General features: G+C 44.1%; 3 protein-coding genes across 6 annotated transcripts in view; 2 read left to right on the forward strand and 1 right to left on the reverse strand.

The window, feature by feature from the left end:
* The first annotated feature begins 6400 nt into the window (after window positions 1-6400).
* Window positions 6401-56695, forward strand: TMEM87B (transmembrane protein 87B). Of its 4 annotated transcripts, XM_032410472.1 has the most exons (20): window positions 6401-6765; window positions 10720-10780; window positions 15847-15929; window positions 18160-18294; window positions 19210-19263; window positions 20502-20592; window positions 22267-22328; window positions 22561-22744; window positions 27450-27549; window positions 31639-31732; window positions 37415-37486; window positions 39430-39538; window positions 39624-39682; window positions 41094-41197; window positions 42763-42836; window positions 47694-47764; window positions 49808-49860; window positions 52000-52030; window positions 53305-53396; window positions 55050-56694. In XM_032410472.1, the coding sequence occupies exons 1-19, from the start codon at window positions 6607-6609 to the stop codon at window positions 53362-53364; spliced, it is 1656 nt and encodes a 551-aa protein (XP_032266363.1). In that variant the 5' UTR covers window positions 6401-6606; the 3' UTR covers window positions 53365-53396; window positions 55050-56694. The 4 variants fall into 4 exon arrangements, with proteins under 4 accessions (XP_032266363.1, XP_032266364.1, XP_032266361.1 ...); XM_032410473.1 differs by having other exon boundaries at window positions 27474-27549; window positions 53305-56694; XM_032410470.1 differs by having other exon boundaries at window positions 53305-56693.
* Window positions 56696-65592: 8897 nt separating this feature from the next.
* On the forward strand, window positions 65593-113632 carry FBLN7 (fibulin 7). The gene is made up of 8 exons (XM_032410474.1): window positions 65593-65735; window positions 87597-87756; window positions 92475-92645; window positions 102605-102730; window positions 105429-105569; window positions 106564-106701; window positions 107630-107768; window positions 109174-113632. Exons 1-8 carry the CDS (start codon window positions 65658-65660, stop codon window positions 109544-109546), a joined length of 1326 nt encoding a protein of 441 aa, XP_032266365.1. The 5' UTR covers window positions 65593-65657; the 3' UTR covers window positions 109547-113632.
* Window positions 113633-138817: 25185 nt separating this feature from the next.
* The window catches only part of ZC3H8 (zinc finger CCCH-type containing 8), a 20093-nt gene continuing 15284 nt past the window's right edge, over window positions 138818-143626 (reverse strand). Inside the window, exons 5-8 of the mRNA XM_032410475.1 lie at window positions 142639-142761; window positions 142110-142221; window positions 140405-140514; window positions 138818-138867 (exon numbers count right to left, since the gene is read on the reverse strand). Coding sequence (XP_032266366.1) covers window positions 138838-138867; window positions 140405-140514; window positions 142110-142221; window positions 142639-142761 — 375 coding nt within the window. The 3' untranslated portion in view covers window positions 138818-138837. The remainder of the gene's footprint in view (window positions 138868-140404; window positions 140515-142109; window positions 142222-142638; window positions 142762-143626) is intronic.

Below are 143626 nucleotides of genomic sequence, written 5' to 3' on the forward strand. Positions count from 1 at the left end.
TAATCACAAAGGAACACATTTTGTGTGATTCCACTTATGTGAAATATCCAGAATAGGCAAATCCATAGAGAAAGAAAGTAGATTAATGTTTGCCTGGGGCCGGAGGAGGAGAGAACAAAAAGTGACTGCTAGGGGCATCTGGGTGGCTCAGTTGGTTAAGCATCTGCCATCAGCTCAGGTCATAATCCCAGGGTCCTGGGATCGAGTCCCACATCAGGCTCCCTGCTCAGCGGGGAGTCTGCTTCTCCCTCTCCCTCTGCCCCTCCCCCTGGCTCGTTCTCTCTCTCTCTCTTTCTCTCTCTCAAATAAATAAATAAAATCTTTTTTTTAAAAGTGACTGCTAATGGATTCAGGGTTTATTTTGGGGGGATGACTATAATTATGGATTTTTATAGATTTTCAACTAGTTTTTCCTTCACTCATCTTAAATTCTGTTCTTAGGTGCTTAAGTATATAGGATTACTGTGTCTTTCTGATGAAGTGACCCCTTTCACATTATGAAAATACCTTCTTTATATCCCTCATAATATTCTCTGCTGTGAAATCAACGTTGCCTGATGTTAATATAGTCATTCTAGCTTTCCTCTTTGTACTGTTAGCATATCATATAATTTTTCATGCTTTTCAGTTTTAACCTATTCTGTTTTTATAGTTAAAGCTCCTTCCATGTAGGCAACATATAGCTGGATTTTTTTCAACCAATCCAACATCACTGCCTTTTAACTAAGATAATTAGACCATTGGCATCCAATATGATTATTGATATGGTTGGGTTTCAAGTAACCATCTTGGTATTTGTTTTGTATTTGTCCTATCTGTTCTTTATTCCCTTTATCTGCTTTTTCTGTCTTCTTTTGGAATAATCAAATATTTTTTGTGATTCCATTTTACCTCCCATGAGTTTTTGTTCTTCTAGTGATTATCTTAAGATTTATAGTTATATGTTTAACTTATCACAGTCTCTGTTCAAGTGATATATCATTTAAAGTATAGTATAAAAACCATACAATGATATATTTCCACTTCTCCCCTCCTGGGCTTTATGCTATTGATGTACAGATTTTATTTCACACATGTGATAAACCCAAAAATGGTGCATGGATAGCACTGCTATGAATATTTGTGTATATTTTTTCAATAATAAGAAAAGATCTTTCTTTTTAAAAGATTTTATTTATTTATTTGAGATTGAGAGAGCGAGACCAAGTGAGAGAGAGCACAAGCAGGGGGAGGGGCTGAGGGAGAAGCAGACTCCCCGCTGAGCAGGGAGCCCAACGCGTACCCAATCCCAGGACCCCAGGACCATAACCTGAGCTGAAGGCAGACGCCCAACTGACTGAGCCACCCAGGCACCCATAAGAAAAGATCTTATATAGTTACATGTTGTTACCATTTCCACTGCTCTTTATTCCTTTGTGTGAATCCAGTCTTCCACCTAGAATTATCTTCTGGACATTTCTTCTCGGGCTGGTCTTCTCATGATTAATTCCTTCAGCTTCTCTAAATCTGAAAATGACGATTTCTCATTTGTTTTTGCATATTTCCGTTGAGCATTGATTTCTAGATTGAAAAAAATTTTTCTCTCAATACTTTTAAAATAATGTTTCTCCATTGTCTTCTTGTTTGTATTGTTTCAGACAAGAAATTTATGTCATTCTTTTTTTTTATTTAAATTTTTTTTATTTTTATTTTTTAAAGATTTTATTTATGAGAGAGAGGGAGAGAGGGAGCGGGTGTGCGAAAGAGTGAGAGAGAGCATGAGCAGGGGGAGGGGCAGAGGGAGAAGCAGGCTCCCCGCTGAGCAGGGAGCCCGATGCGGGGACTTGATCCTGTGACTCCAGGATCATGACCTGAGCCAAAGGCAGAGGCTTAACCAACTGAGCCACCCAGGCACCCCAATTTATGTCATTCTTATCTCTCTTTTTTTTGTATGTGACATGTCCTTTTTCTTTGCCTTAAAAAAAAAAAAAGATTTATTTATTTATTTTAGAGAGAAACGGTGTGAGCAGGGGGAGAGGCAGAGGGAGAGGGAGAGATAGAATCCTCAAACACACTACCCACTGAGTATGGAGCCCAATGTGGGGCTCCTCCAAGGACCCTGAGAATATGACCTGAGCTGAAATCAAGAGTCGGCCACTTACCGACTGAACCACCTGAGCACCCCCTTTTTCTTTGCTTTTAAGATTTTTTTCTTTATCACTGATTTTATGCATTTGCTTATGATATGCTTTGGTGTAATCTTTGGATTTCTTTTGTTTGGCTTTAATTGATCTTCTCGGATCTGTGAGTTTATAGTTTTTATCAAGTTTGAGAAAATTTCAGCTATTATTCATTCAAAAATTTTTTCTGACCCTTCCTTCTTTTGGGATTCTAATTACACATATATTGGGCCACTTGACTACCCACTGATGCTCACTGCTCACTGATGCTTAATATTTTTTCATTTTTTTTCTTTTCTGAGATTTTGATTCGCTTTTATTCCTATGTCTTGAAGTTCACTAATGTTTCCTTCTGCAGTAACCAATCTACCATTAATCCCAACCAGTATATTTTTTATCTCATGCACTGTATTTTGTATTGCTAGAACCTTAATTTGGTCTTTTTTCTATTTTCTATGTCTCTACTTAACTTTTGCACATATGGAATTAAGTTACAATAACTTTTGGGGTGCCTGTGTGGCTCAGTTGGTTGGGTGTCTGCCTCCGGTTTAGGTCATGATCCCAGCATCCCAGAATTAAGCTCCGTGTTGGGCTCCCTGCTTGGCAGGGGGTCCACTTCTCCCTCTCCCTCTGCCCCTCCTTGTGTGCTTTCTCTCTTTCTCTCTCTCTCAAATAAATGGATAAAACCTTTTTAAAAAGTTACAAGAACTTTTAATATTCTTTTCTGCTCATTCTGACATGTGTCAGTTCTAGATCAGTTTCAATTTTTTTTTCCCTCTTCCTATGTATCATATTTTCCTGATTCTTTGCATACTTGGTAATCTTTAATTGGATGACAGACATTGTGATTTGACCTTCTAGGGTGCTGGAGATTTTTTATATACCTATAAATATCCTTGAGCTCTGTTCTAGGACACAGTTACTTAGAAACTATTTGGCCTTTTGGGCCTTGCTTTTAAGATTTGTTAATTGGGCTCAAGAGCCTTGTTTAATCTAGGACTGTTAGTCCTCACTGTTGGGGCAAAAAACTTTTGAGTACTCTAGAAAATGCCCTAAATTATGAAATTTCCTAGGTTAGCTGATCAGAACAGGCACTTTTCCTAGCCCTTTCTGGTACTGTTCCTTCTTATTCTTTTTGGTGAATCTTTTCTTGGCATCAGGCAGTTTCCTCACATGTAGAGAGTGATCAGTTCTTGCTGAAGATTTGAGGAGTACTATCTCTAGATCTCAAGTTTCCCTCATTGTACAGCTCTTTCCACTCCATAATCAGTCCTACGAACTAGGTGTCTTACTCACATTGGATCCCAGCTTAGTCTTCTAAACTCTGGGAACTCGCTAAGTCTGCTTTGGTTTCTCCTCCCTATATTTTGGCCTGGAAACTTTCTCAAGCTACTAAGCTGGACCAGTCACAGGGCCTAACTTTCTTTCTTTCATTTTTTTTTGTTTTGCTTTGTTTTTTAATTCTTATGGGATGGGATAATTGTCCATTACCTGATGCCCAGTGTCTTGAAAACTGTTGCTTCATATATTTGGTCTGTTTATTGTTGTTGTTTTAGGCAGGAGGGTAAATTTGGTCCCTACTGCTTCATCTAGCGGAAGTCTCTAATGTACTTTCTATAAACTTTTTATTATGGAAAATTTCAAACTTACACAAAAGTAGGCAGGATTGTCATGTAAATGCCCATGTGTCCATCTCCAGGTCTTAGAAAATGATCAACTCACAGCCAATCTTGTTTTATCTGTGTCCCCACTCACTTCTCTCCCTCTTGTATTATTTTAAAGCAAATCCCAGACATCATGAAAATTTATGCTAATATTTTCAGGGTGAGTTTCTGCAGTGATCCCTGTCAGTGCCCTGCCCATATTCCCCCTGTCCTTTCATTTCAGTGTGCCTGAACTGACTCTAGCTCTCATGGTCTGCATCTCTTTGCTTAAAGGCTTTCCTCCAAAGTGGGGAGAACTACTGTGTCCTGCTCATAGCAGGCTGGAACTGCCAGTGTCATTGGTGCCCCCCCCCCCCCCCCCAGGGACAGACCCTAACCAAGGACTAACGGGTATGAAGATATAAATATCTCAGCTCCTTCATCCCTTGTGAGATGATTATGAGGCATGTGCTTCACACCTTTCTCCTAAGTTTCTCAATGGGATTACATTCCCTTTGCCCACAGTAGTAGTCGATGTGATAATGCCCCCTTTATTATCTGTATCCCCTCTGTGTCACATTTGCTCACTCCCTGTGTCAGTTTTCCAGGGCTGCCATAACAAAGTACCACAGACTGGGCGACTTAACATAATTTATTTTCTCATGATTCTAGAAGCTAGAAGTCCAACATCAAGGTGTCAGAGTTCAAGATGTCAGCAGGGCTGGTTTCTTCTGAACCTCTCTCCTTGGCTTATAGATGACTGTCTTCTCACTGTGTCTTCACATGGTCGGTGTGTGTGTGTGTCCTAATCTCCTCCTCTTATAAGAATACCAGTCATACTGGAGTAGGGCCCACCTATTCAACCTCATTTTTACCTTAATTACCTCTTTTAAGGCCCTATTTCCAAGTACAGTCACATTCTGAGGTATTAGGGTTTAAGACTTTAGCATATGAATTTTGGGGGAAAAATTCAGCCCACCACACTCCCCTACTGATATTTCCTGCATCTCTCAAATGAACTACTTCTACTCAAATCTTTATCTCAGGTTCTGCTTCTGGGCAAACTCAAAGGAAGGAAATCTCTAAAAGATAAAGGACTCTTGAAAAAAATAACCAAATTACCCCCATACACTCGATAGCTATGCTTCAAGGCTTTACCTATTCTGCCTTGTACAACTGGCTTTTTACACGTGCACATCTTTTTATATTTTTATGTCCTCACAGTGATGGCAGGGACTATGCTGTATTGATCTTATCCCTATCCAGGCAGTGCCTTGGATGCAGGAGATATCAATGCTGCTTGATTTGCTCAAGTCAATGACAGTAGTTCTAATCTGCCTTGGAAACCAGGTTTTAACGGAATAGCCACAAAATCTAAATGACAAAAGTACTTGTACTTTAATAATGTAAAATCCTTGCTGAGTCTATTACCAGCAATGTATACAAATGTGCAATACCTAGCACTAAGGCAAACAATATATGTTGACTGAATTAAGGTTTTAGTGATTTAAATTAGAGGTATATATAGCATCATCAACTGAAGTTGGAAGCTAAAAACTCTGGATTACAGAGACATTTATAGTAGACACGAATTTATATAAAATATCTTCAAACTGCTAGTGCCACCTACTGGTGGGGATTGGCCAGTGTTCCAGAAACCTATCTCCGTGCTCTTGAATTTCGATGGTTGTATAACAAAGGGCCTATATGAAGCATTAGTAACCAATAAAAAATATTTATATATAATTACAAGTGTCTTGTGAAAAGGAACTATCACAAATTCAATCTCACATTTATATATACACATGAGCCTCAACTCAATATTCTGAACTAGACCCTCAATAATTACTGGCTAAATAAGTGACTAGGGTGACTGATAAGGCAGAGAGAGCCTCTTGACTATAAATCAATCTTATTTTACGTTATAACAATATTAATCCAGGATTGTATTCTTCCTCTGGACATTACTTACATTTGATAATAAAGTAGTTCTCTTTGACATCAAAGACGTCAATGCTGGGCTAAGTACACAGTAAGACAGATGTAAGCCCTGTCCCTTTCAGCTTTAAGTAATCAGGCGGCTTTATTTGTCTGAAAATTACTAACTGTGCTACCGACGTTATGCTTACAACACAGTGCCTTGGGTTCAGCTGACCCTGACCTCGAAGTACTTTCCAGACCACTTTCCATGAATTTAGGGAACAGTTTGTTTCCCTTGAGCTGGGGTAGGGGCACGTGCAGAGGATGCAAGAAACTGAGACACAAGGAGCAGAACTTTGACACGAAACCATCCCATACTCTCGGACCACAACCACAGTGAAATCTGGGACCTGAGTTTTCCCCCCTCAGGCCGGCCCCGTCTCCCAGCCCGCCCCCGCCCCAGTATGGTCCCGCCCACACCCCCGCCTATTCCCGCGGCCCCGCCTCCACCCTCGGGCCCAGTCCTGAGTCCCGCCTCCCCTCCCGGCCCCGCCCCAAATCTAGCCCCGCCCCTAGACATCTCTTCTCCCGACCCCGCCTCCCCACTCGGGCCCGGCCCCCGAGGCCCGCCTCCCCACTCTGACCCGCCCACCCCTCCTAGCCGCGCTCTAGCTTCTTTATAGCTCCACGCCTGAGCCCGGGCCTCGGCCCCGCTTCCCGGGCCCAAACCCCGCCTCCTCGCCCAAGCCCAAACCCCTCGTCCGCCTCCCAGTCCGAGCCACTCCACCCGACCCGAACCCGCCTCCCGGAGGCGGAGCTGCACCAGGTGCGGACCCGGGGCGTGGCGGGCGTCTCGGAGCGCCAGGTGCAGCTTCCGTGTCAAGATGGCCGTCTCCTGCCGCTTCGGGGCCCGGCTCCAGCCCGGCCGCCGCCTTCCTGTCGGGGCCCCGCTGCTTCGCGTCGTCCTCTACCTCTTGTGCTGGGCCCCGGCGGCTGTGGACGCCGTCCCGGAGCTCGGGCTCTGGGCAGCGACGGTCAACGACGTAAGTGGAGTGTGGAGACCGAGGCGTGGCGCGTCTCGGGCCCTCTGCGTCCTCGCGGAGCTCGCTCGGACCCCCGGGCCCGGCCCCGGACTTGTTCTTCTGGTCTTTGCCGGGCCTGCTCCGGCTCCGTGATGCGCTCCCGGAGTCTTTCGTCTCTTATGGACGAGGAGGGCCCTCTCCTCCGGCCCGACCTGGGCTGTGGGGAAGCTTGTGCATGGGGAAGACTCTCCCTTCTGAGGGCTGGTACTGTCCTTCCCGAGGTCCTGGCCCCTCGCTGTGCTCTGACGCGTTCCGGCTCGATCAAGCTCTTGTTTATTCAGACCCGAGCCCCAGATCCCTTGGCACTCGCTCGTGCCAGCATCTTTGCCATTTGACCCCTCCTCGGGCCGGGTGCAGCCGCACCGCCACACCCGTGAGGCCACTTTAGAAAGGACTTTCCCAGTCTTCACTCAGCATAAACTTAAAAGCGCGTGTGCTGCTTTCGTTTTTTTCTTTAAATGAGGAGGAAACATGCGGCAGCCACCCCACCCCTCTTTAGCTCTTCCGGGGTTCCTGAATTTCTCTAGGGCTCCTATCATAGTTCCGGGAATGTGTGTGTGGAGATGAGGTGGGATGGGTGATTAAGGAGTGTTTGAAAGACTAGTCTGGAGGCATGAATGTGTGGAAACTTCCTTTGCAGGACAGGCCATTTGAGAACTTGGCATCCAGTAGTCACATGAGATGATGTAGGAGCGATGCAGGAGTAGAATTTTGGAAAGTCTTGCTAAAGAGGGACAGGAAATCAGGAAGAGGCCTTATCCCCTACTTTTCTTTTTTTTTTTTTAAAGATTTTATTTATTTATTTGAGAGAGAGAGAATGAGAGGGGGGAGGGTCAGAGGGAGAAGCAGACTCCCCGCCAAGCAGGGAGCCCGATGCGGGACCCGATCCCGGGACTCCAGGATCATGACCTGAGCCGAAGGCAGTCGCTCAACCAACTGAGCCACCCAGGCGTCCCTATCCCCTACTTTTCTAGTCAGATGATTCATCCAGCTCTGTTTTAAGATGAATATTTTCCACATGCATTGAAATGATGTTTGAGGGCGCCTGGGTGGCTCAGTCGTTACGCGTCTGCCTTCCTCTCAGGGTCCTGGGATCGAGCCCCGCATCGTGCTCCCTGCTGGGCGGAAAGCCTGCTTCTCCCTCCCCCACTCCCCCTGCTTGTGTTCCCTCTCTCGCTGTGTCTCTCTCTGTCAAATAAATAAATAAAATCTTAAAAGAAAAGAAATGATGTTTGAGTCCTAAAGGCAAAACTTATATTTTGATTTACTCAATCAGAAAAATTTAGTACCAGAGGCTGCAAATACTTCCTACAGCGTAGAAACTATACAGGAAGGAAAGTAGGTCTCTTTCTGAATTTCTAAGACCCGGTGCTACCATTTCTTCCAGGATTCTTCTGGGTTGGTGTCCCATTAAATGTGTCAGTGATATAGCATTCACATCTCTATTGAATTTCTCTGAACAGTAAAAAACAAAACTCAGAGAACCACACTTGCGGTTTCATGCTGCTTCTTTAGTGAATGGCAGTATCATAAACTAAGTCAGTGTAAACAATACTGGAAGTGAATGAGCTGTGCACAAATTGTTAAACTACTTGACCATATCTGTAAAGATCTTTGCCACTTTACTTTGGATGGTGAAACTCCAAAGGCCCTGGAGAAAGAATGACTTTGCTTCCTGCGTAAGGAAGGTAAATTTTTCCTTGGGTCCTACATCAGATCAGTAGCAGTCCATAAAGCCCTTCTTTGCAGAGAATATGCTGATTTTCCCCCCATTTCAAGTTGTTAGAATTTGTCCTTAAGAATAAGAGAGGAGAGGGAGGCTTTCATTTATTTGTACTGCAAATGTATCAAGAAATGCTTCTTTTGATTGTAAAGGTCAACAAATAGTTTGAGCACCTGCTGTGCACAATGTACTAGACTGGCCATTGCTGTTCCAAAGATGAATTTAGACAACAGTCCCTTCTCTCAAGAAGCTAACGTAGTAGTAGAGACAACAGATTCATGAGTAGTTAGATACATGGCAGCATTCTTGGAATATTAGTGGAGCACTAGGGGGGGCGTCACCTAACTCCGCTTTCTAGAGTTGATGTCTGGTTGGGTCTTTAAAGATGAGTAGATGTTACCTGGATGAAGAAGGAGGAGGGAGTAGAAAAGCAGCAATGCAGGAAAATCTTAGTGTTTCTGCTGAATGAGGTTCTGGTAGGAGTGTTAAAGGGGACTCAGGCTACCCTAAGCCTCCCACAGCTTGGTCCTGAACTTGTGGCCAGGATTCTAAACTCCAGGACCCGTAGGGTCTGAGGCCAGTGATGTCATTGAGTGAAGTGAACTAGAGTTAGGGGATGCTGGGAGAGCTGTGGCCTCTAGATGATGTGCTCCTTCTGAAGAGGGCAGCTGCCGTTCAGCTCCAACTAGTGGATCTTTTATGGCAATGTAGAGACAGAATTGCCAGGTCTCCCCCCCTTTTTTTTAAAGGGAAGACCAGACTCCATGTTTTTATCATGTCAACTAATTTAAAACATTTTTGAAAGTTCCCTTGTGGGCCAAACAAATCCCATTTATAGGTTTGCTTAGGCCACCAATAACAAATTTGGAGTGTGAATGAAGGAGAGCCATTGAAGGATTTTAGACATAAATACCAATCACTGTGGCTGCTATCTAAGGATGAATTACAGACTCAGATCTGGTGGCAGAATTATCAGTTAGGTTATTGCAGAGTGGGAGGCAGAAAATGTTGAGAGCCTGAATTGGAGCAGCGGTGGCAGGGATGGAGAGGAAGAACTAAATTTGGGAAGTGTTTGTGAGATAAAATAGGCATGCCTTGGGGATTGGGCAATGGAGCTCAGGGGCTGGAAGGAGCCAAGGCTGGGGTGACTAAAGCTGGCATCACCTGCAACCAACATGGGTAGTATAGAAAGAGTAGGGGAGGAGCAGAGAGGAATGTGTCTGCTTTAGGACAGGATAGTGTGGAGTGTCTGTCCATTAGGATGGACATGACCTTGAGGCAGTTGGGTATGTGGATCTGAGGCTCAGAGGAGGGATCTGGGCTGGGGGGTTTGTTGTTACTGTTGAATGTGTTGGGGTGGAAGGTTACCAAGAAAGAGCTGCCTGTCATCTGTGTTTTTCATTCCTAACCACTTGTTCATTGAACACAAGCCCTTCTCACAGCATTTTTATTCTTGGTGAGGGCAGACGTTAAATAACTAAGTAATGGATTATTTCGTTTTAATTGTGGCAAGGGTCGTGAAGGATGGGTCCTAGAGACTGTGTAAGGGAGGGCCTGGCCTGGTGTGGCACCTGGTGGAAGACTTCCTGAGGAAGGGGCTCTTGAACTGGGCTGAGAAGCATAAGAAGTCATTGACAAGGTGAACCAAGAGTGACAGGGAAGGGTTTTTAAGTAAATTTTCAGGTTGACTACTAAGGTCCTGAGAGCCGGAAGGAGTATCCTGCATTTAAAACACTGAGAGAAAGGTGCTGAGAGGTGAGCAGGCCTTGATCACGCCGGGGCCTGTGAGCGGCAGTAAGAATTGGTCTAAGTACCAGTGGAAAACCATAACAATTTAGGAACAGGGATGGTTGTTTTATCAAAAGTCATTCGAATAGATATCGAGAAAGCAACTGCAAATGCACAGATAGGTCCCCTGCCTGAGCAGCAATAATGGTACATGGCAGCAGCCTTTACCTCCTGTGTGTGGCTGGTCCCCGGCTGAGACACTAGGAGCAAGGGCATTCCGGAGCCTCTTAGAGAGTAGACACATGGCACAAGATTTTAAGCAAGTGGGTGATGGGACCAGATTTACATTTTTAAAAAATAATCACTCTGGTCACAGGAGTGCAAGAGTTAGAACTGTATACTCCTAAATAGAGAAAAAAAATTTTTAACTAGATCTTTCTATATTTTCTTGTGTTTAATTTTAGAAATCAGGACCTTTGATATTTAGAAAAACTATGTTTAACTCTACTGAAATCAAGTTTTCTGGTAAGTACAATAAACTAATATAATACTAACAACAGTATGTTATAAATGAATAATATCATGTAATATATAAACATATTAAAACTAATATAACATATTTTAAGCTATGCAAACATTTTGTCTTTAAGTGGTTCTAACATTTTCAGTGTTTTTCTGTTTCAGTTAAGTCTTGATTATTTTCAAGAATGATTTTTCTGATCCTGTCTCAAAAAATGTAATATGAATCATTCTTTAAAAATTATAATTAGAGTATAATAAAGTAGGCTTCAGCAAAGAAAAGTATTTCACTTCTGTGAAATTTTACTCTGAATCCCAGCTTTTAAAACTAGGTAAATTCCTTTTAGGAATATATGACATGTCATGATTGTGGTAAAGCCTTCATATCCCTGAAACTTTTATAAATATACACATGGATCACAGAATACAATAAAAATTACTAGACACTAACATTTTAATTAGGATATAAGAACTACCAAGTCATAGATCTTAAGGTTTTTACTATTTTTAATGGGTTTACAGCAAATCATATTTACTATAGTCTAACTCCTCTTAGTGTTTCCAGTAACTTGACTAGGTAAGTTGGTTGCCAGGGTTAAAGTTTTGGGATAAGGAGTAGTTTTTTGTTGGGTAGAGTAAATTGGCTTCCTGGGGATCCAAAGCCATGCCCCTTTTCTCTATCACACCATGTTCAGATCATTTGTTGGGTGATTCTGTTGCATGTGGGTCTCTGCTGAGGGAAGTTGGCCAGTCATGAGCTAGAAAACAGAGGTGGTTCAAAGCAGCTCATTGATATCATAGATCATCAGTGGTGATAAGAACTTGGTAAGAGGAAGTTGAAGTCAAAGGTAGGTGAGGAAAAAAATTTGGCATCTGTTTGCTTTAATGAATTCAAATTTCAGTGTCTAGACAAGTAAGATTTAGAAGGTGCAGACAAAAAAAATGGGGGGGGGAAAAAGTGGTATGTACCAGTGAAACACATAATTTGATTTAAAAAATCAATACAGGGGCGCCTGGGTTGTTAAGCATCTGCCTTCAGCTTGGGTCATGATCCCGGGGTCCTGGGATCAAGCCCCGCATCGGGCTCCCTGCTCAGTGGGAAGCCTGCTTCTCCCTCTCCCACTCCCGCTGCTTGTGTTCCCTCCCTCTGCTTGTGTTCCCTCTCTCGCTGTCTCTCTCTCTGTCAAATAAATAAATAAAATCTTAAAAAAAAATCAATACATAATGTTTGTGATCAGCTAAGAGTAGACCACGCTCAAGACGGTGGTATTAACATGTCTAAAGAAAGAATGAGGCAGCAGAAGGGAGTTAGAAGCAAAAGCATAAAAAAATACGAGTGTTTAGTCAGGTTAAAGCAGAGGTCTAGCAGCACCGATGGGAGAGAAGGCTTCTTGAACTATGGCTGTAGGTATAACATGTCACTAGCAGGTGTAGATGCAGCATCCTTCTGAGCCGCCTCATTCTAGTGCCATGCTCATCAAGCAACCTTCATCACCTTTGGGTATCCAGAAAGGCATGCTGAAGGGAGAGAGTTAATCAATCATTACACAACCACTTTACAGTTACTATTCATTTTAAGTGAGTAATTAGGCATTCTAGATCATACGTCTACATTGGTGGTATGGTGAAGGAGTGAGACTGAGTCTCTGTGTTCTCGCAGAACCAGATTTTAGTGCCTGCAAAGCTAAGAATTAGTCCATTGGATATGTGTCCATGCTGTGTGGTGGATCAGGCATCTGGCTTTCCCTTAGGTGACCACTCTTTTTTTCTTTTTTTTTTTAAGATTTTATTTATTTGACAGAGAGAGACACATCAAGAGAGGGAACACAAGCAGGGGGAGTGGGAGAGGGAGAAGCAGGCTTCCCACCTAGCAGGGAGCCTGATGCGGGGCTCAATCCCAGGACCCTGGGATCATGACCTGAGCCGAAGGCAGATTCTCAATGACTGAGCCACCCAGGTGCCCCATGGTGACCCCTCTTTTGCTACCCCATTCAGGATGCAGTCTTGTGGAGTTACTGCTGAAAGTCTCTCAGTGTAATTCACTGTATAAACAGAATAAAAAAAATACGCTATATAATCATTCTCAATATGTACAGAAAAGCATTTGAAAAAAACGCAACACCGATTCATGATAAAAACTCCTAGAATTCTAAAACTAGAAATAGGAGACTTCCTCAAGCTGGTAAAGGCATCTATGAAAAATCTATAACTAACGTTATACTATCAGTTTTCTCCAGATTGTTCTATAAATTTAGTTAATCTTGATCAAAATCCAAGCTGACTTTATATAGAAATTGACTAGCTATTTCTAAAATTTATATGCAAATACAAAAAAACCTAGAATAGCCAAAGGAATTTTAAAAAATAACAAAGTTGAAAGACTTCTATCTGATTTCAAAACTTATAATATAAAGGTACAGTAATCCTAACAGTGTGGTACTGGTATAAAGGTAGAACATATAGAACAATAAGACAGATCAGAGAGCCCAGAAATAAACCCACATGTGTAAACTCAATTGATTTTCAGTAAAGGTGCCAAGGTAATTCTTTAGAGAGAAGATGGTCTTTTCAATAAATGATGCTGGAACAATTGTATATCTACACTGAAAAAAATCTCATCTCTTACATTGATCATGGATTTATTTATTTATTTTTAAAAGATTATTTATTTATTTGACAGAGAGAGTGAGAGAGCACAAGCAGGGGGAACAGTAGAGGGAGAGGGAGAAGCAGGCTCCCCGCCAAGCCGGGAGCCTGATACAGGGCTCGATCCCAGGACCCTGGGATCATGACCTGAGCCGAAGGCAGACACTTAACCGACTGAGCCACCCAGGCGCCCCTGATCATGGATTTAGGCACTGTCTCCACCTCTCTATCCTTCCCTTCTGGGACTCCATTTGCCCTTATGTTAGACCGCTTGATATTGTCTCACAGGTCACTGAGGCTTTGTTAATTTTTTTCAGTCTCTGTGCTTCATTTGGGATCTTTCTTTTGCTTTGTCTTCAAGTTCAGTGATCTTTTCTTGTCCAATATTTAATCTCATTTAACCTCTATTAATCTTATATAGTGAATTTTTTACTTGAATATTGTACTTTTTTATTCTCTAGAAGTTTGGTTCCTTTTTTCAAATATCTTCTTTCCCTCCTCAGTATTTTCTTTTTTTTTTTTTTTTTTTTTTTTCCAGTATTTTCATATTTTCCTTTATCTTTGAGCATTTGGAAAATATTTATAACAGCTGTTTTAATATTCTTCTCTGCTAATTATCTTTGTCATTTCCACCTTTGTCATGATGACCTATCATAATTATGAATCAATTTTTTCTGCTTTTTATATCTAGTTTTTGTTTGGATAGTGGGTGTCATGAATGTTACATTCCTTTTTTTTTTTTTTTTAAGATTTTATTTATTTGAGAGAGTGAGAGAGCACAAGTGGGGGGAGAGGCAGAGGGAGAAGCAGACTCCCCACTGAGCAGGGAGCATGACGTGGGGCTTGAACTCGGGAATCCAGGATAGAGACCTGAGCCGAAGGCAGATGCTTAACTGACTGAGTCACTCAGGCACCCCATGAATGTTACATTTTTAAGTGCTAAAATGTTGTATTCCTTTAACAACTTTGTTCTGGCAGACAGTTAAGTTTCTTTTGGGTCAGTTTGATCCTTTCCAATTTTATGTTTAATTTCTTTTAGGGTGGATATGGAGTAGGGCTAACTTAGCACCACTTCTAAGGTGTGGCCCTGCTACATTTCTCCCGAATGCTTGGTATATTTAATGAGGCCTTTCCACTCTGGTTGGTGGAAACTGAGCTAGTTCCCAGCCCTGTGTGACCTCTGAGAATCACTGGACTTCTTTCTATGCAGGGGCTGGCTGGGGCAGACAGGTTCAATGGTATCCCTGTCCAGATTTCATTTACTTTTTCTCTAGGCAGTTCCAAACTCTTGGGTGTTCTGCCCCAGAAATTCTACCAGTCTCAGCCTCAGGTTGGATTCCCTCTGGTTACCAGTCTTCAAGATGGCTCACAGTGATCCCTGCCTCCTGGTTTTCATGACTTTATATAGTCCCCTACCACATTATATCAAGGTTCGTCTGACCAAGAGAATATGGCAGAACTAATGGCATATCACTTCTGAAACTAGGTCATAAAAGATACTGTGGCTTCTTCTTTGCTCTCTCTCTCTCTCTCTCTCTCATGACCTACTCTAGGGGAAGCCAGCTGCCATGTTGTGATAACACTCCTAAAAGAGCTTTTTCTATTTCTAGACTTAATCCTTTTCTGTCTGTCTAATCATGTTACCCTCCTACCTGAAACATATGGTAGTCCTTTGTAATATTCAAAATAAAGGAAAACTCCTTAGCAGAGCATAGTACCCCTTACAACTTTTCTCCAGCACTCTTATCCAGCTTCAGCTCTTCCCCCTTTCCCCAATCTGTGTTCTGACCATAGCAGACTATTTTCAGGTGGTCATGGACATTTACATATACTGTTCCACTCTCTTTGTCACCTAGCTAATTCCTGCTCTTCACGTTAAAGGCCTCCTCCTCTAGTAAGCCTGTTGGTACCCCTTCTTCATGCTCTTCTAGACTATGTTAGGTGCCCTGCCCAGGGCTCCCTTGACCCCCTCTTCTCAGACCCTTATTCTATCAAAGGTGCCTGTTTAATTGTTAACCCTTCTCTCCCTAGTACCTCTTATATCAAGGACAGGGATTATTCTAGTTTACCATTATGTCTCTGACACACAAGGGTTGCTCACTTAATATTTTTTGAATGAATAAGTCAGTGAAGAGAACAATTTAGAGTGACTTTAGAGTAAGCAGTGACAGCATATTTCATTACTCAGTTGATTTTTAACTCTAGATTTAATACAGAGATTAAATGAATAATATTATGGCAACTTTTGGTTAACTATAATTTAATTAATTTATCTCATTTTACAGTGACTTTTGGGCAAAATTAGGTAATATTTTACTCACTGTTTCATTAAAGTAGCCTATTTTAAATTGCATTCTCGAAACCTTAAGCTTACATTGGAGCATATATATGATTACTATAAAATAAGACTTTCTTTTTCTAAACAGTTAAGTCATTCAGTTGTTCTGGGCCTGTGAAGTTTACCGTAGAGTGGCATTTGAAGCATTATACCTGTCAAAATGAGCTGGAGGTAAGTAAATGCAAATTTTTAATGTATATAAAGCTATGAAGGAAAAATTATGAGTATAAAAATTTATTAGCTCATCAGGTGAGGAGGCCAAAAATATAGATTGTAGTTTTAAAAGTGCCACAGATTTATTTTGGGACTTAGGCAAGAAATGTTTTAATTATATCAAAGTATATGCTTTCTGAGAAGGAAACATCTTTTAGTTTCCTAAAACTAAAAGGTTTTTAGTTTTTAAACTAACTAAAACTAAAACATCTTTAAACAAATTTTGTCTCCTTTTGTCTTGTGAAAAATGTTAATAAATATTTAAACCAGACATGTAGGAACCATCAGTAAAGGGATTGTGGGTCACATACAAATAAAAATCAATGTAGTTAAGGAAGAAATGTAAAAATTTTACTTCATTCAAAAAATTAGTTATAGGGCACCTAGAACTTTAGGGAGCCCGAGTAGCTTTAGTGAGTAGAAGCAGATCTCAGAGAGGTGAGGAGAGGAAAAGAGACCCCCAGGGAAAGGAGGAGGGGGAGCAGGTGAGAGGAGCAAAGAGGCCAGGCTAGGCTTTCTCCTGCCCCTGGGATGTCCTGCGTCCCTCAGCAAGGTGTTTCTTTTGACAGTTCTGATGGTTGCTCACAGCCATTTCCTTGTGGGCTCCTAGCTTGAATGATGCATGGGTTTCCATACTTTTATCTGTATTATCTTTCCATTTGGGATGAAAGGTGCCATTTTCCTCAAATACTGCCTTTGTGACTTTATCCCCAAATATTTTACCCCTTCACACTAAATACTTCAGTGTGTGTTTCCTAAGAATAAAGATAATTCACTTAGATTACACAGTACAGGGATAAAATTGAGGAAATTTAACATTGATACAAACCTGTTATCTAATAGATCTTTTTTTCTTAAGATTTTATTTATTTATTTGTCAGAGAGAGAGAGAGAGCAACAACAAGCAGGGGGAGCAGCAGGCAGAGGTAGAAGCAGGCTCCCTGCTGAGCAAGGAGCCCAATGCGGGGCTCGATCCCAGGACCCTGGAATCATGACCTGAGCCGAAGGCAGATGCTTAACTGACTGAGCTGCCCAGGCATCCCTAATAAACAGATCTTAAAGCTTTGCCAGTGTCCCCAAAACATCCTTTTTAGCAGTTTTTTGTTGTTTTCCTGGTACAAGGTCCAATCCAAGATCATACTGCATTTTTGCAGCTATTTTTTTTTTTGTCTTTCCTGACATTGATGTATTTGAGGTGTACAAGCCGTTTATTTTTATAAAATGGCCCTCAATTCCAATATTTCTGATATTTCCTCATGATTAGATTGAGGTTATGTTTTTGGCAAGCATACTGGAGAGTTCTGGTTTGTCCCATTTTTGGTAATGCTAACTTTGATCAGTTGGTTAAGGAAGTTTCTACCAGGTTTCTCCACTATAAAGTTACTACTTTGTTGTTAACACTAATTTGTGAAGAAATATTTTTGTGTTTGTATGTGATTATCCTGATTTTTCATCAATCCTTGTTTTAATATCCTTTGATTCTTGACTGATGAATCAGTTATTGCTCTGATGATTGCGAAATGGTGATTTTCTAATTCCATATTTTCTTCTGCTTTGTTAACATTCTGCCATCACGATGAGCTCTCTCTTTTCCTCTTATCTTACCTGTCAATCATTTAACTGAGCAATCATCAGCATGGACTCATTGATTTTTACTTTGTTACATGGGTTATAATCTATTATTATTTTTTATTTATTTTGCTCAAATTGTCTCCTATTTGGCCAGTAGAAGCCAACTTAACCTTTTCTTGATGACTGGAAGCCACCATTAGGAGCCTGGTTTTATTCATCTGTCTTTGATTTAACTTTCCTTGTAGTTAAATGCTGCTTTTCTTTCTCTGTAAAATCTTTTATATATGGGATAAAATGAAAGTAGCCTCAGGACAAAGTATTTTTTATTTCTCCGTGAACCATTTCCTGTGGTAATACCTTAGTCACTTTTCTTCCTCTAAGATTATGCTTGTATTATGTGTTACTGTATCTGAGCACCTTGGAATGGCTAACATGTTATGATTACCTTGTCATACTTAAAATTATATCCAAAACATTTTTCGGTATTTTGTTCTGCATGTTTTCAAGTGTTCCAAACTGAATAAATCTTTGATATCATTTAGATACTAAGTTTTACTTATCTTCTTGAATAAGAAGTGTGGAAATAAATTATAACATAGAATTTTACCTTGGGTAGGAGGAGCTATCACAAAAACAGGATCCTGGTGTTGATGAAGACTTTTGTGGCCATTTGAAGAACACTGAATGTTGGACAACAAAATATGAAAACTTAGATTGCAACAGTGACTTACAGGTGTTTCCCTCGCTGACTGTGAGTATCTGTCTTGCCATGTCAAAGTAAAATGTACTTTACTCCCAGTGAATACAAGTATTAACTTAAATTCTATTTTATCAATATTTTGATGAAGAAAGGTGCTTAATTTGTTAATTTTAGGTGTAGTTCTTTTGTATGTGTAGTAGTAACTAACAAGTAAGATCTGGCGCCATTGCTCCATTTCATTGTACCCTTTACAGAAACACCCTTGAAAAGAACCCTTTCATCATCTTTTCCTGGTCTGCTGTCAGTTCCTCTGTCATCCTCTCTCCTATCTACTCCAGTGAGACCTTTGCCCCCATCATTCCATCAGAACAGCTAGTCACGGTTTCCAATACTAAAGGTCTGTCAGCTTACTTGACTTATCAGCATCCAACCTACTTGAACACTCTCCTCCCTTATGCACTTACTTCCTCCCAGCCTGGAAGATTTGATTCTGAAATGTTAACAGCAGTCATCCATGGGTTATGAGGCTATGGGTCATTGTAACTTATGTTTTTAATCTGTAAATTCTGAAATGAAAATATGTCTTCAGTGAAAATAATAAAGGTGTTTTTAAAATTTGTGTTGAAGTGTAATAAAGTGTGCATATCAGAGGTGTATGGCTTGATGAATTTTCAGAACCTGAACACATCAGTATAGACCCAGATGAAGTACAGAATATTTTAGCACCTAGAACCCCCTTCCCCCCACCTTTTAGTTCCTAATACCTTCCCCACCAAAGGTAACCGCTATCCTGATTTAAAAAATAATTTTTCAAATGCAGGATTTTGTTACTCATGTTTGTGCTACAAAGATGTGTTCTCTGGTTCTTTACTTTTTTCAAAACATTTTTTCTTAATCGTTAAAGCAGTTTTCCCCATAGAAATGCAGCAATATAAAATGGAATTATTTTATTCTTTTTTTTTCCAGAATAAAGAACTAATTACAAATACCAGAAATGTTTCAAACCAGGAAAGATCAACAGTAAGTCATTTTATTTGTCTTTAAATCAAATGTATACAAGTTCAGGTAAGCCTGAAAAGAATCTGCGATGGATAAATACTTGGAGAGCAATATACAGTAGGGCGATTAGAAGCAGGGAAGGAAAAAGAAGCATTATTCCAAATAGTATATTTTTTTTATGTGTGTCTGTATGAATTTTGTATATACTTATTTCTGGCTTTGTTTAAAAATTCCTTTGAAGTTGTAATTTAAGGTTAACTTCTTTGCAGCCTTTCTTTCAAATGCCTAGCATAACAGTGGGCTGGTCTGGATCATCATTAAGGATGTAAAGAAATAGAAACCATGAATGTAGCACCAGGGGAGAGAGAATTTGGTATTTGGAGGAATTCCTAAAAGTCAGAAGACCAAGAGGTGGAGAGGGTTGGAAGCAGTTGAGTGTAGGGACTGAAGGTAGCTTTAGGAGGGCTTAACGTTTGCTTTTATGCCATGACTCTTCATGTTCCTTAAGTTTTTCAATGATCTTAAAGAGTAGTTTCATAGTGGAAAGGCGTTCCACTCTGCAGTGGCTGGGACAAACTCTTTGCTCTGCACAGACTCTTGCAGGTGCAGGAGTAGGAAGTGAAAGGGAAGGATAGGAAGTATTCTGGAAGGATGAATGTGAAAAGTTTGACTCAATTATGTGGGACATTGCAGCATTCCTAGGCATTACAGTGGGCAATTTCATTTCCCAGCGGGACTGCTAGTAACATAGATGTTAAGGAATTTAAGTAATTGAACCTGTGTACTGAATCTGTATAGTCTTTCTAACAATGTTACCTGACTTCTTACTCCCCCCAGTTCAATTTAAAAACACCCACATTTAACAACTGAATGCTTGATATTAGGATGAAATATGGGAAGAGTAATATTAGAAAAAATATTTGAATGGTATTATTAAGTAAAACAGAATGATAGCATTTGGGGGAGATCCTTTAAAAATATTAAAAGAGGAAAAACTGAACAGTAGAAAAAGCTTTTTTCTTCCTCCATTGCTTTGGGTCTGAGAGGACCATGGTTGGGGGGGGCGGAATGGGGGCAATCCTTCCACAGTCTGCTATCCTTCCACTGCCTACCATTTCTTTCCATTGTTTTAAAACAGTAAAAAGTAACCCAATTCAATTACTAAAAGTTGTTTTAAAATGTGGTGAACAATTGTTTAACTATAGCTTATTCAGCAATTTTTAAAAATAACATAAAGGATATTTTTTTTCCTGTTTTAGGATGTTGTAGCCCGAACACAGAGAGATGGGTTTCATATCTTTATTGTTTCTATTAAAACGGAAAAACCAGAAGCAAGATGGAATTTGAATGGTATAGTTAAACTGCATGCGTGTTTACTATCTGCTTTTACTATATTCTGTATTTTTGTCGTTGACCCAAGTCTACATTTTCTGTTAAAATACATCATTCAGAAATTAATTTCTGTTAATCACAAAAATAAGTAATCTGTTTATCTGGGGTACTTAAAACTTTATGCTTATCTTAACTGTAATATTTATTTTTTAATGGATTGGAAATTTAAAATGAAGGTAAATTTTTAAAATTTCAAAATATAGTGGGATATAAAATTCTTCATCCTTTCAAATTTAAAAAAGAATTTTCTAATATAGAAATGGGTAGGCAACATTTTAATTGCATTTGCAGTACATTATATTCTGTCTCATGAAAATGGCCATCATTGGGGGTTTAAAATTTTTATTTTTATTTATTTATTTATTTTTTAAAGATTTTATTTATTTATTTGACAGAGACAGCGAGAGCAGGAACACAAGCAGGGGGAGTGGGAGAGGGAGAAGCAGGCTTCCCGCCCAGCAGGGAGCCCGATGTGGGGCTCGATCCCAGGACTCCGGGATCATGACCTGAGCCGAAGGCAGCCGCTTAACAACTGAGCCACCCAGGCGCCCTAAAATTTTTATTTTAAAGCATCTGTCTATAGCTTAGGAGTAGAAGTAGCCTATCTGGCAACTGTGGCTTCTGTGGGTCTGTGAACTCCCTGCCCACCCCCCGCCCCCAAGGTAGGCCCTCTGTGTCTTATTAAGCTCTATGGTTCCTAGTATGCAATGCAAGAGTAGGCTTACAAAAGGCAATTTGTAAGAGAATGAATGCTTTCGCAGATCTCCGAATTGCTTCGGCTGTCATTTTCCAGAGTGAGTGTCTGCTGGACCAGTAGTAGCCAACAGCATGTGAGGGTTCTGGGGACTTGCAAACTGCTCTAATTCATCCACTAGGGACACAGAGGTGAAGCCAGGCTTTGCCTTTGAGAGTTGCCCAGGCCAGTGAGGAGGCAGGAAGTACTGAGTGACATGGGCATTGCTTGAGAGGAGGCACAGAACTGGTGTACCACAGGGGAAGCTGGTGGAGGTGGCTGCTCTAGAAGAGTGGGAAGTAGGGCCTCTTCCCAGAGATGACATAATGGGCCAGAGAAGAGAGCCAGGGACCTTGGGGCCGTTCTGCTACCTAGACTTGTGCATTCCTTGCACCTTCCCAGGTATTGTGTCTATTTCTCCTGATACCAGCAGGCAGTTTTAAGACCCCACCAGTTAGTAACTGGAGCAATTACTGAGACCTGTAAGTTTTGTACTGTGTTTGGCACCCTGTTTATTATTGTTGTCTTGGACAACAACCCCAACCAAATGCTTGAAATCGGTAATCTATCCCAAGTTACATTAAGGAAGACAGAGTCCTCCGTAAGGTCAGTGACTCAGCATGGGGCCAGTCAAAGGCCAATACTGCTCCGCTATCTGCATAATAAATTATTTGGCCCAGGTGTTTGACAAGACCACGTATACAAGTAAAGGTATCTTGACGAGATTACATGCCAATGACTAGTAATTATCCAGTACTTTTTGCTAAGTAAAAATTCAGCATTTGTTAGCTCGGTTTGTGTTCTTAGAGCCTTCTGGGAAATCAGCTTACATTTAAAAATATAAGAAAAGACTAATGAGTCATTTAATTCTTTAATTTCTTTATCCCCATCTTCACCAGTTTCTCTTTCTATGATTGGGCCTCATGGATATATTTCTGCATCAGATTGGCCTCTGATGATTGTGAGTATTTCTCATCATTTTTTCCTTTTTTTAAAATGAATTTTGTATCCTAATTGGAAACATTAACAATTTAAAGAGCTCAGTGGTGGTATCCCTTAGTAACTAATGCTTGGGTATACCCTCTATTTCTGTTTCCAGAGTGACAGGAAAATAAAAGATACTCGAGTGGAGAAATGTCCATTTTCAAATGATCACAAGGCTTAACTGACTAAAATTGCTTTTCTTCCTACAGTTTTACATGGTGATGTGTATCGTTTATATTTTATATGGCGTACTGTGGCTGATGTGGTCTGCCTGTTATTGGAAAGATATATTAAGAATTCAGTTCTGGATTGCAGCTGTTATTTTCCTGGGAATGCTTGAAAAAGCAGTTTTTTATTCTGAATATCAAAACATCAGCAGCACTGGGCTATCAAGTAAGCTGTGACTCTCTCCATAAATGCAGTATGATCCAGGAGACCCCTAGCATTTGTGAGCAGAGCTGTGGGAGGCCTCCTTTGTACAGTGGTTTGGGAACAGTCGCATTAGAGATGAAGAGGACGAGAGCCAAGAAGGGAATGTCAGAGTGGGGCTCTGATCTAGGCTAGCAGATGTGCTGTCCTCATTTTCTGTTCCCCTGCTTTCCCTCAGTTTCCTCCTGGGGAGAAGAAAACTCCCATTCCAGTGATTGACTTAAAACAACAAAAGTTCCAGGCAGGGGCACTTTCAGTGCTACTAATCCTTTTAACATATTTCTCTGTGTTTTCCCCATACTCTTTCTTCTCTTTTCTCCTCCACAAAAGAAGGAAAATTTGATCCCAGGGAGTAAATTCAGTAGTGTGGGGATGGATGGTGCCTGCAGCCATCTGGCGTTCTCGGTCTCCTCACTCTCACGGAGAACTTCACGTGACCATTGAAGGCCCCTCACGGTTTACACAGGGAGGGCAGGAAGCTGGGCATCTCAGATGTGTCACCCAGATTTCTAGAAGGTAGCGTGCAAAAAGGCCAGAGAAGTAAAGGTACAGTTGCATCACCAAAGCTTTGGAAAGGGAGGTAGCTCAAAAGGGTTGAAAGCTCTCAGGAGTGTGCTTCCGAGCGATCCATTAAAATGATCTTTGTACAGATTTTCATAGGGTGCGGTTATGTCTGCTATTTATTTTTGTAATACTCCAGGAAAAAAAAGAAGAGTGAGTTGGAATATAGATGAAACTGATTTGGCATAATGTTGATAATTACTGAAGCTGAGTATTGGATACATGGGAGTTGATTATACTGCTTTCTTTATATTGGGAAATGTTTATAATTTCCCAAAATGAAAGGATATGTACAAGAGAAGAAAGAAAGGACAAATATCCAGGGAGGCATATTAGAGGTCTTATTACACTATGAGAGGTTTTAGTGATATTTGTGTGTGTGCACGCGCGCTCGCACACTTGCTCTAAACCAAATAATGAAGGAGGGGTGAAGCTGCTGCTCATGGTTCGCCAGGAGAGCATTCTCGAATGTCAAGTAAGGCAGTTGAGCTTTGCTTTTAGTGGTGATCATCTCTTGTCTAGGGAGGGCGGAGGGTGGCCTGAACGTCAGTGAGGAGCAGCAGCAGCCTAAGATACATGAAGGGATGAGAGGCCACTTGCCACCCTCAGGGACTTTAAGCCCTGTGTCTGAGATGACACGAGAAAGCCTTGGAAGAGAAACCACAGGCTGCTGTCGGTGTCTTTGAGGAGTCCTGTGAAAAGGAAGGCGCCAGAAGACGGCATGGCTGCTGCTGTTCCCGATTTTCCCAAGTGGGAATGAAGTCTGTAACCCAGGCTGTCTTGCTGAGCCCTGATCCTGGAAAGATAGACTTTAAAAAAAGTACTGCAGGGACAGGAAACGGTGATTGTTAGGATCCAACATGGGGACCTTAAGAGTAGGTCATGTCAGATTGACTTCTTTTGTGCTTCTAAATTTAGTATATCTGGACTTCTTCAAGGTATTTGACAGCTGTGATTTCTTGTGGACAAGGTGGAGAAATGTGAGCTGAAAACTGGTTGTGCAACCATGTCTGGAGGGCTCGTGCACGTAACCACCCAGCAGCCTTGTCAGTATAGAGCTGTGTTGTCCAGTGTGGTAGCTACAAGCCACATCTGGCTGTTTAAGTAAAATTAAATTAGCAGTTCACTTCCTCAGTTGTCCTAGCTGCATTTCAAATGCTCAGTTTCCACATGTGGCCGGTGATTACTTTATTGGACAGCATAGATGTAGAAATTTCCATCATCCCAGAAACTTCTATTGGACAGCACTGGTCTGGAGCAATGGTTCTCATCCCTGGTTGCACATAAGCATCACTGAAGAACTTTGAAACAATACTAGCGGGGCACCTGGGTGGCTCAGTCGTTAGGCGTCTGCCTTCGGCTCAGGTCATGATCCCGGGGTCCTGGGATCGAGCCCCACATTGGTCTCCCTGCTCGGCAGGGAGCCTGCTTCTCCCTCTCCCACTCCCCCGCTTGTATTCCCTCTCTCACTGTCTCTCTCTCTGTCAAATAAATGAATAAAATCTTAAAAAAAAAAAAAAAAGAGTCTCTTACTAAAAAAATAAATAAAACAATACCAGTGCCAGAGATTGGCATACCTAAGAATTGGTTCTGTTGAGAGGCTTCCCATGTGATTGTAGTGTGCATCTAGGATTGAGAACCACTGGGTTAGAAGGAGGTTTTTTTTTGTTTTGTTTTTGTTTTTTTTAAAGATTTTATTTATTTATTTGAGAGAGCATGAGAGGGGAGACAGTCAGAGGGTGAAGCAGACTCCCCGCTGAGCAGGGAGCCCGATGTGGGACTCGATCCCGGGACTCCAGGATCATGACCTGAGCCAAAGGCAGTCGCTTAACCAACTGAGCCACCCAGGCGCCCCAGGTTAGAAGGAGGTTTTGAATGATGTCTGTCTCAGGTTTCAGACCTTGTTGCTGGTTTATCCTTATTATTCACTTAACGTTCATTGCAGACCTATGCATCTGTAGAGAGCATTCGCTAAAATTTTGTGGACAATGTGATGTTGCAGAGTTGTTAATACTGGGGGTATAGACAATAATTTTAGATGGACCCTTCTCACTTGGAGGTCTTTGAAGGATCAAAGAGTTTTGGTATCCTGAATGGAAAGGTGAAACTTAATAGGCAAGACCTTGAACTTGGGGTTGAAGTACAAATACAAAAATACAAGTGGGAAACTTTTTAAAAGAATTTAAAGGTTGAAGCTGATGAAGAATAAATTCAGCATAGGCAATTACAGGGTGGTTGCCTCCCACTAGCTCCTACAACCTTAGGTAACAGCAGGAGGACTAGCAGTGAAGACTGAGATTCCTGTTTTGCAGGTCCAGCTGTACCAGGAAGGTTGTATAATCACTTTCCTCCAACAGGGAAATAGTCCAGACTGAGCAGCTCATGAAGGAATTTGAAAACACACCACCCTTGAACATTTGTCATCCTAAACCTCTTCACATTCCTCTGTCTTGGAGAGCTCATCCATTGTGTTCCTCCTGAAGCTTAACCTCCTGGCCAGGTGTCTGTCCTGAGCTACAGACCTAGTAGGTGGTCACCTGCTAACCATCTTCTGAATGCCTTGCAGACTTCTCAGTCTCTGTATGGCAGAAAAGGAACTCACCTTTTCTGCCCTTGTACTTGATTCACTCTAGTCCAAACCTCATGCTCCTCCAGATATTCCTGTTAGTGGATGGCCGAGCCAGTCAGCCTTGGCGCCATCCTCTTGCCACCCTCTTCCTCTCCCTCTAGTTCCATATCTGTCTACAAGGCATTTGACAAGGTCTCTTATGATTCCTTGTGCATAAGTTGGTGAATTGTGAGCTGAAAACAAGAATAAGTAGGTGGATTCACTACTGGTTTCTGAATGTCTTTCTGGTTGTCTCCATCTTCACTGCCAGCACTGTGCTCTCATCATCTCTTACCTGCATTTCTGGAATAGCCTCCTGAGCATTTTCCTTGACTGTAGCCTAGTTCCTCTCCAAGCCATTAAGTAGAGCAATCTTGATAAAATAAAGCTGTCAGTTTTATTCCAAGAGTCAGCAAACTTCTTTTGCAAAGGCCAGATAGTAAATATTTTTGGCTTTACAGGCCATCAGTCTCTGTTTCAACTAGTCACCTGCCATTGTAGCACAAAAGCAGCCACAGTCAACATGTAAACAAATGGGCATGGCTGTGTTCCAATAAAACTTTATTTACAAAGGCAGATGTAGGGCCAGATTTGGCCTATGGGCTATAGTTTATCAATTCCTTTTTTACTCCTTGTTTACTGTCATTGACTTCCCACTGCCCTTAGCATAAAATCCAGACTCATAACATGGCCTGAAAACCCTACGTGATTGTCCCTGCCTCTCTCACCACCTCTTCTTGAAATCCCTCATTACACTGTGCTACAGACACACTGAACTTTGACTTCTTGCAGTGTATTTTACTTTTCCTCTTTTCTCCTCCATGCCTCTTCATGTACCATTAATTTTCCTTTCCCCTTTATTTCCCCCAATAGTTAATTTTTACTAGGCCTTCAAATCCTGATTTAAATGTTACTTTTAACCCACTTGTGCCTCCCTCAAGTGTGGATTGGGTTGGCTCGGCTCCCTCATAGTCCTGGGAGATACTATATTGCCTCTAGGGCTCACCATGCTGAGTTCTGTCTACTTACTTGTCCTAACCAGATTATAATCTTCATGAGGGCAGTGATCATGGTGTCTCTTTTCCTGTTATAGCCACACAGTAGGAGCATAAGTGAGTAAATGATGAAGGCATCCTGGAGAAAAGAAAACTCTAGAGGACCTTATGTTTTTCAAATATTTACAAGACAGAAAGAGGGGTATAGTTCTTTGTCATCTCAAGAGGAAGAAAAAGAACAGGGAAATTGAGGGAGACAGCTTTTAGATTGATATAAGCAAGCTGTGCCCAATAGAGATAGCAAATACGGGGTGAATTCTACAGGAAGTAACAGGTTCCCCTCCACTGAGGTTTTGAAGCATCAGTTGGATTAGATGACCTTTAAAGCAAATATGGCTAACTCAGCTGAGGTCCAAATGTGTAGTTACACACAGTACATATTTAGAATTTTGGTGGTAGGCCTCTAGATGTACACAGAATGATTTCTTTTCTTTCCTTCCCTCAGCCCAAGGTTTATTGATATTTGCAGAGTTGATATCTGCGGTGAAGAGGACATTGGCTCGCCTCCTTGTGATCATTGTGAGCTTGGGCTATGGCATTGTGAAGTAAGTATTGGCGTGTTGGAAAGATACTGAGCTTTCAGTCTTGTGACTCCTCCCATCTACATTATGATTCTGTGAGACTGGACACTTCTCAGTATGATCATACAAACCCCATAGGGAAATACCTGCAAGAACGTGTTTTTAAGGCATTTCCAGGTGCTGATCACTTTACATTGTCTCAAAGATCTTGAATTTGAATTCCAGTGGCTTTTTATAGTTAGATGAATAAGCAATCAACTTTAAGGATAGGAAAATTTTAAATGATTCTTAAAGTTCAAACCATTTTCTCTTTCCTAGACATATAGTTATGCTTTTTATGGAGCATGGAGCACCATGCGTGGAGCCCCACATGGGGCTTGAACCCATGACCTCATGATCAAGACCTGAGCTGAGATCAAGAGTCGGATGCTCAACCAACTAAGCCACCCAGGCGCCCCAAGTTATGTTTTTACGATTGTATTTGAGTATTGTAAGGGAGAGAGGACTAAACACCAGGTCAGCAGATTTCAGACTAAAACCTGGCTGTCCAGTGAGGACCCTACTTCTTCTAGACCCTCTGAGGCTCCATCTTTTCTCTCCCATGCCCGTGAGTCACTGGGAATGACCATGGAAGAGCTTGTCCTCTTTATCCTCACTGCCCCTTTGTTTGGACCGTTGTTCTTCCTTCTTTAAAACTCTCCAGTTCCCAGAAGCTCAAGCTTCCAGACTGGATCACCTGCTATATCTTCTTACCGCAGTTGCCTTTCAAGTTCCAGATTTCTCCCCTCATCCCTTAACTCTCCGAGTACTTGCTTCTCTGTCTTTCTCAACACTTCCTGTGTCGGAATTCCCTGTGATTTCAGATCCTGTGAGTAACTGGATCTCGATCTCCCCACCTCGGCTGCTCTCACCTGTCCCTCACCTCAGTTACCGATTCCCACTGCCACTTTCTAGACTTTATTATTATATTTAACTGTACCCTCTTTATCATTGCAAATGTTAATCCTCTTTTCACCTGTCACCTTCTCTGTTTGCCATTTACTTTTCCCAATAGATCAGCCCACTTCATTCTTTGACCCTAGTGTGGCTTCTGGCCTTTTGATCCTGCCACCTTCCATCGATCCTGCAGAGTGCTGAATATCTGCATACACCTGAAGCCCTCTGCCTTTCTCTTTGTCAGCCTCCCTTGAGCCTCAGGCTCGTACCCAAGCAGAAGAATCTGCCTGACCACAGTGCAGGCTCATTTCCCTTCATGACCCAGAACTTTAAGTGCGCCCTTAATGCCCCTCGCAGTTTCTAGATCCTCTTGCCAGTTGATGGTCCTTTTCCCACTCTACAGAACACTATTTTACCCCCTTCTCTCCCCTCCTACCCACCTCCATCTTAGCTGATCTTGGTTCTTTTCTCCCCGAGGAAATGGAAGCCATCAGAAGGGAATTCATTGCATTCCTGCCACCAAATCTGTACCATTCCCCCCATTCTGGACCACATATAGCGTTTTCCTCCTCTTGAAAGGCAATGGTTAAGTCCTGCTCCTGCCCTCGTGCTCTGGATGCCATTACCTCTCATGTGTCAGAGCAGCCGGCTCTGTTTCCTCCGGGGTCATCAGTTTTCCTGAGCTGCGTCGCTGCCAACAGCATGCTGTCACTTCGGTCATCTTCCAAAGCAAATCACCCTCCATCCCAGCCGGCCCTCTCCTCTGCTTCTCCTTCATTTCTCTTCATCCCTGTGCAGCATCATTTCTCAGATGCATTGTCTGTGGTTGCCAGTTGGTTGCCATAAGGTCTAGAGGACCTTATTTTCCCTCATTTTCTTCCCTCATTTTCTTCTGAACATACCCTAGTGAGGTTTTGCCTCCACTCCTCCATCGAGACTGCTCTTGTCAATCACCTGGACCTCTGTTGCCAAACCACATGGCCTTGCTCAGGCTTTGTGCAAGGGCCCTGTGGCAGCTTGAGTCTTGGAGCCCTGGCCGCTCCTCCCAGCCCCCCTGCTAGACTCTGTCTTCCTGAGCTCCAGCACTGAAGTGCCCCAGGCTCAGGCCCCAGACCTCTGTTCCAGCGACTCGCACCCCTGGGGCACGTTCATCCAGTTTCTTGGCTCTAACGTCAGGACACATCCAGAGTGAACCCACCCCTCCCTTCCACAGCCACCACCCTGGGTCCAAACACCATCTTCTCTCCCTGGACGACTTCAGTACCCTCCTAACTGGTTTCCCTGCATCTGCCCTGGTCTGTCAGTCTTTTCAGACAGCAGCAGCCAAGATGATCCTTTTTAAATGTAACTAAGATCTCATTACTTTTCTGCTCATCTCGCTCAATAAATCCAATTCCCTTCTGTGGTTTTTTAGATGGCTGATCTCACCTCTTGCTGCTCTTCCTTTTTGAACACTCTGCTCTGTCCTGCTGGCTTTCTTGCTGTTGCTGTTCCTTAAACACAACAGACACTTCCCCACAGTGCCATAAAGGCTTCTGCCTGTAAGCGTCTTCCCCCCAGATCCCAGGCGTGGTTTGCTTCCTCACTCTTTTTTTTTTTTAAGATTTTATTTATTTATTTGACAGAGAGACAGCAAGAGCGAGAGATGGAACACAAGCAGCGGGAGTGGGAGAGGGAGAAGCAGGCTTCCCGCAGAGCAGGGAGCCCGACGCGGGGCTCGATCCCAGGACCCTAGGATCATGACCTGAGCTGAAGGCAGACGCTTAATGACTGAGCCACTCAGGCGCCCTGCTTCCTCACTCTTGTCTCTGCTCACCATCCTCTCCCAGAGAGGCTAGTGCTGTTGGAATTCCCAGTGTGGTGCACACCCTCGGTCACTCTGATCCTCACCCCTTTCAGAGCACCGCTTGATGCATATGTTAGGAGTTGTTGTCTTGCCCCCACTTGGAGTAGAAGCTTTGCCTATCTTGTGTCCTGTTGCTTCTTAAGGCCCAGCACGGTCCCTGGCACATAGTAGGCACTCAGTGAATATGCGCTGAATGCACATACATGTGCTTGTGAGCTTGAGATTGGTGTAGTTAGCAAGATTTTAGCCAGGAAACCTTTTTTCCACTGGGTATTTATTAAGATTCCTTCTCAAGTGCTTTTTGGGGTCTTGGGAGGTTTGTTTGTTTTTGGCCTTAATACAGTATACAAAACACAGAGTCCTCATGTGGAATCTTGTACCTCATAATTCTAGTTACAAACTTCAGAGCACTCATGGTTCTGGCTGTTGGAAGGTTCCAGTTAGGGGCTGTAATGAGTCAGAATTTAGATGAACTAAATCAGATACAGTCTTCAATATAAGCTGTGGATATTAGTTTAATTTTTAGTTAGATTTTGTTTTAAAGTGACTACATTAAGTATTTTTCTAAAATCAATTTTTTTCCTAATCACTCTGGCAAGAGGGTTTTTGAGCTGAAACGTTTGTGCTATAGATTTGCAAATTTCATGAAATTTCAGTTCTGTTTTCAAATTACTCATCACAAAAATTACTGCCTTTGCATTTTCCCAAATCATTGATATTTTTAAGAATCAAAAATGTTATTTTAATTCTTTCCAGTGTAAAGAATGGAAACTACAGTGTGTTAGCACTCTTGTTTTGGACATTGAGAGAAGAAAGGGAATAGAATTCGATCTCCTAATACTCCTGTTCTTTTTCTGCCCAAGTCAGAAAATCAGTGGATTATCTCTAACAAACGTATCCCAGAACAGTTTTTAATTAATGTTCATGAAAGAATTAAGTTACTGTTTCTGCCAGTGACACTTAGAAGTTGGCACTTAGCCTCCTAGGTTTCCTCAGGCTACTCTTCCATCCGGTGCAATGAGTACTTGTGTTAATGCTAATCCTCTGGCACCTGGGTGGTCTCAACGTGTTGCTTCATGGGCATCAGTACAGCTTCTAGTTCTAGAGAAGGAGGCCCATTTCTCCTGAGCCTGTTTCTGCCCTGTTCCTGGAAAAGAGGCTATTTTTTAAACCCGAGGAAGCAGAGGCCGGATGGGGGGGGGGGGCAGACTGATTTGATTAGATAATAACTTCTCTGTGTTGGAAATGGGATCAGTTACTGTATTCAGATGCATTTTACTTACCGGTGCTTTTTCTTTTTCTTTTTTTCTGTTTCCTCTTCCTCATTCCAGGCCCCGTTTAGGAACAGTCATGCACCGGGTGGTCGGACTGGGGATTCTTTACTTTATCTTCGCAGCTATTGAAGGCGTGATGAGAGTTATTGGGGTAAAAGCCACATGTTTCCACTTCATCCCTTTTTGTTGTTGCTATGAAATAGGATTTTACTTTACATCTCCTGAGATGAATTTTTAAAGACAGGACATTTATGAAAAAGGCCCAATTTGAGCTTTTTTTTTTTTTCCCCTATGGAATATTTCCCTTTTTAAATACTTCCTGAAAGTAGTAGAAGTCCAGACAGAGCACTTCTTAAAATATGACCGATTATGAAGGCACCACTTGATGTCATCCCAGGAATTAGCTCTATCTCAAAAATGCTCATGGTTATTCTTTATAAAGAACATTTGTCTTTGTCATTATACAGTCTGAACACATTCATTTCTTCCTTAACCCATGGTCTAAACATGTGGAAGTGAACAGAATTAACTGTATCCTTCACACATGCAGACATTACATCTCATCACTCTTAAGTCTCATTTGGTTATAAGTATTCTCTGACTCTTGTGGACTCAGTGTTTGGGGATTCAGCAGACTCCATTCTTGCAAGAACCATGAGAAGGTAGTGTCCATGGGGAAATGACTCAGGTGATGTAGGCAGCAAATACTTCACTCTCTAAGAAGAGGCAGAACATTTATATCTGGGAAAACCCCTAGATTTCTAGCTCTCCGTTTTTCTTAATAATATGGCTGACGACTGAGTGATTAAGCAGCTTATTATATTTTGCTTGATTCAAAGAACCTAGTAATTTTTACCCAAAATATCTTTTGGACTGGATGTGTAAATCAGATCACTGCACAGAGTGAATGATCTTATGTTGCCAATTAAGTTTACTTCACATATTTTGATCTTGAAGCAGGCCATTTGTTCAATTTGTTAAAAGCCTCGTTCTTCTTTCTATTATCTTTGATACATCTGCCTTCTGTATTAGATACACCTGCTCTTTCCATCTTTGACTCTTTGAAAGGTACATTTATTCTTATTTTTAGACTAGTGAAGAGCTTTGCATTTATGTATATAATTTACAGGAACTAGTCTTTGCTAGAAAGAAAAAAGATAAATATCCCACATGCAGATATGGTATATACATTGTATTTCTTTAAAATTTTACATAGCCAATGTCTTCAGTATAACTTTTAAATATGATTTTCTGTCAACTTGTAATTAAAGTGTCTCACCTATGGTTTGTTTTTACCATTCCACACTTCCTTTTTTTTTTTCCATGTCCCTTCACAGGTAGTAGGAGAGATCAGGAGTCCATTTCATTAGTGGCCCTGGTGGTAGGTTTGGTGTGGAGAGGGGAGAGATTGAAATTGACCTAAGTGGGGCTGGGGACATGACACATTTTATTTGCCATTCCATAATACAATTTTACATTGTAATTGAACAGGTAGATGACAAGCTAACATCTGTTGCTGCCAAAACAAAAATTTCCATGAGCTTAGACACAATTTTATTAGGAATAAAAATTTTATGTGGCTTTTGTAAAGTGATGAGATGAGCTAAATTGTTTTTCTTTTTCATATAATTTCTATAATATAATGAAACGTTTACATTCAGGTTTTATCCCCTATTTTTATCTTTCAGGGTTCTAACCATTTAGCTGTTATTTTTGGTGACATTATTTTGGCAGTTATTGACTCCATTTTTATATGGTTTATATCCTTTACTATGTCCTAAAGTAGTTTGTTGTATCATTAAAATCAGATTACTTTCAGTTTGTATTTATAATAATAGAAAGAAATAATAGGTATACATTATTTTTAACCTCAGTATAGGAATTTAGTTGAAGGTGAAAAAGCAATAGTTCCCCAAACAAAGAATATCTTTATTTTTTCTGTTAGTTCAGCAAACTTAAGTACTTACTGTGTGCCCCATGCTTAGGAGGCAGAGAAGAAAAAGGTATTGTCCCTGCCTTTAAGGAATTCACACTCTGGGAGGGAAGACAAACATATAACTAGGAGCAATAATAGCAATAGAAATTGCCATTTTAAAGAGGTGCTATGCAAACAGAGGAAAGAGAAAGTAATTCTAGTGCAAAAATCAGGAAAGACTTCACAGAGATGGTGACATTAAATTGTGACCGAGAGGGCGCCTGGGTGGCTCAGTTGGTTAAGCGACTGCCTTCGGCTCAGGTCATGATCCTGGAGTCCCCGGATCGAGTCCCACATCAGGCTCCCTGCTCGGCGGGGAGTCTGCTTCTCCCTCTGACCCTCCCCCCCTCATGCTCTCTCTCTCTCAAATAAATAAATAAAATCTTTAAAAAAAAAAAATAAATAAATAAATAAATAAATAAATTGTGACCGAGAGGACAGATGAGGTTAACTGGGGAAAGAATTGGGGAAAAGGCATCCTGGGAAGAATTGAGGGGAAGCGTGAAAATACGGGTGCAGTGATAGAATGTCCCAGAGTAGCTTGCCTGTAAGTGGACATATGTGGGAGAATCATGGAAGGTGGGACCAGAAGGGAAAGATAGAATGACGTGCTCAAGAGTCTCAAGTTCCTTCTGCAGGGAGAAAGGAAAGGGGAATGAAAGCTGCACAGGTGAGTAGCATGGTGAAATCTGTGTTAGAAAGAACCCAAGAATGACGTTTAAAAATGACCTGGAAGGGGCACCTGGCTGACTCAGCTGGAAGAGTGTGCAACTCTTTTTTTTTTTTTTTTTTTTTTTAAGATTTTATCTATCTATCTGACAGAGCGCACAAGCAGGGGGAGGGGCAGAGGGAGAAACAGGCTCCCCACTGAGCAGGGAGCCTGATGCAGGGCTTGATTCCAGGACCCTAGGATCACGACCTGAGCCGAAGGCAGATGCTTAACCAACTGAGCCACCCAGGTGCCCCCAAGAGCATGCAACTCTTGATCTCAGGGTTTTAAGTCCATACCCCACGTTGGGTGTAGAAATTATTTAAAATCATATAAAAATAAAAATATAAAAATGACCTGGAAAAGGAAAGTCTAGAACCTAGAGATAGGAAGTCTGGTAAAGAGTCATTTGCAGTAGTCCAAAAAAGAGATGGTGAGGTTAAAAATAGGGCAGAGGGAATGAAAAAAAGACTCCAGATGATAGACTTAGTAGAAATGGGTGGGAAAAGAAGGGAGAGAGCTCCAGAAAGGTCTTGCTGTCTCATTTGGGTGGCTGGGGACAGTGTTGCCATCCCCAAGGCAATGAACTTAGGGAAGGGACCATAATGGATGAAGTGTGAGCTGCCTAGGGCATTAGTGTTAAGTAGAGAGTTGGAAATCCCAGTCAGGGTTTGTAAGAGGAATTGGAATGGTGAAGGTTGGAGGTCATCTTCGTGTGAGAGTAGGTCGCAGCCCATGGAAGCAAGCCAAGAACATGTAGACCAGAGAGAGGAAAGGACCAGGATGGTGCCCAGTGGGGGTGGAAATGTGCATGAAAGGAACACCAGGGTGAAGGGAAGTAGAAGAACCCAGAAATTGTCCTGGGGTGAAGCTTTGGTAAGGAAGGGTGGTCAATAGTGACCAGTACTACAGAGAGATGAACTGCCAAGGTGCACCTGGCTTTGGTCATTCCAGAGGTCACAAATGGGACAGCAGGAGAGCAGGCTCAGTGATGCTGGTGGGACAGAAGCCATGTTACAGCAGGAGAAGTTTTAGATGCATGGTAACCCATCCTTGAGGACGCTCCTCACTGCTTCAGTGACTTCAGTGGAGTCTGGGAAATTCCATTCTTTTTAACTCCGAGGCAGAACCCTCAAATATGCATTCGTGGAAATGGGAGGAACTCTAAAGAAACTGTGACCTGGTCAGAGCAGAATGCAGTGTTATGCATATCCCAGAACATTATTTTTATCTCTTTCTTCTGCATTTACATCCTCTTTGAAACTCTTTTCTCTAGATAGATTTTTTTACCAAGTTTTTTTTGTTTCCACTGTCTTCGATACTTGTCTTTTTGCTTTTAATATTAAACGTTCTTTTGTTTCTTTGTAATTCCTTTCCATTTCCTCATCTTTATCTCTCACAGGGAGGCCAGAGAGGGCTTCAGGTTGTCTCTGTTCCTCCTCTGCAAGGAAGCACCCCTTTCTGCAGGCACACTAATAGACATGGCCCTTTCTCAGCCCCCTGTGGGTGGTTTCTCCGAAACCCAGTCTGTCTGCTCTTTAAACTCCCTCTTTGTGAATTTTTAGTATGCTTCCAAGTTAAAAACCAAAGAAAAAAGCCTTTTAATTTACCATCCCTTCTCTCTAAAGCAGTGGTTCTTAGCCTTGTTTGGGTCTTGGGACCAAAGATGCCCTTGAAAGTCGAATGAAAGCTGGGGAGCCTCTTTTTACAAGATAGAAACACACACCCCACAAAAGTGTTGCCTGCAGTGGGGCATTTAAAAGCCTTCAAAATTATATCCATGGATTCCCTACTGTCTGAAGAGTATCTAGTTAAGAAATAACACCTGATTTAAAGAGTTGTTTCTGACCAAACTTGCTTAAAAATCTGTTCTACTTCTGGTCGAAGATACTAGTTTAGAATCCAAGTTTGTTGAAAGAAATTATAGTTAAATACATCTTATCTTTTCCAAGAATGATACTAATCTTATTGTAGTATAATTTTTATGTTTTCCACATGAAAACACATTTAAAGACATTGAGCTGTTGAAAAGGTCAACTACAGTCCTCAGTTCTGCCCATGACCAGTGCTCTGGCCATGAGAGCTCATCCCCAGGGGCCATGGTACCTGTTCTGCTGCAGCCCCATCACTTGTTAGGGATGCTTAGCTGGCCTGAGGAGAAGGGGCAGGCAGGATGAACATACCTGGCATCAGGGTCGGCAGGCGGTGCCGGGGAACCTAGCTGTTAGTCTCAGCATTGCCAGCTCCAGATCTTAACTTCTTCCCTTCTGTCATTGTGCATTTACAAAGTGAGCTTAGGATATCTGCTTAATTTGGAATTGTCTTGTCTCCAAAATTATATATGCTTGGAGCCTTTAATAAGTTAGCAAGTATGTTCTTCAGTCAACTAATTGAGCTATAGACATGGCATTTTTAAAAATCTGTATTATCTTTTACCCTGGTAATTTACAGATACGTATTTCAAAGATTTCTTGTTCTTAACCATGCACAAGGTAGTTCACTGGGAAAACCAGTAATGCAGCTTGGCAGAAAATTCCAAAGACAAGCAGCTCTAAAGGCCCAATTCCATCTGGATTTGAATGAGGGTAATTTATCACCTTTATGGACAGCGTTGACTTTGGGGTCTGTTCCAACATACAATGAGCCAAATTGGAGTGGGGAGATAAGGAAAACAAGGGAAAAGATTGAGTTTGCTTAATGATTAATACTTTTAATAAAGGTGTTAGAAATAAAAGTCATAAAGAAATCCAGAAATTAAAATTATCTTGGTTAGTGTTTCATGGTGAGAGAAAGAAAACTTAGTACCCATTTCAGCTTGAACCTGAATTTCCTATGTTTGCTTTCAGATGGTTATTTGGCAGTTTTCTTTACTGAAATGAGAAGTCTGCATTTTCTGTACAGGAAGAGTAGATTTCTTAAATGATTACAAATGGCAAGCAAAAGAAGCAGGTCTACATATATACAGAACCTAGTGCTTGTGTAATGACCCTGCTTCCTTTGCTTTGATGAACCTAACACAGCTATCCTGTAAGAATCTGGTTCTCAAGGAAAGAAGAAATAAGTTGAAAAATTCAAAGCCATTGCTTTTCTCATGAAGCCCTCTTCCTCTTTTTTTCTGCTTATTTTAATTTTTTGCTGTTTTGCTGCAGGCAAATGACTCTGATCTTGTGCTTCTGGCCAGTCTCCCTCTCTCTCTTCTTGACTCTGGCTTGTGCTGGTGGATATCCTTTTCCTACTGCAGCAACACGTTCCCGTTGCTTCTCACCTAAGGATAACTGGGCCTGTTTGCTTTCGTAACCACTTTCCTTTAAAGGGAGAAATGATTTAAGCTTTACTTAAATTTAACAGTGTCTTGGTAAGTGGAGGTTTAGGCAGTTTTGAATTTGCTTTTGATCTTTTTATTCCTCAACTTCTCAGAAATACTTTTGAATTATTCAATGTGACCATATTTTTAACATAGAAAATTCATTTTAGTCAAGAATTTTTTAAAAGCGTTTGTCTTGATAATGTTAAAAGAATACAGTATATTTACTGTTCTGTAAATTCTGACAGTAGCCTTAATTGGTTGAATTGTGTTATTTTAGAAATTGATCTTCTTTTGTAACTCACTGGTCATTTAGGAAGACTGAATAGCAGTTTTGGTAATTTGAGTACTACCATGAAGTTTCTGATTCATGAAGTATTTGGAATTTAAAATAGGCATAAATCTAAAGTTTGCCACTTCCAGTCTCTTGCTCCGCTCTGTTATGTTCAGTATACGGTTCATGAACAAAGCTTGATGGTATGCTCCAGAGGAAGCAACTCCCATTTACAAAGAGTGCTCTGGCTTGAGTCCCAGCTTCACTGCCAAGGTGTCAGTGGAGAAGCCTCTTTTTGCTTCTTCATACATGACAGTGTTGAGCTTTACCTGATCCCTGTGCTCCTGGAAAACAGTCATGGTTAAGAAAACCTCCACCCTTTGTGTTCCGGGGAAAGGCTTACTTCAAAGGACTTACATGAGACATAAGTCCCATAGGACTTACATGAGACTCCCAGATGCCCCCTTGTTACCTATGACAAGGCCAGACACAGACCTGTGTACGTGCTGACCAATCTGGCCAGAACGCCAGCCTGGGCCAGACTAAGCAGTCTCCCTCCCTAGGTCCCTGAGCTTTCATCCACCACAGCCCTTCTCAGTGGCCCCTCTCGAGAATCTGCACACCTCAGGGAAAGTCGTTCCCTGAGCAGCTGTCCAGTCATGCCACCCACTTCCCCACACCTGCTTTCTAGTCTTGTTTACCCCTCCCTACAAAATCAAAGCCCTGTCTGGCCTGACCTGTGGGACTCTTGCAGCTCTTAGAGTTGGAACATCCTCCCCATGGCAATAAGCCTCCTCTGCCTGTTGCAGTAATTTTTTGAATGAAGTTTCTCCTTACCTAAGTCCAGATTTGTTTTATTTAACGTATTTCATTTTTCAATTTATATATTGGAATTTAATAGATGACCTCCCTTCTTTTTTCTTTTTTTTTTTTTAAGATTTTATTTATTTATTTGACAGAGAGAGACACAGTGAGAGAAGGAACACAAGCAGGGGGAGTGGGAAAGGACGAAGCAGGCTTCCCGCCGAGCAGGGAGCCTGATGTGGGGCTCAATCCCAGGACCCTGGGATCATGACCTGAGCCGAAGGCAGATGCTTAACGACTGAGCCACCCAGGCGCCCCTGTTGACCTCCCTTCTTAATTATGGTCATTCAGAGGATAAAAAGAGAGTAGACTGGAAAGAAGAAAATAAGAAAGAAACAGAGACAAAAAGCACAAGCCTAAGGGCATGTCATAATGTGATCTGTTAAGAGTGTCTGGCCTAAGGTGGCTCGTTTTTTAGTGTATATACTGCTGTATCCTATGTTTTGGGAGCTTGACATTGAAGGAGAACATAGGGCTTCTTGCTTGTTGTCTTCCTCAAAGTTTATGTAGTTCAGACAATGGTAAATTGCAAAACAAAATCTGCGATAAAATCAGTATCATAATCATATAATATTGGCTAAAATAATATTTTTTCTGTTTTTATAGGAACTATATTTAGCAGTACTAATTTTAGAAATGTAGGAGATTCTTATTTTGTTTTTAAACTTTGTATTGTACAAACTTTGTTTGTATTTAAAATGTTTTTCCTTAACTTTTTGCACATATTTATAAGTTTGGCGCAAACTATGAAGACTCTAAGGCTAAGAAAGAACACAGTGAAATTTTCTTTATACAGGCACTTTACAAATACTCTGATCTTTGCCGTACTAGGTAAGCTATTTAATTTTTCTTATTATAATAAATTATTTTAGTATTGCATGTTCCTTCAGAGGTGACTCTTTTTGGTGTGTTTCAGCTTCTATAGTGTTTATGGTGTGGACAACCAAGACATTTAGAATTGCAAAATGTCAATCAGTAAGTATAATCTTCCTATTTAAAGTTTTCATTTTTAATTATACTATTTTGGGTAATTTTGAAGAATTTAGTTAGTGTTTGTAAACAGGTAATTTTAGTGGAGATTTTCAGTTTAGTTTGAATTATTTTACAGAAAATTATAAGAACTTTTGCCTCCTTTAAATGAATCTGAAAATATTCCTCCTAAATCTACTTGTCCAATTATGTTCTTTTCTCAACTTCCCCTTTATATATTTTGAAAAATAATTACCTTCCTATATAACATAAGGTAACAGGAAAGCTTTCTCTTCTTGCATACCATGAAATTGGGTTTTTGGTATGTAAATGGGACTGTAAACCTTAAGTCTGACATGTTTCTAAGGTGGTACACTCATTATGAACATTCAGGAGATACTCTCTGTGGGTTCTTTAGGTAGAAGGTACATTTCTTAGACTTAAAATTTAAAAGGCCTTTTTGGGGGCTTCTTGATTTAGAGCTAGTCTCTAGTTCTAAATAAACATTACAGACAGCCCTCTGTGCATCCTAGACTTCTGCCTTAGGGATAATTTAGTGAGAGAAGAAACTGAACTTTCTGGAATTTCTTTTTTCTCCTCCTGTCACCTTAGGGTTTTTCACCTGGAGTTCTAAGTATATCTTTTGGATTTTTATTTTTGTTTTGTAAATCTTTCTGTTGACCCTAAAATTTTATGGAAAGGAATGTTTATAATGTTAAACAGCCCTTTAGAAACATTTCAAACAATGTATAATAAAATCTCCTGTCTTACTAAAAGCAAAATAACTTATTGGGAAAAATATTGCATCGAGATCTTCACGTCGGAAATTCTAATACCATCCATGTCAAAAGTACCCATTGTGAACTTGCTTCTGATTGTCTTGTTAACCTGCCTCATGACTATTCTCATCCAGAAAATAGATTAAATGACCTCCGAAGCCCCTTTAAACACTAATTCTTTTTTTTAAGACTTTATTTATTTGTCAAAGAGAGAGAACGCGCGCAAGCACAAGCAGGGGGAGTGGCAGGCAGAGGGAGAAGTAGGCTCCCCGTGAGCAAAGAGCCCGATGCGGGACTTGATCCCAGAACCCTGAGATCATGACCTGAGCCGAAGGCTGACGCTTAACCGACTGAGCCACCCAGGCGCCCCTAAACACTAATTCTTTATGATACTGTAGTATATAATTTGTGTTAGGGTTTTATTTATCTGATTGGTTATAAGGCTGAAGTAGGCATTCATGTTAATTTGATGAAGATAGCATTTCTTAGTTTTTATTTTCTTAAAAAAACATATACATATTTGGAAGATGGACTGGTTGGAAAGATTTCATTAGTGTTTGTCATTGTACACTATTTGAATAGGAAATCTGTGTTTATCAGAAAATTAATATTTCATGTTTGAATTGTCCTTGTTACAGGATTGGATGGAACGCTGGGTTGATGATGCATTTTGGAGCTTCCTTTTTTCACTTATCCTTATTGTAATAATGTTTTTGTGGAGACCATCAGCAAACAATCAGAGGTACCTAACATGGGAAAATTCACATTTGGCAAGCATTTGTTGATCACTGCTACTGTGTTCAAATAAAAACACATTTATAGAAACTGAGGCAGTAGTCTTCACTTTTAAAGGAGTACACAGTCAACTAGGGAGACAGATATAATGTAAGACAGTGAAATAAGATGTATAAACTAGGAAGTCCAGGGGGAAGACTGAAGAGGGTTGAGGAAGCCTCCTTGAAAGGCAGCATCTTCCTCGAGGAAAGAAGCAGAACCGTGAAAAGCTGAGCTGAGAAAGAATGTACATTTTCTGAGGTAGTGGGGGAAAACATGGTATACCTTGGAGGTCATTGAGGCATGCATTTTGATTAATACTACTTACATTGGAGGGAAATAAAGCTTGAAAGGAAAAGTGGAACCAAAATATAAGGAGCTTGAGTTGGTAAGTTCAGGCTGTACCATTGGTTGCATATGATAGGAAGGCCACCTGCCCTTGCCTCACTCCGCTTCCCCAAGGAGAGGGCTGTGAAGTTTCTTGAATGCCTTTCTAAGGAAAAATGGAAAAGTATATACCAGTGTGTGTTTCTCCCTCTCTTTTTAAAAGTGTATAGTAATTGGGACACCTGGGTGGCACAGTCGGTTAGGCGTCTTGACTCTTGGTTTTGGCTCAGGTCGTGATCTCAGGGTGGTGAGATCAAACCCCGAGTCAGGTTCTACACTCAGTGCAGAGTCTGCTTAAGACTGTCTCCTCTGCCCCACCCCACTGTGCGAGCATGCACACACACTCTCTCTCTTTATGTAAAATAAATAGATAAATCTTTTTTTAAAAAGTATATAATAATTATACAAAAGTATGTACATACACATATACACCATTCTGCACCTTCTTATTTAAGATCTATCTTTCCATATCATCTTGTATAGCTCTACCACATTTTTTTTTAAAGTAGGCTCTATGCTCAACATGGGGCTTGAACTCATGACCCTGAAATTGAGAGTCACATGCTGTACCGATTGAGCCAGCCAGCTGCCCGTAGATGTACCACATTATTTTTAACGGCTCTTTGGCGTTCCATAATATGAATGTAGCCTAATATGTAGAAGCAGTACCTAGTTATTAGGGACTAGTTTGTTTCTAGGATTGTTGTTATTATCAGCAGTGCTTTCTGAATGTATTTCTGACCTAGCAAATGTGGCTTAGTCAGTAAGCTTTATTTTCACCAGTAAGATTAGCAATTTACCTTTTGTTAGGGGATAAGTTAACAAGTAGTGGGCAGGGAGGGTTTTTGACAGGGAGAAAAAAGTACATCAGGAAGTTCCTTTCCCTGAACATTGCAGAACTGCTTTCTAGAAAGATCTTACCCATTTACACTTTCACCAGCAGGGCTTGGGAGCTCCAGTTTCACTGTTTCATCGCTGATAATCTTTCCTAATTTGAGAGTAAAATAATTGAATTTTTTAATTTGAATTTATAAGAAATTTTTTAATGTAAATATTTTTGTATGTAATGATGCTTTTAGGTATGAACTGAAAACCGAACAGGTTTAAATGCACTAGTAAAACTACTCCTCCTTGTTTCTGATGTAGATATGCCTTCATGCCGTTAATCGATGATTCTGATGATGAAATTGAAGAATTTATGGTACCATCTGAAAATTTAAGTGAGTGATATGTTTTCTTATTAAATGACCATTTAATTGTACCTTGTACCTTTACTTATGATGCAAAGTCACATTTTTTTCCTATTAAAATAATTTTAAAACTATCTGCCAAAACCCCTATTATGGTAGACAGTCACAAAAGGAAAAGTCAGTAATGAAATTTTCAAGATCCTTAATGTAGTTTGAGCTTTTGTTACCTGTTCGCTTTTAAAATCTAAGTATTAAAATAGATATACTGTTTCACACTAAGAATTTAGTTTACATTGTGCTTAGCTCCTAATAATCTTCTTAATGATGATTGCTAAATTTCCTTGAATCACCTCTTCTTGCTCTTCAGAATTATATATATAATTCTCTTCAGAAAATTATATATATATAATTTTCTGTTCATTCCCAAAGCATTTCTAATTAGTTTTAGTGCTATTTTCATCTTTCAATTAATTTCTACATAGCATTTTATCATTTTATTAATTTTACCATAATACTTTATTTTTTTTTTTTTAGATTTGCCTTACATGCTTATCTTTTTATTTTTTTTTTAATTTTTTTATTGTCATGTTAATCCCCATACATTACATCATTAGTTTTAGATATAGTGTTCCATGATTCATTGTTTGTGCATAACACCCAGTGCTCCATGCAGAACGTGCCCTCCTCAATACCCATCACCAGGCTAACCCATCCTCCCAACCCCCTCCCCTCTAGAACCCTCAGTTTGTTTTTCAGAGTCCATCGTCTCTCATGGTTCTTCTCCCCGTTACCATAATACTTTAAACATTTGTTAAGGCAATATCATTACATAATTCAGTTGCTAAGAATAAGTAAGTGTAGAGCTATAACATGTTTATGAATTGTAACTCTCAATATTATTAAGCAGTCAGTACCACAAACTGATAAGTAGAATCAGTGCAATCCCAATCATAATTCCAACTGACCTTAAAAAAAGTACAAATGGTTAATCTGATTTTGTTTTGTTTTTTTTTAAAGATTTTATTTATTTATTTGAGAGAGAAAGAGACAGAGAGAGAGGGAACACAAGCAGGGGGAGTGGAAGAGGGAGAAGCAGGCCTCCCACTGAGCAGGGAACCCGGCTCAATCCCAGGACTCCGGGATCATGACCTGAGCCGAAGGCAGACGCTTAACGACTGAGCCACCCAGGTGCCCTGGGAGAAGAGAATCTTAAGCAGACTCCCTGCTAAGCATGGAGCCCAACTCGGGGCTCGATCCCAGAACCCTGAGATCATGATCTGAGCTGAAATCAGGAGTCGGAAGCTCAACCAACTGCGCCACCCAGGTGCCCCAGTTAATCTGATTTTAAAATGTATGTCAAAAAGCAAGGACCTAGAAGAGCTCAAACATTCTTGTAGTTACAACATGGACAAATCTTGAAAACATTATGCTAAGTGAATCACAAAGCCAATCATGAAGATCACAAATTATATGATTGCCGTTAGATGAAAAGTCCACAAAAGGTAAATTCGTAGAAGACAAAGTATATTGATGATTGCCAGGGGCTGGTGGAAGGAATGAGTAGGGAGTGACTACTGATGGGCATGGGGTTTCTTTTTAGGTTGATGAAAATCTGAAATTAGTGGTGATGGTTGCATAATTCCTTGACTATCCTGAAATCTGCTGAATTGTTCACTTCAAGATGGTGCATTTTATAGTGTGGGAATTTTATCTCAATAAAATAAAATTAATGGACTTATAGTAATTTCAAGACTTATAAAAATATCAAGTTATATTAATCAAGATAGTGTGGTTTGGCAGAAGGATGGAGAAACACAGCAATATATCAAAATAGAGTCCAGAAATAAATCCACACATATATGGTCAGTTGATTTTGTTGTTGTTGTTATTGCATTAAGTAATAACATATTGAAGAATGTACTTTTACAAGTACCAAATTGATTCCATATAATAGGTTTCTAAAAGTTTTGTTTTTAAAAGGAATGCAATAGAGGCGCCTGGGTGGCCCAGTCAGTTGAAAGTCCGACTCTTGATTTTGGCTCAGGTCTTGATCTCAGGATTGTGGGATCCAGCCCCATATTGGGCCCCGTGCTGGGCGTGGAGCCTACTTGGGATTCTCTCTCCCTATCCCTCTGCCCCTCCCCCCTCTGAATGAATGAATGAATTAAAAAAATGAATGAATGGAATGGAATAATTAAAGTAGCTTCAAACTGGAAACCTCATTTGCCAACTGATTTTTGACAAGGGCACCAAGACGTTATATGAGAAAAGAATAGTATTATCAACAAAGTGTGCTGGAACAACTAGATAAACACATGGAGGGAAAATCACCTAGACTCCTTACACAGATATCACATAATAATTAATTCAAGATGGACCACAGACCCTAGATGTGAAAACTTAAACTATAACTTTTTTGGGGGCCCTGGTGGCTCAGTCATTTAGGTGTCCAACTCTTGATTTTGGCTCAGGTCATGATCTCAGGGTTGTGAGATTGAGCCCCATGTTGGGTCCACACTGGGTCTGGAACCGGCTTAAGATTCTCCTTCTCCCTTTGTCCCTCCCCGCTAAAAAAGAAAAACTATAACTCTTCTGAAAGAAAACAAGAAAATATCTTTATAACCTTGGGTTAGATAATTTCTTAGGACATTAGCAGTTACCATAAAATTTTAAAAACTGCTAAATTAGACTTCACAAAAATTAAAATACTCATCAAGAGAAACTTAAGGAAATGAAAGGCCAGGCTTAGACTGGAGTAAAAGATTATGTGTACATGTATCTGACAAAGGACTTGTATCCAGCCCTAGACTGGAATAAAAGATCCTCAGTACATATATCTGAGAAAGGACTTGTATCCAGAATATAAGTAAAATCCCTATAAATCAATTAAAAAAACTCAATTTGTAAAAAACAGAAAAATATTTGAATACACTTCACCAAAGAAGACAAAAGAATGACCAGTAAGCATGTGAAAAGATGCTCGGTCATCAGGGAAACAAGTTAAAACCAGAGTGAGATACCACCACATATCCACCAGAATGGTTAAAATTTAAAAGACTGACAGCATGACATGTTGGAGAGGGTGTGGAACAGTTATATTACTCAGACACTACTGGAAAGAATATAGAGTAGTAAGACTAATTTAAAAAATGATTTGGTTCTTAAAAAGGTAAACATATACCTACCATACAACCCAGCCATTCCACCCCAAGATATTTACCCAGAAGAAATGATAGATATGAAAGCAATGTTTACAGAAAGACACTGATGTACACTATTATTTTCAGCAGATTTATTCTTAATAGTTTAAAACTGGATATAACCCAATGTCCATCAACAAATGAATGGATAAAGTATTTGTAGTATACCACACAATGGGCTACTGTTCCATATCAAAAGTAACCAACACTACCACATAAATAAATCTCAAAACCTTTACATTGAGTGAAAGTAGCCAAATCTAAAAGAATATAGAGTCCGTGGATTATGGTTCTATATATGAAGTTCCAGAACAGGCAGAACTAAGCCATGGTGATTATGTAAATCAGAACAATGGTTGCTTCTGGTAGGATTAGGATTGACCAGAAAGGAATTTAAAGAACCTTATGTAATGTTGAAAATGTTAAATGTCTTGACTGAGATGGTAGTTACACAAGTGTATATGCTTGTAAAATCTCTTAGACTGTACACTTAAAATTTGTGTATTTTATTATCTATGTTGTACCTCAATTTTAAAAATCAGTGTATTGCCCCATTAAGAGAAGAGATCTCAAATGTTGGGATTTTAAACGCCTCACAGAAACATTTTTTGATCAAGGAACCTCATTTTCATTCATTGTATCAACTTATGATTGTAACATACCAATTGACCTTGTTTATGGAGAAGCACGATTTGCAAATTATTGTAATAACTAAAGTGATTAGTTATGGGGCAGAGATTACGTGTCAGGCACCTTATATACGCTAACTTGTTTAATGCTCTTGTTTAATGAGGTAGATATCAGTATTATCCCATTGTGTTGCTGGGGATGGTGAGTCACAGAAAGTTAACTGCTTTGCCCAGGGTTGCATAGGGAGAGCCAGAATCCTTGGTGGGGCAGTCTAGTTCCAGAACTCATGCCCTTAACCTCTGCTCTGAAACTGGTGGCAGAAAGGAGAGCCTGGTCAAATAGGAAGAAAATCCTTCTCTTTCCCATTTTACTTTTATCATAGGCACATTCCAAAATGTACACATCAGGGAAGTAAAAGCATAGCCAAAGATGTGTTTTATTATTGAATATGATACTATAAATTCTATAGATTTTTAAATCCATAAACTTTAAAATGTATTGAAACTCTCTAAGGAAATATGTATATGTTTACTTGTTTGTTTAAACTCCTCTAAAACTAGGGGCGCCTGGGTGGCTCAGTTGTTAAGCATCTGCCTTCGGCTCAGGTCATGATCCCAGGGTACTGGGATCGAGCCCTGCATCGGGCTCCCTGCTCAGTGGGAAGCCTGCTTCTCCCTCTCCCACTCCCCCTGCTTGTGTTCCCTCTCTCACTGTCTCTGTCAAATAAATAAAAATCTTTAAACTCCTCTAAAACTAGAATTCAAACTAGCCTCTTGAAAACCTAGTTGTTATTGCAAACATTTGTGAAGTCTGTTAATTTTTGCCATCCCTCCTACATTTCCAAGTCATGTTAAAGCCAGCACCCTGCCCGAAACTTCCGCTATTAACTTTCCTTTAAATATATACATATATAAATAATTAGTATATATAAAAATCTCTCTATATATAAATCTACATATATAAAGATATATATAAATCTTTGTTGGGCTGTTAAATATGAGATTATGAAAGAAAATATTTTATAATTTATTTCTCTCCATAATGTTTCTCATTATAGCTGAAGGAATAAAATTAAGAGTCTCAAAGACGGTTTCAAACGGAACAGCTAAACCTACTTCTGATAATTTTGTAAGTATAGTATGTATTTAATAGAGTCTGTGTCACATTCATTGTCAGGAAAACATTCTCTACTAAGGTTTTTTGCACAACACCCAGTGTTACCAAGCAGCGATACGGGTTAAGGGCGATGGCTATAACTGCGGTAGCTGCCGGCTCCCGGGACGCCATTCTTGGACCAGCATGAGCATCACCTGGGAGCTTGTTCGACACGCAGGCTCAGGCGCACCTCAGACCTACTGAATCTGAATCTGCTTCTTCACAGGATCCTGTAGATGACTCATATGCACATTAAAGATGGAGAAGCTTTGATGTAGTAGAAGCTTGTATTAATTTTTCCACATTTTAAAGTGATTTTTGAAGGCATTTCAGATAACATTTGTTATCTGTTAGGAAAGGACTTTATGTATTGCCTATGCAGTTAACAAAATTAGCATTTGTTGTAGAACTGTGGAAGCTTGAAAAAATGGTAAAATAGAGAGTAGAGATGAGTTTTTTAATATTTTAGGCATATTAATTAGGCACAGCGGAAGTGCCTCTCATACAGTTTTATATTCTGCTTTCTTATAAGTGTGTATGTTGTGATTATAATAGAGTATAAAACTTATGTATGCTTATAAGTTCTGACAGGATAGATGATCCATGAGAACAGTCTGATCTGTTGGTTTGGTAAATTTTTTCATTTTTATTTTTGGTAATCAATAATTTTTTAAAATGTGTTCTTTGAGTAGTTTTATGGTGATTTAAACTTTAAAAATTACAGCAGTTTTAGAAAGATAATTATCATATGATCCCACTGATATGTGGAATTGAGAAACAAGGCAGAGGATCATAGGGGATGAGAGGAAAAAATGAAACAAGACGAAACCAGAGAGGGAGACAAACCATAAGAGACTCTTAATCTCAGGAAACAAACTGAGGGTTGCTGGAGTGGAGGGGGGTGGGAGGGATGGGGTGGCTGGGTGAGGGACACTGGGGAGGGTATGTGCTATGGTGAGTGCTGTGTATTGTGTATGACAATATTGTGTATGACTGATGACTCACAGACCTGTACCTCTGAAACAAATAATACATTATATGTTAATTAAGAAAAATTAAAACAGTTTTAATTATCTGGTGTTAGAGCTATTAAACTTTAACTTCATTAAGATATTTTCCTTTTAGGGATATGTCTCGGTTTATTTTAAAACTCAATGCTTGCAAACATATCAAGGGAATACTTTATTTCCCTAAATTAAGGGCAGTCAGCTCTTGATCAGGAGCCTTATTTCATGACTTATTTCTCCTTGAGACTTGCTCAGAGAATTGGGGTTCCTATTAATACTGGCTCAGTTGCTTTGTCTGTCTTCTAGGTGAGCAAGATGTGATTAATACTAGAACCAGAGTATTCCATGTAGCCAAGTAGATCACAGAGAAACATTTTGATTTACTTTATTTTATAAATCAAAATACTTAATATGCATTTTTTTCTTTCTCCCAGTGAGATAACCATAAGCAAGTTTCTGTTAAAAAACAGATACCCTGACTGACCTACTTTCCTTTTCTTGTCTTCTGCAGAGAGATGAGCATAAATATAAGAGACCGAAATAAATCGGCTTTTGTAAATTTAGAGTATTTGTACTGTCATCTTTTTCTGTTGAAAAATTATAAACTCCTTATAATAGAACTAGAACAAATTAGGAGGCATAATGAATGCTGGGAGCAAAAAGCCATCAATATTCTTGATATTGATCAAAATCAATATTCTTGCTATTTTCTGTCTTACAAATCAACTGTGTTTCTACTGTGTTTTTTCAGGACAAAAAAAAATAACACCTTGCATCTAAAGAAAACTAAGAAGTACAAAATTCCAAAGTTCAAATTTTTGTTTGGCTATTTAAGAGAATACTGGCATAATTTCTGTGTGGCGTAAGTGCCAACTTCTTAGGATATGTAGAAATGCAAAGAATCATGCATTTGAATTTTAGTGCTTAAATTTATATACATTATGTTTTAAAATTTTACTTTCAGGTGATACTAAGTAAATGCTAATATTTAAATAATTTATTTCTACAGGATGAAGATTTGAAGTGGGTAGAAGAAAATATTCCCTCTTCATTCACAGATGTGTAAATATCCCCTGTTAAAGTTTGAGTCTAAAATTTAGGTTATCGTATAAAGAGATAATTTTCATACTTTGTCATGTGCTTTTTGAACATCATACCTCCATATGTTTTTATAGGCCCCCATCCCTAGCAAATGACTGGTTTCATGTCAGACTACAAAGAAAACACAGCCCTGCCTTTTTCTTTCTCCTCCATTTTTCCCTATACAGCAAGTACTTTAATACCTATGGCCTGTAACCAACTCCAGCCTTTTCTGATCTAAGTTTTTCAGGATTAGAATCATTTTATTTTGTTTCAACTTTCTATTATGGAGAGGTTCAAACATATGTAAAACATTTTTTTTCAAACACATGTAACTACAATACCATGTGTGGCGGGGAAGTCATTGGAGGAAGACATGAGCATCGGAAAAATAGAGTGCAGAGAAAGCCCCTCAGGAACTTTGAGCTAATCAGGATCTAGGTCCTGCCTGACAGAAGAATTCTATGTAGCTGTTTCCGCCACAGAAAACAGTAGGACAGCCAGATATGATAACGTTTTCATATACTGTTCTTTCCTTTCCCTGCTCCCATTTACTTCCTATTTAGACAGTTCCTGTCAGAGTATGAAATTCTGTTTGCATGTCATAGGATAATTTGAATGGACCATGAATAACATATGATGCAGTCTATTATAAGATAGACAATATGGCTTTTCCTTAATCTCTGACAAGCCATAAAGGACACAGCTTAGCAGAGTTCACCTCCCTCTTCAGTGTACTCAGTACATCTTGATAAGTTTTAAAGTCATTAACCTCACAGAGGAACTAAATTTTAAGATTGCTAGTGTTTATCTCCAGACAGAGTGCTGAGCACCCAACTGTTGTCTTCTGGGTCTCTCAGGTTCTGATTCATGTTTCCCCTAAAGCAGTCTTCTCCCCTGGATTTTCCTTAATTGTAATATTACAAGCAGTCTCGCCCGGCCCCTTTCTCATACCTGGCTTGTCTCCCGGTTCTCGTTCTTCTGCCCTCACCATAGCCTGCTCTCTAAGTGGCGTCCTCTGGAGTCTTGCTGTGATGGCACTTGTATGTTGCAGCTCCAGCACATAGACTCTGCTCCCCCTCTCAGTGAGGGAGAGCCATCACTCATCGATGCTCTACTTGGCTTTTCTTTTTATCCATATTACCTTTCCCAAGCAAAGGGTAACTCTCTCTTCATTACCTTCACCGGTAGACATCCAGTCAGTAGTAATAATGATATGGGAATTAAACAGATACTTGATTCCATAAATACCACCTTTCATAATATGTTGACTCATCCCTCTTTTTTTTTTAATATATATATTTAAGGTGTACGTGATCCATTTGCTCAACATATGCATAGTGAAATGATTACTGTAGTCAAGCTTATTCATCCCTGTTAAGTTCTCACAAAAGCACAGGGTATCAGATAAGACATCGCTACTCAGATACATGTCCAACTGTTGAAAGTGAAAAATAACAGGGGATTAAAAATAAATCCATAGTTGGATGTCAGTTGTGTTTGGAATTATTCATTTGTATGGTGTATTCATTGATATTCTTCCAACATATTTGCCTCTAGAATTGGTCATCTTGCCTTGTTTCCATTTTGAAGTTACAATTATTTTCCCATTTCAGTTTTTAACTGAATTTTTTTTAAGTATAGCACACACTCTGGAAAGTATAGAATCCTAAGCTCCAATAAATTTTTAATATGAGCACATTCATGTAACTAGCACCTAGATTAAAAAAAACAGAACATCACCAGTTCCCTAAAAACCCCTTTGTTTCCTCCCAAATCACAACCCCACTTTCCAAAATGTGCTGCTATCCTGATGTCTTGTAACTGTAGATTACTTGCGTCAGTTTAAAAAATGTATCCCTCGCTAATCCATCCATTTTCTTGGCTGTATAGTATTCCATGTGTGACTATAGTAATTTATCCATGTGGGTTATTTTGGGGGCTATTAAGAACAATATGAAAATTCCTCTCCATGTTTGTTGGTGAACGTAGGTGTTTATTTCCATTGGTTGTGTCTATCCAGGAATGAGAATTTGTAGATTACCAAATATGCCTATATTCAGCTTTAATACATACGCTCTCCTTTTAATAACATTGTCATCTGTTTTTGTTTTGTTTCAGAGCTCTTCCAGTGTTAGTGGATTCAGATGAGGTAAAACATATTTTTTGCTTATTTTCTTGGTGCTGTTATTTTCACAAAGTAGAAATGTATTTCAGAAAGAAATTCTAGAACTTTATAAAATGATTACAAATTGAGCAGGTTGGAAGACGGTGCACTGATTTGCCAGTTTCATTACATATCATTTACATTACATAGCATCATCTCATGAAGTCATGAGAATGACTTCAGAGAATTTTGATTGAGAAGCATTTAAAGCTTTAACCAGTACAAACACTTAAGTATAAGTATATCTGGAAAGTGTAAAGGAGCTCGATCCTCATTTAAAACAGGAGCAAGGTAAACGCTTGTTGGTATGAAGGAAGGGAGAATTATTTTATAAGATTTCAAGTCTCTGATTTTCTAACATCTTGTACCTTGGTAAGAGTTTAGAATACTTTAAGATGGCAGTTTGTCTAAATTAATCTCTTATACTTGAGATATTTTGTTGGGGTATTAAATAGAGTTTCTGTCTCATTTTCATTTACTAAGCAGGAGATTTGAATAGAGGGTGTGGATTTGAGAAGGTTTGGGGGAGAAAAATGAGTTATGGATCATCTGGACATTGAAGGGTGGCCCAAGACGGAAAGAAGTCTGAATTGTAAGAATTAAAGGGTGGATGTGGGGAGCAGGAGCTTACAGGAAGGAACAGTAGAGGAACATGAGTGGTAGCTGAGGCGTGACTTAGGTGGTGGCTAGGGAACAGGACAGAAGCCGCTGCTGTGTTGACTGAAGGTAAGGGAGGTGACTGGCTGCAGCAGGTTGATCTGACGGTAGCGAGAAGTTTTGAGGAGGCTGCAGTAGACTTGCACCTGGCTACAAAGCAGTTGAACTTAAGGATTTAGAACTCTACGGAAAGATACACCCTGGAGAATTGCTTTTAAAAGGGCATTTAGAGGATTCATGTGATAAATAATTTTATAATTTCAAAGTAATGAATTGTGTAAAGTGAGGCAAATCCCCAGATGAACTATGCCTAGGAAATCCATGTTAGCCCCATCCCTGCCTCTCACCAGTAATTCTGAACTCCAGACTTTTTCCAGCTAGCAGGATGTTCAAGTTTTCTGAACTTGCCAACAGATATCCACCATACATCACTAGAAGTGTGGATTGTCCGGTGTTTATTTTCTGTATCTGATATTTCTGTGTGTATCGTGGAATATACTTAGTCCCCCACAAAACTGTGACTGTTGAAAGATTAGAGAATTTTGTTATGTTCTGGAAGGAGCATCAACATTTGCAAGCGTATCACTTTTTTTTTTTTTAAGGAAATCATGACCAGATCTGAAATGGCAGAAAAAATGTTCTCGTCAGAAAAGATAATGTGATTGGAACCCATAGAACTGAAACCAGGTTAACGGTGAGAGACTTCCTCAAGACTGAAAGAGAGCTTTGTTGTGATATAGTGCAACAAGGTTTTATTGCATTATCTTGGAAATCTGTGTATTACAACTAAGAATTCAGGTGGTAGGAGGGTTCTGCGACCGTTTTAAGCTGCTCTGGAATGTCGGCTTCTTGTCCATTAATTGCCTGGATTTCGAAATAATCTAAGAAAAGTATTATGATAAAGAAATATGCCCAAATGCCCTTAGCTGAGAGGTGGCAGGGACGTGGATTTGGGTTTTCTCTTTTCTCTGGAAAATATATCAATTCCAGACTTAAAAATCCTTTTTACATAAATACTCCTACTATTCTTCCACTACCCTTTGAGGTAGATGATGGGATTCTTCTGTAGTATGGTGAAGCAGCATCTCCATCTCTTGGGTGTGTAGTTACTAGATGCAAAATAATTTTCTTTGACTTTTATACTGAAGTGATTTGAAATTAAGTAAAACTTGGTTAGCCTTAGAACATAAGCATGTTTATATGGTTAGCTTTGGTGTGTGGGTGTGTGAGGGTGTGGGTGTGTATACGTATTCATACGGGTCCACACAAAGTCCTTGTCTGTAAATATCACCATGCACACCAAACCGCAGAGTTGGGTCCTCTCTGTCTGGGCTCAGGGGAACACAAGAACACAGGAAAGAGGTCTTGATGGTCACTTCCAAGGATCTGCTCTGCCATTGTCCCCTCACTCAGGCCGTATGTGCACGTACTGCTGCGGAATCTGTCTGGGGCAGGTGCTAGACATGTCGCCACATCGCAGTTTCTCTCCGGCAAGCTGGGGGACTCATTACCAGTGACCCTTGTAGACACCAGAACTTCCTTTACATAATCTTCGTTTATTTGGTTTCATAATGAAACATATATTTATCTGCACAGTATATCACTATTAATCTTGTAATTAATTTCTTAACCTTCAACCATGTTTTACATATCATTTTGTTACATTATATATGTAATATATGATTTGAAAATTTTTTGTTTTTATTTTTTTTAAGTGCAGAACATTCTAAACTTGAAAGGTAGTTGAATGTAGAATGTTGGAAATGTGAATGTTTTGCTGCTTTCATGACCAAAGATACAGGGCTAGTGGACATTTAGAATAGGAATAAAAGTTAGAATCTTGTATATCTTTCTTTGAAGAGGTTCTAACCTTGTGAATTGAGAATGACTTCAGAGAATTTTGATTGAGAAGCATTTAAAGCTTTAACCAGTACAAACACTTAAGTATAACTGTTAATTTATTTTCATTGTGAGCCACAAAACAAAATTTTTTCTTTCAAGAGCCTACCTTTTCAATTTATTTCTCATTTACTCATGTCATAGGAGTTAGCAAAAAAAAAAAAAAAAAATTCTAGTAATAATGTGTCTTGAAAGATACTTTCAAATTTATTTTTGATAGGGAACACTGAATGGTTTGGGGCATCCTTCCTAGGAAAAGAATGTCAATTAGTGTGGGTTCCATTCCTTATTTCCATTTCTGTCACAATAATGGGCCCCCACCCACTACATTTCCCAGCATTTATGTCCATTCTGGTTTTGGTGTATTTTACCCTGGGCCCAGTTGTTTCAGAGCCGGAGGTGACCCTGCCTTCTCATTCCTAACATTTTTCTCTACTACCATTCCCAGATTTTGAGGCAGACCCCCAACTCATCATATGACTCCAGCTGAAGTTTGAAATACAGGGTCCTGGGCTTCCAGCCTGTAGGAGCTGCAGATGTAGTGGGGCAGGAGTGGGGCGTCGATGGTGAGCACAGGGGACACTGCCTCTGGCACAACCTCAATAGTGGGTATAAAAACATCTCTCTGCGGCTGGAGCGATAAAGGATGCGACGTGTATAGCTCAGCTACAGGCTGAAAAGCAAACTTTCCTCATCTTCTAGAGAAAGCAGGTTTCCCTCCTGATAACCTTGTCAGAAATGTTGTTTTTCCAAGGGCATATATCTGTCACTTTCAGTGATAACTGTGTCGTCAGTTGATGTCTCTTGACCTGAATTGAGTATTCCTATGGAAGGTCCTCTTAGCCCCCTCATATAAATAGGAGGGGGTGTCCTAGGGCTGTAGCTGTGGGTCGTCTGAAGGACACTGGGGAAAAGTGATACCTGGGGCCATTGTACAGCTCATTATCCCAGCTTCTGCACGAAGTGTCCAGAAAGTGGCCATCAGAGCTTTTGAGTTTATCAGATCAGTTTATTCTTGGGATGCCACCAAGATGGGTCTCACTACAAATGAAGGAATCTGAGGAGAAGAGTCCAGTTTTATGTGTTTCTAGACAAAATGCTTAAGTGTTCTTCTGCAAGTCATGTTAGATTTATATGATGTGTGAAATTTGCTTACAAGGGAATTTTCATGATTTGAGTTAGATTAGCATTTAATTATCTGCTTTAAAGGATAGTTAATTTATTTCAAAAATAAAAAATAGATGAATATGTGAATTTTTTAAGACTGAGAGACGATGTCCTTTACTTTTCCTGTAAAGAAGATAATTTTTAAATCTTTCATATCCTGTAGAGAAAACCAACTTTTCCTCTGTGATACAGTACATTATGTTTGCACTACTATAATGTCAAGACTGAAAGTATAAAAAATGTACATATAAGATTGATTTTTATATCTTTTTTTTAAAAGGGGTTTGAGGTGCCTGCCTGGCTCATTCAGTAAAAAGTACGACTCTTAATCTTGGGATCGTGAGTTCGAGCCCCACGTTGGGGGTAGAGTTTACTTTCAAAATAAATAAAAGGGGTTTGAGTCTGTTGCACTAAGCTATACATGACTAGTTTAGAGAGATGCTATGCTAGATTTAAAAATCACTAGTTTTCTTAATGTGTCTTTGTATGATCAACAGCATGCAATAAGCAATACAAAACACCAAGCCTTATACTTACAAGAAAGAAGTTTAACATATTGATAAAGTTCTAAACATATCAAATGTATATAAGTGACAAAAGTAGGATTTTAAGGAAATGTACAGTATATATAGAAGCTCAGTACTGCATTAAGAAACTTCTTTAGAACTAGGAAAGCATTCATGTATTTGAGGAGAAAATTTAGGGGTTTGAGAAGTTATATTTTTCTATTTAAAAGGGTTAAATTATTGTATAATTTGGAAGAAGTTGCTTTGAATGTAGGACAAAACTGTTTCAAAGATTTTTGTTTGAAACGTTGATGTATTTTTGTGCCTTAATATTTGTTCTGACTTTTAATAAAACGCTTTCTGAAATCCTGGATGGTTGATTCTAATATCTGTTAGTGCTAGATTATGTAGAGCTGCAGGATAGGTAGACCCAAATAGAGGCAGACTTTAAACAAAAGTCTTAAGACAGGAGATGCACTAATTAACAAATATGGAAAAGTGTCCAACCTCAGTAGTGAGCAAAGAAATGCAAAACATGAGGCCCCTGGGTAGCCTCAGTCGGTTAAGCGTCCGTCTTTGGTTTCGGCTCAGGTCATGAACTCAGGGTTGTGAGATCAAGCCCTGTGTCGGGCTTTGCGCTCAGCAGGGAGTCTGCTTGAGATTCTCTCTCCCTCTCTCTTTGCACACTCTCTCTCTCTCAATAAATAAATACATAGGGGTGCCTGGGTGACTCAGTTGCTTAATCATCTGCCTTCAGCTCAGGTCATGATCCCAGGGTCCTGGGATCGAGTCCCTCTTTGGGCTCCTTGCTCAGCAGGGAGCCTGCTTCTTCCTCTCCCTGCCCCACACCCCCCCCCCATGCTCTCTCTTGCTACCTCTCTCTCTCAAATAAATAAATAAAATCTTTGAAAAATAAATTAAAAAATCTTTTTAATGCAAAATAGAAGATGGGGGAATTTTAAAAATTAACAGGTTTATACTAACACATTTGTAAAATCTGTTTGCTTGCAAAGTCTGATGAAATGAACACACTCATTAATGATAGTAATGTACTTGATTCAGTCTTTGTGAAAAGAAGTTCAACAATGTGTTTATGACCTTTGGTTGCTGCCAATTCTGGTGATGTTTTTAAAAATGATTCAAACTATAGAATAAGGCTTCTGCATAAAAATGTTTATTACAGCATTATTTAAAGTGGAGACAGAATTAGAAACAAACTAAATGTCAACAATAGAATAGTAAGTGAATTATGGTCTAGCCAGATACTTTATGGGATACTGCAACCATTAAGTTATGAAGAGTTCATAAGAACATAGAAAAATACTTGTAAGATACAAAGTCACTGTTGTGAACTCCTATCCATGAAAACACAAAGTAGAGAAAGGATTGAGTGAAAATGCACCACAATGGCATTCCTGGTTAATGTTTAGATTTAGCTAAGCTGTGGTCACAAGGTGATTAAACATTTCAGAAGGTTAAGACAAAAAAGTTTATTTCTTGGTCATGCAACAGTTCTGGGGTGGGTATAGAGGTGGGCAAGGCAACCTTCCCCCACACATCCCTCAGGGTCCCAAAGTTTCTCTCTCTCTTGTGGGCCCTCCAGCTCCTAGGCCTGTCATCTGCATGTAGCCGACAGAAGGAGAAAGGACAGCCTGGGAAGTTTTGTGGGGCAAAACCCGGAAGTGTTGCTCATCACTTCCGAGCATATTCCACGGACAAACAGTCACGTGGCCACACAAAGTGCCAGGCATCTGGGAAATAAGAGCCATGCACCTGCCTACTGTTCTACTCTATGAAGGAGAGTATGGATTTGGGGGACAGCTAGTGGCTTCTGCCACAGATTCTTTGGGAGCAGTGGACAGAGGAGACAAAAACTTCTGCCTTTCTATTTTCTAAGGTAAACATACGGAGATATGGTGATAGTCCATAAGTAGGCTATGTGATATCAGAAAATCTAGAAAAGCACATGGTGTCAGAACACAGCTTAATTCATTAATAAATAAAATCCGTCCTGCCCCAAGTAAGTAGATGGAACATGGAGAACATTCTTGGAAATTCTCCCAGCCTCGGGAGTGGCCAAGATGGGTATCCCCCTGAGGAGAAGGAGGCCTGTTGTAATAACAGTGCTGACAGTTTAGGGAGGGTTGGGAGTGCTCACAGAGTGGCAGGCTCTGTTAACCATCGTAGTCTCCGTAGTCAATAAGGTAGGTGTAGCCAGTGAGTTTATAGATGAGAAAACAGACTGAGCATGGCTGAATAACTTGCCCAAAGTCACCCTCCTGGCAAATGGAAAGCTAGTATAATACTGGTGGGAAATACCCTTGAACGGTTTCTACAAAGTCCTGGCAGAGAGGAGGTACATGGTTGCTTGTTAGAGGATTAAGGTCATGTATCTGAAGTGCTTGGTGCTCAGGCCTTCACAACACAGTGAAGTTATAAAAAATGCATCGGCGATTGTCATGGAGGCTACTGAGACCCAGCTGAAATAAAGTTCTCCCTATGAAATTCACATTCTAAGATTTATTTACATGTGTTGCAATGGAAGTTTCCCAGGGCAAGTTATTATTGCCCCTTAAGTGATAGTGGATTTACTATTTACTGCTTACTTTTTACGATTTACTACTATTGCTAAATTCCTACTAACATAAGCTGGTATGGTTCTGAATTCAGATGTAAATAATTTTGACAATATTTCTTTTAAATCATTGTGGAAAAGTAGTAAAAAAACTGCAATGGAAGCTTATGTACAGGAAAACTTTTAAAAGCTATCCAGCAGATGGTGCCAAAGTAATTTCTCTGGAGAGTTCTGGTCTGTAATTCTTGCCTTTAACATTTTCTTTAATTTACTTACCAAATGCCATTAAACAGATTTAGAGATGAAATAAAAAACTTTTTAAAAATGTACACAAAGGGGGCACCTGGGTGGCTCAGTCGTTAAGCGTCTGCCTTCGGCTCAGGTCATGATCCCAGGGTCCTGGGATCGAGCCCCGCATCAGGCTCCCTGCTCAGCAGGAAGCCTGCTTCTCCCTCTCCCACTCCCCCTGCTTGTGTTCCCTCTCTATGTCTCTCGCTGTCAAATAAAATCTTTAAAAAATAAAAAATAAAATAAATAAAATAAATAAAAATGTACACAAAGGGGCACGGGTGGCTCAGTCGTTAAGCGTCTGCCTTTGGCGCAGGTCATGGTCCCAGGGTCCTGGGATCGAGCCCCGCATCAGGCTCCCTGCTCGAGGGGAAGCCTGCTTCTCCCTCTCCCACTCCCCCTGCTTGTGTTCCCTCTCTCGCTGTGTCTCTCTCTGTCAAATAAATAAAATCTTTAAAAAAATAATAAAAATAAAAATGTACACAAAGAGCACTGCCATCCCTGGGGAAAAAAATAATGAATTGTATTATTCTAAAATGCATTTGTGGATTTCAAGTTCTGATAATGGAGAAGTACCTTCGATTGGACCAAACTTCCCTACAAATAACAACTCTAGACAAAATTTAAATGACAACTACGTGAAGACACTGGCGACAGACACAAAGCAGGGAGGCATAGGAAGGGATTCAACACTTGGATGAAGGGAACTGCACTGGGTGATTTCCCTGTTTTTTTATGGCTTTTTCACTGATAGCAGGCCACAGTTCTTGCCAGGTATAGAGATTAAATCTGGATATAAACCCTGATCTTTTCCTTGCTGAACTAGAAGAAGACAGAGATTAGAACTGCAGTAGCTGGGAAGTTAAAGAATTACCGAAAGAGAGAAACACAAAGAAGGTAAGCACCACATCTGTGTATAAACCTCCCAAATCACTGGCTCACCCTGTACGATGCATGTACGGGACAGACTCCATGCAACCCACCCAAAGCTAAGAAAGTAGAACTGAGATTTCTAACATAGGAGACAAAGTTTGATTTGAGTCCAACCCGGTAAACCGCCTGCTTAAGAAAATGATGTGGGGGTGACATCAGAGATAACAAGGGACTAAGGACCTCTGGAAGTTTGTCCCTTCATAAAAACAATGAAAAACTCATAAAAACTTTCAGAATTAACTTTCAGAACTCTGGAAATTAACCAGTCTTGCAGCAACCTAAGGAGCATTTACGTAAGAAAAAATGCCTGAATTTCAGTAAGAACACCAACCTTTCCTTCCATCTGTCCTACTCCCCTACCCTGTTCCCCAGCACATCAGTGGCCTTCAAAATTAAGGGCCCACATTCCCAGTACTGCAGGGAGCAGAATGGAGCTGGAGATCTTTCAAAATCTCATTTCCAAAGAATTGGCATTCATTGACTGGTCTAGTGGTTCCTTGGAATTCACCACTAGAAAGGCTTGTCTTTATCTGACCTGGGCCAGAGCTTGACCAGTGTTAAAAGCTTTTTCCTTGGGGACATTTGTTAAAAGACATTTGCAGTCAAGTGTTTTAATGTTGTAGCTGCCCAAGGCAATAACAATGGAAGCAAACAGACTAACCAAAAGCCTCAAAAAGTAAAACTAAAAAGAAGAGCTCCAATGTATTTCTGGGAATCTAAAAGGCCACATGTATATATAGGGCTTTGCACAGCAGAGTATAAGCAGGAAGTGAAGGTTAAGGCAGAGTTGTAAACCGGCTGTATGAGAGTTGAAGATGTGTCTTACCATAGACACAAGCACCTTGACAAAGACCAGGAGATTTGTTGGTTCCAAGAATTTAAGGAAAATTCTGTCCAATAATTAATAATTAGCTGACCACCAATAACTGAATAAAGACTTCAGTGGCCATATATTACAAAAGATACAGATGTTACAGAATTAGTTCAGAGAAGTCACTAAACAAACATAACAACAAGCAGCAACAACAAAAAACCCTAGGGAGAGGGAAAAATCTGATTTCCAGAGTTGCCACATTATTTAAAATGTCCAGTTTTCACCAAAGAATTATGACACACAAAAAAAAATAAGGGGGAAAAAGCAATTGATAGAAAATGTTCTTGAGAAAGACCAGATGTTGGACTTACTAGACAAGCACTTTAAGTCAGCTATTTTATTACTTTTTTAAAATTTATTTATTTGAGAGGGAGAGTGAGTGAGAGAGAGAGTGCATGCACAAGCTGGGAAGAGACAGAAGGAGGGAGAAGCAGACTCCCTGCTGAGCAAGGTGCCCAATGCGGGGCTCGATCCCAGGACTCTGGGATCATGACCTGAGCAGAAGGCAGATGCTTAACCAACTGAGCCACCCAGGTGCCCCTAAGTCAGCTATTTTAAATATGTTCAATGACCTAAAGGAAACCATATCAAAAGAACTAAATAAAGTATGAGAACAACAGCTCAACAAATAGATAATATCAGTAAAGAGATAACAATTAAAAAATGAGCCAGTGGGGCTCCTGGGTGGCTCAGTCAGTTAAGCATCTGCCTTCGGCTCAGGTCGTGATCCCAGGGTCCCGGGATCGAGCCCCACATCGGACTCCCTGCTCATCAGAGAGCCTGCTTCTTTCTCCCTCTCCCTCTGCCCCTCCTTCGCTTGTGTTCTGTCTCACATGCGCTCTTTCTCTCAAATAAATAAATGAAATCTTTTTAAAAAATGAGCCAAATAGAAAGGAAATAGAAATACTTTTCTGTTGAGAAGTACAATAACCGAAATGAAAAATTTACTAGAGGCTCAATAGCAGTTTTAATCAGGCAGAATAAAGAATCAGTGAACTTGAATATAGGTCAATTGATATTATTCAGTCTGGGGAATAGCAAGTAAATAGAAAAAAGAAAAATGAACAGAGCCTCCGAGGTCTGTGGATCATCATCAAACATATCAATATATGCATAATGGGAAAATCTGAAAGAGAGGAGAGTAGGAAAGAGGCAGAAAGAATACTTGAAGAAATAACAGCTGAAAACTCACCAACTTGGTGAAAAACATTAATCTACACATCCAGGAAGATCAGCAAACTCCAAGGGGTATAAACTCAGATCCATACTGAAATACATCATAATCAACCTAGCAAAAGACAAAGACAGAATTTTGAAAGCAACAAGGGAGAAGTGACTCATCACATACAAGGAATGCTCAATAAGATTAAAAGCTATTTTTTCATCAGAAAACATGGGGGCAAGAAGGCAATGGGATGACATATCCAAAGTAGTGAAAGGAAAAAAAAAAACCTGCCAACCAAATTTAATATCCAGGCAAACTATCCATCAGAAATGAAGGAAAAATAAAGATACTCCCAGAAAAACAAAACCAGAATTCTTTGCTAGCAGTCCTGCCCTACAAGAAATACTAAAGAGAATCCTTCAGGCTGAAAAGACATAACACTAAACAGTAACTTGAATGAAGCCATAAGTGGTACCAGTAAAGGTAATTATGTAGATAATTACCAAAGACAGTATAAATGTATTTTTTGTTTGTAACCCCTTTCCATGTTATCATTTCAAAGAAGAAACTTCTGGCTCACTTCCTTGATGTAGTGTGAAAGCATGATGTAGAGCCTCACACAGGGCTGTGCCCCAAGTTGGCACTCAAAAAATATTTGTGTAATGAGTGAATTGGACCATCACTGCACTCCTTCTAGATCACCCCCCACCCCTGTTCCTACCTAATTATCCTGGGTCAGGCTAACATGCTGGGCTTTGTTTCTAGGACCCTTTGAAGGTGTTTGGTGGGGGCCGATGACATTTAGAATCACAGATGTGGGGTGAAGGTGGGAAAGGGAGAGAAGCAGACCCAAATGAGCCAACAGGCAAAATAAGCATATGAACCCCCATAGGGTAAGCAACATGGTGTGGAGCACCATAAGGGACAGAGAACCCTACAGGAATGGTTGTTTCAGGCTGGGTGCTGCTTCTGGTCGGGTGTTAAACAGATTTCTGTAGCAAATCTTCCTGTCTCGTTTTGCATCCCCACATTACGCAGGGAACACAAGTGTATCAGCAAAAGCACTGATCCCAGGAGATGGTGATTGATTCTGTCAAAAAACTTCTAAAATATATTTTTTAAAGATTTCATTTATTTATTGGACAGAGACACAGCGAGAGAGGGAACACAAGCAGGGGGAGTGGGAGAGGGAGAAGCAGGCTTCCCGCTGAGCAGGGAGCCTGATACCGGCCTGGATCCCAGGACTCTGGGATCATGACCTGAGCGGAAGGCAGATGCTTAAGGACTGAGCCACCCAGGTGCCCCTAAACTATTTTCTTTAGATGTGTAGACCCCCCCACCAATCCCTGACATTCTGGAATATTCTCTTGAAAACTAAATATAGAGGAAACAGAGGAAGTAATATAGAAGATAGACCCATTTTGTTAAAGTCAAAGCTTAGTTTTTGGAACCCTGAATATAGGACACTGGGCTTATTTTCACAGTCTGATTTCAGAGAGCCCTGACAGGTTCTGGGCTGCAGGGGGGCTGCCTTGACCACTGGGGGTCAAGGACAGTTGGGGACAGAGAGAGAAGGGGCAGTACTGCTGGGGCAGAGTGACCTTAATTCAGAGCAGACATCAGAATGCTAAATGGAAGGTGACCATAGGACAAGGGCAACAAACAGAAATTAGTAGATAGGAAAAAAAATCCCTGTTGAAATTTAGAAATGCTTAAAAAATATAAAAAGAAGGAGGAAGGAAGGGAGGGAAGGGGGGGAAGGAAAGAAAAGGAAAGGAAAAAGGCAAAACAAAACAAAACAAAAAATTCTGTAACTGTAACTAAAATTCCTGAAATCCTGTGCACCTGTATTTAAGTGAAAGATGCTGAGGCGGAAGGTAGCCTGTGCGGGAAACAGCACAGCTCTGGGAGGGGCCTGAGTCTGGGGTTTACATACCTTGGGCAAGTCACTCAACCATGCCCAGATTCAGCTTTATGAATCCACAGGGAGGGCAAGAGAGGAAAAAAAAACGCTTCCTGACATCTGCCAAAGTCTGGCTCCCAGTGCACAGCCGGAAGCGGGCTGAGAAGTCTTGGTCTCCAGGGCAGGTCACCATGCAAACACGAGGTGGGATAAAATACATATTAAACATGGCCATACCAACCAGAACCCAATCTTTCATTAGTGGGAGGGAGAGAGGAGGGTAAGTGAAAGGGGCAGGGGGAGCACTGGCTTTGGCATCAAGGGCAAACACATGACAGATTGAGGCAGAAAACCGTAATTTCCACAGGCTTCCTGGGATTGGGCCACTGCTGCCTGGTCCCTCCACTTGGACAGGGAAAAGCAATGTTTTGCCCGGTCTCCAGGAATGCAAACTAAGATTACATGGGCCCCGCTCTACTTCCTGTGACAGGAAGGTGGAGGGAGAAGCACAGTAGGATTTCCTGGATAATGAATGCTCAGGTGGCCAGCCTACACCACACCCTCACTTTCCAGGGGACTCCAACTTTCCTTTCTGCCTTCCAATGGAACTCTTGGTCTGAGACGACAGTCTTCTGAACTCCATTCCTTGAGCTCTGAGTGGGCTCTGCTAAATGAAATGCGGAAAGGAAAAATAGATCTGAGACTTGGCCAGACTTGGTGTGCACCATGACATCTGCAATGTTGCCTTCTGAAAACATTCTTCCAGTAAGAACTTAAATAATGGTTTCCAGGAGCTTGGGGCTGAGGCCATCTGGTTCCTCCCACAGCCCCTGGATGCAGGGGACTTCAGACCACTCATGTCTGCCCTTCCCAGCGGGATTTCCCAGCGACTTCAGCAAAGCATCCAAAGTTCTCATAACCCGGCCTTCGTTTTAAACGGAGTTCCTCCTTCCCGCTTGGGAGGGGAGAACTATCAATGAGGAGGACAGGAGATTCTTGGTCCCCGTGCATGTGGGTTCTTGTTCCCCACTAGCATGATTGAGAAGGACTCCCCTCTGCTCGATGGAGAACTTAGGCAAGTTTATGAAGCCCGTCTCCCGGCCCAGCTGGTCCTGCTCTCTGAATGCCGTGGAGGAAGGTGTCCCGGACGCGGGCTGCGAAGTAGGGCAGAGCTGGAGCGGGATCGCCACTCCGCCGCCCGTGGCTGGCGACACGCGCCTCGGTCTCCCCAGCGGGGCCAGGGGACGGTCGGGGAGGGAGGGGGCGTGCGGGGCACCGGCCACGCGGCCTCGGCCGCCCTGGCCCGCGAGGCCCTCCGGATGCCCGCGCTCGTCCTCGGCGTCGCGCCCGGCCTCCTCGGGGAGCCGCGCGGGTTGGGCGCGCTCCCAGGCGCATTCCTGGCCGGGCAGCCCCTCCTCCTCGGCCTCGGCCCCGGGGCTGGCGCCTCCCCGCCTCGCCGGGGCTGTCTCGTGCGGGCGGCTGCGGACGCTCGTGGCCGGCGCGCGGCGCACCTGGACCCGAGACGGCGCCCGCCGCGCTCCCGGGCTCCCGCCGCCCTCCCTGCGCGAGCCGCTCCGGGGCCGCGGCGTGGGCCGGCCCGAGGCGGCGTCTCCCCTTCCCCAGGCGAGCGGCTCCCACTGGCAAGATGGTGCCCAGCTGTCCCCGCGCGCTCCTGCTGCTGCTGCTGGGGCTCCTCGCCCTCCCCGCGTCGCGGGCTTCCCAGGTCAGTGCCCTCCCGCCTCTCGCCCGTCCCGCTCGCCCGGGAGGCAACGCCAAGGCCAGAGGACCCGGGCTTGTCGCTCGGCACTTGGAGGCTTGGGTAGGGGGCGCGGAGCGGTTCTTGGGATTCCCCCCCCCCCCCCCCGTCTGTCACCTGAACCTCATCGCGGGCCGGGCGCCTGGGAAGACCCGGGCTGGTCCAGCGGCGCAGTCTGGGCGACAGCCTCGGTCCGCGGGGCACAGGGCTCCGCGTGACGATCGTGGGTTGGAGGAAGGTTTCCCTGGGACGTATGAGACGTTGGGCTTTGGTGGGTCTCCAGGGGGGCTCCTGGTCACCCCGTGACGGTGGAGACTGTCCCCGCCCTCCAGCTCCCAACATTCAAATTTCTAACTGAAATCTCATTCCCACCACCGCCGACTTTTAAACGCGCGCGGACTCGGTGAGCGGCGTTTGCGCTGCGCAGGCAGAGGGGGGCCAGGGGGTTTCTGAAGCCGTCTCATCCCGCGCTGAGGGGGCCTTAGATTTGGGGCTGCATTTTCTTCCCCACCCTGACAGACAGCTTGCTGTTTGGTTTTTCTCTCCTTGCCGTTTGTATTTGTTGGAGTCTCACAGGATTTATTTATTTGACCAGATTCATTTTTATGTTAACCAGTAAGAATCGATGGTTAAAATTAAGATAAGAATGCAGATAAAGGGGCACCTGGGTGGCTCAGTCGTTAAGCGTCTGCCTTCGGCTCAGGTCATGATCCCAGGGTCGTGGGATCGAGTCCCGATTCGAGCACCGCTTCGGGCTCCCTGCTTGGCGGGAAGCCTGCGTCTCCCTCTCCCACTCCCCCTGCTTGTGTTCCCTCTCTTGCTGTGTCTCTCTCTGTCAAATAAATACATAAAATCTTTAAAAAAAAAAAAAAAAGAATGCAGATAAAAATACATCTTCCGATAGGTGGAAAGTGGAACCGGAATTGCTGAATTCTGAGCCAGCAACCGCCAGCCGGGCTCTGGCCGCGGGAGGCACCTCCCCCTGGGTGGGCGTGGCCCGTGGGCAGCCCGGCGGCCACCCCAACACCACCATCCACAGCAGTAACAGTAACTGAGGGCAGAAGGAAAGCCTGCATGTGCTTACTGGAAGTCTGATGACTGCGGGGTTCTTTGCTAAGCATCTTCCACGCTCTTAAATCTCAGAGCAGCCCTGTGAGGTGGGGACCATTGTCGTCCCCATTTTGCAAAGGAGGGAACGGAGGCCCAAAGAGTAGTTAAGGCCACACAGCCAAGGAGTAGAGAAAATTTAGTCCCTCTCTTTGGGTTCCAAATCTTTCCCCTTCCCCACTGACACTGGTTTACTGTCTAAATTCCTGAACCAGGTGGGCACACTCACGGGCACCTACAAGGCCCTGGGGCGCAGAAGGGATTCCAGGCAGGGAGAACGCAGTTCAGACCAGAGGTGGGTGGTGTGAGTGCAGAAGCTGGGGGGGGGGGGGGGGCTCCTGGGAGGCGCAGTTGGTTAAGCGTCCCACTCTTGGTTTCTGCTCAGGTAGTGATCTCAGGGTCTTGATCCCAGAGTCCTGATCTCAGGATGGTGAGATCAGCCTCGCGTGGGGCTCGTGCTCAGCACTGAGTCTGCTTAAGACTCTCTCAACCTCTCCCTCTGCCTCTCCCCCCTTGCGCACACACACTCTCTCTCTAAAATAAATAAATCTTTAAAAAAAAAAAAAAGTGGTCAGCAGGAAGTCACTCAGCCACCAGGCAGCAGAGGCTAATCTGAGGCCACAGTGAACCCACGAACAGAGCAAGGGATCTCCCACCCACTTTGCAGAATACAAAACAAAACAAAACACCAGGCCCAGAGGCGAAGGCCAGAAGCATAGGGTGGGCGCATCCAGTCGGAGCCCTCAGAGGGGGAGGGTGGGTGGGATGTGCAAGCAGATGCTGGGGCGCCTACTCTGCCCCTGTCTCATCTTCTGGGACCTATTGCTGTCTCTCCGGGTTACCCGGACAACAGGTGAGACCCTGGCAGTTCTCAGATGTCCTGGCTGCTGCAGAGGCAGAAAAGTGAGCCCTCTCAGGCTCTGGTCCTGGAAGATCTGGGTCCAATCCCTGCCTCCCTGGGCTTTGTGAGGGGGAAAGGGAGCAAAAGGGATTGTCCTTAGAAGTTGGTTTAAAGGGGCTCCTGGGGGGGCGCCTGGGTGGCTCAGTCGTTAAGCGTCTGCCTTCGGCTCAGGTCATGGTCTCAGGGTCCTGGGATCGAGCCCCGCATCAGGCTCCCTGCTCCGCGGGGAGCCTGCTTCTCCCTCTCCCACTCCCCCTGCTTGTGTTCCCTCTCTCGCTGTGTCTCTCTCTGTCAAATAAATAAATAAAATCTTTAAAAAAAAAAGGGGGGGGGCTCCTGGGTGGCTCAGTTGGTTCAGCAACTGCCTTCAGCTCAGGTCATGATCTTGGAGTCCCGGGATCGAGTCCCGCATTGGGCTCCCTGCTTAGCGGGCAGTCTGCTTCTCCCTCTAACCCTACCCCCTCTTGTGCTCTCTCTTTCTCTCTCTCTCTCAAATAAATAAATAAAATCTTTAAAAAAAAAAAAGAAGTTGCTTTAAAAATTCTAGTGAAACCGTCCTTCAACCCAAAGTCTTATGTGTTTGAGGGGTCTCCCCTCCCAGCCCCTGCCTGGGGGAGCCTGACAGGTAAGCCATAAAGAAGGCCCCAGGAACACTCCTTACCGGGCTTCTCCTTTTCTCTCAGGTCCTTGCTCAAATAAGCACCTCTTTGCAGAGGCCTTCCCAGCCCCATATTTAAACAGGTCTCCTCTCTGCCCTTGTGTTTCCTATTATGGTTCTATGAAGGGCTCTGGAATAGGACTGATCATGTTTGTAATGGTTTCTTTTAGTAGATTTTGAATTTATTGTCTGTCTTGTCCACTACAGGGCCCCAGGGCCAGGGATCATGTCTGGGATTTTTACCCAGGGATCCCGCATAGCTGGAGTTCAGCGGAATGAAGGGAGTGTTGTCATGCTGGTGCTGCTCTGAGCAGGACCAAGCTGGGCAGTCTCAGGGTAAACCTTGGCTGCACATCAGGTCACCTGGGAAGCTTCTAGAAATCTCGATGCTAGCCTCACCCCAGAGAATCTGGGTTGGGGCTCAGGCATCAGTATTTTTTTTAAGTGTCCCTAGTGATTTGAATCAATCAGGTGTGTGAGAACCAGTGGAACACCATCTTTCAGAGTCAAAAACTGCAGACCTAGGAAAGGGCCAAGGGCAGGGGAGTTCGGAGTGGACAAAGGATTGGACTCACGAGGACCTGAGGGGACGTGGCATAGCTGGAGTTGACCTGATCTGAACACAGTATGAGCCTGGGGCTCCTGAACCCAGCAGTAAGTCCTGCTGGCCGGTGGAGACGCCTCGTGTTTGGAGAGTGAATGGCACTCATGGGACCATCTGCTGCCACAAGGAGATGCGCGGGGTCCATGGCCACCCAAGGACCTCTAGCTAGAGGCATCGGGGGTTCCTCACGGCAGCGGGGCGCAGCCCCGGCTGGGGTTCCTCTGTTGACCAGGAAATGCGCTCACTTTGTTCTATTAGGTGCCAGCCCACAGGAAGCACGATGGGTGTGTGTTTGTGAGTGTGTGTGCACATGTCTGCGTGAATGAGTGGTTGCGTTTGCTACGGGATGTGTGTGTGCATACCTATCTGTGGAGAATCTTCGTGTGAGTGTGTGTGTGTAGTGTGTGTGTTGCAGCGTAGGGGGGATGCTGCTTTCTGCAAGGGTCTGGAGAAGTGATCTCATGGGGATGGACAGTATCATCCCCTCTCCTGCGGTCCTCCGTGGCCTTCCACGTCTGTCCCTCTTGTCAGCACATCTATCCTGAGTCACTTTGCAGGGGTTTTGTGATTAGCTGGATGGGAGCAGGTGGGGAAGGAGGGCAGGTTGAGCAGCGTGGGGATCCCATGGGAGGGGGCCCTTTCTTACAACTGCTGCCCACTCTGTGGCCTTCCCACTGGAAGAGAAACAGCCCTGTTGGGGAGACGAGAAGGGGAAACATGTAACAAACCCCTGCACCTCTCCTCCCCACAACAGCTCTAGGTGAGCAAGGAGGGCAGGGTCTCAGCATCCTCCTTGCCTGTGGGGTGGTTCAGAAGCTTCCCCTACCCCAAAACTTCTCCTTGTGAATAGATGTCACAGGGTTCCAAATTCCACCATTAGAGGTTCATTATTTTGGTGGCCTTCTCCCATTTGCTTGTTACAGTTTAATAAAAAAAAAGTTTTTGGCATACATTTCCATGATTTTTACCATAAAACTATATTCCATATGTGGAATATGGAATATACGGTCAGGAGACTGTTCCATCACCCCAGAACCGATCTGTCCTTCATCACTATAGCTTTGTCTTCTCCACAATGTCATATAAATGGAATCAACAAATGCATAGACTTTTGAGTCTTGCTTTTTAAAATTTAGCATAATGCATTTGAGATTCTTCTGTGTTGTTCTGGGTCTGCATAGTTGTTTTACTAATACTATGACTGAGTCATATTCCGTTATGTTCACCCACTGAATGGAATGACATGTATGGGCTCATTTCTACTTTTTGGTGATTACAAATGGATCTGCTATAAACATTCCCATGCAGCTTTTGTGTGTGTGTAAATATAAATATTCATCGCTCTCGGGCAAATATCTAGGAGTGAGATTGCAGGGTCATATGGTAAATGTATACTTCACTTTGTGAGAAACTGCCAAACTGTCTTCCATATTAGTTGTATCATTTTACATTCACACCAGCAATGAATAAAAAGACTGTTACTCTACATTCTCACCACTTACTATTGTCAGGTTGGTTGGTTAGTTTCGAAGTCATCAGATAGGTATGCAGTGGTATCTTACTGTGGTTTTCATTTCCATTTCCTTAATGACTAATAATATTGAGAATCTTTTTATGTGCTTATTTGCCATGAGGTCTACAGTGTCTGCCCATTTAAAAAATGGATTAATTTTTTATTGTTCAGTTGTGAGTGTTCTTTATATATTTTCATTACTAGTCTTTTTCAGATATGTGAACTGCAAATATTTTCTCTCTGTAGCTTGTCTTAACATCCACCCCGGAGCAAACATTTTAAATTTTGGCGAATCTTAAACTGATCTTTTTTTTTTTTTTTTTTTATGGATCATGCCTTTGGTGTCAAGTCTGAGAACTCTTGGCCTCACTCCAGGTCCTGAAATTTCTCTTCTGTATTTTCTTCCAACTTTTTGTATAGTTTTGCATTTTTACATTTAGATCTATGATCCATTTGGAGTTAATGTTTGCACAAAGTGGGAATTTTATCTTGGGGATGACTTTTTGCAGATAGATTTCCAGTTGTTTCAACATCATTTGTGGAGTAGATGGTTGAATCGCCATTGAATCGTCCCAGCAACTTTGACAAACATCAGTTTGTCATGCAGGTATGGGACTATGTCTATCGGGAACACACTGTCCTGATTACTGTAATTCTATAGTAAGATAGAATTTGACCAGTCTAGTTTCTTTGCCTTTCCATTAACATTTTAGAACAAGTTTGTCTCTTTCTTATAGACAAGAAATCCTAGTAGAATTTTGATTGGGATTACATTAATGCTATTGATCGATTAGGGGTGAATTGACGTCTTAACAATATTGAGTCTTCCAATCTGTGAACATAATATGTCTGTCCATTTATCTAGATCTTTGATTTCTTTCCTCGGTATTTTAAAATCTTCAACATAAATATGCTTTGTTAGATTTATACGTAAGCATTTCATTTTTGGAACTCCTTTAAATGGTGTTGTTTTATTAACTTTTCATTTCCAGTGGTATATTCCTAGTATATGGACATCTAATGGATTTTTCTGTGTTGACCCTGTATCCTGTGACATCGTGGAACTCACTTATTATGGAGTTTTGTTTTTTTTTTTTTTTGTAGATTCAGGTTTTTGACATAAATGATTGTATCATCTGTGAGTATGAGCAGTTTTATTTCTTCCTTTCTAATTTATGTGCCATTGGTTTATTTATTTAGCCCTATTACCCTGGCTGAAACCTCCAGTACTATGTTGAATAGGGAAGTGAACATCCTTGCCTTGTTCTAGAACTTAGGGAGAAAGCATTCAGTTTTGTTTTGTTTTTTTAACATTAAGTGTGATGCTACCTATAGGTTTTTTGTAGATGCCATTTGTCAAGTTAAGATTTCTTTTTTTTTTTTTAAAGATTTTATTTATTTGACAGAGAGAGACACAGTGAGAGAGGGAACACAAGCAGGGGGAGTGGAAGAGGGAGAAGCAGGCTTCCCGCGGAACAGGGATCCCGATGCGGCGCTCCATCCCAGGACCCTGGGACCATGACCTGAGCCGAAGGCAGATGCTTAACGACTGAGCCACCCAGGCACCCCCCCCCTTTTTTTAAAGATAAGTTAAGATTTCTTTCAAAGCATAGTTTGACAGAGTATTATGAATGGATGTTGAATTTTGTCACATGCTTTTTTCTCCCTGACTTGATATGATCCATTGGTTTTTCTTCAGTTAGTTAAAAAGGTGGATGACCTTGATTGATTTTCTATTTTGAAACCAGCCTTGCAGTCCCAGGTAATCCTAATTGGTTGTGGTTTTATTTCTCTATTTATATACATACATATAAATAGAGAATATATGTATATTATAGATATATATATTATAAATATATATAAATATATATAAATATGTATATATATTTCTCTATATTCCTCTGTATTTCTGGATTGCATTTGCTAGTATTTTGTGAGAATTTTTGCCCATTTTCATGGGGCTATTGGTGTATAGTAGGGGGTCAGCACACTGTGGCCCCTGGGCCACACACATCCAGCCCACTGCGGGTCAAATCTGGCCACACCCATTCATTTACATATTTCTGCAGCTGCTTTTTGCCCTACAATTGCAGAGTTGAGAGGTTGCAACAGAAACCGTATGGGCTTCAAAAAAGAAAATATGTACTCCCTGGCCCTCTACAGATAACGTCTGCTGACCCCCGGTCCTGTCTTTGCAGGGTCCTGTTACCAGGATAGTGCAGGCTTCATAAAATGAGTGAAGTGTTCCCTTGTCGTCTGTTTTCTGGAAGAGATTGGGTAGGATTTGTGTCAGTTCTTGAAATGTTTGGTAGAATTTACCAATGAAATCATGTGGGCCCGTAGACTTCTTTTCTGGAAGGTTTTGAGCTATGAATTCAATTTCTTTGACAGATACAGAACTATTTAGGTTAGCTTTCTTCTTTGGGCGAGTTTTGGTAGTTTGTGGCTTTCAAAAAATTGATCTGTAGTCCTCTCTCTCTTGAGACAACTGCTTTGGAATGCCTGGAGATTAGTCCACATTTCTAAACAATTGATCTCCCGTAAATGACAGATACTTTGTTCCATTGTTCACACAGAGCCAAATAGGCTACTATGATTAATTTTCTTTCTTGTGCAACTCTTTGGTTGCCCTGAAGTCCCCCCCCCCCCCCCCCCCCCCCCCCCCACTTTGCCCTCAGTCAAATGCGTAAGCACAATGGTTTCCAGCTCTTACCTGTGCCACGTTCCACCCGGACTGCTTTCGCTTGGAGCCTATACTCCCCAGTCCCACTGACCCTGACTTTGGCTGCCTGCTCTTCTGAGCTGGAGTCTATGTTTTATAAATCATACATCTTCCTCTTCCTTGGCTTACCCATTGTTTTTTTTAACGCATCCCCAGGAAAATGATATTTTAATTTGCTATACTTAGGCATTCCCAAATCACTTTCCTACTTAGAGATTACCCTTTTTCTACACGGACACTTTAAAGCAGTCAGCAGTAACACCATTATCCCCAGGCTGTCGATGGGGGTGGTGGGCGAGCTTGATGCACCCGGGAAAGTGGCCGCGGAATCGTCCTGTGGGGAGCAAGGCCACAGGTAGAAGTGAGGGGAGGACGGCTGCCCGGTCCACTCTCCCCTACTGACTGAGTCGGGGGAGGGCGCGGGAGGGAGGGTTCGAGGCGGAGTCCTTGGGCTGCGATGAATGAGATGAGGGGTGAAAGGAGGAAAACCCGAGCGAGCCTGTCGGTCCGCAGCAGAGCGGGGTCAGCTTATCCAGGTCAGCCGCCCTGCTGCCTCGGGTCCTCCGCCTGGGCCTGCCCCGAGTCTAGGCTGAGATGGCTCTTTGGTCACTTCAGAGCTCAGAGTGAAAGGACACCATGACGGATTGGGGGGTGCCTGCACGAAGGCGTGGGGATGGGCTGAAGCGACAGGCACACGTGAAGCATCCAGATCTAAAATAGGGGTACAGGTATTCCCCACTTTTTGAGTTTGCATGGCGCCACTTCGCTTTTAGGAAAGACCTACATTAGTACCTGTTTTCACTCCCCGAAGGAAATCCCAAGGGGATTTTCGCTTTTATGAAAAAAAGGCGAAAAGCAAAAATAGCGATCAGCGTTAGTTCTGCAGCGAGCGCGTACAGCCGCTGCGGCACCGCGAGCAGCGAGAGTGGCGCCACCCAGCGCCTCCCCCGGGAACTGCACTCAGCATCTCGGGCCCCCGGCCGCCAGAGCTTTAAATTGGGTCTGGGAGCATCTGTGCTTTGTCTGGGAAACCTCAAATAAATTTCCACATAAATTAATGGTAATTGCCTCTTTGCTTTACACCACTGTGGTTTACAAAAAGATTTCCTGGGAACTCTCTACTTTCAGATAGCGGGGGTGGAGATGGGCGGGGGGCGGGGGGGCGGTGAACGGACCTGTATTTCACAAAACGAGTATTTGGTGCCTCCAGTGGCCCAGGTGCCAGCATCAAAACAGACAGGGACCTTGCTTTTGGTTTTGCAAGAGCTGCCCTGGATCTGGATTTGGCAGACCAGCGGGGCAATTGGAGCTGGACTCAGCTGGGCTGTTCCGTTGATCTGCTCCAGACTCGGCCCCTCTGGGCGGGGACCCTCCTTCATCTGTGGGAAGCTGCCAGGTTAGCTGGGGCTGGCTGGTCTAGGGTGGCTCATCTGGTGCATCTCGGCTCTGCCCCCACAGCCTCTCTTCCTCCAGCAGGCTAGCCTGGCCTTTTCACATGGTGTGGTGGTGGAGGGCTGAAGCTGAGCACAATGCATGAGACTTCTTGAGACCCTGTTCTAAAATGAACCTGGGCTGGGGCGCCTGGATGGCTCAGTCGGTTAAGCGTCTGCCTTCGGCTCAGGTCGTGATCCCGGGGTCCTGGGATCAAGCCCCGCATCGGGCTCCCTGCTCAGCAGGAGGCCTGCTTCTCCCTCTCCCACTCCCACTGCTTGTGTTCCCTCTCTCGCTGTGTCTCTCTCTCTCTGTTTCAAAAAATAAACTGAACCTGACATTTGGGGCTTATCCAGGTATGGTGATGCCAGCTGATCAGGAGACAACCGCCACTGAAAAGATAGTTTGTTACTAACAGTTGCCAAGAGGATGGGGCACGCCAGACCTCATGAGGCCTCAGGAGAGAACAGCAGGCAGAGAGACAGGGAAGGGAACTTCTGGAAAGCCTTTATTGGGGTTTCTGAGGGAAGGAATGGGTGAGACAGGGTAAGGGGGCTAACCAAGTTGGGATTGGCTAGTTTGACTAATTTCGGAGGGCTGTGGTGTAGGGCTGCCTCTGCTAGCCTGATGCCTGACCCTGGGGCTATTGCAGGGGTGGAGAGGGAGAGGGAGGGGGAAGCTGAGGGGGGCGTTTAGTGCCTCACACATGCAAGAGCCAGATAAAGCAGGGGGAATGGTTCTGGACTGCTTGGCTTGCATATCAAAGGTGTGCTGGGGGGTGGGTGCAGGGCGTTGAGTTGTTTGCTACCTCTAGGAATTTGCTAGCCCTGAGAGGGGCGGTCTGTGCCAAGTCAGCAAGGCCCCAGATATCAAAACATCAGATACAGAAACTAGACAACATGGTTAATCTCGATCCAGCCTTGGAGCGGTCTGTCGCTTCCACTGTATTCTGTTGGCCAAAGCAAGTCACAAGCAAGTCACAAGGCCAGTGTAGATCCAGGAGGTGGGAAAACAGATTTCCATCTTTTTTTTTTTTTTTAAGATTTTTTAATTTATTTATGAGAGAGAGAGCATGAGCGAGAGTGAGAGAGAGCACAAGAAGGGGGGAGGGACAGAGGGAGAAGCAGGCTCCGTGCTCATCAGGGAGCCTGATGAGCAGGGAGCCTGACAAGGGGCTCACTCCCAAGACCCTGGGATCATGACCCACTCCAAAAGCAGACATTTAACCGACTGAGCCACCCAGGCGCCCAGACTTCCATCTTTATGGGGAAAGCGGCACAGTCTCCTTGCGCAGATGATGGGGACGGCTGGAGCGGGGGCGGGGGGCGGGCTGTGGCTCTTTCTGCCAACTTTCCCTCATAGTGACCCAGAGATGCACTCCGCACAGGCATGTGCATCCAGGCAAATGCGTGCAGTCAGGGTGAGGACAGGGGACAGAGGGGCCTTCCAGGCACCTTGGGCCTTCTCCAGCAGTCTCCTCCTCTCCCTGGCACCTTCAGGAAGGGGCCTCCAGTCCCATCCAGGATAGCCCTGATTACAGAGAAGAATGGAGGCCCCTTTGCTCCCCGAGGGCAGTTTCTGGCCCCCGCCTTGGGCGGTGGGTATTGACAGGGTGGACAGCGGGGACTGGGATGTGGCCTGCCGGGGAAGGACCGTGTGACCCGGCAGCACAGTGCTTTCTTGGGTCGCCTGGAGTCTTTCAGCTGAGAACCACTACCCGCCAGGCCTGCTCACAGCAGAGCAATCCTGTTTGACACCACACTCGCCGTCTGGGCACCGGCCCACCCTCCAGGGCCACCCAGCCCTGCCTCCCAGCTAGCTGCCCGTGCTCCCAATGTCTCCTGACTGTTGACAGAAGCCTGACTGTGCCGGTCACTCCCTTGATCCAGAGGGACAGGGGTGGGGCTGCTGGACTACTGCCAACCTTCTCAAGGCTCGGGCAGCCCTAAGGGCCCTGGGGACATTGGGGCAGACTCCCTAGGTGAGTAGAACTTTCTACATCCTTTCAAACCCTCCCCCAGAGTCTTCCATGCTTTTCAGTAACTGCCAGGGACCTAAAATTAGGCCATTACATTTTCACGAAAGAAAAAATAAGTCCCTATACTTTGACAGGATCCACATCTACCCATTCCAGTAAGGAAAATCCATACCTCAAGGAAGTAGTCATTTATTTTCCCTGTGTGGGAAAACGTGTGCCCCGCCCCCCCGGCAGTCTGGGCACCCGAATCTCCCTAGGGAGGCAGCTAAATGGGAAGCAAGGCACTCATCCTGGGGTTGGGTTTCCAAGTAAGACTGAGACCTGACAACTGTGCACATCAAAGACTGGGGAGAGCTGGGGAGAGGCTAGCAACTCCAGGCACCCCAAAGTCCCCAAGCTGCATGTTGGCCCCACTGCTGCCCTCTGGATCAGCCAGTGACTCAGACATTTCTCTTTATGCCGGAGATTAAAGTACCTCTAGACCCTCAACAGAAGGGGAGGTACCCTGCAAGCCCAAGGAGCCCTTCCTTCTGCACACCCGGGCTGTGTCCCCCATCTCTGCAGGAGGGGCTGGGGTCAGAGAGCATCAGCTGTAACTGGGCGCACTGCCCAGAGAGCCGAGGGCATCGCTGCTTCCCAGCTTCTCTGAAGAAAGGGAAAGCACCACAGAGTTCTGGGCAGGGAGGGGCGTCTGTAGTACCAGAGGCAAAAAAAGAAACAAAGAAAAGCTGCTTCCAGAGAAGCAGCAGTCATTTACACTGTAGTGAGAAAACTTACAAATAAGTCAGAATCAGCTGAACATGTTGGTATCACCTCAGGGGCTCCTGTGATTTAGGCCTTTTGTCTGATTGCATGATTCAAGATTTTACCCTCCCAGAAGGAAGCTAACACATAAGATAATGTGCTCATTCAACAACTATGTCCTGAGAGCCCATCCTGCTGCCGGGCCAGGTGCTGTTCTGGGCCCTGGGAGGCAGCAGGGCCCGGGGCAGTATAGCAAGTGGAAAAGACTCACAGTACCTGGTTGGGGTCTTGGCTCCCACTCTTCCTGGTTGAGTGCCCTGGGGCAAGTTCCTGCCTTTGATGAATCCATTTCCTCCCATGAACAGTGAGGATAAGAGACATCTCGCAGGATTGTAGTAATGAGAAAGTGAACGACATTCAGAGAACGTGTTCACAGTAAGTGCTCAGTACGTGGTAGGGGAGGGGAAGCTGAGGCGGACGTAGGCCCTGCTGTCACATAGCTTACCAAGCAGGGAGAGAAAAACAAGATAAACGTGAAAAGTAGCGAAAGGCATACAACTGAAATGGGGCGCTGTTCTGAAGGAAGGCCAGGAGGCTACTGTGCCCGGAGCAGGCAGGTACTCTCTGAGAAGGGGACTTCTCGGTGAAAGTGGAAGGACAGGACGTGACTTCTGAGGACAAGCGGCAGATTTTCTGAGCAGAGCAGTGCAAAGGCCCTGAGGTGGAAACGAGCTTGCCGAGGCATGTGGAGAGACACCGAGGAGGTCCAAATCCTGGAGTTCAGTGGACAGAGGAGGGCGCTCCATCTGGGCACAGTTGGCAGGGGCTGGGCGGGATCCGCTCTGTAGGCAGAGTAATAGCCCTCAAAGATGTCTATATTCTCATCCCTGAAACCTGTGAATCTGACCTTGACTGTAGCCCAGTGAAACCCGTGTCGGATTTCTGACCTACAAAACTGTAAGATAATAAATTCATGTTTTTTTTTTTGTTTTTTTTTTTTTTTTTAAAGATTTTATTTATTTATTTGACAGAGACACAGCGAGAGAGGGAACACAAGCAGGGGGAGTGGGGGGAGGGAGAAGCAGGCTTCCCGCCAAACAGGGAGCCCGATGTGGGGCTCGATCCCAGGACCCTGGGATCATGACCTGAGCCGAAGGCAGATGCTTAACGACTGAGCCACCCAGGCGCCCCTAAATTCATGTTGTTTTAAGCTGCCAAGTTTATGTTGATTTGTTACAGCAGCAACGGGGAAGGAATACACTCTGTCAGCTCCACAGTCAGGAGTTGGCCTTATTCCCATAGGTGGGAAGCCACTGGGGGGTTTAAGCAAGGAAGTGATGCAGTCTGGCCTCTGACCTCTGACCTTGGGAAGCATGGATCAAAGTGGGGAGGGTGAGGACACGGAGAGAGCAGGTGGGACACATGCTGTGGGCCAGGACAGGGTCATTTCAGTCTCGCCAGTGCCCACCCACCCAGAAACACTTGGGACTGTTCGCTGGAGAGTGTAGGAAGATCCGGAAGCATAGCACATCTTTTATTTGGCTTTCACAACCATCCAGGCTAGTTATTGCTCTAAGAATAACGACTCTCAAGACTCCGAACCTCCCGCCATGCCCAAGCTCAAAGGAGCCATTTCATCTGTCCTGTTAGCTTTTGCCCAGGCTGCCTGCGGGAATCAGGCCCTCCCTCCGCTCCGCCCTCTCTCCTCCCCCTCTTCCAAGTCAAGCACGGGAGACGCAGTTTTCCGGTAAAACCCAGATGTCAATTCTCATAAATCTTGGGTCATGTGTGAACATGCATACACATGTGTGCCACACACCGAAGCAGCCAACAACCCAGTGTGAACGTTCCTGGAAGGGTCTGTGTGTGTGTCGGGGGACAGCCTGCAGGGGTTGAGAGGGGCCACCAGCAGACGGGGGGGCCTTCTCTGAGCCCCTCATCCTGGTTCCTGGAGGCTGAAGAAAGAGACAGAACATGCCTTCCAAATGGATGGGCTAGATGCAGTGCGGCGCACAGGTAGCCGCACCATCCACCAACTGGGTGTCCCTTAACCTCAGTTTCTCTAGCTGTAAAATGGAGATAATGGTGCCCGCCTAATCGGGCTGCAAGGAGGACTAACCGAGAAAAAGAGGGTTCTGCCTTCTACGGCAGTGCCGGACATGAAGTAGGGGATGAGGTAAATACCTGTGGAATCGTGAATACATGAATGAATGAAAAGGTGCACTGTATTGAATTTGGCATAACATGCCCCATTTCTGAGGCTCTGAGGTCCTCAAGTTGTGGAGAGAGGGGAGGGGAGGGCCTGCGTACTAGGTGGGCTCCAGCAGGAGACCGAGGCTGGTTGCGCAACACAGCTGTGTGTGTGTGTGTGTGTGTGTGTGTGTGTGTGTGTGTGTGAACCGAGCTCCCTGCTGGGCTGGGCGATATGTTTGCTAAAGATAATGCCGATGCTGCTAAGGCACAACCGGGTCTGCAGGTAAAGGTGACGACTAGACAAAAGGTAGCTGGGCAGCAAGCCTGTGAACGAATAAGGTGGTTCTGGGTAGTGAGATGAACATGACTGTCCTGGCCTCACACTTATTTCATTCCTTCACTCCTTATTCATCTGTTAGTTTGGTGGTTCATCTAGTGTGAACTCAGATCCTATGCTCAGTGATGCAGATTCCAAATTATCTATAGCTTGTTTTCTGCTCTCACGCGTGCCAAGCGGCCAGGGAAGAAGTGGGCTGGGAGGGTGTCCAGAAGGTGGCCATCAGGGCCAGCAGGGGGTGCTGTAAACCGAGAGGAGTCAGAGATGGACAGAGGTGGCTCTCCGGGGACCCCTCTCTAAAACAGACCCAGCCATCCCATCACATCAGGGTCTGGAGATAGCATGCTGGGGTTTGAATCCTGGACGTGTCACCTACAAAGTGGGCGTAACAATGTGCCCACATCCTGACGTTGTCATGAGCATCTAAGGAGTTACTTGTATGAGGTGTGGTGACAGTGCTGGCTCTGGGCTCCCTCTGTTGTGATCGCTCCTGTGGTCATTGTAAAAGATCCACAAGAAGGGGGGTTAGGGCGTAAATATAGAATTAGGGACAACCAGCATAACAACCCAAAATGCCCTGAACACCCCAGGGGTCCAGAGCCCCAAAAGGAGGTTCCAGCTGGTGGACTGTGGTGGCTAATTTTATTTGTCCATTTGGCTAGGCCATGGCTCCCGAATATTTGGTCAAACACCTAGAATCTAGATGTTGCTGTGAAGGTATTTTTTTAGATGTGATTAGCATCAAACCAATAGACTTTGAGTGAAGCAGATTGCCCTTCATAATGTGGATGGGCCCCAGCCAGAAGACCGGGATCCCCCAGGATGGAAGGAGTTGTGCCTCCAAACTGCCTTTGGATCCAAGCTACATCAGCTCTTCCCTGGGTCTTCAGCCTGCCACATGCTTTGCAGATTTTGACTTCTCAGCCCCCATAATTGCATGAGCCAGTTCCTTAAAATAAATCTGCCTCTCACCCTCTGTCTCTCTCAATAGGATGTGCACATATACAATATGCATTCCGTTGGTTCTGTTTCTCTAGAGAACCCTGACGAATACAAGGGCCTCGGGCAAGTCCCCAGGCAAAATTCTCTCACTTTCCCCAGAAGCATCCACTTTCTCTCCTCTTCTTGGGTGCTGGGTAGAGGTCACGGGGACGAGAGAAGTCGAAGGAGTTATAACCCGCTTCTGACGTGGTTTAAAATTAAAATAACTTCTGGAGAAAAAACATGCACAAATCCAACATGACTCAGACGCGGAGGGCTTCAAGCCTTGGCTAGCAGGCATACATTTGGCGAGGGTGCTCTGTCCTTTCCTAGACCTAAAGGCATCAAAACATCTGTGTTCCCATTAACAAAATGCTGACAGGACACATAGCTGTGGCTTAGAAGAAACCAGCTCAAGAGACGGCCCCTCTGAGGCCTGAGGGGTCATCCGTGGCCGCCTGGAGGGGTCTCGGGGTGCTACTGTCACCCAGGGGGCTCTCGGGAACTGTCACTGTATCATGACTGCCACTGTAAGGAAGACCATCAAGCCAGGTCACGCGAGAACAAAAGCCTCAAGGACCCCCCCCCTCAACCATGCACACCCCTGGAGTTTCACCCATGCCCTTAGGTGCCTTGAGAGCCAACTCTGGGTCTTGAATTTCATTTATAAATTGAACCCAAGTGGCCAGAAGGCCGGGGCTTAGCGGCAGGGGAGAGACCTACTGGGTCCTGGCATGGTGACGGGGTGAGCTGGGGCAGAGGGCAGGCGTATAACGTCTTTGTCTGTGTCCACCCCTGGCCCGGCAGGTAGGGTCCTGAGATATAAAATGGCCCCGGAGGCCCACCTCTACCAGAGCACTGGTTAGTCTCAGAGAAAGGGGAGTGTCCTGAGCTCTGAGGAGTGTCCATTAGATCCTCCGGAGTAAATATTATGAGAGAATGGGTTGGGGGGAAGGTGGGCAAGATTTCTCTGTTCTATGGCTGCCTTACTTCCAAGAGCCTTTGGGCCTGTGCCTCCACCCTCCCAGCTCTTGGCACTGGCCTGTGTGTTCCAGAACCATCTATGCCACCTCCACCCCAGCTTGGGAACAGCTAGGCAGGGTGACTTCTGTTGCTACTTCTTTCACTGGCTCATGTCTTCTCTGCGAACACTGCCATGGGCCTTGAGTGACATGAAGTGCCCGCCCCTTTGAAGGGTTTGATCACAGACACTGTAAATCCTGGTCTTTTCTCCTCAAAGATGGAAGGGTTTCACTGCATGTCTCTTCTTGGTTCCATTTCAAAGAAGGTTATTAACTCAAAGAAATGGAAACTATTTTTTGTTATTTATTGTCAGTGGCATAAGCCAGGCGTGGAGCCAGGTTTTGAAGGGATGGAAACTTAACACCAGTTGAGGGGATCTCGTCAAGAAAAATATTAAAATTGAGGGCCCCCTCGAGGGGCCCTGGAAGAGGGCTGTGAAGGTAGGGGCCCTGATGCGGTGACTCCCTCAGCCTCTGGGGTATGCCCTTCCGTCCCAGCGTGGAGCCCTCCCCCCTCGCCAGCCTCGCCTGGATTTGACCTTCGCCCAGCCATGGCTTCGGGGAGCCTTCCCACCGGAATGGGAGGTTGGCTGTGAAAGGGCACATGGAGCCTGTGGTGGCTTTTTACAGTTGGGGTCTGAGACCTTGAGATGGGCAGGGGTGCCCCAAGGCAGCGGGTGGGTGACACGGAGGGTCGGGCCTGCTTCCTGGCCCCCAGCCCTGGAGGCCCTCGCAGCCCCCTCGGACCGGCTGCCAAGGGCTACATGGACAAAGGGGAAATGACTTGTTTCCCATGCCACTGCTCCTCGTGGCCCAGAGCAAGAGGGGGTAGGGGTGTGGGAGGGGAGAGGAGCTGACAAATGGAGCCCCTTCCCCAGACTGAAAAGAGCACAGGGGTCAGAAGTGAAATCGAGGCCCAGGGTCCTAGGAGTTGCTGTGCTTGTTGACATGGAAATGATGCCAAGCCCCGGTGTGGAGAAAAAAGAGCTGATCAAGGACGGGCATTCTGTGGTCCGGGGTGTGCAAGATGATGCTTGTACGCGTGTGCATGTGTGTCTGATCCAACAGTTAAAGACAAACAAAAAGTTAACAGTGCTTGTCTCTGATCATGGGACTCGTTCTTTGTTTTGATGTGTTTTGAGGATTTTGAATTGTTTGGCAGGGAGTGTGCTTTATTTTTACAATCAAGCAAAAGGAGAACGCTTTCTCAGTTTGGAAAGGGGAGGCATGCAGCTCCTCAGTCCCCTCCAATGACCTGTTTTGTTCCCATGATCCAGACGTCTGGAGCACCTGACTTGGTCTGTGAGGATGCCCGCCTCAGCACCCAGCTCTGCAGATGAACCCAGTTCTTGCCTGTGCCGAAGTCCCACTCCAGGCGACGGATTCTGAGCATGGCTCTCGAGGGATCCATTTCTAGCCCTTTGGGAGCAAAGAATCCCATGTTAGTAGCAACTGCCAAACAGACCCATCAAACCTCATATCAAAATGCTAGAATTTTCTCCGTTCCCTGGCACCCTCCCTGGCCCTGACTCCAGCACCCTGGCTTGCCAAGAGCACAAGGATCTTTTTTTCTTTCTTTTTTTTAATTTTGGGAATTTTATTTCATTTATTTTTTTCCAGTTTTATTGAGGTATAATTGACGTCTATATCAATATATGATATATTGACATATATTGATATATGTGTCTATGTTGTGAAATAATCACCACGGTATGTTTAGTTAGCATCACCTTACATAGTTACAAGTTGTTTTTCTCTTGTAATGAGAACTTTTAAGATCTACTCTCTCAGCAACTTTCAAATATACAACACAGTGCAGTTAACTATAGTCATGTGCCGTACAGCACATCCCCAGAACTTATTTATCTTATAACTGGGAGTTGGTACCTTTTGACCCCCTTCATGCCTTTCCTCCACCCCACCCCCCCACCCCTTGACTCAGGCAGCCGCCAATCTGTTTGCTGTTATCTGTGTGTTTGGTATTTTAGATTTCACATATAAGTGAGATCATATAGTATTTGTCTTTGTCTGACTTATTTCACTTAGCATAATGCCCTCAAGCTCTAACCGTGTCTCAAATAGCAAGATTTTCTTCTTTTTCTATGGCTGTGTAATATTCCATCGTTTATATATACCACTTTTTTTTATCCTTTCATCCATTGGTGGGCACTGAGATTGCTTCCACATCTTGGCTAGTGTGAATAATGCTACAACAAACATGGGGATGCAGATGTCTTTCCGAGAGAGTGATTTTGTTTCCTTTGAATATATCCCCAGAAGTAGAATTGCTGGATGATATGGTAGTTCCATTTTTAATTTTTTGAGGAACCTCCACACTGTTTTCCACAGTGGCTGCACCAATTTGCATTCCCCCCAACAGTGCACAAGGGTTCCTTTTCTCCACATCCTCGCCAACACTTGTTATTTCTTGTCCTTTTGATACTAGCCATTCCAACAATATGAGGTGATCTCATTGTGGTTCTGATTTGCATTTCCCTGATGATAAGTGATGCTGTGCATCTTTTCACATACCTGTGGACTGTCTAGATGTCTTCTTTGGAAAAATGTCTATTCAGTTCCTCTGCCCATTTTTTAATTAGATTTTTTTTTTTTTGCTATCGAATTAAATGTGTTCTTTGCGTATTTTGGATATTAACCCATTATGAGATATATGATTTGCAAATATTTCCTCCCATTCTGTAGGTTACTTTTTCATCTTGTTGATGGTTTTCTTTGCTATGCTGATGCTTTTTTAATTTGATGTAATCCTGCTTGTTTATTTTCGCTTTTGTTGCCTTTGCTTTTGGTGTCAGATCCAAAAAATCATTGCCAAGAATGATGTCAAGAAGCTTATCCCTGATGTTGTCCTCTAGGAGTTTTATGGTTTCGAGTCTTACGTTCAAGTCTTTAATCCAGTTTGAGTTAGTTTTTGTGTATCGTGTAAGATAGAGGTCTAGTTTCATCCTTTTGCATGTGGCTGTCCCGTGTTCCCAACACCATTTATTGAAGAGACTGTTCTTTCCCCCATTGTGTGTTCTTACTTCCTTTGTCCTAAATTAATTGAGCATAAGTGCATGGGTTTATTTCTGGGCTCACAAAGTTCTTTCTTACACTTACATTGTTCTGTTAGCCTCACCCCAGTGAGATTGGAGGCAGGGATGGGCCAGGGTTTCAAGACCTTCCCTCAGTAAGTCCGCCTGAAACCCTACCATCGCCCTCTCCACCCTGCTGTGCTCGGTCTTGAAGTGTTTCCGTTGTGACTGGCCAGGTGAGCACATCTCACCCGTAGTGAGCCTTGAGAGGTTGGTGCCCATTGTCCACTGAAGGGTGCTGGGAAGGGCTCCGGAAAGTGTCACTAGGAGCAGAGGACAGCTGTGCCTGGGCCCAGCAGCCAGCTGGACACACTTGGCTGCCCAGTGGCCGAGTGGAACCTAGGCCTCTTTTCCTCCACATAGTCTGACCTTCTTTCTCTGCTTACCAGAGCCCCATGGCGCCACCCCCAGGCTCTTGGCAGAGGCCTTGCCACTGGTCTCTGCCCCACTTCAAAATGTGGCCCTTCCGTGTCCCCCAGGGCAGCTGTGGCCCGGAGAACCCTCTCCCAGCTGTTGGGGCCCTGGCCGCCTTGTACGAAAGGGTGGCAGCTACTTGCCTGGCTCAATGTGGCCGGGGAGGTTTCCTCCACTCCCTCCCCACTTCCCGCCCCCACTGCCACGCTCCCTCACCTGACCTTGCACAGGAGTCAGCAGTCCACTCCTGTGGGACATTCTGCTTGGGTCACAGACTTATCAATTGCTACTGCCAATCAATCAATATGACCATTCACCACACAGGGATGTGTGAAGAACAGATGAGACAGGGCCTAAGACAGTCCACTGGGGCACATACAGCCGAGGGGTTTGGGGGTTGGGGGTGGTGGCTCTGGGACGGAAGTCACCAGGGTTCCCATTTTGGCTCTATCCCTCCTAAGCTGCGTGAGGTAGGGAGTGTTGCTTGACTTTCACCCTATATATTTTCATCTATGAAAGAGAGACAGTCCCAGGCCTTCACAGGGTTGCTCCCAGCCAGTAGTAGGTTTTGAAGCGGACTTAGCTTTGTAAACTGTGAGGAACTTCACAAATGTGAATTACACACAAGTCACGAAACCGTCTATAAAAACGGCTTCTCATCACGTCTCGGCCTTTTGGCTGAGATCAAGTGTATAAGCAGCCTCTTCTTCTTTTTCTTTAAGGGAGGGGATGTGGGTGTGGGAAATCAGGTCTGGGTAGGATGGCCTTGCAGTGCTGGGCAGGTAGGGGATTGATGGCAGGAGGTCACTGTCCAGGTGCCCCAGAACCCGCGTGGGAAGGACCACAATGGGGGAGAAAGAAGGAAAACAAACAAAACTTCTCTTCCCAGCAGTTGCATTTGGGGCTAAGCCCAGCCAGGCCCTGGTAGGGTGGAGGCCAAGGAGCCCCCAGGGATTAACAAGTTCCAGGGGCAACTGGGGATTCAGCTGTGTCAAAAGCATCCATTGAATCAGGCCAGTGAGTCATCTGTTTGGTGAAATCCCCAAGGTGCCGCGGCCTGGCAGCCTCCCTGGGAGAGCGGCCGTGGCCCTGTCACCACCACCGCTGGGCTCCACTGGCGAGCCTGGAAGCCACCCAGGCTGCGGTGGCCATGCAACTCCCAGCCGCCCTGTCGCCTTTTAGAAAAATTTTTAAAAGATAAAAACCAGGACTCGTTGTAGAAAAAAATTGGGTATAAAAAATAAAATTAAAAATGATCTCTGAGCCCGTCCCTGGAGATAATAACCCTCATTATCTTCTTGATGTTCTCCTTTGTTCTGTGCAGGGGATGGGAGTCAGGTTAGGCAAGGCTATGCCGAGGTAACGCACGGCCCCCAGGTGGTGCCCCCCAAGGCCAAGGGCCTACTGTGTTCACCCCCTTCTTTACTCCTTTTCACATCCTGGCTCTTAAAGGTAATTGAGACTGGAAAGCTTGAGATGTTTCTCCCTAAGTGTGATGCTGGGTGTTGCTTTAAGTGAGATAGTCTTTATCATGATAAGCAGGTGCCACCTCGTTCTGGTTTTTAAGCTTTCTCGAGACCGTCGGAACAGGGCGTTGACTGTCACTGAACGCTTCTTTAACTCTACCGAGTTTCTTTGGTCTTTGCCTTGGTCCATTTTTAAAAGTACAGGAAGCATGGAGCTTTCCTGTTTCGCCTGTTTTGTATGTTTTATCATCCATCTGTTTTTAACAATGTTCGAGAGAGAAAGAAAGAACGAGAACACCAAGCCCAGGTTGCAGAGCATGAATTCAGAGCGGAGGATGAGGGAGTTTTCTGAAGGAACAGACGACTGATTCTAAGGCACTTTGGGCTGAACAAACTGTTCAACCACCCGATCATTGAGAATCATCAATTCTGCTCTTGGCTCTGAAAAGCAGGAGCTTTGTCTTTGTTGGGAAGCGAACTGGCGCTGTGATCTGTGTGCTCGGGGGGCCTCCGTCTGGTGACCTGACTCAGCGCCAGATGTCGGGGCGTCTGGTGAGGCGGCTCACTGAGCCGCGGGGGCATCGGGGGGCTTCCGGAAGCTGAGAGCCAGCGTGTGGCACTGAAGGAGCCACAGTGGTGGCGGTGGTGACCCTTTCTCCCCCCAGAACTGTCTCAACAAACAGCAGCTCCTCACGGCCATCCGCCAGCTGCAGCAGGTGCTGAAGGGCCAGGAGGCCCGCTTCGCCGAGGGCATCCGCAACATGAAGAGCCGGCTGGCGGCGCTGCACAACTCCGTGAACAGAGTGGGCCTAGACGCCCCCCCAGGTGGGTCCCCACGTCTGCACCGCCGGGGCCACACGACACGCAGGCCCTTCCCCTGTGGGTTCTCTCCCCATCCCCCCGTGTCCACGCCTCCCCCTGTCCCAAGGTAGATCCCAGGCCTTTCCCTGCCTTGCCTCCCGTCGGGGGCCCATACGTCAACCCCGGTTGGTAGGAACACGCCGTGAGGATGTTAAAAAAGCAGCCGCTGGTTCTCCTCTCCCACATCTGAACGTCACCCACTTGCTCTCAGACCTGTTCATTCTAGGCTCGATAACTCTCGTCCACATATCATCCTTACAGAATTGTCGAAAGCCACGACTCCGAGAGCTTGAGCTGCTTTCCCCTTCCCTGTCCCCACCCAGGCAGACTCCAGTTGGTTCCTTTTTTTTTTTTCAGATTTTATTTATTTGTCAGAGAGAGGGGGAGCACAAGCTGGGGGGGGGGGGGCAGGCAGAGGGAGAAGCAAGCCCCCCAGCGAGCAGGGAGCCCGATGCGGGACTCGATTGCAGGACCCTGGGATCATGACCTGAGCCGAAGGCAGACGCTTAACTACCTGAGCCACCCAGGGCCCCCCCCTTTTTTTTAATTTTATAGACTATCTTTTTCTAGCAGTTTTAAGTTCACAGCAAAACTGAAAGGAAAGCACAGAGAGCTCCCGGCCCGAACACACACACAGCCTCCCCTCCACCAACGTCCGGCACCCGTGTGGCAAGCCCGCGGCAGCCCGCGAAACACTGGCAGCCGCTTCTCAGGCATGACAGTCAGTCCTCTGACGAGAGTCCCCCATTGGTGGTGCTGGGGTGGGGGGTTGCTGCTGAGGGCAATTCCGTTTGGTGAGGTTCCAGGGGGTCCCCCAGATGCCCTCCCGGCGGTGAGGACCCTGACAGACACTGGGCATTTTCCTGGTGGTCGCAGACACAGCTTTCGCTGTGGGGCCGCTGGATGGGGGACTGGATTTCTTCCACCTGGCTTCCAGGCGGCCTCCCCTCAGGGCGACAGGGGTTGGGGGGCAGTCGTCATGTTTGTTTGAAGTCATGAACCTAGGGAATATCTGATGTCATTTACTCACTCAAGACACATTTATCAAGGGCCCTCTGTTGTGTGAGATGAAGTTTCCGGGGAAGGCGTTGGATTTCCTACGTCTTCAGAGAGTGTGGTAACAGATCCCGAGTCTCACCAGCACCGGGTCATCAGCTGCTGTTTTCCTTGGCTGCCCAGGTGCAGAGCTAGACCTACCCGCCAGAGTCCTCACACTTTCCAAGGCACCGTGAGGCCCCAGCCTTCAGGGGGGCTCACCGCAGCCAGATTCCGAGAGGCAGGCCAGGCATCCTTCCCTTGTGCTACAGATGAGGAAACTGAGGCCAAGAGAAGTGAGTTAGCCGTACTAGGTACCAGATCTGATTTTTTTTTCCTGCTAGAGGCTCAACGGCACAGAGCTTTTCTACTTTCCTAGGATCACAGCTCCTATGGCCCCTGGGAGCTTCAAAGAAGAACTCGCAAGAGATCATTCATAAAACTGCCCTGCCTGTGTTAGAGGCCTCTGTCCGCTAGAATAGACAGACAGGTAGTTCCTGTTACATTGCTGATCCTCTTAGTGCCAGATTCAGGGTCTTTCTTCCTTGAACCATACAAGACTTTTTAAAGTGGCCAATTCTCTTTTTAGGTATTGCCACGGTGCATCTTTCTCTCCCATGTGTTGGACATGGAGGCAAGCAGCTGTCAGGGTCCCCACCGCAGGGCCGGGGCTGGGGGGGCTGGGCCTGTACCTGGAGGAGCCAGGAAGCTTGCAGGTTATAGGGAAATGATCATTTACTTTTTTTTTTTTTTTTAAAGGGCATTTGCTGGGAGTCAGGAAGAATAATTTCTAGTCCTGGAGAATTCTTGGCCTTCCTCTTTCTGGCTTCTAAGAATCACCCTCCTATTTTCCCAGCCTTTCTCTCTGGGGAACATCACACCCGATCAGCGTCAGGGCTTCTGCAGGCAGCCTGATTCCATTCGTGTTCCCGAATCTCTAGGATTGCTTCACTGCTGAGCTCGTGCCCTGCACAGTAACCTCACTCCAGACGGTGCGGGGAGCTTCCCCGTGGCCCTGGAGCCTCACCACGTTGTGCTCATCGTGAACCAGCCAAGGGGCACATCCTTCCACTGGACAGAGGCCTGTGGCTCCCATCTGAGAAGTGACTGCAAATTGATTTTTCATTGATCTCTGCCCATTTATTAAACCCACTAACATTTACTGAGCACCTACTGTGTGCCCGATGCTGTCGCATTTCCTCAGGTATGATTCACCTGTGAGTTGCTCCAGCAGGTAGAATTTCTTTTTGGAAGATTTTAAAGATTTCTCATCCCCAAAGAGACCCTACCTCTTTCCCCCCAGGGCATCTGAAATCCCTTTCAGCACAATAAAGTAGTTGATATTTTAAAAGAGCTATAAAGGCGTTTATTTGCAGGGACTGAGCCGGCAGCCTGGGAGCAGCCACGCACGGGGATGTGAGCTCATGGTCGCTTCCATCTCACAAAGTGATTACCACTGGGGGCCGCGTCGAAGCTTTACTAAGGGAAAGGGGCGTAGCCATGGTCCCCCCAGTAACCAGAGGGACTGCGAGTACTCGGAGGGGTCGGCTCGTGCCCGGCCGCCCAGGCCCGCCTGCCGAGGCTGCTCTGCAGGACGCGGGTGGGATTCGTGGGCAGAGCAGGGCCTGCCTGCTGCCTTCTGGGACGGGGCGGCCCGTCAGGGTCCCGGACGCCTCCCGATCACCATGTGCGCAGATATTCCCAGCATGGCAGACACTGAGTGACTCTCTGTCACTCACTGTAACTGTCACAGCCGAAGCAACACCTCTTTCCCATCTGTCTAAAACCGGAAGAGCATTTTCACAAATGACACTTGCAACTTACTTTAAAGCATTGTAGGGGCGCCTGGGTGGCTCGGTCAGTTAAGCATCTGCCTTCGGCTCAGGTCATGATCCCAGGGTCCCGGGATCGAGCCCAGCATCGGGCTCTCTGCTCTGCGGGGAGTCTGCTTCTCCCTCTCCCTCTGCTCCTCTCCCCACCCCGCCCGCTCGTGCTTCCTCTCTCACTTGTGCTCTCTCTCTCTCAAATAAATAAATAAAATCTTAAAAAAAAAAAAAAAAGGCATCTTAGAAGTGGCTGTGAATTTCCAACTAAACAAAATCCAAATCCAACCTGTCCCACCTTTGGGACTTTGATTCAACAAGTGCTGGCCGTGGGAGGCAGCCAGCCGCAGGGAGAGGAGCAGTGGGGAGGCTCTCTGTCTCCCCGCGGCCCGCAGCGCACATCGGGAAGTCCGCTCCGCTCTGCCTTCGTGGCACAACCAGCTTTTCAGCCGCCCGTCTCTGCTCCCAGCTCCCGCCCTTGTCCACACCACCTTCATCTCTGGCTTCTGCCTCCTCTCCTTCCTGCCTCACACCTGACACTTCATGCTCAGGCTGCAGCCGGCTGGTGCTGTCACCATGGAAGTCGGCTGCTTCATGCCTCGGCTCAAACCCTGTCTGGCTCCCTGATGCCTCTCTGACTTCATCCCCAACTGCTTTCCAGCTAGTCCACTCTACTACAGCCCCTGTGCTGCCCTTGACATTCCTCAGACCTGCCAGGCACACTCCCACCACAGGGCCTTTGCACCAGCTTGTTCCATCTGCCCTTCCCAGATATCTGCATGCTTATGCCTTCATTTCTTCAACTCTGCCCCCATGAGGCTTACCCTGACCACATGCAAAATGGACCCCCTCCCCTGGCCTCCCCAACACTACTCCCTACCTTATCTTCTGCACGACACTTACCACTTCTTAGCACACTCTGCCACCTGCTTATGGATCTTGGTTATTGGTGGGCGGCGTTCCTGTTAGAAGGGGGCTTCCTGAGAGCTGAGTTTTGTCTGTTTTGTTCACTGTCCCAAGCACCTAATCTAGTGCCTGGTGCATGGTAAGCCACTCAATACAAAATTTTTCATTTGTTCATTTGCTCCAGAATTATTTATTGGGCACTCACTGTGTGCCAGGCACTGGGCTGGTGCTGGGGCCACATCAGGGATGCGAGGTTAGGTGAAGTCCCTGCCCTCTTGAGCTGCCTTTGGAGGGAGAACACTGACAACAAACATGGAAACAAATACGTCAAGAAGACAACTCCAATAATTACACATGCTAAGAAGAAAGCAAAGTGAGCTCAAGGGGTAGAGAGTGCCTGGGGAGGTTTTAGCTAAGCGAGGTGGCCAGAGAACACTCTGGGAGGTGGTAGCATTCGAGTTGAGACCTGAAGAATGAGAAGGAGCCAGAGAGGGGACGTTGTGGCGAAAGAACATTCCAGGCCAAGAAAAGAGCAAAAGCCAAGGCCTAGAGATGGGCCTGACCCTGTCCTGTTCAGAAGGCCTAAGAAACCCAGCAGGGCTAGACCTCCTGGGAGGTGGGAGTAGGTGGGCCAGCCGCACCCGGTGGAGGGGAGGTCCCCAGCTCTGACCCTCCCACACTGCCAGGCCCTGCACCCAACCCTCGGTGTCTCTGAGGCGCCAGCTCAGCTTTCACTAGTGGGCACATATTACCCATGCCCAGGAGTGCTTTGAGGATTCCATGAGTCATAGCATTAAAAATGTCCAGCCCCATGCATAGGCTGGAGGAGGCACTCATCACAGGAGCACTCAGAGATGAGAAGCCTTGTAACTGAGAGAGATGTTAAATGACCGTAGTCCTTCGTTTTTGTCCTTACAGTGTCCTGCCCTGCTCTGAATGCCCCCCCGGATGGCAGAAAGTTTGGAAGCAAGTACTTAGTGGATCACGAAGTCCATTTTACCTGCAACCCTGGGTTCCGGCTGGTTGGGCCCAGCAGCGTGGTGTGTCTTCCCAATGGCACCTGGACGGGGGAGCAGCCCCACTGTAGAGGTACAGACCCTCCTTCTCTGCTGGATAGAAAGGGTCATTCTGCGGGACACTTGCTGCCTGATTCGTCCACCATTCCTCAGCTGCAGAATAGTCGCCCGCATGTCCGATGACTCACCTCCGGGCCAGGCCTGAGCTGGCCTGCATGGGCTCTGCCAACCCCTCTCACCAATTTAGTCTTGTTTTTGCATGTGGGGAAATCAAGGCATGGAGAGATGGAGGAACTTGCCCCAGACCATCGAGCTGGGGAGCAGGCTAAGCTGATTCACTCCCAGACACTCTGACCCCAGAGTCTGTGCTCCTCTGCTCTGGACACTGGTGGTGGGCTCTTGCCATGTTCTGGGGCTGTAGTTCGAAAGGCGGCTGATGACCTGTAGGGTTAAGGAAATTCCCAGGTGTTTTTTGTGTCTGCTTTGGGACTTGGTGTAGACAGGATCCAGGAGAGACCACTGGGATGGGGAGTGGACATGAAAAGGTTTCTCTTCTCTCTGTGCTCGGCTCAACAGCAGTACTTTCTTGATGTAGAGGAAAATCAGACTTGGCATTCTCTATCAGAAGAGGCTTTTCAAAAGTCTATGGTCAGAAAGTCATAGATACCAGTCATTTTTAGAGCAGGGCTCACAGGACGTCTGCTGGGGCAGAATGTTCATGATTTTAGCCCAAGAGTTGAAAGGGAAATGCAAGTGTTACATAAGTAAGTATGTTGTCAGGAGCAGTGTGGAGAGGACTTGAATGCATAAAGAACTTGAAAACATAACAGAACATTAGAAAATATATCATCTCGGGGTGCCTGGGTGGTTCAGTCGGTTAAGTGTCCGACTCTTGATTTCGGCTCAGGTCACGATCTCGGGGTTGTGAGATCAAGCCCTGCATTGGGCTCCGCACTTAGCGTGGAGCCTGCTTAAGATTCTCTCTCTCTCCCTCTCCCTCTGCCGCTCTCCCCTCCTCTCTCTCTAATAAAAAAAAGAAAATATGTCATCTCTAAAGAGAGATTGTGTGGACTGACATGTGCAGACCTGGCAGCCAAAACCACATTCATGGATTTAGACTTCTGTTTCCCATCTCCTGGGAAAAACAATGGTTTGAAGGTTGATTGCAGGTACCAGCTCTCAGACCTAGCTGGGAACCAGCCAGGAAATACAAGCCATGTAAGCGGCAAACATGCCAGGGGAAATGCCAGTATCTGGATTTACCCTTGACCCGGAAAAATCTCCAGCCAGGGTAAGCACCTTATAGGTGACAAACTATGCCAGCAGAGGTGGGAACACAATGGCATCTCATGGGCATTGCTTTGGATGTCTGTATTTTTAACTTACAGATTGAGTTACGGACCCCAGTTGATTTCTTTCTCACAGCACTCAGGTGCTCCGATGGCCGCATCATCCTCTATGGGGTGCCCCCTGCAGCTTACCTGGCCACGCCCCGGATCATGGCCCCCCAGATGGCGGTCAACTCCCTACCACCAAAAATGGCGCTGGCAAGGTCTTCTGATCTCCCCTCTTTGTCTCTGGGACTGTCTCTCTGGGTTTGGAGTTAGGGGCACCTGGCCATATGCCCACTTCCTTTGAACCAAGCGTGGCATGCTGCTCTTCAGACGGGCTGCCCCAGCCCACTCCCCAAGCAGGGCTGTGCACAGAAACACGTTTTGCCCATGTGCTGTTTTCTGTCTTGCTCGGGTATTGTCCATGTAGTCTGTCCTCAGTAGTGATATGCATTTACAGTGAGCACGATATGCTTTCAATGAAAAGATGAGTTCATCAGAGGAGCTAACTGAAAGAATGCATTTTTAGGCAAACGAGTAAGAAACATCAGAGGCTCAGGAACATAGTCACAAGGGATGGCTTGACCAAAGGAACGCAGAGGGGCTCAACAAGGGTAGGAACCCAAAATGCTCCAGCTCCATCTTAGCAGCTGACTAGGACGCCTCCCCAGAGGATCCTGGGCACGTCTGCCAGCTTCCCTCTTGAGCCTGCATGCATTAGGTATATATCAGCACCTTGCCTCCCTGCCGCAGGACCCCCTCCATGGAAAAGAGGGTCCTACCCTATCGTGCTTTGTGTGCCGTGGTTCTCAAACTTTCAGGTGCTCCAGAGTCACCGAGAAAGCTTGTGAAAGGCAGGTTCTGAGGCCTCAAAAGACCTATTGTGTTGGGTGAGATCTTTACAGATGAGACTTTCGCAATCTACATTTTCAATGTGATTCTGACGTTAACTAAACCTTGAGAAACACCACACTGCTGGTTCTTGCCACTGCCAGAAGGAGAAGATACTGAGAATTTTGAAGCGCTGATGCACTTTGGGCCCTCACCAATCAGAATGCTGCCTGTAGCGAGCCAACAGTAGGGCCATGTCCTGAGTGTGTGTCCACCCTGGCTAGGTGAGACTTACTGCACATGCTCACCTCCACCTGCAGGGACATTTTGGGAAGGCCAGGCTAGCCCTTACAAAGATCAGGGCACCCAGCCCCACTGAGCAGTCTCCTGTCCTAAGATGTGGAGAGCAGACTTTTCCTGAAGGACCAACGCCAAGTATGGCCAGCAGGTCTCCTGGCCTTCCTCATTGTCCAACGTGGGGCACTTCCTGACTCTTGCCCTTGAACTTACCACCTCATTCCAGATTTGCGGTGTGTTCTTTGTCTCCCCTCCTCCTCGGCCTCCTTCCTGGCCATGTGTCCTTCTTCCCTGACTCCCCTGCCTGACTGCTTGGCGCAGCCCACCCTGGACATCTACTGGGGCCACATTCACTATCTAAACCCCGGGGAAGATTGGCTCAGGGTACAAGGCTGTGGCCAGTCCACAGGGAGATCTCAGATGGATATGTGTCATCTCTTTAAATGTAAACGAGGCATGGGAGTTCACCCTGGGGTGGTGATGGGAAAAACAAAAACCAAAACCTCTGATATGTCACAGCCCAGGGGCTCAACCACCTACGGGCACATGACCTCTCCCCAGGTTCGTGGATGGTGCCTGCGTGGACAATTCCGTCCTCAGCAGGAATTTGACTAATGGATGTTGTGTCTCCAGTAAGAGCCTCAAAGAGATGCCACCCAAGCTTGTCAGGAGGGAGAAGAAGAGCTTCAATCTGCTGTTTGGGGACCTCTTGTAACAGTGTTAACGGTGTGGGCAGGACATGAGCTGGGGTTCAACAATCCAGTGACCTCCACACGCACACACACACCTCAGAGTGGCCTAGAATCTTAGCTACGCATGCATCTGATTCATTTTCCATATCTGCAGTCTTGTGGTCATTGTGTTGTGACCACAGAGGGAAAAGAATCCTCTTAATCACAGGGGATCCGTTTCAAGACCCAAAATGTCAGTGACAGTGAAAGATTTAGCAGCTCTTCAATGCTTGCCCCTCACCCCATCCCCAGGCAGCTGTTCAGAAAGAGGGTGATGAACCCAACTTGGCATAAAAGGAAATTACACATAATCCTGCCATTAAAAAGCCCTGTGGGCAGAGGTAGGCTCCAGAGCTCCAAAATGGAAAACAGCCTTTTGGCTCCCCGGGTTATTTCCCTTTTCTTCTTTCTTTCTTGGAAGGGCATGTTTTTAAGATCTGAAGCTTTCTGCCTTGGGAGAACCATTGCCACAGACCTTGTTGCTTTGACAACATTGGTAACCAAAGAAAAAACTTGAGAGAAATAAATAACTTTTTTCCTTACTCCCATGCTGGGAAAAAAAGAATTGTTTTTGGCAGTCACTCCCTCCCCCGCCTTTTTTTTAACCTTTATTCATTCATTCAACCAATTTTCATTGAACACCAGCTGTGCACAAAAGGTTGCGCCAGGTGCTAGAGATTCAGGCTGAATCTAAGAGACACTGCCCAACCTCGTGGGGCTCACCTGCTAAGATGGAAACAAGCAAAACAGAGAGGCAAATGGAAAGGTAAAGAAATGGGAGTTTGTGCTCAGTGCCTTGAAGGGATCTAATCAGGGGCTGGGAATCTATACGATGGGGGGCAGGAACATGGGAGGGCCTCTCTGAGGTGGTCACGGGGATGCAGAGATGTGGAAGGGTGTGCAGGGTCTGGTCATGTGATGAGTGGGGTGGGGTGGGTGGCAGGGGAAAGACGCTGTCCCAGGAAGAGGGAGTAACATGTGCAAAGAGGCCCTAAGGAAGGGAAGAACTTGGCATGTTTGAGGAAACGGACAAAGAAAGTGTAAACGGAGCCTTGCTGCTGGAGCAGGTGGAGCTGAGCGTGAGCCAGGAGAGGTGGGGAGGCACACAGCCAGCCCGCGCAGCCTCGGAGGCCAGGCGGGAGGCGGGACTGTAGTTGGAGCACAGTGAACAGGTGTACGGAGAGGGGCGTGGTAATGGACAGTGCGCTGGGGGGCGGGGCCGGAAGGGAGCCGGGAAACCACTTGGGGGCTACTGAAGTCCGGGGGGGCGCATGGAAGAACAGTCAGGGCTCCCCGACTCCGCTTGAATGTTGAGGCGCATGGTGTCATTTATAGAGATAGTGAAGACTGAGCGACGAGTGTAGGTTTGTTTTCAAGCAACCTGTGTGGGGGTCATTGAGCGGAACTCCATTTTGGACATGTTAAGTTAAACGTCTGTATGACATCCTAGTGGAGAACCATTAATTCCGCCCACGGAGATCATGGAACACCATGTTACCCATCCCAGCGAGGGCTCCGGGCACTTCTGCCCACAGCATCTTCGTCCTGGAGTTACCCAGGAAAACACAGCATGGTCAGGCGCTGGATGGGACACTTGGCTCACGTAGGGAAGAGACAGAGCAAGATCGGCCTCAGTGGTGGGGGCCGGTTAGGTTAGGGTGGCCAGCAGCTGACACAGGGCAATTCCTGGGGGGGGGAGCACCCCTCTCGTGCTGCAGGGGAGGGACCCTCCAGCCCCTTCCCATGGAGTCTGAAAGACTGAAAGCTGAGGGCCATTGAGTGTGAGCAAGGAGAGGTGGGGAGACACACAGGACAGCCCGTGCAGCCTCGGAAGTTCTAGGAGCAGAACAAAGAATGGCTCATGGAGCATGACTCAGGGACAGGAAACACCCCAGGAGGTGGTGAGCCTTGCACAGGCGGTGTGGGCTCTTTACCTCACGTTAAGGAAGCAGTCCAGGCCCAAGGCCTATTCTTCTTCGGCCAAATGGGGCTCCACCAACTGCAGGCCTGAGACTACCTTTCCCAACAGAGAAGTCAGGTGGTCAGTGGAAGGGTGGGAGATACACACTTGGGAATTACTAGCCTAATGAGAGGACTGAAGTCCACGCACAGTGGTAAGAGCCGCGGTGAGGAGAGGGTAGAGACAGAAAAGAAGTGGCTCCAGACCCAAAGGGCACAGAGAGGTCAGATGGGGAGGAAGGGCGCAGGAGATAGGAGGAGCCTGCGGAGGCTGGAGCCCCCAGGGAACTGGAAAAGCAGGGCTGTGACTCTGGATCGAGGGCTTGGAAGGGTATTTTGCAGGCAGAATAGAGCACACTTTGCTCACCTGCTGCATTCGAGGCCTTTCCTCAGAAACCTCGAAAAAAGGATTTGAGTTGAAAGAGCTTCCTTCACTACAGTAGCCTCTTAGTAGTTACTGAGTGACTGGCTGGCTAACTCACCGAATGATCAAATGAATGAATGAATGAGGCATTATGTTTAAGAAACTGTGAATTTCCTTCCAGACTTCTATCTAGACATATGTACGCAAGTCTTCCGTAGTCAGCATCATCTGTGTATAGATCTTTAACACAAGCAAATCTTCATTAACTCTTCCTTCTAAACATAACCTTTAATGATTACGAAGCACGTCCTCCTAAGGGCTATTCTACACTTTTTTAAAAAAGATTTTATTTGTTTATTAGAGAGAGAGAGCACAAGCAGGGAAAGCGGCAGGCAGAGGGAGAGGGAGAAGCAGGCTCCCCGCTGAGCAGGGAGCCCAATGCCGGACTCCATCCCAGGACCACGGGATCATGACCTGAGCCAAAGTCAGACGCTCAACCGACTGAGCCACCCAGGTGTCCCCAGGGATATTCGACATTCTACTGAACTATTCCTTTGTTGTGTCCAGGTTTTCATAATCATAAATAAGGCCAAGACAAGCAATCTTAAAACACTGTTCACTATGGATAATTTCAAATGCACAAAAGTAGAATAGTATAACGATCCTCACATACTCAAATACAGCAAATTCCTTATTATCTTTAAATATCTAGTCAGGGTAAAAATTCCTCCAGTTGTCTCACATGGCTCATGACCTGAGCCAAAATCGAGTCAGAGGCTTAACCGACTAAGCCACCCAAGCGCCAGTCTCTTGCGACTTTTTATAAAAGTCTACAGTCTCCTCCTCCTCCTCCTCCCTCCCACCACCCCACCCCAATCCCTTGCAGTTTATTTATTGAAGAAAATGGTTTGTTTCCCACAGCCTTGATTTTGCTAGCTGCATCCCTGAGGGGTCATTTAGTGTGATCTTCTGATCTCTTCCTTTCTTTTTGTTCCGGTTTTATTGACATATAACGACATCCAGCACTGTGTTAAGTTTAAAGTGTGTAGCATAATGACCTGACCTCCATTTATCGTGAAATGACCACCCCAAGTTTGGTTCACACCCATCCTCTCATGCAGACATGCAGTAAGAAAAGAAATGGTTTTTCCCTGGCGATGAGAACTCTGAGGATCTACTCTCTGAACAACTTCCCTGTTCACCAACCCAGCGTGTTAGTCAGAGTCCCCAAGCTGCACACCACGTCCCCAGTACTTACTTATCACTGGAAGTTTGGACCTTTTTGGTTTCTGAATTTCTTATAAACTGGTAACTAACTCCGGGGGCTTGATCAGATCCAAGGGAGATTTTTGTTTTGTTTGGGCCCGACAGCGGCAGACACTGCTGCTGGGAAGCCCTCCTCGTGCGGGCTTGTGCCCTGGGAGCCTCACTGCTGTCCCCATGTGGACATCTCTCCAGCCTATTCCTCCAGAGCGACTGGCAGCAATTTCCCCAAGTTCTTGCCCTTTCAGAAAGTGGGTCACTGCCCCACTGGACGCCGGTTTGGTTGGACACCAACTACCTGCCTCCCATCTTCTTTCCCTGAGTACGTTAAATATGCCTCCATGTCTTCTGTTGCGGCTGATTCTGCTGTTGCCATCATCAGTACGTTGGTCTTCTTGCCTGGATGCCCAAAGGATTTTTTTTTTCTTTTTCTTTGAAATCTAATAATCTTATTAGGATCCGCTCCAGTCCCGGCTTACACTGGGCCAGTTTTCGCAAGGGCGGGCCGCAGCTTTTCAACAGGAAGTCTCAGTTGCTGGAGCGCGCTGCTGGCCCCGAGGAACTCTCCAGACTTTCCAGGACAAAGCCCAGTATTGAGGAGATTCTAAGGGGAGGAGGATCCAAATGGAGCCCAACGAAGAAAGTCGGTGCAAGTGAAAGAGATGGCCCAGGGGAAAACAGGAGAGGAGCACAAAAGGGGCAGAGCGGAGAGATTCTGAACCACACTAAAAACAGCCAGGGATGGGCCAGGCAGACGGTCGGGAAGCTGGACCAGCCATCTAGGAAAACTTGTTTCCCCTAAATAGGAGGAACAGAAAAGGACTTTTGTCAAATCCCATGCAAACTATTATAAGAAAAAAAGAGAATAAAAAGTCTCTATGCACAATGAGGAAATGCCAGAAGGACATGGCCAGGAAACAGATGAAGACTATTACCTAATATTTCCAAACAAGCAGAAAGAAATTAGAAAAAGATAAAAACTACGAAAGGACAGCATAAATAAAAATTAGAAAGCCTCAGCAATGAGGTGATTGGAGAAATGGAAAATCTGAAATGAGATGACAGAACACAGGAAAGGATTCGAAATAAAAGGGAAGAAAAGCAGATTGTGCATGTAAAACATGCAGCTCAGCTCCAGGGAAATAGTAAGTGCTCACTGAACAGTAGATTAAAACAGAATTATCAGCCATGCTTTTGGTTCGGCAGCCTCTCCTCAGCCTCTGCCCTCTTTACAGCTCTGAAGTCACCCTGCCCTTAACTAAATGCCACAGCCTGGGACAGATGTGAATGTGATGACAACTGGACTTCAGTCAGGACACAGATGGGGCACCAGGACTGGGCGCTGGGCCGTGGAATGCCTCTAGCCGTTCACCGAGATAAGAAAGTCTGTGGGGAACCTGTCTAGAAATGAAAATCCTGGGCAACAAGGTCCAGACGGGAGATGGAGCCCAGGGTCCTGGGGCACCTGTGCATTTCTCTGTTGAGCCAGTGACACCCCCTACCCCCCCACCCAGGTGCAGCCAGGCCCAGTCCCTTCCACTGGAGGCCCAGAGGGGAGGGACAGTGGTGCCGCTCCCACTGGGGCCAGACTGAAAGCTACTGGTGTTCACCCTCTGGCTCTCTGCCCAGCACGTCACGGCCTCGTGGTCTGCCCACTCTCCGACTCTGCTGGTGAGTGACGGTGGGGCAGACAATGGGCAGAAACGGGAATTCCACGCTCTGTGGCATTTGGGTACGGTGTCATTCCAGACACATTCCTGGAAACCGGTCGTCTGAGAACAGAACAGAACAACCAGGCTGAGGTCACTGAGAAGCTGAAAAGGCTCCTTCCCCAGGGATAAGCAGCCTTTGGACTGTTCTGGGTCCTTTCATGACTAACAGAAACCATCCAACAGTCTATATAACATCCCAGCGACGAGGAGGCAGAAGAGACGCCGAGGTCCCTGCCAACCCACCCACAGCAAGGCTGCTATTCTCATCAGGGGCAAAGCACCTTTCTTTCTCTGGATAGATACAGCAGGAAAGGATGGTCGCATGCCAGCAAGGAGAGGCTTCCAGTTTCCTTTCCCGAGATGCTGTGTTCAAGTCAGTGAACTGACAGACTTCTCTCTTGGGTAGAAAGGGCCTGTGCTCTGTGCCTTATGACTGGGCTTAAAAAAAAAGACTGGGCTTAAGGATTCATAACAAGCAGATGTGGCCTGAGGGTTTAAAAAAATTTTTTTTTCTAATTAGAAAATTTATTGTGGAAAAGTTCATCATTCTGTGGAAGAGTACAAAAAAGTGTAAATAAAGAAAAATTGCCTGGAATCCTCCCACACAGAGAGAAACCTATTAAATTTTTAGGTTTTTTAAATATATAATTTACATTTTTAGATATATAATTTTTAATTATATTAAATATATTTTTAAATATATAATCTCTTTCTATATATAGCTTTCCCACAGGACTGCTATGTATATGAGCAAGTAATATTTCCCTTTCCACCATTTAGGAAATGTCTGAGAATCAAAAGAAAGTCTTCCTTGGGTGCCCAGGAAATGAGCACAGGAGGGCTCCTGGGTGGGAATTTGGAGAGACTTCGTTTTCCCCTTCTCTGGAAACTGTGATGGACCATCTCTCCCTCTTAAAACTCCCCTGAATTGGGTTCTTATTCAAAAGGTGTTCTTCCTGGAGTGCCTGGGTGGCTCAGTGAGTTCAGCGTCCAGCTCTTGATTTCAGCTCAGGTCATGATCTTAGGGTAGTAGGATCAAGCCCTACGTTGGGCTCTGTGCTGGGCGTGGAGTCTACTTGGGATTCTCCCTCTCTTTCTCCCTCTGCCCCTCCCCCTGCTTGTGCTATAAATAAATAAATAAAACCTTAAAAAAAAAAAAAGGTGTTCTTCCTGGGTGCTGGCTGCTAAGGGCAGAGTTGCGGGGGACAGTCTGGCTTGACTCAAAGGCAGGTGGGCCCATGGGGGAGCCCACCCTGTCAATTAGGGAACGGTGCCTCTGCTGGAGCATGGCTGGGTGACGGACCCAGCTCCTGTAGGCAGAGCTCCCCGTGAGAGCGCGGTGTGTGCCCAAAGCCCCGTGGCTTGCCGAATGGTGGGTGGGCTGCAGCTCAGCGCCCTCAGCCCCCTCCCAGCTCCTGCGGCTTGGGGCAGTGGCGAGGGCAGAGTGGGCGAGGAGAAGCCGAAGTCATCCTGCCGCGTAAAGGAAGGTTCATTTTAGAGTTCGAACTCGCCTATCTGTATTTGAAAATGCTTGCTTTTCCTAGACATCAGCGAATGCTCCAGCCAGCCGTGTCAGAATGGGGGGACCTGTGTAGAAGGCGTCACCCAGTACAAGTGCGTCTGTCCCCCGGGGAGGACCGGCAGCCGCTGTCAGCACCAGGCCCAGACAGGTACGGGGCTGCCGAGGGGCTGGGTGAGGCGCCACCACAGGGAGAGGAGCCCCTGGCCGTGGGTCACCAAATGCAGACGCGGCAGGAGCTCAGCTCCCCACCTGGACAGAGGGCTTTTCACCCTTGATCCCTCTGGTTATCTGGGATGGAATTTAGCTCTTTTGTGTGAACCAGCATTTTGATCCTTTTTATGGAAGAAAATGCGGGTAGAGGGACTGACCTGCAGTGTGAAAAGCTCCCCAGACTGGGAATTTGGCCTGAGAAGCTTCCTTGCTCCACCTTCACATGGTCCGCATTTTCTCTGTGGATCAACAGAACGGCTCTTCCTTTCTAATGCCCCCATTGTACCCTGCCAAGTCAGTAGTTACTGATACAGGCCAAAGTACCCTCAGAGCTGGGCAACGAGACATCTGACTGGTGGGGAGCTTGTTTTTTTAAAACAGATTTTATTTTTATTATTTATTTGAGAGAGAGAAAGCATGAGCGGGCAGAGGGAAAGGGAGAAACAGGTTCCCGCTGAGCAGGGAGCCCGATGCGGGGCTCGATCCTAGGACCCTGGGATCGTGACTTGAGCTGAAGGTAGACAGTTAACCGACTGAGCCACCCAGGCGCCCCTGGTGCTGAGCTTATTCTCCACATCTTGAGTCCCAGTATATCCCTAGCCAGAAGGTCTAGAGGGCACAAAGTGGCTGTTTTCACAGAGGGCAAGACAATCCAATAAGGAATCTATGAAGGTTCCCACACTATGCTGTAACCAACATTTCCTGTATAAAAAAGTCAAATCCTAAAGATGTCCTCTTTCTTTGCCAGAAGTCCCTGGAGTGTCCTGCCTGGTTGTCTGGATTTCTATGTGGAATCTGGGTATGGGAAAGAGGAATTGGTGGTTAACAATAGTATCCAGAGAGTAGGAGCTTTGTCAGTACTTGATATTTTTGCATCAGACCCAGTCCAAGGCCAGTTTTCAATCCTGCCCCCAGAGATCTGCTGCTTAATTATCTTGGTTCTATTCAGCTGAGTCAGCCTTGCTGGGAGCTTTCTCAGAACGCAGCTGCCCACCCCAGGAGCCCAGCTCCTCTCCCCCCAGGGCTGCTCTCTGGGGAACCAGAGGCCAGAGGCAGGGCCTTCTCTCCTCCTTACAAACAGAAAGGAACAAGAAGTGGGCCCTCTTTCAACCCAAACGAGCTGGTACTGGACCCTGAATGTTCCAAACCCTCCATGTTAGGGCTTCTGCTGTCAGGACCTTAGGCAGCTGCTTCTCAGGTCCAGGGGGCACTTTATGTATAAAGTATCCCCATGACAAGAATCTCCCCAGGGAGGGGGAAGAAGGAGTGAGCAGGTGCATCTGAAGCCAGCTGATGACCTCATGGTCTCCTTGAACAGCCCAGCAAAGGCCTGCCTTCTTGCTCACCTGGTCCCCCAGCCTGGAGCCTTCCTTCCCATCTTCTCTGCCTGTGTCTGCTCTGAGGGGGAGCCTCTCTCCAAATAGTTTTTTTTTTAATTCATTCACCTTTTCTTTCCCCTATTATAGTAGAATATACATAACATAAAATTTACCATTTTAACCATTTTAAGTGTATGGGCCAGAGGCATTAAGTACATTTACACTGTTGTGCAACCATCCACCTCCACGTTTTCACCTTGCAAAACTGAAACTCTGCCCTTGAAACAGTACTTCCTCATTTCCTCCTCTCCCAGCCTCCCCCCACAACCATTCTGCTTTCCCCTCTACGAATCTGACTACCCTAAGAACCTCACCTCCATGCAGTCACACACTGCGTCTCCTTGGGTCTCCTCTTATGCATCATTACTTTCACCACCGATGATCCTCTACCATCTCCCCTAACCATATGAGAACCCTAAATCCTTTGAAAATGTTCAAAAACTAATTAATTTTTTTTCTGATTAGAAAATTGATGTTCCTGGCGTGCCTGGGTGGCTCAGTCCGTTACCCTTCTGACTTCAGCTCAGATCATGATCTTAGGGTCCTGGGTTCCAGCGGTGCATCCAGCTCCCGGCTCAGAGGGGAGTCGGCTTGTCCCTCTACCCCTCCCCCTGTTCGTGCTCTGTCAAATAAATAAATAAAATCTTAAAAAAAAGAAAAAAAACTGATGTTCCTGGTTTTAAAACAAAAAGCTCAGATAATTTAGAAAAGTATAAAATTACAACCACACGGGCATCGGTTAAGCGTTTACCTTCAGCTTAGCTCATGATCTCAGGATCCTGGGATTCAGCCCTGCAAGGGGCACCCTGCTCAGCGGGGAGCCTGCTTCTCCCTCTCTTCTACCCACCCCACCCCCAGTCGTGCTCTCTCTCTCAAATAAATAAAATCTTTTTTTAAAAAATTACAACAAAAAAGACCCCCCCCCCCCAAAAAAGGTAGTGTTTTACATTCCATAGGTTTAAACTCCAGGGATCACTGTTAGCATTTTGGTGTTTGTTAAGCCTTTTGACGCGGTCCTTCTGTGTGCTGTCGCAGGGTCCGCGGGTTCCCGCAAGGTGCCTTTCGGCCGCGCTCCCCGAGCCCTCCCTGGGCGGCCGCGGGTTTCTGCTCACTTACTCGTCTTTCCTTTCCCTACTCCAGAGTGAGCTCTGAGAAGGGGCCGCGCCCCCGTCCTGGTTCTCCTCCCGGCCCCTGCCCAAGGTTGGGCGCGCGGCAGGGGCGCCCGGGCCCCGCACTGAGGGTGTCTTCTCCCCGCAGCGGCCCCCGACGGCAGCGTGGCCGGCGACCCCGCCTTCAGCCGCGCGCCGCGCTGTGCGCAGGTGGAGCGGACGCAGCACTGCAGCTGCGAGGCGGGATTCCACCTGAGCGGCGTCGCCACGGGCGACAGCGTCTGCCAGGGTAGGCCGGGGCTCTGTAGGGGGAGGGGGAGCGGGGGGGGGTGCCCAGGAGAAGACAGGGCTCCCACCCGCCGCCCTCCTGCTGCGGGCGCACCAGCAAGGCGGGGGCGGGGGGGCGGGGGGAGGGCGGGCAAAGTCTCAGAAAGCCCGGCCCATTTTGCGTTTTAGGTAAGTGTCGACCTAATGGCTGCTGAGACGTAGACATCAGAGGCGAGCATAAGAAATCAAGACTGTGGCGAGAGCAGCCAGGGGTGCCCAGGCTGGCCCCCATCTCAGAGGCCAGCCACGGTGCCATGCAAAACAGCACACCCATCTAGAAGAGCCTCGAGCCCCGCCCCCCGCCCCCCCCATTCCAGCTGCAATCAGGGGCGGGTGACAGAGAGGAGCTCGAGTCCTTGTGCTGGTTAGGAAGGCCTCCTGCGCTGTGCAGGGCTCGGGGACTCAATTCCCTGGCCCCCTCTCCACTTGGGTTTATGAACCCAGCCAACTTTAGCTAACGTCTCCTGATTACCGAAGTGCCTTCTGAGAACGACTCAAACCAAGCGGGCCCAAACCGGAGAATTGGCCAGTTGGTGCGAACTGCCTCATTTTACAGCAGCTGAAATGAGTCCCTCTTCCTCCAACCCCAAAGATGAGGCCAGTTCAGGTGGGGCTGGGATCCAGGCAGTAGTCTGGGCTGCCCACCTGATCTGCCAGCCCCTGCAGGGTCCCCCGTTAGTCTTCAGCCTTAGACAAAGGAACCCATCTAGGGTCTACCATGTAGGGCCCTCTCATCCCTCCCCTCAGCCTCCTGGGCCCTTGGCTGGGGAGGAAGGGGAGCATGCTTGCTCTCCTTCCGGGTGCTCTGCTGGGGATAGGGTTTGCCCCCCCCCCAGGCCCAGCCACTTAGCCACAGTGGCCATCGCCTCCAGCAACTGAGGCACAGCCATCCTGGGTCATGGTTAGTGGCTGTCCACCACACGGCTCCTGGTCACACTGGGCACTTCTGTCCCCAGATGTGAACGAATGCGAGCTCTACGGGCAGGAGGGGCGCCCCCGGCTCTGCATGCACACCTGTGTCAACACCCCAGGTTCCTACCGCTGTGCCTGCCCCAGCGGGTACCGGACGCTGGCTGATGGGAAGAGCTGCGAGGGTGAGTGATGCTGCTACAGAGGCAGGGAGCTGCAGGGCTCGCGACAGAGCCTGGCTGGTCCCAGACAGCGGCTCCAAGCCACTCGGGGAGAAGGAGCAGAGGAGAAGGCAGAGGGCTCCTCTGTGGGCTCAGGTAGAATGTGAGAGAAGATGTGGCTCCCTAGTGACTTCCTAGTGGGGCTCTGCTGCAAGGGTCAGAGGAGTGGGTAACCTGGGACTGGAGAAGAAGATCCCTCCATCCATCCATCCATCCATCCATCCATCCATCTCTCCAACCATCCATCCCTCCCTGCCCTCATCCTTCCCTTCCGCCATCCATCCCTCCATTCATCCATCCCTCTATCCATCCATCAATCCCTCCAACCAACCGTCCATCCCTCCCCCCCTCCCTCCATCCCAGGAGTATTCAAGAAGGCTCAGGTAGGACTGTGCAGATTGGGAAGAAACAGCCTCCAGCTGGGGGGAAGGCAGCAGCAGAGACTTCATACAAAGGAGAGCGAGGACATCTGCATTTGGGGTGGGGTGAGGCTGAGGAGAAAGGCTTTCTGGAAGACTTGACTCTTAAAGGGCCTGATAAATAGCCATTGAGGGGAGACTCCAGGGCCCTTAGGCTGAGGAGGAGGCAGATCTCAGAGAAGCGTCGTGGCCTGGGACCCGTCACACTGCTGTGCTTCTGGCAGCTCTGTAACCTGTCTACCTGCGGGAGGACGGGATTCCGGGGAGGGCAGCTCCCCAGCGTGGGTCTGCAGCACTTCCACAAGGTCTGGATTTCAAAGAGTGAAGGATGACAGGGTTTCCCGTTTGAAAAATAAGTACTGGCTATTTAGAAAGCTCACCACATTCCAGCGCCTGTCCGGGTTTTTCATGTGGTTCTGTGACAGAAGGGACGTCAGGTGATCTTCACTCTTCCTGGGTGTCCCTTATTTCAGATGTCGATGAGTGTGTGAGCCCGCAACTCGTGTGTCCCCAGGGGACCATGTGCATCAACACCGGCGGAGGCTTCCAGTGCGTCAGCCCGGAGTGCCCCGAGGGCAGCGGCAATGTGAGCTACGTGAAGACCTCTCCGTTGTGAGTATAGCCAGGGCCCCCAGGCCGGGCGCCTACATCCCTCACCCAGGCCTCCCCGGGGGGCTGGGCCAGATTCAGAGGTTCTTAGAAGAAGATACAGTTAGATCCAAGGAAAGGTGGAAGGCAGGGAGCTGGGAGTCTGGCTTCTCTGAGCTTCCATTTCCCTTTGGTGGTCGCATTTAATTCACTGCTTGCTGCTATGTGCAGTAGGAACCCAGTTTGCCCTGAAAGGAGTTAATGTTCCAAGTGTTCCCCTGCTGACCTGGAGGATGATGGGATTATAGTCACGCTGGTGCAGCACTGTGGGGGTGGGGCGACACTGGAGGGAAGACCACCGTGGTGACGTTACCAGGAGGCAGGTACATATTACAGATTTGGGAGAGGATCATTTTGTCATGTTCACATGGCTGATAACTGGTCGGTTCCAGTCACGTGGCATGTCCCGTACACTTTGCATTATATTGATAGACTTTTCCACTGGTTTAGGAGGTTTGATTTCCGGTAACCTCAGCACCTAATGGTTTGTTGTTGTTTTTTTCAAAAGGTGGGAGACAGGCCTTTCAGGAGAATAACGACAACTATCACAAAGCACATGTACTTTCTTCTGAAAAAGAGATCACAAGCATCTTAGCATTGTCTTTAGAATGAATTAACTTCACAAGCTCATATACTTGAATTGCTTTTTTGGGCTATAGCAGAGTAGAAGCATCAAGAAGGTCAGTTGGCACTCAAGGGGGCAGTTATTTACTGAGACCGAAGGCACCAAATCTTCCTCCGAAGTCACTCAGTGAAGGGACTGTATGTCATAGCCCCTGGGGACATGCCTGATTATTAGCCAGATGCAATATTCAACCTACATAACTGTGATTATATGAGTCATGAAATATGCTAAATTGTATCTGTGTGTCAGATAAGGTAGAGAAGTATCAGAAGCACTTCCACAAGATCCTGATTCCAAATGGTTAAGAAAGACAGGGTTTCCTCTTTAAGAATAAACGTGGGGTGTTGCAAAGTTCACCTCGTGCTGAGCACCGCATTCCAGGGTGTTGCCAGCTACCTGCTGGGGTCCCACCATTACGGAGAGAGGTCCTGGCACAGGCAGAAGGGGCACCTGGTTTATCTTCCTGGCTTTATTTGTCTGTAAAAACTCTAGTAACAGCATGTATAAAGGTACGTGTACGTGCATACATATACAAACGGGTCGGGAGCACCTCTTCCCTGGCCACACCTGCCATCCGCCACGCTCACCTGCAGTTCTGAGCCTCTGTGCTGGGGGACTGGTGGCTGGGAAAGGGCACTCGGGAGGCCTCTGCAGGAAGGCAGGGGGGCAGACAAGTCAGGTCTGAGCAGTCCCTCGTGAGTCTCCCCAAGGCTGACTCCGTCCATTTTTGCCTCTCTGTTCCAGCCAGTGTGAGCGAAACCCCTGCCCCATGGACAGCCGACCCTGCCGCCACTTGCCCAAGACCATCTCCTTCCATTACCTTTCCCTGCCTTCCAACCTGAAGACGCCCATCACGCTCTTCCGCATGGCCACAGCCTCAGCCCCAGGCCGACCTGGACCCAACAGCCTGCGCTTTGGGATCGTGGGTGGCAACAGCCGGGGCCACTTTGTGATGCAGCGCTCAGACCGGCAGACAGGGGAGCTGATCCTCGTCCAGACCCTGGAGGGGCCTCAGACGCTAGAGGTGGATGTCGACATGTCAGAATACCTGGACCGCTCCTTCCAAGCCAACCACGTGTCCAAGGTCACCATCTTTGTGTCCCCTTATGACTTCTAAGGCAGCCGGGGGGCGGGGGTCACTGTGGTGCGGAGATCTGGGCTCATTTAGCTTCCTCAGAGATCTGGCTGTGGGCCTTGACTGCGACAGTTCTCTCTCCCCAGCCTGCCTTGTCCTTGCCCACCCGCCCACCTGCCCGTGCCCCCAGGTTTCTAGGGCAATGCCGCACACTCTTCTGGGGACTGGCAGAGAAGGGCAGCTACAGGACCCAGACTGTTGCCATCACGTTGTTTTTTTTTTTTTTTTTTTTTTTTCCTGCTTTAAGCTCTTCCCGTAGATTATGCACTTTCTCAAGTCTTTACAGGGAAATGGGCAGTTTTTCAAAATGCTGACTGAATGGCATTGTGAGTGTGAACCAGCTGGGGAGGGAAAAGCTTATTGTCAGTCCTCTGTGTGGTTATAGGCAAGCCTTGTTATGAAGCGGTTCTAGCATGCTGAGGGCCAATCATGCCCTGCTCATGTGGCATAGGGAGTGGGTCTCCTGCCACAGCCCGGCACCGTGTTCTTGTCTGCATTCCCTTCTGTGACATGCCTGCCAGCCTTCTCATCAGAAAGCCACGGCAGGGCCTGGAACCCCCACGCAGATTCTTCTAGACCAAGGAACCAACATTAAAGCCTAAGTTCTGCCTGAATGAATTCCCCTTTGAGAAATCGTATCTCAGAACATAACCTGGTCTCGAAACTGAAGAAATAAAGTCTGCTGGTCCTCCACGCCCACCTGGCCTGTTCCTGCACATGAGTTAGCCCAGTGCCTTCTAGGAAGGGATACCTGGCTCTCTTCCGATCAAGGCTGGACCCACTGGGTTAAATGCACAAGAAAGAAACCATGGAGGTGACCTTGGGATTATGCCGCCAATAGAAACTTGGCTTGGCCAAATGGGAGATTGGTAAGGCCACATCTGGCTGTGGCGAGCTTAAGAAAATGCTTGAATTTACATTGATTCCAGGGCCTCCTACTCCTGATGTAGGAGCCAAGGGACAGTGCCCTCCTGGTGACTGAAGAAGGCAAGCGCTGGCTGGGGCATGGGGTGGGGTGCTGGAGACCGTTCACGTTAAAACTTAAGAGCCAGCTGAACTGGGAGGAGACTTCGGTATCCAAATACATGCTAATTTAGGTGCGATTTCATCAGACATCTTACTTTTAAATTCCTTGTATTTGCCTTGGTTTGAGATGGGGCCAGAGGAAGTGTGTTGCCCGTTTAGTGATCGAGCCATATACCAAGATGGTTTCTAGGAAAAACCTATTCTTGTCTTATTTTGTCAAAGAGTGAGACACAGTCAAGAGCTGGTTTTGACATGTTTCTTCTCCCCTGGCTCAGCGGCAGTCTCTCCAACAGCAGAACGAGGGTCTGCAAATCTGTCTTAGTGGGTTGTTACAAGATTGTATTCAAACTATTAGCCACAGCCTTGCATTTTCAAATGGTGCTGTGACTCGGGTTAGAAACCTGCATGCCATCCAGTCCCCTGTGCAGAACGCCAGGGAGGGCAGTCCAAGGGCATGGCCATGACCCTGAAAGTACAGTGTCATAGCGATGCATTCCTCCTTCCTGCCGGGAGCAGGACTGGTTCCAAGGGGCAAGCCTCTCACCTCCCAGCAGGTGAGGAGTGACTTGGGGAGCTACAGAGTACGTGCCCCACCTAGACTGGTGTATGATGATGACTGGGATGCCACACAAGCCCAGCCTAAACCAGTGGTTTACATCACCAAGACCTCTCATCATCAAAGCTGCTTCCCATTTATGAAATCCCACATCCAGCCCCATCCCCGCAGCACCAGTATATGAATGCCTGGCGGCTTGGGACCCCCTCTTGTGGATGATACCTGGGCCCTTCCTCCCTGGGCAATACCTTATCTCTGCACTCTCTCCTAGCTAGGAGTTGCACCCCTTTCAGGTAAGAGAGCTTCCTATCATTGGCGGGGGGCTTGTAAAACTTGTTATCATGCATAGTTGCAAACATGTACAGAAGTAGAACGGCATGGTGATCCCCACGTCCAAACCACCAGCTTCAACAATTAACACACAGCCAACCTTCCCCCACCTCTTCTCTCACCCCCCGCCCCATGATGATTCTGAAGCAGATCCTGGACATCGTATCATCTCATCAGTAAATATTTCAACATAAGGACTTCTGAAAAAGCTTAACCTCCATACCAATCACACTTAAAAAATTAGGAATAATTCCTTAATACCTTCAACTATTCAGTTATTGTTCAAACTTCTGAGTGCCTCAGGAGTTTTTGTTTGAGTTAGGTCCATGCTCTGTAATTCATGGACATGCCTCTTGAGTCTCCTTCAAATGTAGCATCAGCTCTCAGCTGTTAGCACATGCTGGAATCACCTGGAGGCCTGTTAGAAGTCAGTACTGGGTGGTGTGTCCTGTAGAATTTCTCACAGCCTGGGTCTTCCCGGGTACATCTCTGCAGTGTCTTTTCATATGTTCCTCTGTCCTATTTCTTACACGTTAGTAGTTGTATCGAGAGAGTTAGTCAGAGTCTTCTGGTACTTCTGGTGGGAGCCATATAATCTCTAGTTGCCTCTCTTCTGATGGTAGCAGCCATTCATGATTATTGCTAGACCCATAACTTCTTTAGTGGTTGCAAATGATATTCCAGTGCTGTTGTTTCTTCTTTGTTTGTTAGCTGGCACACTTTATAAAGAGAAACTTACTTCTATCAGTTATTCTTTTGGTTACCCTGAGGATTGGTTTGTAAAGGAAGAGTATAAATTCTTGACTTTTTCCCCTTCCTCAGTTTCCAAGGTAGTTTTCTGGAATTTTCCAAGCTGTCCAGTAAGAGCTGTTTTCTTTTCTTTGAGTACATAATGAACTCATGATTTAAACATATTTCATGTGTGTTTCAATGCATTGCAGTTGTTATCTTTTACTGTTACTCAGATTATCCTATCTTTGGCTCTTGGGAACTGCGTTAAGTTGGCTGATTCCTTTTGACATAACCCTAGTGGTCTTTGATATTTCGTAGTTATCTTGTATGACAAGATGTTTCAAGCTCATCTTGTGTATTTTATGACCCAGCCCTGAAGTTACCCAGTGATTCCCGAGGATCCCTGTTCCTCTTAGTGGAGAATAATAATTAGAGACCAAAATCTGGGTGCTAAGAGTGCTCATTGGTAGTGGTTTGGTCACTATTTCTTGGTGTTAGTGGACAGAACTAGGAAATATGTACTATGAGTTTTGGGGTGTTTTTTTTAACTACATGAGTTTATAATGGTACTTCCAATTCAACTCAGGACTACAGGGTTTTAAATGTAACTTTACTGATTTTACATCTGCTCTTTTACTCGTTCTAAAAACCTCTTTCTCATGATCACCAAAATAATTATATATTGTTTTCAATCCTGAGAATAACCATGCCCAAACTATCATAAAATATAATTACTGAAAGAGTTAAAATTTTCTTTTGCAATTCTTTTTGTCCTTATGGTTTTTGCCATTAGGGATGTTCAGTCAAATTACCATTTTAAAATAACTTGGAATAGTGGTTATGTTCCAAACTTGAATCAGGGTTATGGTTATTCACTTTATTTTGCTTAAATTTTTAGAGACTGCTTTTTTCATTTCAATTTTTTTTATAATTATGTAAACTATGTACATGGCTCCAAAGTCAACTCCATGAAATGAGCTACATTCAGAGAAATCTGTATTCTGACCCAGTCCCCTCCACCTGTTTCCTCCTTCTGCCTTAGATAAATTTTTTTCCATTTCACCCTTCCATTAAATATATGTGTGTATATATATATGTATATACATATATATATATACACTTTCCTTGGTCTTGCTTTTTTTTCCTGTAACAATGTATTGAATATCATTTCATAGAACCGGATAGAATGTTTTCCTATTAAATACTCCATTATGAGGTCATACATACCATTGTTTATTCAACCAGTCACCCCTGATTGACATTTGGGTTGTTTCCAATCCTTTGCTATTAAAAGTATTGCAGCAATATGCATTTGTCTTTTTGTATTTTCGCCTTTGTCTCTCGGAGGTCAATTTTTTCCTCCTTAAGGCTTACACTACTTTCTGTCTGCAACAGTGTATAGGAGTTCCTATTCCTGAATCAAAGAAGGCCCCAGTGGTGTCCCTAGTTCTCACATCTGTGCACCCACCAGACCCTCCTTTGGAAAGACAGAGAGGCCTGAATGTAGGGTTGTTCCACAACTAGCCCCCCTGCCTGTCCTGGACTCCTAGCTGTCAACAGCTACCAGGAGGAGATGAGAGACCAGCCAAGCGGATCACTGACTCATGAGAGATGGAAAGTTAGCTAAGTTTTTGGATAACTTTTAAAAGTCGTATTTTTTTAAATGTAGCATCTCTAACACTAGCAAACAAAAAGGAAAATAAGCCTAGGACAAAATATCACTGCAGAGTCACAGGAAACTTGATGGGTTTACTGGGAATCTAGGGTGTGCCCCAAGGACAGACATGAAGAAGCCAGACCAGGGCGCCTGGGGGGCTCAGTTGGTTAAGCGACTGCCTTCGGCTCAGGTCATGATCCTGGAGTCCCTGGATCGAGTCCCGCATCAGGCTCCCTGCTCAGCGGGAGTCTGCTTCTCCCTCTGACCCTGCCCCCTCTCATGTGCTCTCTCTCATTCTCTCTCTCTCAAATAAATAAATAAGATCTTTAAGAAAAAAAAAAAAAAGAAGCCAGACCAGAATGGGTCACTTGCCACCAGCCACTGCCTCAGCTTTTACCACGCTCACCCTGCAGGGCTGAAAGGTGAACCGTCGTGACTTTTATCTCATACATGTGAAAATCTCTGGGTGTTTATAAGCTGCATAAATATTCCTGAATGTCTACTCTATTGTAGGCACTGTTTTAGTTGCCTAGGACACAATAGTTGATAAGATTGATGGAGATCCTGACCTCTTGGAGCTTACGTTTCAGCAAGTGAGAGGATAATACACATGAAAACAAGAAAAGTACGTAATCTCAAAAAGGGGTGAGTGCTATGAAAATAAAAGCAGCCTGAGAGGGGGTCAGCATAGAGGAAATGCACACACAAATCCACACAGGTCACCCAAGGAGCCGGGATGTTGCAAACACTGTAATCGTGTATGGTAACAGTGAGGTCCCACCTCCGTGTTTGTAATGATGACCTGGCATCTCGAGTGTTTGAATGAAGGAGTGATGTAAAGCAAGGTCTAGGATGACCACATTGGCTTATGGGCACAAAGGACAGGCATCTACACAGAGAGAGAAAACAATGATGCTGACATGGAATGAGAGGAAACAAGAGACCATGGGGACTTGCAGAGGGAGGCTAATTTTGTGTTCTGGTTATTACTGCTGTATGAAATATCCCCTTATGGTATATGCTCATGGATTCTGTGCGTCAGGAATTCAGACAGAGCATAGGGGGATGGTCTGTATTTGCTCCACAATGTCTGTACCTCCCTCCGCTAGGAAGACTCCAGGGCCAGGGCTGGAGTGACCCGAGGGTCACTCACTCCCTGGCATGTCTGACCTGGCCGGGAAACATGAAGATGGGGACTGATGACCAGAACAGCCATCCTTGGGCTCATGTGGCTCAGCTTTCTCAGAACGTGGTGGCTTCAGGATAATCAGACTTCTGACACGGTGGCTCAGGATTCCTGGGGTGCGTGTTCCAGAAAACGAGGTTTGCATGGCTTTTGTGACCCAGCCTCAGAAGTCACATGGGGTCACCTCTGCCACACTGTTGGTTGAAGTAGTCACAGGCAGCCCCTGAGTCAAGGGAAGTGGACATGGACCAATGAGTCCTCATGGAGTCAACTTGAGCTGAATTGAGAAGTTTTAAAGGATTTTAGGGCCATGTTTTAAAACTGCCATTTCTAGTTTTCTGTTTCGGGTTCTGGTGCCTCATGAAATCTGGCTTCCAGCCTGTGGGTTTTATCCAATAGCCCTGTGTCCTTTCCGTCCTCCTTTGCTCAACCTCTTTTGGGTGTCCTTTTCAAACAGGTGATCCCTGCCTAAGACAGGACTTACACTTACATTGGAAGATAAGATCTTCACTTCTATCACAAGGGGGTAACTTTGACGATTGTAGAAAGAGTTAAAGTCCAATGTGCATGGTGCTGCAAGCTCTCCAAGGGCAGAGGTGGAGGGAAGGAGACCACTAGAAGGGCCAGGACCAGCTGGTGGAGAAGGAGGCCCTTAAAATGGTTCTTGGTAGAGGAACTCCAGTGGGAAATGCAGGCCACAGCCTGCCATACTCACTCTTACAAGGAGGATCCCCGACAAAATCCAGTGCTGGCAAAGCCACGGAAATGTCTGCTAACTTACAAACGAGAGTGTATGACTTGGTGAAAAGCGAGTTTGGGCTAGAAGAATTTTCTGAATCTGACCACCTTCAAATGAAAAATTAGATTTTAGCAATCTAGTTCTTTATCTCCAGGAAGCTCTTTAGATACACTTTTTAGGGGGAAAACTCTGTGGCATGTCTACCTTGCTTACGCCAGGGTTCACAACAGGCACACAGGGACCCTGGTACAATGGCTCGCCTCCCTCCCCTTTCTAGTTGGCTGAGTTGTCAGACATGTTTCTGAAGACAAAGATCTCTGCTTCTTGGACGCATCCGTCCTCCCCACCCAGGGCGCCAAGTGCCATCCCAGGAAGAGTTTGTCCCTGGCCCCTCGCCCAATCCTCCCTCCCGTTAGTAAGGTTCCGGTACAGGTTCCTTCATTCCCGCCTTTGACCAGGAGGGGGTGGCAGACTTGGTGCGGGCCAGGTCTTGAATGCTGGCGATGAGAACACCGCCCTCTGGGGGCTCTTTCTCACTCCAGTGCTGGGTTTAGGTGGTTTGGAGTCTGCCCACAGGACAGATGCATCTCTGTGGTTATGTGGCCATGTGGAAATTCAACACACTCCAATTTCAATCATAATCGCGATGTCTCCCCAAAGGCAGCTGGATCTTAGAATGTAACCCCAAATCCCGAAAGTCCTGAGTGGTCTGGCCCCTGCCAACCTCCTGGACCACTGCTCATGATGCTCCTAAACGCACTGGCGTCCTCTCTGCCCCTGACTCTGCCAAGCTCATTCCTGCCCGGGGGCTTTTGGATTTGCTGCTTCCTCCCTGCCGTGCTCCTGGCTCAGCCTTCCACTTGGTGTAGCTCAAACCTCCCCTCCTCAGAGAGGCCGTCCCAGCCACCCTTGCCAACGCTGCTCACCCTCTGCAGTCCCCCTTGATTGCCTTACTCTGCTGCATTTTCTTTCAAAGCATTTTCCACTATCTGAAATCATTGTATTTGTTACCTGTTTTTTTTTTTTTTTCTGTCTCTCCCCATAGCACAATGTTGGCTGCCCAACCAATATCCATTTTCCTTTTCCACCTTCCGAAAAGAAGCCTGTTTGTTCAGACCACCTTCCCTCGTTGTTGTGGGCTGAACTCTGTCCCCACCCCCCTCCAAAATTCCTAACAACAAAAGGAACTCCTAATCCCTAGTACCTCAGAATGTGACTATATTTGGAGACAGGGTCTTTACAGAGGTAATTCAGTTAAAATGAGGTCATTAGGGGCGCCTGATTAGCTCAGTTAGTTAAACGTCTACCTTTGGCTCAGGTCATGATCCCAGGGTCCTAGGATCAAATCCCACATCAGGCTCCCTGCTTCTCCCTCTCCCTCTGCCCCACCCCTGCTCCTGCACTTGTGTGCTCTCTCACAAAAATAAATAAATCTTTTTTAAAAAATAAAAAGATTAGGAAAGAGCTACACACAGAGGGAAGACCATATGAGGACAGAGGGAGGAGAAGACAGACATCCGCAAGTCAAGGAGCGAGGGCTCAAAAGAAATCAACCTTGCTGACACCTTGACCTCAGACTTCTAGTCCCCAGAATTGTGAGGAAATCGTTTTGTTGTTACATCACCCGGTCTTCAGGAGTCTGTTATGGCAGCCCTGGCCAACAAATACACTCCTTATTCCAGTCTGCCTTAGGGGAAGGGGACCACTGTACCTCCCACCTTCCAGGCCCCAAGGCAACATAGTGCGTCATCCTCGGCTGATGAATGTCAAGAGACCCAGACTGGAGCCAGCCCTGCAGGGCATTGCCCAGGTGAGTGCGATATATCCAGGAATTGTCCCAGGCAGAGAGAAGGGAAGGGCTTTCTTACAATATGGTTGGAAAGGTCTCTTCTCCACTGAATGGGAGGAAACATGTCATCACAGTTGCTGCTGGAAGCCATTTTTTTTTTTTTTTTTTTTTTTTGTCAACAAGAGAAGAGAGTAGAAGGGAAAAGCTTCCTGGCTAAAAGCAGAGCCAAGGGAAATGGAGCTGGGGTCCCAGTTAAATACACCTGAACCTTTCCCACCTCTGGACTTCCTGTTATATGAGATAATGTGGTTATGGTGTCAGTGGGCTGGAGATGGGAGTCCTTGTTGTTTGTAGCCCAATACAGCCTGGATCTCACCAGCCTGACTCCCAGCTCGAGAGCAGGTATCTCGTCTGCACACCCACTGATGTGGCCCCAGCATCTGCCTGCTCACAGAAGATGCTCAATCCTTGTCCATCAACTGATGACTGAAGAACCTGAAATCATGAGGTCCTGTGTGAATATAGTAAGAGGGACCACCCATCGCTGCCATAAACAACCTGGCTTTAATTCAGCTCAGTAAAGAGCAGGGCCCCGAGACAATAGCTTGGGAAGGGAATATTAGAGGAATAGGAAGGAAACAGGAGTGAGGGCCTCCTATAGATGGAAATTCTTAATGGAAACCTGTGAACAAGGTGATGGACAAGCCACAAAATAGAGAAATGGCGTTCCTGGCAGACACTGTGAATTTGGTGAGATCTTTCCTATTCTCCCACCTCTGGGGCCACGGTAGGCCTGCACTTCTGTCCCCCGTGGTTGGGGGTGGGACCAGTCCTGGCTAAGAGGTGGTGCACGTCTCTTCAGGGCCAAGGACTGGGCTGTACCAGTGGAACCCCCAAGTCTTCCAGCATGGCGGCTGGCCCCACTCAGGTGGAGGCTGCCCTTTCAGCTCAGGTGCTTGAGTGATGCAGTGAACTGCTGACCCCCAACATGAACAGCATGTGCATCATATTGTCCTTGTAGTTTTAAGCCGTGGAGATTTTAGGATTGTTTGTTACCCCAGCATAACTAGCCTGACTGGTTCAGCACAGAAAGGGGAAAAAAATAAATGAGAAAGAATCCCTCCATCGCTGATGATGAGATTATGCTTTAGTGGGAGGAATGGAATAAATTCAACTCCTTCTACCTGCTTTACAACAAACAAATAGATGGGCACATGACTGATACCTTAAATTGCAAAACTGGGCTAGAATGGTAGGTCTCAAAGGTTGAGGTGGGCTTCCCAGCACCATGGAAGAGTATTAGGGGGTCAGAAAAGCCAAACCCCAGCTCTACCCCAACCTCTTGCCTTGGAGCAGAGCAGGCTTTGCGTTGTTGGTTGAATTGTGTCCTCCTGAAAAGATATGTTCAATCCTAACACCTGGTACCTGTGCATGTGACCTTGCTTGTAAACAGGGTTTTCACAGATGCAAGCAGTTAAATGAAAATGATGGTGGGCCTTAAGCCAATGATTAGTATCCTTATAAGAAGAGAAAACAGAGCCATAGACACAAATACGGGGAGAGAAGACAGAGGCAGAGGTTCGATTTACACAGTCACAGCTAAGAAATGCCAAGGAGGAGCGCCTGGGTGGCTTAGTCGGTTAAGTGGCTGCCTTCAGCTCAGGTCATGGTCCTGGGGTCCTGGAGTCGGGCTCCCTGCTGGGCAAGGAAGTCTGCCTCTCCCTCTCTATCTGCCTCTATCTCTCCCCCTACTCATGCTCTCTCTCGCTCTCTCTCAAATAAAATAAATAAAATGCCAAGGATTGCCATTTACCACCAGAAGCTAGGAAGAGGCAAGGCAAGGTCATGCCTTAGAGCCTTCAGAGGGAGTGTGGCCCTGCCCACACCTTGATTTCAGACTTGTAGCTTCCAGAACTGTGAGAGAATACATTTCTGTTGTTTTAAGGCCCCCAGTTTGTGGTGCTCTGTTACAGCATCCCTAGGGAACAAATATACCTTGGATCCCAGTCTGCCCTCCAGAACAGCTGCTGAGGGTCAACCATCTCACCTGCTGGGGGAGGGGTTATCCCCAACCCCGGGGAATCCCGGGCAACGTGGACAGCCACTACCCGCCAAGCATATACTTCTCTTCAGAAGACGTCCACATCCTGGCCCAGCCCTCCGTGTCTTTGTCAGTGATCTTGGCTCGCTGCAGAGTGACAAAGATGATCACTTTATTAGTGCAGCTTCTGCTGAAGTCCCAGAAGAAGGCCATTTGCAAGGAGTACAAAGTCACATTGGGGACATTACGGAGGCTGATTTTCCAACATTGTGTCCTTTTTTTTCTGAAAGAGAAATTGGCTCCTGTTATAACTAGTAATGATATAATTCTACTTCTTTCCGCAGTACCAGCCGAAACAAAGGGCTCAATCAGCATATTTCATAAAGACAGTCATTGACTCCAGGGTTAAGGAAGGAATTTGGACTCTTAATCCTAACCCTGGATTAGCCTAGAGGACTGGAAACAAAATCAAAGCCATTCTCCCCTCGGGGTCTGCCCCTCCCCGCTCTCCAGCAGGATTCCCACAGCAGAAGGGGTGCGGCTCTTACTCAACCAGCACAGCTGTGGGAGCCCCCTCCCTCTGTGGCTTGCCCGTGAACGAGCACTCCTGCGAGAGTCTCTGCTTTCATTAACCTCAAGTGACATTAGAGAGCAAGGGGGGGACTTGATTACAGTCAACTTGTGCCCTGAGACCCAGAACGCACAGCCTGCATTTCCTTTTCCTCTTTTTTTTTTTTTTAAGATTTTATTTATTCAGAGAGAGAGAGAGCGAGCAGAGGAAGAGGGAGAGAGAGAATCTCAAGCAGGCTCCCCGCCGAGCGTGGAGCCCAATGCGGGGCTCAATCCCAGGACCCTGAGATCAGGACCTGAGCCGAAATCAAGAGTCGGCTGCTTAACCGACTGAGCCACCCAGGCGCCCCCCTTTTCCTCTTATACAAACAGAAGATACGATTTATAATCTAGATCAAACGTGAGGCAAAACACACACGGATGGGAATTCCACAGAAACTCCTCCGAGGCCAGGCTGGGCCCTCCTGGAACCCATCTCCCGGGCAGTGTCCCCGGGCACCACTGCACACAGCTGGCGGGGGACGCGGTGGCCAGGAGGCCCTGCCTAGCATTCCCCTTTCATAGCTTCTGCCACACTGTCCCCTTGATAGAGTGAAGGAGTGCTCTGCTAGCAGCCAGGCCGTGCTGCAGAACCAGGGAACGAAAACAGAAACCACGACTTGACCAAACGCGGCGCTCTAGGCCTCACACACCCCATAAAGTGCGTCCCTGCAGGGCCTGCATGTCGCAGAGCGTCCCGTGTAAACCCCTAACGCTTGCTCACTCACAGACGAGACTGCCGACTCTGCCAGCAGGTCTCTAGTTGACGAAATCTGACCCATCCCTGCCAAGACCATCCCGTGACTCACTCTAGTCTCAAGAACTCGAATTACCTTTCCCGAACTCCCTCCTGTTGAGATGGCCCCCGGCCCCTGAAACGCAACCTCTCCCTCGCTACAGCAAATAATAAACCTGTCGTTGTTGACTCTAAGTGGGTCCCGGGGGGTCTCTGACTGATGGGCATCAACTCCCAACTCGAGCAACCAGTGGTCTCTACCGTGGTCTCTGGATCCACCAGCATGTGGAGCTCAACTCTGAGTGTGTACTAGGTAGTTGGGGACAAGTCCTGAGTCTGGACATGAGAAGGCAGGCTGGGTGGCTCAGGAGGAACTGCAAAGCCTCGAAGGCCCCTCACATGTGCACGTGAATGTCACATACAGATCTTCCTTGAATTATGATGGGGTCATGTCCCTAAAGCCCATTATAAGTTGGAAATATCGTGAGTTGAAAATGCACCTAATACACCTAACCTACAGAACGTTCACAGCTTGGCCCAGCCTCCCTTATACATACCCAGGACAGTTCAGCCCCTGCTCGCATGCTCTCTCTAAAAAAGAAATTTTGGTAATGATTTAATGAAGACTGAGAGAGGGTCTTCTACGTGCCTGATGCTTGCAGGGAATACAGCCTTGAACAAGACAGAGACATCGAATGCCCTTGTGTTGCTTCCAGAGTATCAGGGAGGACCATTTAAGACAAGGAGTGCATGGACTGCCGAGCCCAGCAGAGGGTCGGGGATGAAGGGCGCCATGCCTGGCGTTCACTAAAGCTGTCCCCTGACAACAGAGATGTGGGCCGGGCCTCAGAGGAAAGCTGGCCAAGAGGAGAATGACACATGCAGGCACGACTGAGGTCCTAAACCCCTATTTTCCAATCCTGCGATTGGACCTGGGGGCTGAAAAAGGAGCCCTGCTGTTCTGAGGTGGGCCCAGGAGGCCTGTGTCACAATCCTTTATGCAGCTCCCACACCATGCGTGGTACAGCTACGGTATTCCCGCTGAGATTTAACAAAACAAAGGCCATGGGCACCGGGAGCGTCCCCCCTTTGGTTACAGGGCACCCTCTTCTCTGTCTTGCCTTGTGGACCCCAGATGGGTGGGGAGGCCCTGCTTATCCCATTTAAAAAGTCAGGGTGATTCTTTTCTCTTTTTTTTCCCCCTGGTACTGATTTAGCTGGAGGCGCATCCCAAAGAACACAGCCCGGCAGCTTGGCAGGCTGAGTGGCAGGGGCCAAGGGAGGCTGGGCAGGTTTCTGTTTCCTGAGGGGCCGCGCACATCATCTCCCCAGCTTGGGGAGAACATAGAACCCTTCACAGCTGCACAAGGACAGTCTTTCAGCCTCTGAGACAATCAGGAATTCACGGGGACCAGGTTTTCCCTCTTCATGGACTGAAATGACTGTTTAATGTGCATTTGGCTGAAATAAGGAGCATTTCTGTGATTCCGGGTTCACCTAACAGAGTTCAGCTACGCGAGGAAGTTTAAATTGGCTTGCAGTCCGTGGGCATACGGAAAGCTGAAAAGAGCTGGTGTGTCAGCAGATATGGGGCTGAATCACAAATTTGTTCAGGAAGTCCAAGATTAAAGTCTAGTTTATATTATTATGTAACAAATATACCTGCCAAGCAACACATGCAGGCAAATAAATTTGAAGTATTTTTGCATAGGACACAGCTGGGATATAAAACTTGTATTTATCTAAGACTTATGTGAATTGATAAATAAGACCACTTCTGTGGAACTCCAAAAAAGGTAGTTAAAAATTTGGAACAGGAATGAAGGTCCTAAATACTCAGGAACAAGGAGCATCCTGCCAGAAAGAGGAGTCCCTGGATCGCAAGGCAGGAAAGGGGGAATTCTGAAATAAAAGGACTAGAAGCTGGCACTCATTCAGTCTTCATACCAGTCACAAGTAAGTATCTCTAACGTGCAGATAGGAGGGGGGAAAAGAAGGTATTGTGATGTCAAACAATACTCAAAAGTGAACCAGGGTTTCTACTTCCGGAATGGCAGACTAAGGATCTCTGAAAATCCACCACTCCATAAAAGGCATGCGAGAAATGGCAAAAACAGTCAAAACCAATTTTTTCAGAATTCTGGAAATTAAAGGCTTACAAGAGAGAGAATTTACTCAAGAAAAACAGCTGAATCTTGGTAAAATGCCTTGTGGCAATGACTTGCCCTGATCTCATTCTGCTCTCCCCAGCCCCACAACTACAGTAACTGTGAAAACCAGAACCCTAACCCTAGTGGTCCCCAGAGTGGGTAGGACAGATTTGGAGCTCCCCAGAAGCCCCATCCCCCCCAGATTTTCACTTTCTGATCTGTGTTCTCAGGGCCCGTCTTCATCTAAGCAGACTCAATAGCAATAAGCATAGCCAGCGCCTACATCTTGAATTATAAATACTATTCTCGATTAGAAGGAATCTGAGCTCCTTAGAGAAATGGCTGATTTGAGGGCTGCGGTGGGAATATACAAAATGAGCCCGAACACCTGTTCCAAATTCATTCACGTGGTTGGCAGATTTCAGTAACTTGTGGTTTTAAGACTGAGTTCTCACTTTTCTGCATCATTCAAGGGTTGTTCTCGGCTCTAGACACATAGCCCTCTCACAACATGGCAGCCTATTTCTTCAAGGCCAGTAGGAGAAACTCCGTTCTAATCTTTGGCTTTAGGAAGGACCCAGTTGCTTTTAAGGGTTCATCTGATTATAGCTTAGGCCCACCTGGGAACATCTCCCTTTTGATTAAACTCCAAACCAACTGATTTAAGACCTTAGTTGTATCAGAAGTAAAACCACTTCATCTCTGACACATAATGTAAGATAATCATGGGAGTGAAATCCATCACACAGTAATGCCCACAGAGGGAAGTGGTTAAACAGGTTGTGTACACCAGGAGCAAAGAATCTTGGGAGCCATCTTAGAATTCTGCCTACCACAAGGAGGGCAGGGGAAGATGGGAGACAAGGAACCACTCTTTTTCATATAAAAAAAACACCTTTTTATGTTTTCATAATTTATTAATCCAAAATAAATTTCGTAAGTTTATTTCACAGTAAACTTTTGACTATATACATACATAAGTTCAATTTAAAAATTACATTCAATCAAATCTAAATGTCACTAACTTATCAGTAAGATCCATCATTTTTTATGCACCAATAAGAAAAAATAACCTGAGTAAAATGTGATATTCTATCACCTGTAAAATACATTCCAATTGCAGAGATGTTAACTATGAAAATAAACACATATCCCAGTATGACACATAGCACTAAAAATACGTCTTTTTTTCTTACTTTATTTTTAAATAACGTGAAGAGTGTTGCAAACTTCACAGGAATCCATACCACTTTGAGGCGAGTTGGGCATCTTATCCCTCCAGACCCAACATATAAATTTTCTCCTCTCCTTTAAATATAGCTCTTCCTTCCCAGTCTCTGCTCCGTGCTGGGGGGAACACTATCTTCGGTGAAGAAGGTGGTCAGGGGAAAAACATGAGCTTTGGACAGATGAATGGCGGTGTGATTCTTGGCTCACATTTATTAGCTTGCGTTTGGCTGCAGGTAACAGGGAACTCAAATCAAAAGGGCTTAAGGAGTAAAGAAAATATGTTACTCATGTGGTAGAACAGGAAATGTGAAGGTTAATATCTCTTAAGGCTGAGGGATTCCATGGCTCAGTCGTTCTCAGGAACCCAGCTTCTTCCCAGCTTCCTTCTCTGTCACCGGCGGCTGGTGAGCCAGCTCCCCTTGGGTCGTAAGACAGCTGTAGCTGTTCCGGTGTCATATCAGACACGGCAATGTCTAACCTCCCTGTGTGTCTCAAGAGATGTTAACTTTCCCAGAAGTATACCGAGGACGTGGGTTCGTATTTCGAGCTGGTTCTAAACCAGCTACTGCCAAACGATGGCACTTCCATTAGTTGTTGAGACCAGATGTTTTCAACCTCGGCTATGCTTTAGAATGACCTGGGAGCTACCAAAAATCTAAGGTCCACACCCCAGGCCTCCCTGGACCCTGCCCCCTGCCAAAAGAAAATCAGAATTTCTGAGTAGGCCCCAGGCATCACTGTTCTGTTTTGTTTTTAAGTTTCCCTATAAAAAGACTCCAATGGGAACTTTAGATCTTTGTTGCTACAACCCTAAGGGTTCAATTGAAGACAGAGCCCACCATCTACAAAGCACAATGATATAATGGAGGAGGAAACGACACCTAAGCAAAACTGAAATTCTGTTAGCAAAGGGAGAAAACATATGTGATGGTATGCAACTAAGCATATAAGCTGTGGAGACTCAAGTCAGATAATGCCTTCTTATAAACATGGTTTCCCTGTCTGTAAATAGTAGTAACAACTACTATTGCTATAATAATCCCTATTACAGGATTGTAACAGGTACTGAAAAGGATTTCATATGTATGAGCCTAGCATTCAGCAGGTGCTTAACCTGAGATATTCTGATCTCCCTAAACCCCAAATGTGGCGTTCGTGCTTCTAATTGGCAATATGAGCCCCATATTCCTTAGGCCAGATCACCAAATCATAGTATTTTGACCTCAACATGCAACAGCTCAGAAGAAATCTTTGAAAGCAACCCTCCAATGGTTATGCTTAGCAAAACCAGTCAATGAACTGAGACACTTGTGCTGGAAGTCAGGAAGCCTATTAAGACAAGGGACAAGTCATTTAAATCTCTGGGTCTGAATTCCTTAAGTTCTACAACTAGATCAAGTTGAAACACCAAAAGACTTCTATTATCTTACCAACTGAAAAAAATTGAGTTTCACTGTCTTGTGGCTTTTAGTAACTGACCACAAAAAAAGTTATATGAAACCTGTCACATAGAATCTTAGAAACGAAAACCGTGTTCATTCCACTTATGAAGTAGACCCACATAAAAACTGTTTACATGAATTATTAGGAGAGGTGAGGTTTTACATCCCACCTGCTTTGTGATAATGAGAGGTTAAATAGATAACCAGTTCATCATTTTTGTTTCGGCTCTAAAAAAGATCAGAGATAAATTTAATATAGTCAAGATAACCATTCTGGCCAAATGATGCAGAAATCCATGTACAGACTTTCCTACCACAATGGTCTTAGATTTCTTCTGGTCCAGATTTTATTTTGACTGATCCTGGTTTTAGTATTCATGTACCTGCCTGGAGCTGCGTCAGGGGGTCAGTGACATCTCCCTTGCAGGAGGAAACCAAGAGAAGCAGTGAGGAGCACGAGGCAACAAGGGCTAAACATGGTACGGCTGAGGTGGCCATACTGCGGGGCACTGAAGACCCAGCGGACAAACGGATCTTGATTCGGGTACTACGCGGGGTGGGGTAGGGCTGAAGCAGGACATGGGGAAGTGGGCTCTAATTGAGGAAAAGAGAGTGGACTGGAGAGCAGAGAGTGGAAAATAGAGGCAGGAGAGTGTGCTGGAGGGTGCAATAGTAACCCAGATAATAAGACACCCACAGCCTAATGGCTGCCTTAGGTATGAAGGGCACTGCGGGGAGAACAGGTCTCTTCTCAACTTGATTTAATAGAAGAGATTTCACTGACACAAATATGTCTGCCTCTTCAAAATAAGGGTTGTAAAGTAAGAGTTTTTTTTTAACTTCTCTGACTTCTCAGTCCCTCAAACCTCTGCTTGGTCTTTTTTTTTTTTTTTTTTTTTTTTTTAAGATTTTATTTATTTATTTGACAGAGAGAGAGAGAGCGAGATGCGGGGCTCAATCCCAGCACCCTGGGATCATGACCTGAGCCGAAGGCAGATGCTTAACGAATGAGCCTCCCAGGCGCCCCTCTGCTTGGTCACTAAGTTTAAAAGTGAGATGGGTAGTGCCCCTTGGAATATAAAATTGTTTTTTTCTTATACATGAACTTTACAGGTAAATATTTAGACCTCATCAGTATTGAATGGTACATGAGGTAACATTATAAGGAAACAAATTGTTAAACTGTCATAGAAGATCAAATATAAGTATTTTCAAGGTTCATGGAAATAAAAAAAATAGAAAGTTAATGTTCCTATTTATTCCCTTTTCTAGGCCATTGATCCCATTATCTATCTCAAAGAGGAATATGGCTTAAATAAGAAAGTTAAACAGTATTAAATAAAATAGCACAGTGCCCACGGATGGTAAGTGTGCACGAGTGCTCGCTTATTGCTGACCAATGTTAGCTTACACACAGGTCTGCCAGAAAACTGACCTTCTCTAATTGTGAGCTATGGCAGGATCTGGAAATCCTTTGAATTGTATGTGATGTTTAAAAGATACAAAGTATAAATTCTACAGGTTATATAATCACTCCTTTGTGCAATTTCATTAAATTATTGAAGACTTTTGTAATGGATTCTCTGAAGTATCAACTCAGCCTCTCTCCTCTGTGACTTCCTCTGGCAGCTTCTAGTGTATTGTCTTGCCCTCCTCCCTAGCCACTGCCAGGGAGTGAGCCAATCAACCTGGCAGACAGCAGTGGTGCATGAAGAGATGACTTACTCTTAGCTCACAGACTCCTGATGCTAAGGGCACAGGAACTATTGTCTTGTCTGATAAACCTTTGCTTGAAGTACACACAATTCCCTTTCTTGCTTTAGCAGGATTAGGTTACAAGCAAAGTAACTGACTCATAGTTTCAAACAGAACTTTGCTAAGAATTTGCTACTTTTGGTATACTCTGTATACAGCAAGTCAGTGATACTATTACTCTTCTCGGCAATAAAATGATGATGACAGTTTCAGTCTCACAGTATTGTTCTAATAATAATCAGTACCACTATGTAACAGTGCGTATTTAGAATCTCATGATTTGTGCTTGGAGAATTTTGCCTTTGACTATTGTGTTAAAGATAGCATCACACTTTTAAAATTTACATTTTACACAAGTGTACAATCTCACTGCAGCTTATGAACCAATAAGAAAGATAACCATTCTCATGTCTTAACAACAAAAAAGTTAAGAACGCCAAGTGTAGGAATGGCATAGCAAGAGACTGTTCCATTTTATTTACAATAGTAAGAAACTGGAAAAAACTGAGAAGTGGTTTAAAAAAAAATCACAAAACCATAATTTAAGACATAAAACAAAATTGTGAGCAACCATTAAAAATATGTTGCAAATGTATTTAATGATATGAAAAGATCTAACCATATAGTCATCATCTACCTATTATCCCAACGTATTCTTAGAGAAACCTAACAGTTTTCTCTCTTCGATCTCCTACACCTCTTCATCCATTCTCACTCAGCCTAACCTTGCTTCCTATTTTATTGACAAAACTCAATCAGAAAAGACTTCTGCAATTTACTAGCACAACACTGACCTACCAGCCAGCATCTCTGCCATAGATGTTCCTCTCTTGTTCCACTGGCTGGAACATCTTGGTGCAGACTAATTCCCTCACTTGTACACTAGATTCTGTCCCCTCCGCACCATCCATTAAAGAAGATGCACAACATCATAATGACACAAGAGGGCGCTTTAAATGAGAACTCTTGTAAACCACTCCAAATCAACAGTCTTGAACAGGCGTAGGCATAAGCATTCTTCATCTATACAAAACTACAGGAAAAAAACAACAAAAACACATCAGCCAGTACAAATTACCAACTTAGCCACCCCTACCCCCCCCCCCCCCAAGAAAACCATGCAGCAGCAGAAAACTGTAACACAAAAATCCAAACTGAATTAAATATCCCTGTTTAGGAATATGAAAAAACAACCTCAACTGAAATTCAAAAACTAAGACAAAAACTGAACAAAAAAATGCAAGTAATGAAACGAGTTGACTGAAGTCAGAAATGATACAAAAAGGAGGATCATGTCAAAAATGTAGACTATATTACAAGGCAGAACAGATTTTAATGGAAACTTAATAAGGTTTATTGGATAAAAGTGGAAAAAGAACAAAAAGAATAAAAATGAGATGAAGAGGGGAGCCTGGTGGCTCAGTAGTTAAGCGTCTGCCTTCGGCTCAGGTCATGGTCCCAGGGTCCTGGGATTGAGCCCCACATCGGGCTCTCTGCTTGGCGGGAAGCCTGTTTCTCCCTCTCCCACTCTCCCTGCTTGTATTCCCTCTCTTGCTGTGTCTCTGTCAAATAAATAAAATCTTTAAAAAATAAAAATAAAAATGAGATGAAAGCAAAATTTATAAAAGAGCAAAAAAAGAAAATGCATCATAGAGGGAAAACACACAAATGTAACATAATTTACACAGTAACTATAATACAAAATGTAAGAAACTAACCCAAATGTTCAGTCATTTCAATAAATGTGAATGGGCTTAATTCACTTATCAAAAGAAGCAAAGGATTTTATGTTTGGCTCACAGAACAAAACCCAACTATATACTCCATACAAGAAAGGCTAAAACTTATTCAAAAAGCTAAAAAATAAAGTGGTGGGCAAATAAATACTAAAACAAATGCAACCAAATTTCCAGTTGCAATATAAAATCTGAAACAAGAAGGAACTTCTTTTACTGTTATATTAAAACCCAGTAATCTATATTATAGGTTGAATGGATGTTTAACCCATGCATAATTTTGTAACACCATGCATTATTTATTTGGAAATATTAGCTTACTAATTTATGCATACCTTTCAAATGTTTCATTATACATTATTTAAAACACCACATTTAAAATATCACTAGTCCTTAATATCACCAACCAATCTGACCAAAAAGTGTAAGAAAACTTTCAAGTTCACAGAGACAGATCAAATGTTCCAAAATTATAATTTTTGCTCAAAAGCCAGAATTTTATCATTGGTAACAAATATTTTCAGTATTTTCCTTGAAGTAATGGGGTCATTTCATTCATTTTTGAAAAAGTGCCTGCCAAACATCCACATCTGAAAAAAAGTTTGCCCCTCAGTTGTTCTTTTGAGTATTCATGAAAAAATACAGCTAATTTAGCTTGCAATTAAGATAAAAGCACACAGGCGCCTGGGTGGCTCAGTCGGTTAAGCGTCTGCCTTCGGCTCAGGTCATGATCCCAGGGTCCTGGGATTGAGCTCCACATCGGGCTCCCTGCTCGGCAGGGAGCCTGCTTCTCCCTCTCCCTCTGCCTGCCTCTCTGCCTACTTGTTCTCTATCTCTCTGTCAAATAAATAAAATGTTTTAAAAAAAAAAAAAGATAAAAGCACACAAATGTTTTTCCTTGAGAATACCATTGAGTACGTAGAAATACTTTATACATCTTCCCATTTTGCTATACATAATACTGACAAGACATATATCAAGAATAAAGGTTTAACAACATTAATAATTTTTACTGTTTCATCAAGGACATTCTTAAATGACACTAGCACTGGATACAGATGCTTTCAGAGGGGAATTCTATTCAACTTTCAGAAACTAGGCAGTCCCACTGGACATAAACTCTTCTAGTGGAAATGCCTCCATTGTTTCCCCATTAAGTATGATGCTCATTTTTTTATTAAGGTATAATATATTTTATCATGTTAAGAAAACATTCATCTAGGGGAGCCTAGGTGGCTCAGTCGTTAGGCATCTGCCTTCGGCTCAGGTCATGATCCCAGAGTCCTGGGATCGAGCCCCACATCGGGATCCCTGCTCTGCAGGGAGCCTGCTTCTCCTCTCCCACTCCCCCTGCTTGTGTTCCCTCTCTCGCTGTGTCTCTCTCTGTCAAATAAATAAATAAAATCTTTAAAAAAAAGAAAACATTCATCTATATATCTATAATCTATATGTAGAATCTATGATCTATAGTAGGAAACCTTAAAGCTTCCACAAAAATACTGTTAGAACTAATAAATGAAGGGCGCCTGGGTGGCTCAGTTGGTTGGGCAACTGCCTTAGGCTCAGGTCATGATCCCAGAGTCCCAGGATCAAGTCCCGCATCGGGCTCCCTGCTCAGTGGGGAGTCTGCTTCTCCATCTGACCCTCCCCCCTCTTATGCTCTCTCTCTCTAATAAATAAATAAAATCTTAAAAAAAAGAATAAATGAATTCAACAAACCAGTAGGATATAAAGTCAACACACAAGAATCAGTTGCATTTCTATATACTAATAATAAACAATCTGAAAAGGAAGTCAAGAAGATAATTCCATTTACTATACCTCAAAAAGAAAAAAATTCTTAGGAATCAACTTAACCAAGATGGTGAAAGACTTGTACAATGAAAACTACAAAACATTTCTGAAAGAAGATAAAGACATAAATAAATGGAAAAATATCCCATGTTCATGAATTGGAAAGACTTGATATAGTTGTCAATAGTGATCTACAACTTCAATGCATTCACTATCAAAATCACAATGACATTTTTTGCAGAAACAGAAATCTATCCTAAAATTCATATGGAATCTCAATAGGCCCCAAAGAGCCAAAATAATCTTGAAAAGAACAAAGCTGAGGCTCACGCTTCTAAATTTCACAACTGACTATAAAGCTACAGTAATCAAACAGTATGGTATTGGCATAAAGACAGACATATAAGACCAATGGAATAGAATACAGAGCCCAGAAATAAACCTTCCCATACACAATCAAATAATTTTTGACAAGGGTGCCAAAGCCATTCAATGGGGAAACAACAGGCTGGCAAAACTGGATATCCAAGTGTAAAAGAATGAAGTTGGAACTTTCCCAAACACCGCATACAAAAATCAACTCAAAATGAATTAAAGACTTAAACTAAGAGATAGAACTATAAAACTTTTAGAAAAAAAGACAGGATACAAGTTTGACAACATTGGATTCAGCAGTGATTTCTTGAATATGAGACCAAAGGCCCAGGCAGGACAAGAAAAAGAAAGACAAACTGGATTTCATGAAAATTTTAAAATCTTGTACATCAAAGGACGCTATCAAGAGTGAAAAGGCAACCTACAGAATGGGAGAAAATATTTGCAAGGCATATACATCCTAAGTGATTAAAATCCAGAATATACAGAGAACTCCCTAAAACAACAACAAAAACCCTATTCAGAATTGTGCAAAGGACTTGAATAGTCTTTGAATTTCTCCAAAGATGATATACAAATGGCCAATAAGCACATGAAAAGATGCACAACATCACTAATTAGGAAAATGCAAATTACAGCTACAATGAGATGCCTACTACCTCATACCCATTAGGATGGCTACTATCAAATAAAAAAAGAAAAAGAAAGTAACAAGTGTTGGTGAGAATGTGGAGAAATTGGAATCCTGTGTATTTCTGGTGGGAATGTAAAATGGTACAGCTACTATGGAAACAGTGTGGTGGTTCCTCAAAAAATTAAGAACAAAATTATCACATGGCCCAACAATTCCACATCCGGTATAAACCCAAAATTGAAAGGAGATTTTCAAAGATTTTATCTATCTATCTATCTATCTATCTATCTATCTATCTATCTAAGAGAGAGAGAGCACAAGCAGGGGGAGCTGCAGGCAGAGGGAGAAGCAGGATTCCCTGCTGAGCAGGGAGCCTGATGTAGGACTCAATCCCAGGACCCTGAGATCATAACCTGAACTGAAGGCAGACGCCCAACCGACTGAGCCACCCAGGTGTCCTGAAAGGAGATTTTCAAAAAGATATTTGTACATTATGTTCATAACAGCATTATTCACAATAGTTAAAACATGGAAGCAACCCAAGTAACCATCAATAGATGAACGGTTCAGCAAAATGTGGTAGATACATATAATGGAATATTACTCAGTCTGAAAAAGGATGGACATTCTGACACATGCTGCATTAATGAACCTTGAGGACATTATGTTAAGTGAAATAAGCCAGTCACAAAAAGACAAATACTCGAGGATTCCACTTACATGAGGTACCTGGAGTCATCAAAATCACAGAGACATAAAGGAGAATGGTGGCTGCCAAGGGCTTGGGGGAGGGAGGGACTGGGTAGTTACTGTTTAATGAGTTCAGAGTTTCAGTTTTGCAAGATAAAAAAGTTCTGAAGATTGGATGCAAAACAGTGTGAATATACTTAATGTAACTGAACTGTAAGCTTAAAATGAGTGCATTATATGTAATGTATACTTCAATATAGTTGATTTTCTAAATCTTGTACTATTAAGGCCTTAGTCAACAACACAAGAAAAATAAAAATAAATAAGAACTGCACAAGGAATAAAAATCATTATATGCAGATGATATGTCTACAGAAAAATCGAGAAAAACTTACTCAGATGATCAAATTTAACAGAGAAATTGGCAAAGTTGCTAATTCAATTCAGAAAAATCAACTTTAAAAATATGAGTGAGGAGGCGCCTGGGTGGCTCAGTCGTTAAGCGTCTGCCTTCGGCTCAGGTCATGGTCCCAGGGTCCTGGGATGGAGCCCCGCATCAGGCTCCCTGCTCAGCGGGGAGCCTGCTTCTCCCTCTGCCACTCCCTCTGCTTGTGTTCCCTCTCTCGGTCTCTCTCTGTCAAATAAATAAAATCTTTAAAAAAAATAAAAATAAATAAAAATATGAGTGAGAATAACATCCAAAACTATAAAATATTTAAGAAAAAAAAATAACAAAAATGTGTAGGCCCACTGGGAAAAATGATAACTTTAACAAAAAGACATTCGAAAGGCTATAGACAACATATTCATGGACTGAAGAACTCACTCTCAAAAAGCTGTCAATTGTTTCCAAACTGATGCATACAGCTAAAGACATTCCAATAAAAAAAACCCCAAAGCATTTGTTTTTGTTTTGCTTTGCTGGGGAAGAAGGATTTGGCAAACTGACTCTAAAATCTACATAGGAGCAAACGAAACAGAAAGCAAGCAGAAGGAAGGAAGTAAATAAAAACTGAGTGGAAATCAATTAAAAAAAACAAAACAATCAATGAACCTAAGTTGGTTCTTTGAAAGATCAACAAAACAGACATTTAGTTACACTGACCAAGAAAAAAAGGTACTCAAAAGTACCAAAATGAGGAACAAAAAAGGGGACATCAGTATGATACAGAACTCAAAACTACTGACACAGAAATCTCTTCTTGATACAAAAATCTTCTTGATATAGAAATCAAAAGGATTATAAAACAGTACTATGGACAAATTCATGCCAACAAAGTAGACAACTTAGATGAAACGGCAAAATTAATAGGAAGATACAAATTACCAAAACTGATTCAAGAAAGAAAACCTGAATAAACCTATAAAAAGGAAAGAAATTGAATCAGTATGTAAAATCTTCTGTTAAAGAAAAGCTCAGGCTCAGGTGTCTTCACTGGTGAATTCTACCACACATTTAAAGAAGAAATAATATCAATCCCTCAAAAACTCTTCCAGAAAATAAAGGAAGAAGAAACACCTCTCAATTCACTCGAGGAAGCCGGTATTACCCTGATACCAAAGCTAGAAAAAGACATCATAAAAGAAAGCTATACATGAATAGAATAAAACTCCTTCATAAAATATTAGCAAACCAAATCCAAAAATATTCAAAACAGGTTATACACCATGACCAAGTGGGACTTGTCTCAAGAATGCAAGACTGGTTTAACATATGACTATGTCATAATATTGTAGTCTATCATATTAATAGAATAAAGGGAAAAAATGATATGAGAATCTCAGTAGATACAGAAAACACATCTGACAAAACCCAACACCCATCCACGATAAAAGTTCTTGAAAAAATAAGAATAGAAGGGAACTTCCTCAAACCAGTGAAGAGTATCTTGAAAAATCTACAGCTGAATCATACACAAAGGTGAAGGACTGAATGCTTTTTGCCTAGTATCAGGAAAAAGTCAATGATGTCTGTTGTCCCTTCTATTTAACATTGCATAGGAGGTTTGAGCCAGTGAAATCACTCAAGAAAAAGAAATAAAAGGCATCCAGATTAGAAAGGAGAAGTAAAACTGTCTTTATTTTTCAGAAAATATGTAGAAATTCCTAAGGAACACACACACACCTATAGAGCTAATAAATGAGTTCAGAAAAGTCTCAGAAAACAAGATCAAAATGCAAAAATTAGTTCTCTTTCTCTACACTATGAATGTATGATCCAAAAATGAAGTATAAAAAACATTCCTTTCATCAACAGCATCAAAGAGGAAAAAAAACGTGTAAATAAATTTAACAAAACAAGTGTAAACAACACACTGTACACTGAAAACTACAAAACTGAAATTAAAGATCTAAATAAATTGAGATACATTCCATATTCAAAGAACGTGGCAATTCTCCACAGATCAATGCAAACTCTGTCAAAATCCCAGCATAGGTTTTTTGCAGAAATTTACAAGCTGATCCTAAAATTTATATGGAAAAACAAAAGACACCAAATAGCTAAAACAATCTTTGAAAAGGTGAATAAAACTGACAGCTTATATTTCCTTATTTTAAAAAAACTTAGTATAAAGCTATAGTAATCACAAGACACTATCATAAGATAGTGTGATAGCACGTAAAGATAAAACATATAGAGCAACAAACATATAGAGCATAACATATAACATACAAAGATAAACATATAAAGCAACAGAACACAACTGAAAGTCCAGAAAGAAATTCTTACATTTATAGACAACTGATTTCTGACAAAGGTGCCAAGGCAACTCAGTGGAGAAAGGGTAATCTTTTTTTAAAATGGAGCTGGGGCAACTGGCTATCTATATGCAAAAAGAAAAATTTAGATACTTAGCTCTACTTTTCTAAGAATTAACTCAAAAAGGAATCACAGACATAAATATAAGAGCTAAAACTATACAAATTTTTAGCAGAAAACATAAAAGCAAATCTTGTGATCTTGTGTTAGACACAGAATTACAACATCAAAAGCATGATCCATAAAAAAAATTATAAACTTATTGCATCAAAATTAAAGTATTCATGCTTCAATAGATACTATTTTAAAAAGGCAAGCACAAATTAGGACAAAAAGACAAAGCCATATATTGAGACAAAATATTTCTAAATCACATATGTGATAATGGACTTTTATCCAACAAAGAACCCTTACAACTCAATGGTAAGATGATGATCCAATTATAGAATGGGTAAAGATCTGAACTGACCAATGGCATATGAAAAGATGCTTAACACCATTAATCATTAGAAAAAATGCAAATTACAACCATAGTAGATACAACTGTGACAGTAACAAGTGTGGGTGAAGATGTGGAGAAACTAAAATCTTCTTACTTTGCTGTCTAGAATGCAAAATGATGCAGTCGCTTTGGAAAACAATGTCACAGTTCTTAAAAAGAAGAAACACCTCTCTTCTTTTTATATAAACTTAAATATAAACATATATTTACCATAGTACCCAAAAATCCCTAACCATACAATAATGGGGCAATTATTAAAAAAATTAGTGATCTATAAGGCATGGATGAATCTCAAAAATATTATACTATATGAAGAGCCAGACAAAAGACCACATACTGAAATTTATATGAAATGCCCAGAAAAGGCAAATCTAGAGACAGAAAGGAGACTGGAGATGGGACTGGGGAGTGAATGAAAATGGGTACAAAGGATCTTTTTTGTGGGTGTCAAAAACATTCTAAAATTGAATATGGTGATGTCATGCAAGTTTGTAAATTTACCAAAAAGTATTAAGTTTTACACTTTGTAAATTTACCAAAAAGTATTAAGGAAAAACTGTATCAAAGTAAAAGGGTGCAAAATAGGGGCACCTGGGTGGCTCAGTCAGTTAAGCGTCTGCCTTCAGCTCAGGTCATGATCTCGGGGTCCTGGGATCAAGCCCCGTGTTGGACTCCTCGCTGAGTGGGGAGTCTGCTTGTCCCCCTCCCCCCCAACTTGTGCTCTCTCTCTCTCTCAAATAAAGAAATAAAATCTTACTAAAAAAATTTTTTTAAAAAGGGCCCAAAATAGCCAAGGCATTTGTGTAGAACAGCATTAAACTATCAAACTATATAAAATCCAGTAAAGTTCCAGTAATTGAGACAGAGTATTAGAGAAAGAGAGAAATGAAGCAGAAAAGATACCCCAGAAATCAATCTTTGTTTGAAGGAAACATATATAGTAGAGGGGGCAGGCATTACAGACCAGTGGGGAAAGGGCAGTCTTTTCAGTTGAATGGTGCAGGGAGGCTGCTTATCTGTATAAGGAAAGAGGAAAAATTAGGTCCCTACTACATACCATTCAAAAAGAAGCCAATTAGTCTTAATTCTTTTCTCCCTATAGCCACAACCACCCTCTTTTTCATGTAATTCAGCAGCTCCTCCCATGTGGAAAGTCTAAGTAGAGTGTACTTCCGTACTTCTTGACTTCGGGCTTGGCTGTGTAACTTACTTAGGCCAATGGGTTGTGAGCAAATGTGATGCAAACAGCCTTGAGCTTCTGTCAATGCCATGAGAGGAACACATCCCAGCTAGCCCACTGGTCCCAGGAGAAGACTGAGACCAACGTGGAGCAGAACCATCCTAGTCAACCTGCTTCATGAAGCAGAGCCAACCCAGCCAAAGCCAGCCTAGACAGGCCCGGACTACTGCCAGCCAATCTGCAGATGCATGGAAAAAGAAATGTTTATTTTTATATGCTAGTGAGAGGCTTTTGGTTGTTAACACCATTATGGTGTTAACTGATATATTTTCCAAAGGAGTAAAAAATAAATGTAAAAAGCAAAACTCCAGAACTTAAGAAGATTGCCAAAAGAAGTAATTCTGCTCATTGAGGCACTTCAGAAAAACGGAAGACAGCCCACAAAATGGGAGAAGACCTGCCACACATACCTCATAAAGGATTATATCAGGGATATATAAAATCAATTTATAAAGAATAATCAGCCCAAAAGAAACATAGGCAAAAAACACTAACAGGGATTTCACCAAAAATGAAACTCAAAGCTAGTAAGCGTAAGAAAAGATGCTGAATTTCATGAAAAAAAGCTACGTGACATCACTTTTATGCCCAATAACTGAAAGTCTTGACAATACAAAGTATCGGCAAGCATAGAGCAACAAGAGCTCTTTTACACAGTTGGTGGGAGTATAAACTATTCTAACTACTTTAGAAAAGATTGGTATTATCTTAAATTTTAAGATGATACAATTCTACTCCTTGGTTTATATCCAGAATAACTCACACACATTTACATCAAAAGACATACATAATTATTTATAATACTTTATATTCAAAAAATTGAAAATAACCTAAATGTTCATCAGTAGTAGAATGACTAAATAAATTTTGACATATTTATAGAATGAAGTGCTATATAGAAGTATAAATTAATAAGAGCTATGTGCATCTACATGTATGAATCTTAGAAGCCTAATGTTGAGGGGCACCTGGGTGGCTCAGTCGGCTCAATGTCTTACTCTTGATTTCACCTCAGGTCATGATCTCAGGGTCACGAGATCAAGCCCTGCATCGGGCTCCACACTGGGCATGGACCCTGCTTGGATTCTCTCCCTCTCCCTCTGCCTCTCTCCCCTGCTCACTTGCTCACATTCTCTCTCTCCCCCTCCCCCAAAAGAAGTATAATGTTGAGTGAAAATAGCAAGTCACCAATAAGTACACAGAATATTTATTGTTTAAATTAAATCCAAACTGTTTAAATAAAATCCAAACACAAGCAAAACTAAATACACTATTTAGTGCATCTTACACATTTGGTAAATCTACAAAGAAACAAAAGAGAATAAAAATACAAAAGATAGTGACAAACCAAGAGAGGGAAGCAGGTCCAAGGAGACGGACATATATATCTATGTATATGTATCAAATATTTTTTAATTTTTTAGCGGGGGAAGATAAAGAAAAAGATTTCTATTTTAGAAAATGGAAAAGTCCTATATTTCCAAGCCAATTTCTAGAGATGTTTCAGAGAAAAAAAAAGAAATGTGCTAAGTGCTAATTTTACCTTTTTTATGCCTTTTATTTTCATGATGACTTCTTTTCAGTATCCAAAACCTAATATGAAAAAAAAAAAATCACACAATCATTTTTATGCATCAATGTCTAATTCAGGTACATCATAATGCTCTTGTCTAGTGAGTTCAATACTATTTATCCTAGTAATCATCTAATATTTACTCTAAGGCCTGAAAGATGACTTTTACATCTATCTTTTTTCCATATATATTTCATACTAATAACAAAATAATTGGTATGACTTTAATTCCAGGGTAAGCCTTCAATTTTATAACCTAAAAATATCCAGAAATAAGCACCTTTGATTTTCTAATATTTGCATACGCTCAACAGAACCTTCTGCCACAAGATGATATGGCTTGGTTCCAGGAAAATCTTTTATTTTCACTTATATTTCAATTTAATTTTGAAGACACTGGGGCGCCTGGGTGGCTCAGTCGTTGAGCGTCTGCCTTCGGCTCAGGTCATGATCTCAGGGTCCTGGGATCGAGCCCCGCATCAGGCTCCCTGCTCTGCGGGGGGCCTGCTTCTCCCTCTCCCACTCCCCCTGCTTGTGTTCCCTCTCTCGCTGTGTCTCTTTCTGTCAAATAAATAAAATCTTTAAAAAAAAAAAAAGTTAAAAAAAATTTGAAGACACTAATTCCAACTAACATATAGGGAATGAAAGAATATAAATGATTATTATTTTTCAATTATCTTTCCTCATTGAAAGAATATTTGAAGAAAACTTTTTTTTAAGATTTTATTTATTTGAGAGCGAGCGAGCATGAGGGGAAGTGAGCAGAGGGAGAGGGAGAAGCAGGCTCCCCGCTGAGCAGGGGCTTGATGCGGGGCTCGATTCCAGGACTCTGGGATCATGACAAGCCAAAGGCAGATGCCTAACTGACTGAGCCACCCAAGCACCCCGTGAAGAAAAGTTTTGAGTATGTTTTGATGTAACTCTAAAAATATTTGCCATCCAAAGATTCTTAGCTTTCCTTCTAAGAGTGTAACAGGAGTACTAGTTCTCCTATTTACTGTTTTCCTTTGGTTAGCTTGGCTACTAAGGTTGCTAACACACTGAAGGTTTGAAGAACATTCCAATTTATACCTATTGCTTGGGACATCTGGGTGGCTCAGTCGGTTAAGCGTCTGCCTTCGGCTCAGGTCATGATCTCAGGGTCCTGGGATCGAGCCCTGCATCGGGCTCCTTGTTCAGCAAGGAGTCTGTTTGTCCCTCTCCCTCTGCCCCTCCCTGCTCTCCCCCCCCCACACCCCCTGCTTCATGCTCTCTCTCACTTTCCCTCTCTCCTCTCAAATAAATAAATAAAATCTTTTAAAAAAAAATGTTTATACCTATTGCTTGTATAAGTATAAACTGGAATGTTCTCACCAGCAATAAGTATAAATTTTCCTTTAAGCTACAAAAAATATATACAAATGAATAATAATTTTCTAAATGGAATTAAATTCTAAGACTGTCAGTCCTAATATATCCCATATTGTAACCTTAAAAAACAGTGTGTTTTCAAAATTCTTACCCTTAGTTCAAATATATTCTTTAAAAAAGAAAAACAAAAATTAAAATTGTACTTACTTTGGCCAACAATTCTTGTGTTTCAGGAGTCAGTGGAGAATGTGAAAACTTGCAATATTCACCCTGATAACATTTTGTTCCTGTATGGTAAAACTTGCAAGGATATTCATGTAATCCAAATGTTAAGGAAGAGAACAACTTTAATCCAATAATTTGTTATTAATTTACTGACTTTATTTTCCCTATATAAAGGCCTTTCCTAATAGCAGAAACACTAAATTCTCTATTTAAAATATGAGACAATAGATTATTAATTGAATTACATGAAACATCTAATTTTAGAATAATTATATAAATCAAGTTTAATGGCTATCATAGGATACTTTCCCTTCATATCCATTTTTATAATAAACTACAGGCATATTTCACTGATACAAGAAAAGGATGTGTATTTTAAATACATTAAGAAATGTGATTATTTTTAAAGCATTCTTTTGGGGTGGGGGAATTAAAGTCAATAACAATGATAGGTCTTACAAATCTGAATCCTTTAGATATAAGGCCGTTTAAAATAGGATCAATTTAAATAACTTCAATATTATTTTCTAGGAAAAAACTCTCAAGTTAGAATTTCAGATTCCTTCTTTTGAATCACTGAAGGAAAACAACTTTTATGGTGCCCAAAGGTGCTATTACCCTAAAATGTTTATGTTCCATGTTTTTACAACATGTCTGTACCATATGCACTGAAGAGTTAGGGTTATTTTCCAAATTAAGGGACAATTAACCTCTATTCAGTACAGAATATACAGAAAATAAGTACTCTCAAATTACGCAATTCCTGCTTTTTTTTTTTTTTTTAACAAAGTAGCTTATATGAAGGCACCTAGCAGGCTCAATCAGTAGAGCATGCAATTTTTGATCTCGGAATTGTAAGTTTGAGTCCCACACTGGGTGTAGAGATTACTTAAAAATAAAATCATTTAGGGGCGCCTGGGTGGCTCAGTCGTTAAGCATCTGCCTTCGCCTCAGGTCATGATCCCAGGGTCCTGGGATCCAGCCCTGCATCCAGCTCCCTGCTCGGCAGGAAGCCTGCTTCTCCCTCTCCCACTCCCCCTGCTTGTGTTCCTGCTCTCACTATCTCTCTCTCTCTCAAATAAATAAAATCTTTTAAAAATAAAAAAATTAAAATTAAAAAAAATCATTAAAAAAACAAAAACAACAAAGTAGCTTATATGACTATAGATACAATTAGTTATTGTCACAGCAGAAATTCTGACAGTCTTTCTGGGGGCTGAATAGGTCCCTCTCGTGAACCGGCTGCTATACTACCCAGGTGAAGGATCTTCATTTGAGTGAATTACTAAAGAATCCATCTTTTCTTTCATGGGGAAAAAAAAAGTCTATACAGGGGCGCCTGGGTGGCTCAGTCGTTAAGTGTCTGCCTTCAGCTCAGGTCATGATCCCAGGGTCCTGGGATCGAGCCCTGCATCGGGCTCCCTGCTTGGCGGGAAGCCTGCTTCTCCCTCTCCCACTCCCCCTGCCTGTGTTCCCTCTCTTGCTGTGTCTCTGTCAAATAAATAAATAAAATCTTTAAAAAAAAAAAAATCTATACAATTTAACCACTTTGATACGGAGTTGGGCGTGGATAACATAACAATAACCATAGCTAAAACACGGGTTTCATTCAAAATTATACATATTTAAAATGTTCAAGTAAATATTTAGAAAAAGTAAAGTTATTATACATTGTGATAAAGGATATTATGCAAATACAGACAGTTTTCACCTCTGGTACAATATCCTTGTACATAAAATTTACACATTTCCTTTTTCTTCTCTATCTCTGCATCATGATCAAATTTACACTGGTCTCCCTGGGCCAAAAGGAACAAGGAAAAGCCATTATTTCTCAAAGTTAAGTCATTCAATTCTTACTAAACTTAAGATATGCAAATGATTCCAGAAAGTCTTAGAAACACTAAAGTATAAACTTTTTTTTTTTACTATAATCTAATTCTTAAAGTTATCTTATAACCACACCACACATATCTGCTTAAAATCTTGTTAAGTCCTAAACATTTTTAACACAAAGCATTTTTTAAGAAGTATCTTTCTTAAACATAAAAGAATATTTCAATAAAGTTTTCTAGTCAAACCTTTTCCAGAAGGAAACAGTTAAAAAATGTACAGGTATGCTTTTAGACTATCCAATGGAAACAGGAGTTGGCTTTAGTACATTTTTGCTATACTTTACATTTTAGTATATTTTTGCTTACGTAGTTTTTTATTACCTTAATACATTTCCTTTCAAGAAAATATTTACAAATTTGTTTCCCCTTGCGTTCCACTGTATGTTGGTTGATGAATCCCTGACTCATTCTCACATGCTGCTGCTTCTCTTTAGGTTTATCACCCTTTGAAAACAAAAACAAAGAACTAAAGGCGAGAAATAGAAATTTAAATATTTTATTCCATTGCACAAAATTATTTTAACCACCTTTAAAACATTAAAAAGTGACTCTTCTAAATTGTCCTTCATTTGCAAGATCTGAACTTTTGCACATCAGTTCAAAAATAAATATTCTGCCAATTATAACAGCATTCCAGCATCGAATATTAGTGTGTGTGCAATTTGAATATTTTCTTGTACTTTGCCCTTTTTAAAAATTGGATAAAAAAATTCAAAAAATGAAAGTGCTACTACTTGTGATAAAAACCAAAGTCTAGGAATAAGGCTCTTGAGAACAATGGAGTCAAAACTGGAAACCATAAGGTGAACCAAAAGCAGCGTGCGCTTTAATTTCAATGAGATGCTCACTGAGTGAGAGCAGGGAATAATAACCAGCTCAAGTTAACAAACACAACTATAAATATAACCTCAAAGATGGCAACAGATATAAAAACAAAAGGTGACTTTTATATAAAAACAAAAAGGGAATTTCCTAATACATTTTAATGGCTTTTTAGAAACACAAACCATTTTTAGTGTGTTAACTTGTGTACAATTTATAGCTTTTGCATACCAAATTTCTGAATAGCTTTAGGAATTCAGTATGTGCAAAGAAGGGACCTGACTACATTTATGTGATCTACTTTGTAATAATGTCAAATTTCCACTTAAACACCATCAAAATTATGTGTCTAATAAAGATGTGTCAGTGTAAATCTTTGGTTTTATTTGACTATGTTATTAAATTCTAACATACATGTTTACAATCTGTTCCTCATGTAAAAGGGCGGTCAGCTGAATAATCATTTGAGTCAATGTAAACCAAATGA

The sequence above is a fragment of the Phoca vitulina genome, unplaced genomic scaffold, assembly GCF_004348235.1.
Source record: "Phoca vitulina isolate PV1807 unplaced genomic scaffold, GSC_HSeal_1.0 scaffold12, whole genome shotgun sequence".
Classification (NCBI taxonomy): Eukaryota; Metazoa; Chordata; class Mammalia; order Carnivora; family Phocidae; genus Phoca; species Phoca vitulina.

Coding starts and splice junctions, on each gene's coding strand:
- FBLN7 (XM_032410474.1), top strand. CDS start 65,658: ATGGTGCCCAGCTGTCCCCGCGCGCTCCTGCTGCTGCTGCTGGGGCTC. Junction 92,646..102,604: donor GGAGCAGCCCCACTGTAGAG/GTACAGACCCTC, acceptor TGCTTTTCCTAG/ACATCAGCGAATGCTCCAGC. Junction 102,731..105,428: donor TCAGCACCAGGCCCAGACAG/GTACGGGGCTGC, acceptor TTCTCCCCGCAG/CGGCCCCCGACGGCAGCGTG.
- TMEM87B (XM_032410472.1), top strand. CDS start 6,607: ATGGCCGTCTCCTGCCGCTTCGGGGCCCGGCTCCAGCCCGGCCGCCGC. Junction 27,550..31,638: donor TTGGGCTATGGCATTGTGAA/GTAAGTATTGGC, acceptor TCCTCATTCCAG/GCCCCGTTTAGGAACAGTCA. Junction 39,539..39,623: donor TCTGATCTTTGCCGTACTAG/GTAAGCTATTTA, acceptor GGTGTGTTTCAG/CTTCTATAGTGTTTATGGTG.